The sequence below is a fragment of the Elephas maximus genome, chromosome 11 (genome assembly GCF_024166365.1).
Source record: "Elephas maximus indicus isolate mEleMax1 chromosome 11, mEleMax1 primary haplotype, whole genome shotgun sequence".
Taxonomy (NCBI): Eukaryota; Metazoa; Chordata; class Mammalia; order Proboscidea; family Elephantidae; genus Elephas; species Elephas maximus.
The window spans coordinates 36453452-36597630 of NC_064829.1; positions in this window are offsets into that span (position 1 = coordinate 36453452).

Consider the following 144179-nt stretch of genomic DNA (forward strand, 5'->3'; position numbering starts at 1 on the left):
GGAGTTCGCCTACCCTTTTAAATCTGTTTTGCCCTCCTAAGCTCCTCCCTGTCCTCTGCTCAGCATTTCCTAAAAGATTTTGAATAGCCCGAAATGTTTCATTTCAGGAAACAGTTTGAAAATAATTTATTATTAATTTTCTCTCTTTCAGTCATAAAATTTATTAGTTATTCAGTTCTGAGGAGCCCTGGTGGCTCAGTGGTTAAGAGCTTGGCAACTAACCAAAAGGTCGGCAGTTCAAATCCGCTGCCACTCCTTGGAAACCCTATGGGGCAGTTCTACTCTGTCATATAGAGTCATTGAGTCAGAATCGACTAGATGGCAACGGGGTTAGGTGTTGGTTGTATTCAGTTCTATAAAATGATACGCGATAAAGCCCTGAGGACACTCTTACGTTTCAAAACAATCTAAGTTACATAATTACAACAAAATTATGTGAATTGCTTTCCTGGTTACTTTCACTAGTAGCTAGGATAAGACTAGAGAGACTGGGGTTTTGTCATAAATGCACCTGCATGCTATAGAGGATATCAGAGTATCCAAAGGTGATGATCTCATTAAGCATGAAAGATCACATCTTAGTTCATGGAAATATTAGCTTCTCGGAAAACCTGGTGGTGTAGCAGTTAAGAGCTATGGCTGCGAACCAAAAGGTTGGCAGTTCGAATCCACCAGGAGTAGCTCAATTTGAAGGGGTCTTGAAGAAAAATGTTGCATATGATATTTAACAGAATTTTGTATACGTAATGACATGAGCAATTTCTTCTAAAAGAGACGGAATCATTGTATAAACATTTTTTTTTTTTTTACAATAAATTAACACTAACCCATGCATTAAGAAAGAATAAAAACCATTGAAACTGTGGAAGGCTGAATAGTGTCTTCCTCCCCCAGATTCATGTGATAGTTTGTGGCAGCCCTGGGACACTAGTACAAAACATCTCTCTCTCTCACACATGCACGTATATTTAGAGATGACGCAACTATGTTTGGATTAGTGCATCAGTAAGCCTATCACTGAGGGCGGTGGTGGTTCAGTAGTACAATTCTCAGCTTGTAACTTGGAAACCTGGGGTTGATTCTAGGCCAATGCACCTCAGGTGCAGCGACCACCTGTCCATCAGTGGAGATTTGTGTGTTGGTATGATGCTGTATAGGTTTCAGCAGAGCTTCCAGGCTACAATGGACTAAGAAGTAAAGCCTGGCAATCCACTTCCAAAAATCAGCTAATAAAAACCCTGTGGAACACAACCATTAGATCCTTAACTGTTCATGGAGATGGCACAGGATCCGACAGCATTTAGGTCAATTGCGCATCGGGTTCCCATGAGTCAGGGGCCAACTGGACAGCAGCTAACAACAACGGCAAGCCTATCATTACAGTGAAAGAAGATATCGTCTATATAATATCATTTATATTATGTCACTTTGATGATACTCTGATTCGTATTGTTTAGTTTATATGCAAAACATAAAAGTCCACTAAATACATTGTTTTCCTTTACTAACCATCAAGAGAAGATTATTTCCACTTGAAGTTAACCCTTCTAAATAGATGTTCCATAATCTCACCATAGTTATAACAATGTATGCTAAATAATAAGACAGTAGTAACACATATCATAAGCAGCCTTGGTGGCACAGTGGTTAAGCATGTGGCTGCAAACCGAAAGGTCGGCAGTTCGAACTCACCAGTCCCTCCAAGGGAAAAAGATGTGGCAGTCTGCTTCCATAAAGATTAAACCCTAGGAAACCCTCTAGGGCAGTTGTACTCTGTCTTATAGGGTTGCTATGAGTCAGGATTTTCTCGGTGGCAATGAGTTTTTTGTTGTTTTTGCTGTAAACACACATCATTATTTATAAAACTATATTTGGTAGAAAAAAACTACTTATGGTGTATAAGTTTTTTTTTTTTTTTCCCCAGACATTCTCTAAAGTTATTTGAGGTTAAGGATACAAAGCTGTACACCTTATGGTAAATTGTTTTATTTAGTTTTAATAAAAACTATTTCCCAAACAAATCCTTGATTTCTTACTCTGATTTGGGGTTTTCTGAGCTTTCCGCTTCCAGAACCTTCCATGTAATGATTTCCTAGTCTTATCTACTCATAAACACACCTCAAGATTATCTTTTGACTTATCTGTCCTTCTAAAAGAAGACAGTGAAGCATTAATAGTGGCTGGCTATGGGTAAAAAGAGGTCCTAAATCCTTTAAAGAAATGGTTGTAATCTCATTGTCTCATCTACTCCTTGGTGCTATAGCTTCCTGTCGTCTGAGTGCTGTTGAACTTGTAGTGTCTCAGAGTCATAGATAAGCTTTAAAGAGCAGAGATAACTTTTATTTGTTGTGGGCGATAAAACCAGAGTCTCTACTGACTGTTTGACAAAGAGGCATCTGATGATGCAGATCCAGTCAAGCAGAACCCAAATGGAAATAGTGTTTGAAGGGCAAGGCACAGGAGGCATACGCGGTATAAAACCTACCCAATAAAATTATATGGCAATGAGAGAAAATTAGAAAACAAGGAGCAAAAGCTAAAACAGACCCTGTCACTGGGAGTTGCAGTGTAAACATGAATCTTCTCATCAAGACCCTTGTATAATATCTGTTCAACCTATTTTTAATGAAAACAGAAAATGATTAATTTTATATATCCTGGACATTTTCTCTCATCTGTGTATGTCATAAGTGTACGTGTAGACACATTGAATATTTATGAACTTGACATGTCAGTAAAATGTGAACTTTCCTGCATAAAATGTTAAATCCTTCATTTTCATTTTGGAGATGCAGACATTTATGATTTTTCATTTCATGTGGTTTAGTTAATACCGAACATTTTTTCATTTACAGTTTTGATTGATGATGGGGTCCATTTCGCCTTTGTAAACATGAGAGTAGAAGGAATCTGGGGGCTCAAAACACAATTAAATCTTTCTTAAAATACTTTTACTATATAATATCCCCTGGTAAATGATTAGAGCAATAAGCAACTTTCACTATCAGGCATTTCTTCCTACATCTCCCCCACATGCTCTTAAATCAGGCCAGCGTAGCTTATAGTTGTTTAATGCCTGCCTGTGAGTTTTTCTCTAGGAGACATAACTGAAGACATGCCAAGAATTACCTATAGTTGCTCAAGAATAAAACAGTCAAGGTCATTTGTAAATATGCTAAATATAGATCATAGTTATCACCATAGAAGTTTTATTTAACAAATTTCATTCTTATTTAAGAAGAAAACATGCTTTATTTATAACAACATACTATTAATCTCTAAATCTTAATTGACTATTTCTTAAGCTTCTTCTAAAATGTTCAGTATGTTTCCACTGTACCGTTGTCTAAACAGACAAAGTAAAAGGGATCTTTGATTTTCCTCCTAACCCTTCTTCACTAAAATCCAAGGTTAGAGGAAAGACACGTTTTTGTTTGTTTTAAATTGTGCTTTAGGTGAAAGTTTACAGTGCAAGTTAATTTCTCATGTAAATATTTATACTCATATTGTTATGTGACATTATTAGTTGCAATCCCTGTAATGTGACACCACACTCTCCTTTCCACACTGGGTTTCTTGTTGCCATTCAACCAGTTCCTGTCCCTTCCTGCCTTCTCATTCTGCCTCCAGACAGGAGCCGACCATTTGGTCTCTTGTTTCTGCTTGAACTAAGAAACACAGTCTTCATGAGTGTTATTTTATATTTTATAGTCCAGTCTAATCTTTGTCTGAAGAGTGAGCTTCAGGAATGGTTTTAGTTCTGAGTTAACAGAGAGTCCAGGGGCCATGGCTTCAGGGATTCCTCCAGTCTCAGACCATTAAATCTGGTCTTTTTAGGTGAATTTGAGTTCTGCACCACATTTTTTTCTTGCTATGTCAGGGACCATCTGTTGTGTTCCCCGTTAGGGCGGTCATTGGTGGCAGCTGGGCTCCATCTAGTTCTTCTGGCCTCAGGCTGATGGAGTCTCTGGTTTATGTGGCCCTTTAGTCCCTTGGGCTAATATTTTCCTCGTGTCTTTGGTGTGCTTCATTCTTCTTTACTCCAGGTGGGCTGGGACAAATTTATGCATCTTAGATGGTCATTCACAAGCTTTTAAGACCCCAGATTGCCACTCATCACAGTGGGAGGCAGAGCATTTAACAAACTTTGTTATGTCAGGTGACCTAGATATCCCCCAAAACCAAGGTCCCAGACCCCAAACCGAGCTACTCTGTCCCTCAAAGTGTTTGGTGGTGTTCAGGAAACTTCTTTGCTTTCAGTTTAGACCGATAGTGCTGACTTCTGCTTTGTTTTATGTTGTCCTTCCTTTCACCTAAGATGATTCTTGTCTTCTCTAGTTAGTGGATTCCTCACATCTGTTGATGGCCATCTAGGTTGTTTCCATCTCTTTGCTATTGTGAATATTGCTGGAATGAACATGGGTGTGCATATATCTACTCGCATGTTGGCTCTTAGTTCTCTAGGATATGTTTCAAGGAGTGGGACTGCTGGATCGTATGGTAGTTCTATTTGTAGCTTTTTAATGAATTGCCAAATCGATTTCCAAAGTGGTTGTAATATTTCACATTCCCATCAGCAGTGCATAAGTGTTCTAGTCTCCCCACAATGTCTCCAACATTTATCATTTTGTGTTTTTTGGATTAGTGCCAGCCCTGTTGGGGTGAGATGGTATCTCATTGTAGCTTTGATTTGCATTTCTCTAATGGCTAATAATCGTGAGTATTTCTTCATGTATCTATTAGTTGCCTGAATGTCTTCTTTGGTGAGGTGTCTGTTCATATCCGTTGCCCATTTTTTAATTGGGTTATTTGTTTTTTTGTTGTTGAGCTGCTGCAGTATCTTGTAAATTTTAGAGATTACACCCTTATCTGATATGTCGTTGCCAAAAAATTTTTTCCCAGTCTGTAGCTTCTCTTTTTACTGTTTTGGTGAACTCTTTTGATGAGCATAAGTGTTTGATTTTTAGGTGCTCCCAGTTATCTAGGTTCTCTTCTGCTGTTTGTGCATTGTTATTTATGGTTTATATTCTGTTTACACCATGTATTAGTTCTCCTGGCATTGTCCCTATTTTTCTTCCATGATCTTCACCATTTTAGATTTTATGTTTAGGTCTTCGATCCATTTTGAGTTAGTTTTTCTACATGTTGTTAGGTATGGGTCTTGTTTTATTTTTTCTACAGATGGATATCCAGTTATGCCAGCACCATTTGTTAAAGAGACTGTCTTTTCCCATTTAATCAACTTTGGGCCTTTTTCAAATACCAGCTGCTCATAGGTGGATGAATTTACTTTTGGATTCTCAATTCTGTTCCATTGGTGTATGTATCTGTAGTTGTACCAGTACTACAATGGCGGTAAAATAGGTTCTAAAATCAGGTAGTGTGAGGCCTACTGCTTTGTTCTTCTTCTTCGTTAATGCTTTCCTTATCCAAGGCCTCTTCCTTTTCCATAGGAAGTTGGTGATTTGTTTCTCTCTCTCATTAAAATTTTTGTTGGAATTTGGATTGAGATTGCATTATCTCTGTAGATCACTTTGGTTACAATGAACACTTTTATAATGTTGAGTCTTCCTACTCATAAACATGGTATGTTTTTCCACTTAAGTAGGCCTCTTTTGGCTTCTTGCGGTAGTGTCTTTTAGTTTTCCTTTTATACGTTTTTTACATCTCTGCTTCGGTTTATTCCTAAGTATTTTATCTTCTTGGGGACTATTGTAAATGGTATTGCTTTGGTGATTTTCTTTTCAAAGTTTTCTTTGTTGGTGTAGAGGAATTCAACTGATTTTTGTATGTTTATCTTGTATCCTGATACTTTGCTGAAATCTTCTATTTGTTCCAGTAGTTTTCTTGTGGATTCCTTGGGGTTTTCTGTGTATAGGATAGTATCATCTGCAAATAAGGATATTTTTACTTCTTCCTTACCTATTTGGGTGCTCTTTTTTTCTTTTTCTTATCTTATTGCTCTTGCTAGGACCTCCAGCACAATAATGAGTAAGAGTGGTGATAAAGGGCATCCTTGTCTGGTTCCCATTCTCAAGGGGAATGCTTTCAGACTCTCTCCTTTTAAGATGATGTTGGCTGTTGGCTTTGTATAAATGTCCTTTATTATATCAAGAAATTGCCCATCTATTCCTGTTTTGCTGAGAGTTTTTATCATGAATGGGTGTTGGACTTTGTCAAATGCCTTTTCTGCAGTGATTGATAAGATCATGTGGATCTCATCTTTTGTTTTATTTATGTGATAGACTACATTGATTGTTTTTCTAATGTTGACCCATCCCTGCATGCCTGATATGAATCCCACTTGGTCATGATAAACTATTTTTTTGATATGTTGTTGAATTCTATTGGCTAGAATTTTGTTGAGGATTTTTACATCTATGTTCATGAAGGATATTGTCCATAATTTCCTTTTTTTCTTGATGTCTTTACGTGACTTTGGTATCAGGGTTATCCTGGATTCATAGAATGAGCTGAAGAGTATTTCATCCTTTTCTATGCTTTGAAATACCTTTAGTAGTACTGCTGTTAACTCTTTGAAAGTTTGGCACAATTCTTCAATGAAGCCATCTGTGCTAGGGCTCTTAATTGTTGTTGAAATTTTTTAATTATCTCTTCAATCCCTTCTTTTATCATAGGTGTATTTAGTTTTTCTACCTTGATTTGTGTTAGTTTAGGTAGGTACTGTGTTTCTAGAAATTTGTCCATTTCCTCCAGGTTTTCAATTTGTTGGAGTACAATTTTTCATAGTATTCTCTTATGATTCTTTTAATTTCAATTGGGTCTGATGTGATATCACTCATCTCATTTCTTATTTGCGCTATCTGTTTCATCTGTTTTTGTTCTGTTGATTTGGCCAATCAATGGTTTATTCATTTTGTTGATATTTTCAAAGAACCACCTTTTGACCACGTTGACTCCTTCAATTGTTTTTCTATTGTTTATTTCAATTATTTCTGCTCTAATTTTTATTATTTCCTTTCTTCTGGTGCCCAAGGGTTCTTTTGCTACTCTCTTTCTAATTTCTTTGAGTAATAGGTTTAATGTTTGGATTTTGGCCCTTTCTTCTTTTTGGATGGGTGCAATTATTGCTATAAATTGACCTCTGAGCACTGCTATTGCTGTGTCCCAAAGATTCTGGTAAGATGTGTTTTCATTCTCATTTGATTCTATGAATTTTTTTTTTTTTTTATTTTATTCTGCCCTTGATTTCTTCTATACTGTAGTAGTGTTTGAGCCAGGTATTGGCTGGAAATTAGCTCATGTCTGTTATTGCTTTCTTATCTATGGTTAAGCTGCTCAATATTTCAAGAGAACAAATTCTGTTCTTTTTCTTTCCTTCTCCTCATTTCCTCCTCCTCCTCCTTCTTTTTTTTTTTCTTCTCCTCCTGGTTTTAATCTGATTTTTAAAATATGCAACTTTTAATTTAATGATTTTAATTGTTAACTTTTCATTACCCCCTTATCTTCCTTGTTCAAGCTTAATCTTTCTGTAATTTCTGGATATGTCACTTTTGGTAACAAAAATTTCTAGGCCTCCTTCAAACTACCCCCTCACCAGAAAAGCAAATATTTTAATTAAAGCTGATGTTTCTGTGAAGCTTTAGTCGTTTCTTTGATGGTGCATTATCGTGGTTTTGTTCTTTATTACTTTTTCTTTCTTTTTTAAATAAAATGCTTGAATAAATAATGCAGGATTTAAATACACTGTACTCTAAAACTGAGTACCTTTAAAAAACTCATCACTTAGAGTGAGAAGGAAAAGTCAGAAGTTGTTCCAAACTGGCATATTCTACCCCTTGTATGTAATAACCTTCACCATCTGTCATGAATTGAATTATGTCCCCCGCAAAAATGCATGTATCAACTTGGTTAGGCCGTTTGCGGTTGTCCTCCATTTTGTGATTGTAATTTTATGTTGAAAGGATTAGGGTGGGATTGTAACACCACCCTTACTCAAGTCACCTCCCTGATCCAAGGTAAAGTGAGTTTCCTTGGGATGCGGCCTACACCTCCTTTTATATCTCAAGAGATCAAAGGAAAAGGAAGCAAGCAGAGAGTTGGGGACCTCATACCACCAAGAAAGTAGCACCGACAGCAGAGCGTGTCCTTTGAACTTGGGGATCCTGTGCCTGCAAACTCCTTGACCAGCAGAAGATTGAGGACAAAGACCTTCCTCCAGAGCTGACAGGGAAAGAAAGCCTTTCCCTGGAGCCAGAGCCCTGAATTTGGACTTGTAAACTACTAGACTGTGAGAAAATAAATTTCTCTTTGTTAAAGCCATCCACTTGTGGCATTTCTGTTATGGAAGCACTAGATGACTAAGATACCATCTACTAAGAATAGCATTCAGATATCCAGGAGCTTATCGAACTAGGCTTTGCAGCTTCCTGCCCACTGCATTCCCATATGCATTCAGACATATGGGACTGTTCAAACATATCATACACCATTATCTCTCCATAATTCTGTTCATGCTGTTTCTTCAGTTGGGTTTACCCTTCCCTGAATATGGAAAAGGTCTTTTAAAGCTCAACTCATAAACCACTTCTTTGGAACAAGTGAAATTATGTGTTTCCTCTTTATTGAATTCATAACAAATGGATTTGAGCTCTCATTATGTCACATATTTATTTACTCTTTCAAGTAGAGGTGGGTCTTGCCATGTGTGTCTCTACTACTATATCATAATCTCTTTAATCATCAGTGGTCTGTAGGACCTAGAATTGGGCTTTGGGGTTAGCAAATTATTGAGTTCAATTGAAGATTGGATATGGAAATAAACAGGCAAAACTGGTAGACAATATATTCCTTTCCTGTGTACAAGTTTCCTTAATATAGAATCATCATCTCATTCATTAGTAATTATTCAATTACTGCTTATTATTTTCCACTGGGTATAAGTCATTAGAAAGAAGATTAATAAGACAGTTTCTATCCTCAAGGAACTCACTGTCTAGTGAAAATAATAGAAGATAGAAACGTGTTTGTAATTCAATGTGAAAAGCATGAGAAAAGAAATAGCCATGGCTATTATAAAAACACAAAGTAGAGAAAGCTCTCCTGCCAGGATGAGTCAGGGAATGTCTCCTGGAAGATATTTGATATGAATTTAGTTCTTAATGTCGAATCGGAGTTAATGAGGTAAAGAGGAAATTAAGGGCATTCCAGGCAGGGGAGATAATCCAATCAAGAACAAAGTACTGACAATACCATGGCATATGGATGAAACAGCACATGTTTCCATCTTGCTTGAATTTGAGATTTGAAATAGTGGTTGGCAAGAGATGATATTGAAGGGATGTACAGGAATCATACGTGGCGAGCCTTGGATGTGTTCTCAAGAAACTTGGTTTGACCTCTCAGGCTGAAAATTTCAAAAATATTCTTTATAAAGCTCCATAAAATGCTGATAAACCCATTGCCATCAAGTTGATTCAAACTCATACCATCTCTATAGGACAGAGTAGAGCTGCCCCATAGGGTTTCCAAGGAATGGCTGGTGGATTTGAACTGGTGATCTTTTGGATAGCAGCCATAGTCTTAACCACTGCACCTCCAGGGCTCCAAGATGCTGATAGTAATTCACTAAAAGGGATTGTCTGTTCATAGAACTTTAGGAAATTCTCAAGATGGAGAAAATAAATTTAACCAGGTGTGCTGACTGCAGAACTTCCTAAAATTGTGATATAAATAATGTGACTATCCAAAAGGGACATCTCATATGTAGTATTTTACAAACGAGTCCCCACATAAATATTTTTTCTTTATGATCACCAATGGACAACTTCCAGAACTTTAATATCATGCAAAATAAGAGGGCACACACTAATGCAAATAATGAGAGGTCATGAGGGAGCAGATTTTAGCTGTAAACAGATCACTGTGGTGGTACTGGAGGGCGGAAATGAAGTGGAGGGCTAAAGAGGACGAGCTTACAGTTGCAGAAGACCAAAAATGTATGAGAGACTAAACTAGTGTTATAGCAGAAAGTATGGAGAGTTAAAAACATAATGGTTATATTTAAATGTGGTAAAATCAACAAAATTGTATAGTTAATTGAATCAAAGAGGAGAACAAAGTTCAAGAGTTATGCCCAGCTTTCTAACTTATTCAAGTAGCTGAATATGGGGCTTCCAATAGCTAGACTATGGAAGTCTGTATTTGTTTAGAGAAGAAAAAGGTCGATTTAGTTTTGGACATGTCAATTTTGAGCTTTTAGTGGAAATTCAGATGGATATATTCAGGTGGAAGTGAGATTTAGGACTCAGGAGTTTGACAAAGTGATCTGGGCTAGAAGCAGTGGTTATGAATCACTACCATACCTGTGGAATTAGAATCTACATGTGTAAATGAAATTGATAAAAATGATGTTTCCATTGGTTCTTGGTTTCAAAGTGCTTATTCTTTTATAATTATGACAATTATGGGCAATTAAAATTGAATTAAATAGTATTTCTCAGAGAGGGTGTTAAAAATGTTCGTTATTGGCTTCATTTTGTAGATAAGGAAAGAAGAATAGCTAATACTCTTTTTCAGTATAAACTCTATTAAAAAAGTCAAGTAATCACTAGAAATATATTAGGCATAAAAAGACTAAACCTGGATACCATAGAATATTGTGTTGTTGTTTTTCATCCTGTTTGTTTGAATAATACCATTGAGATCTGAGAGTGCTTTATTATATGTCCCTTACATAGGCAACTGAAGGTTGTGTCAATAGTAGCCAACTACAGACAAAAGTAAATGAATACAACACATGCATTTGATCATCCACGAGTCGGAGGCCAACTTGATGGCAGGTAACAATAACAAGATGTAATACTGACCGGCAAGAACAGGCAATGGCTGCAGTGGTATAGAGAGCTTTGGAGATCCCCACTCTGCTATCTAGTATTGTTTTTATTTGTCAGACAGTGAGGAGCTTCCTGGGTGACTTAGGCAGATGGGGAGCTGAAAACACTGGCTATTTATCAATTGGTGAAAGATTTTTACTAACTGGTATAATTGTATTGATGCACATCAGCTCCATATTAGCTTTACTTCTATACCACCCAGTCCTGCCCCATCCCCAACTCAGCAGAATAGTAGATCTCAACAGATTGAGGCAGCCCTAGGAAGGATTAGTGCCAGCAAAGGGGTTAGGATAGTTTTCTGTAGAGAAGCTTTGTCTTGTCAGGTGTGAGCGATGCAGGGACTGGAAAGAGCCCAGTTTGCTTCCCCAAACACTCTCAGCTCTGCAGCATTCTCTGTACCTCCCTCCCTCTTCCCTTACTCTCTAAGTTCTTTCCCTGAAGGGATGTAATTTGAGATGTAGGATTTCCATTTGTCCTTACAAGCACACTGTATCTGCCTCTGTGGCTGACAAATCTCAGAAAGAAAACAGAACGATTTGTAGAAGAAGACAACTTAGTGGACCAGACAGAACAGATATTTAAAATAAATCTTCTCAGAATTAAAAGACCATATTAGAAATATGAGGATGAAACCAGACTTACGAAAGTGTTACCTTTGATTACAGAATATACCACTATTTTGTCCATAAGAATAAGATGCTGTATATTGATCTATACCATTTATATTTTAGAGTTTTTTTTTTTATCTACTTGCTGATATATCTCTTTGAGATATGTCATGATCGTATCATGTATTTTTAGAAGCTTTAACATGGAAAGTATAGTCTCAAGGCCTATGTAATAACAAGATTTTATCAGCATTTAAAAATTTTTTATGAAGCATAATTTTTTTCATCTACTGAAATATATCACTGAAAATTACACAGCTTCTGTTCAAAGTCAGCAGGAAGTTCCTGAAAAATTGATGTTCAATACCTAGTTCTGAATCAGTCACACCAGCCTCCCCATTGCTTTGAAATTTCTTTGATCAGTTCTTAGGAATTTGACAATTTATCCTGCCTTCAGTTGCCTTACTTGGCTCATTTTCTACAAGCATTTTGTATGTATCTCAGTAAAAAAAAAAAAACTGAACATGGCTTCATCTACTGGAAGCCATCTTTCTTTCTTAGATCTTGTGTAGCACTTGACTGTTGCTTTGCAACCATGATCAAATTGTTCTCATTTGGTCAAAAACAAATATTTGATTCAATAACATTTAATTGAACCCAGTGTCACTGTTCCTACTTCTTTCTGTGTACACAGAACATTTACATTTTAAAATCAAATTATGGCATAATCTTTTTTGAATTTTACAAAAAAATTTAAACTCTAAATGTACAGTACTAATAGTGCAGAGAATTAAAAAAAACACACACACACACACACAATAAAACTAAACAGCTATGACTTTGTTCCTGCATTCATAGGCAATGACAACTACTTCACAGCTGCTACATAGGAGTTGGATATTGTGAGGTGCTATCAATTGTTAGGTGTATCTCAGTCCAATTTTAGAAAAGGGAAAGATACCTTCAGGTTGGGTTTATAATATTGTAACTGAAAATAAAGGGCTAAACTCTTCCTCCTCCTAGAATGGAACTAACAGGGTTAAACTGTTCCCCCTCCTCCCATCTCACCCAGGATCTGTGAGTCCCTGATAAAGCATTCTATACAGCAGCCCAAGGCTATCCTACTCTTCCTTTGCTCAAGTCTGCTTCACTAACCACACCCCCTCCATTTGGACAGGAGCAATATGCCACAAAGCTGTCCTTAGATAAACTTCATGTGTCATACCCCTCAAAAAACACACATTCTCTAGCCACCATATTGCACCCCCACACTACACCCCCATACATGTTAATTAGCTCCTGAAATTGCTCACCTATTCCCAGAAATCTCATGAATTATGCATAAATTCCATATCCCAAACCCTATAACTGCCTGTCTTAGTTATCTAGCGCTGCCGCAACAGAAACACCACAAGTGGACAGCATCAGTGAATTCCATTCTCTCACAGTTCAGTAGGCCAGAAGTCTGAACGCAGGGTGCAGGCTCCAGGGGAAGCCCCCCCAAACCCCGCTTTGTTGGCTCTGGAGGAAGGTCCTTATCATCAATCTTCTCTTGGTCTGGGAGCAACTCAGACCAGGAACCTCAGGTCCAAAGGGTGCACTCTGCTCCCAGAACTGTTTTCTTTGTGGTATGAGGTCGTCATGTCTCTCTGCTCGCTTCTCTCTGTTATGTCTCAAAAGAGACTGGCTTAACACACTATCTAATCTTGTAGATCTCATCAATATAACTGCCACCACTCCATCTTATTACATCATAGTGATAGGATTTACAACACATAGGGAAATCATATCATACGACAAAATGATAGACAATCATACATTACTGAGAACCATGACCTAACTAAGTTGACAGATATTTTTGGGGAACGCAATTCAACCCGTGACACTGTCCTAGCATTCCCAAACTCAGGGAGCTTGATTTAAGACTGAGTCTCCAAACTCGTTGCTTGACTGGCTTGCAGTAAAGTCTACTTTCTCTTTCTCAAAAGCCTAGTGTCTCTCAATTAACCCAAGGGGTAGCACCAGGCAGGAACCACTCTCATCAGGTTACAATATCCTACTTTAAGAGTCTTATTTAAACAAGTACACGACAGTTTTAAAGTAAAAAGTGGAAAAACTGTACCCCCAAAAAACTTTAAGTTCCAAAATAAAAATTAAAAGTGAAAACATCATAAGAGATAGAGAAGCATTATATATTGATAAAAGAAAAAAAAAAGACCATAGTCATATATAACTCTAAATATATAACTCAGAAACTGAAAAAAAGCTAAAAAAAAAAAAAAGAAACCAGAATTATGTCAAAAATTACAATGTGAGATTTTAATATACACTTTCAGACATGGAGAGGCTATGATTATTTTTAATAAGTAAAGATACAGAGGATTTGTACAAGAAATTAAGCTTGAACTAATACACACGCCATATAATGTCCGTCTGCGCAAGGTCCAACCGCATATATATCCATGGTACCGTAAGGTTATAACAGAGTTCAGAAATCCTGACTGAAGAATGGAATGTATCAGACATAGCTGAACATGGCAAATGCAACAGCTTTCTGCAAGTAACACATCTATCTCACATCTTTTGCATACAAAGTGCTTGCATTGACAGGCATATAATTGTACTGTACGTATATAAGCTATAAGACATTTGTCTCCGTAGTCATAACAAATGCCTGTTACTGGCTGATGTATAAACTGTACTGTAGTTTCTATTATTTCAATGTGAACTTTTCCTACTTACAATTAAAAATTTTACCATATAACAGTTTATGCTTCGACTCATAGGCTGCGGCATCCAATCTTGTGTATTGTCTCTTGAGTGTTGTAGCATTATCTCTCTGTTTAATTTTCTTTCAAAAGTATTACTGTGAAGTGCATCAGGGCTCCCAAAATGCAGCAAAACCAGCGCTAGTGATAGCAGCAGCAAGAGGCAAAGGAGAAGTATTGATTTGGAAGTGAAACAAAAGATATTCTTATAGTTTTACTAAGTATGTAATATGGTGTTCGTACAAGGTCCAAATCACATAATGTCCTATTTCACAGAATGTATAGTGGATGTTAAGGGATACATAACTTATATATGATAATCCACTCACATTAAGCTTAACAAAGAAAGAATAGGTATTCTTTGGCGATCACATGTAATATTTCGACATACACACACACATACACACGCACAATCGATCATGTAGTAGGCCATGCACAAAGGAAAACTAATACATTTCAAATAATATCATGCCAAGGACATTTTTATATCATAATGCAAAAAACTCCCAGCACAAGTGTCAGAGAGCAACATATATCTTGGAAAAAATCAATAGGCTATTATATAGCCGTTTTCAACAAAAACTTTACATGATATGCTAAATATTTCTCACTTCATCTTCCTCTCTCCACGCTGTCTCCTCACAACCAAGCTCTGCTCTCCTCTCTAGCCCCTTCTGTTCAAGTTCCTGCACCTTCTCAAAGCCAGTGCTCTAGGTTCTAGCTGGCATGCTCTCAGGGAAAACCGTCTCCTTGGTATTCTGGTGAATACAATTTTCATCTCATTATAGGTGGAACTGAATGCAAAGGGAAAAGGAGGGAGGGAGGGAGAGAGGGAAGACAGGAAAGGGAAAGAGATAGATCAAAAGAAAAAGATTTGTTTCCCTTGTCCCTGTCTATGTATGATGCTTACATAAATTGCCTTTAAGAAATAAAAAGAAAAGGCCTATTTTATTGATTGAGAATTCTACATCTTTTAGGAAGAAGGAGAAAGTTTTGGCACCTTGCATCTTTCCCTTTGACTTTGCATAAACTATAGAATTTGGATTGCTGTAGGCTTTTTCTGTGATAGGGTAATGGGTCTGCAGTTCAGGAAGCGTTCCCACAGAGCACCTATGAAGGACAGCAAGTTGTCTGACTGCAAATCAACTACCTGACTCCTAGAACAGTGGATAATTAGCTGGGGATTTTATCTGTTCTTGTGGCTGATGTCAATAAGCAAGTGTGTTTATTAACAATTTATTTACAGAACACTGATTGATTTCACTGGGGCTGCATGGCCAGCCTCTGCAAAGAGGAACTAAACGATTTCTCCCAGAGCTTTTAGGAATCTACCCTGTTAATGGTGTCAGTATATATTGGAAGTGAAAATTAAGGTGTAGTAGAAAAGTGGTGAGAATTAAAATAAAGGACACAAAATAAAACCTGTCTGGAAACCAAACTAGTGTAGATTTTGATTTACATATAAACAATGCAATCTGTGCCACCCTGATTAAAGGAGAGAGGACAGTTACAATAGGATTGCATATGTGTACAAAAGAAGAAGTTGGTTTCATTTTCATGAATTAGTGAGAGTAATTGTTATGTATACTTTCTATGTGCCCTTAAATTCCATCTGTTTTTTTAATGTTCTTAAAACACATATGTGTAAGTCACTATTATGTATACTTTTATAACGCTTTTTACACTGTCTTGATGTTTTTATAATGTCTTTAAACACCTATGTAGAAGTCACTTGTAATGTGAAGTTCTACGCAGAGAATATCTGAACTTAAATGTAGAAATACATATATCTTTCTATAATGCTCTTTAACCACTAACTATAAGTCATTAGAAAGTTGTTCTGGTCTTGAAAATAAGACAATAGAAGTATGTGACGTAGGTTGTAAGTAACTTTCTGAAATTGAACTGCGTACCTGCACTCTGTGATAAGGAACTGTAACATTAATCAAACCTTTATAAATTAACAAAACAATGTCACTAAATAATTCCCATAATTTTCCAATTAATTAACTTGGCCTTGAACATATAGAAAGCAAGAACATAAATATGTTATACAACATGTAAAGACAGTGTGGGGGTACTGTCTGACCTTCACCAGCCCCACTAGGGGAAGGAGAACCAAGATCAACAGTGCAAGGCTGACTCCCATGAGGCAGAGGCCAGAAAAGTCTCCTCTCTCTGCCATCTTTACTAATTCTGACATGAACCGTCCCTCACACAGCACTCTGCTTCTCTGCTGGGTTCAATAATTCATTGCAATGGCCGCACAGAGCTCACAAACAATACCATTATAGGGTTTATTAAGAAGTAATGCTTACATTTTGGGCTTAGGAACACTCAGGTAGAGTTCTTCCCTCAGGACAATTTCTTCCCAACTGTGCTTGCAGGCACACTTCTCCCTGGCCTTAACCTTCTCCCCAAAGGCACCCAACTTTCTCTCTCCATGGGCCAGGAAGCCCACCATGCTGCTTCTGCTGCCAGGTCTCTTCTACCATCACTTCTTACTGTTTTCAGGGTTACAGTTTCCTCCCTCTCCCTCTCAGTCTTCTGTTTCCGGAGCTTCTCAGCACAGGGATCATGGTCCAAAGGACATGCTCTCCACTCCTGGCTATTCTTCTTTGGTGGTGGTAGGATCCTCCTCTCTGCTCTGGAATTGGCTCTCCTTTAAGGTAAAACTGACCAATCCCTTTGGTGGGCCACAATTACCTTATCACACAGTCCCACCCAATCACCTGGGTGGGAGTTACAAGGCCATAGCTAAAAGGCCACACAAAAGTAATCCTACCACACAACAATTCCCTAATTGGCAATAAAACGTAATATAAATTAAAACATAAGTATGTCATACAATGATTCTTTAACTGGCAAGAAAACATACCAATTATGGTTGAACATGACACCCCATAGGGTGTATAAACCTATAGATTTCTACTTATTTTAAGAGAAGAAGGGAGCAGTAAAAATTCTATGACTCTGTCTGAAGACTGGGAAGACTGTTCAGATACTGCTTGCAATAATCAACCTCAGGCCCTAGCTACAGGGTAACTTCTCTGAGTTTGAGGGGTAGTCAAATCTCTTCCCTGAGACCGCTCGTTAAAGGCAAAAGTCTGAAGTCTGAAGATTTGGACCCCAATACTAAACTAAAAATTGTAGTTGTTCATTCGGATTCTGCAGTGCAAGTGAGTGTCTTAAGGTTTTACTTTCATGCCTTGCCATGATTACCTTGCAATAAGCTAAATGAGTTCATGCATAACCTGAGTACTTCTTTATTTGTCTTCAGATAAAATCCTCCAGGACAATAATATTAGTGAAAATGAAAGGGACAGATGACAAATTGGGGAGAAAATATTATTTTAATTTATAAGCTATACCATCTGAGTAAACGGGAAAACAAATGACAGGACCAAGATCCAAAAAGACAGTATTTTACTTGCCTGATTAGGCTTAACCAGATATGAACTTGAAGCTCATAGCAGGAAAATAAATCTGCATTTAAATATGTGAGTAAGTAAACTTTTTTATCTGCAACATCATACTAGTTGTGAATTGCAGTTGTGTGCTGTCAAGTTGATTCAGACTCGTGTTGTTGTTAGATGCCATAGAACCTGCTCCAACTCGTAGTGACCCTGTGCACTACAGAAGGAAACATTGTCTAGTCCTGTGCCATTCTCACAATCGGTGGGTGTTACGCTTGAGCCCATTGTTGCAGCCACCATGTCAATCCATCTCACTGAGGGTCTTTCTCTTTTCATTGACTGTCTACTTTACCAAGGATGATGTCCTTCTCCAGGAACATCCTGATAACATGCCCACCGTGTATGAAACAAAGTCTTACCATCCTTCCTTCTAAGGAGCATTCTGGCTGTATTTCTTCCAAGACAGATTTGTTAGTTCTTTTGGCAGTCGGTGGTATATTCAATATTGTTTGCCAACTTCGTAATTCAAAGGCATCAATTTTTCTTCAGTCTTCCTTACTCATTGCCCAGCTTTTGCATGACATGAGCCAATTGAAAACACCATGGCTTGGGTAAGGTGCACCTTAGTCCTCAAAGTGACATCTTTGCTTTTGAACACTTTAAAGAAGTCTTTTCCAGCAGATTTGCCCAATGCAATATGCAGTTTGATTTCTTGACTGCTGCTTCCATGGGTGTTGTTCGTGGACCCAAGTAAAATGAAGTCCTTGACAACTTCAGTATTTTCTGTTTATCATGATGTTGCTTATTGGTCCACTTGTGAGGATTTTTGTTTTCTTTATATTGAGGTGTAGCCAATATTGAAGGCTGTAGTCTTTGATCTTCATTAGTAAGTACTTCAAGTCTTCTTGACTTTCAGCAAGCAAGGTTGTGTCATCTGCATAAAGCAGGTTGCTAATGAGTCTTCCTCTAACCCTGATGCCATGTTCTTCATCATATAGTCCAGCTTCATGGATTATTTGCTCAGCGTACAGATTAAATAAGTACAGTGAAAGGGTACAACTCTGGTGCACACGTTTCCTGCTTTTAACCTTGCTGTATCTCCTTGTTCTGTTTGATTGACTGCCTCTTGATCGATGTATAGTTTACTCATGAACAAAATTAAGCATTCTAGAATTTCCATTCTTTGCAATGTTATCCATAATTTGTTATGATCCACACAGTCAAATGCATTTGCACAATCAATAAAACACAGTTAAACTTTCTAGTAGTCTTTGCTTTCAGCCAAGATCCATCTGACATCAGCAGTGAGATCCCTTGATCCACATCCTCTTCTGAATCGGCCTGAATTTTTGGCAGGTTCCTGTCGCTCTACTGCTGCAACTGCTTTTGAGTTATCTTCAGCAAAAATTTACTTTTATTAATGATATTGTTCAATAATTTCCACATTCTGTTGGATCGAGTTTCTTTGGAATAGGCATAAATATGGATCTCTTTCAGTCGATTGGCCAGGTAGCTGTCTTCCAAATTTCTTGGCATAGATGAATGAGCACTTCCAGCACTGCAACCATTTGTGGAAACATCTCAATTGAGTAGCTATAGCAAATGGAAGAAATGATGAAATAAAAGAGCTGAACAGAAGATTTCAAAAGGGTTGCTCAAGGGGTGGGGCCAAGAGTAGTTAGACTTTTCCTGTGGTCCCTCTTACAAAAAACACCCCCCCCCCAGAGAAGTGAATCAATTGTGTATGATGATCTAGGAACCCTGAATATCACAGACAAAGTTTAAGAATTGGACTGAGCATTGGGGGAGGGAGAGATTGTTCAGGAGCAGCAAAGAGTTGCCAGACCTGACCTGGCTGGTATCAGCACACTGAAAACAAGATTGGCAGGTGCAAGTGGTGAGGCATGCAGTGGTACTCTGGATTTTTTCCACATCAGGATAAACTTTGCACCAACGAGTCAGCACAAACCTCCAGAGCGAGGGAAAAACCAAGAAATGATGTTTGATAAGTAAAACGTAAGTACAAGTGTCTAATCTGCCATGCAGTTCAAATTAAAAAAAAAAAAAAAACCCTTTTGGGAAGTACCTCTCTCCCATTTACCTGCCTCCTCTCTGCTCTGCTCCAGGTCCTGGTCTGCTTCAGTGATTGTTGCACTCCCTGTGCCAGAAGCAGGACCCCTCACGCACCCTGAGACATTATTAAAAAAAAATTTTTTCTTTTTTTTTTTTTTAGAAAGGGAACAAATTAACAAACAGGAAAAATAATCCCCCACGAGGTTGTATGACACACAGTAACCATCATCAGCGACCTGCGGAACAAAATAGGGTTACAGCTGGTGCTGGGAAATGAGACTTTCTAACATTTTAAATCCATCCCACACCTGTCAGCTTGTCGTACCACAGTGCCTTAAGTGTTGTTGTGGTGCAGGAAGCTACGCCACCACTATTTCAAATACCAGCAGGGCCACCTGGGGTGGACAGGTTTCAGTGAAGCTTCCCAGGCTAAGACAGGCTGGGAAGAGAGGCCTGGCAATCTACTTCTGAAAATTAACCACTGAAAACTCTATGGATCACAACAGAATACTGTCCAATAGAATACTGAAAGATGAACCCCCTATGTTGGAAGGCACTGAATATACACAGTGGTCATTAACAATGGACTCAAACATGCCAACGATCATGAAGGTGACACAGGACTGTCACAGGTCCACTTTGTTCTGTTATACATGGGGTCACCATGAGTTGTACCTGACACAACAGTAACTACCAACAACATTTAAATACAGGCTGCCATTGACATCACTGTTAGTAATCAGCAGGAATCCTTCAGAGTAGGCTACCTGTAATGTCATGGGGAGTGCTTGGAACTGAGATGGGCTTGAGATGGTGGCAGTGGGTGGATGCCATGTCCCTGGAACTGGCAGCTCTGTGTACGTGGATGCCGTGCTTCATTTACTGGGCCAAAGTCCCCTCCCTAAGCCAGGAACTCAGGGTAGGCACAACCCCTTTGCCCAGTCATAGGCATAAGGGGTCCACGGAGATTGAATGCCTTTCACCCCTGCATAGACCTCTGTGGGCCCATTTCAACAGAGTAGGCCTTTATTAGTACTGTATGACAGGATAAATACCTGATGCCTATATTCATCTGTATCCACTATAAAGCAGAGTGGCCAATTCATGACATTTACACCACCCTGCCCATTAAGCAGGGTCCTCACCTAACTACATCAAGGGCCTGAAGACTGGTGGCTCCAAACATTTCACTGAGTCACCCACAAAAGGTGTCCAAGAATAAGTGGTGACTCCCAGTCCTTACAGCCAACAACATTGAGTGCCCATAAAAAAAAAAAAAGTGCCCATAGTCTGCTGCAAAACATACATGCTCTAGGGAACAGGGACACATTTTCCACTCAGACACTTAGGGCAGCAGTCAGACCCCTGCTTTGATCAGCACATGATCCCCTACTACAACCAGATACCTGTGCCTACTACAATCACCCCTCCCCTTCTAGGAGTGTAGGTGAGAGCCTGCACCACACACTTGATGACCAGTGACCTGGAAACCTGACCTGAATCCATACAAGAAAAGTAAAGGGACTCCTGGGCTCACATACCTAGTAATAGCTCTAGCCACTTGGAGAAAGGATGTGAGAGCTTCAAATATGCCAATAATCAAGATAACTCACAAGACCAACCTATATGTGCATATCAAACCAAAACAAAACAAGAAGCTAGGACACAGTAAGCAAACATTAAATAAATATAATAACTTATTGATGGCTTGGAGACAAAAGTCAATATCAAATCATATAAAGAGGCAGATCATGATGGCCTTGGCAAGCCACCAAAACAAAGGCTTGAGAAACCTTCTGGAGGAAAATAACTTCTTGGGATTACCAGAGGTAGAATTTGAAAAACTAATATACAGAAATCTTCAAGAGATCAGGAAGGCAATCAGGCAAAATGCAGAACAAACCAAGGAACACACAGACAAAACAACAGAGGAAATTAAGAAGGTTATACAAGAGTATAATGACAAATTTAACAGGCTACATGAATCTACAGACAGACAACAAACAGAAATTCAAGAAATTAGCAATGAAATTTCAGAATTAGACAACTCAAAAGAAAGTCACACTAGCAGAATTGAGGCAATGGAAGCCAAAATTGGTGAGATTGAAGATAAAGCACTTGACATCAACTTATTTGACGAAAAATCAGATAAAAGAATTTTAAAAAATGAAGAAACCCTAAGAATTATGTAGGAATCTATCAAGAGGAATAACCTAAGAGTGATTAGAGTACCCTAAAAGTGAGGATAATAGAGACTACAGAAAGAATTGTTGAAGATTTTTTGGCAGAAAACTTCCCTGATATCATGAAAGATGAGAAGATATCTATCCAAGAAGATCATCAAATCCCACACAAGGTAGATCTCAAAAGAAATTCACCTAGATGTATTGTCATCAAGCTTACAAACACCAAAGATAAAGAGAGAATTTTAAGAGTGGCTAGGGATAAACAAAAAGTCACCTACAAAGGAGAGTCAATAAGCTCTGACTACCCAGCAGAAACCATATAGGCAAGAAAGTAATGGTATAACATATATAAAGCCTCAAAGAAAAAAGAAAATTATCAGCCAAGAATCATATATCCAGCAAAACTGTCTGTCAAATATGACGGTGAAATTAGGACATTTCTAGAGAAAGAGAAGTTTAGGGAATTTGCAAAAACCAAACCAAAATTACAAGAAATACTAACAGGAGTCCTTCAGGTAGAGAAACAACAGTACCAAATAACAACCCAACAATAGAACACAGGTCAGAACAAACAGATTTCAACCCAGATAGGGAAGTCACAAAAATAAATAAAAGCTAGAACATTGAAAATAAGGAATCAAAGACTTCAATTTGTAAAAGATGACAATATTAAAACAAAAAAGAAGGACTAAAAAATGTAGTCATATATCTTTCATATGGAGAAGTCAAGGTGATATCAAGAAATAAAAGATTGGTTTAAAATACAAAAATAGGGGTAAATATTAAGATAACCACAAAGGAAACTAATAATCCTACGCAACAAAATAAAAAAGAAAAAAAAACGTAAAGACTCAGTAAATACAAAATCAACAATAATGAAAAAGAAGAAAACACAAAAAGAAAAATGGCACAGCACAGATAATTATGTGGAACAAAGAAACTGTCAATAACACACACACACACACAAAATACATCTAAATGACAGAACTAAACTCACAACAATCAGTAATCACACTAAATGTAAATGGACTAAATACACCAATAAAGAGACAGAGAGTGGCAGAATTGATAAAAAGAATACGATCCATCTATATGCTGCCTACAAGAGACACATCTTAGACTTAAAGACACGAACAAACTATAATTCAAAGGATGAGAAAAAAATATATCAAGCAAACAACAAAAAAGAGCAGTAGTGGCAATATTAATATCTGGCAATACAAATTTTAAAGAAAGCAAATAATAATAATTAGAGCAGAAATAAATGAAATAGAGAATAGAAAAACAAGAGTTAACAAGATCAAAATCTGGTTCTTTGAAATATCAACAAAATCAATAAACCACTGGCCAAACTGACAACAGAAAAACAGGGGAGGAAGTAAATAACCTGAATAAGAAATGAGATGGGCTATATCACAACAAACCCAACTGAAATTAAAAGAAACATAACAGAATACTATGAAAAATTGTACTCCAACAAATTTGAAAACTTGGAGGAAATGGACAAATTTCTAGAAACACTATACCTACCTAAGCTAACACAAACTGAGGTAGAAAACCTAAATAAACTATAATAAAAGAACAGATTGAAAAGGTAATTAAAAAAAAAAAAAAATCCCAACAAAAAAAGAAGCCCTGGCACTGACGGCTTCGCTGGAGTATTCTACTGAACTTTCAGAGAAGAGTTAACACCACTATTACTAAAGGTATTTCAAACAATAGAAAAGGATGAAATACTCCCAAAATCATTCTATGAAGCCTGTATGACCATGATACCAAAGCAAGGTAAAGACATCAAAAAAAAAAAAAAAGAAAGAAAATTACCGACCAATATACCTCATGAACATAGATGCAAAAATCCTCTAGCCAATAGAATTCAACAGTACGTCAAAAAAAAAAAAAAAAAATCATCATGACCAAGGGGTATTCACACCAGGTATGCAGGAGTGGTTCAACATTACAAAAATAATCAATGTAACCCATCACATAAATAATACAAAAGATAAGAGTCACATGATCTTATCAATGCAGAAAAGGCATTTGACAAAGAACACCAATTCATGATAAAAACTCTCAGCAAAATAGGAATAGAAGGGAAATTCCTCAGCATAATAAAGGGTGTTTATACAAACACAAGGGCCAATATCATCCTAAACAGAGACAGTCTGAAAGCATTCCCTTTGAGATACGGAACCAGACAAGATTGCCCTTTATCACTACTCTTATTCAATGTTGTGTTGGAGGTCCTAACCAGAGCAATAAGTCAAGAAAGAGAAATAAAGAACACCCAGATTGATGAGGCAGAAGTAAAAGTATCCCTATTTGCAGGTGATATGATCTTATACACAGAAAACCACAAAGAATCCACAAGAAAACTACTGTAAATAACAGAAGATTTCAGTAAAATATCAGGATACAAGATAAACATACAAAAATCAGTTGAATTCCTCTACACCAACAAAGAAAACAGTGAAAAGGAAATCACCAAATCAATGCCATTTACAGTAGCCCCCAAGAAGATAATATACTTAGGAATAAACCTAGCCAGAGAGGTAAAAGACCAAACAAAGAAAACTACAAGACGCTACTGCAAGAAACCAGTAGAGACCTACATAAGTGGAAAAACATACCTTCCTCATGGATAGGAAGACTCAACATTGTAAAAATGTCCATTCTAGCCAAAATGATCTACAGATATGACAAAATCCCAACAGCATTTTTTAAAATAAGATGGAGAAAATTCCAACAGCATTTTTTAATAAGATGGAGAAAAAAATCACCAACTTCATATGGAAAGGGAAGAGGCCCCTGATAAGTAAAGCATTACTGAAGAACAAAGTGGGAGGCCTCACACTACCTGATTTTAGAACCTATTATACCAGCATGCTACTCAAAACAGCCTGGTACTGGTACAACAACAGATACATAGACTGATGGAACAGAATTGAGAACCCAGATGTAAATGAACAGCTGATATTTGACAAAAGACCAAAGTCTGTTAAATGGGGAAAAGACAGTCTCTTTAACAAAAGGTGCTGGTATAACTGGATATCCACATTAAAAAAAAAAAAATGAACAAGACCCATATTGCACACCGCGCACAAAAACTAACTCAAAATGGAACAAAGGCCTAAATATAAAATCTAAAATGATGAAGATCATGGAAGAAAAAGTAGGGACAATGCTAGGAGCCCTAATACATGGCATAGACAGAATATGAAACATAGCTAACAATGCACAAACACCAGAAGAAAAACTAGATAACTGGGAGCTCCTAAAAATCAAACACTTAGGCTCATCAAAAGACTTCATCAAGAGAGTTAAAGACAACCTACAGACTGGGAAAAAATTTTTGGTTACGTCATATCCAATCAGGTTCTAATCTCTAAAATCTACAAAATAGTTCAGGACTTCAATTACAAAAAGACAAGTGACCCAATTAAAAAAAGAGCAAAGTATATGAACAGGCATTTCACCAAAGACATTCAGGCGGCTAATAGACATATGAGGAAATGCTCATGAACATTAGCCATTAGAGAAATGCAAATCAACAGTACAATGGGATACCATATCACCCCAAAAAGGCTAGCATTAATCCAAAAAACACAAAATAATAAATGTTGGAGAGGTTGTGGAGAAACTGGAACACCTATACACTGCTGGTGGGAATGTAAAATGGTACATCCACTTTGGAAATGGATTTTGGTTCTTAAAAAGCTAGAACCAGAAGTACGATATGATCCAGCAATCCCACTTCTTGGAATATATATTAGAGAAATAACAGACATCACACAATAGATATATGCACACCCATTTTCACCGCAGCACTTTTCACAATATCAAAAAGATGAAAACAACCTAGGTGCCCATCAACATAGGAATGGATAAACAAATTATGGTATATTCATACAATGGAATACTACACAAGGATAAAGAACAATGATGAATCCACAAAACATCTCATAGCACGGATGAATCTGGAAGACGTTATGTTGAGTGAAATTAGTCAGTTGCAAAATGACAAATATTGTATGAGACCACTATTGTAAGAACTCAAGAAAACGTTTAAACACAGAATGGAACATTCTTTGATGGTTACGAGGGTGGGGAGAGGGGAATTCACTAACTAGATAGTAGACAAGAATTATCTTTGGTGAAGGGAAGGATATCACACAATAAAGAGGAAGTCAGCACGAGTGTACTAAACCAAAAGATAAGAAGCTTCCTGAACACGACCAAACACTTCAAGGGACAATGTAGCAGGGCCTGGGATCTGGGGCCATAGTTTTAGGGAACATCTAGTTCAATTGGCATAACAAAGTATATTAAGAAAATGTTCTGCATTCCACTTTGGTGAGTGGCATCTGGAGTCTTAAAAGCTTGTGAGCGGTCATCTCAGATGCATCAACTGGTCCTGCCGCACCTGGAGCAAAGGAGAATGAAGAGTACCAAAGACATAAGAAAAATATTAGTCCAAGGCACAAAAGGGGCCACATAAGCCAGAGATTTCATCAGCCTGAGACCAGAAGAACTAGATGGTGCCTGGCTACCATCAATTATCACCCTGACAGGGAACACAACAGAGAGCCCCTGATGGGGCAGGAGAACAGTGGGATGCAGAACTCTAATTCTAGTAAAAAGATTAGGCTTAATCGTCTAAGACTGGAGGGACCCCAGAAGACACAACCTCTGGGCTCTCTGTTAATCCAGGACTAAAACCATTCCTGAAGCCAACTCTTCAGACAAAGAATAGACTGGAATATAAGACATAAAATAAAACTCATGAAGAATGTGTTTCTTAGTTCAAGTATATACACAAGACTAAACCATTGTGCCTCTAGGGCTCCTTGTATTACACTTAAACCCAAACCCAAGCTTTTTGCTATTGAGTACATGTGGACTCGTAGTGACCTTGCGGGACAGAATAAAACTGCCTCAAAGGGTTACCAAGACTGTAAATCTTTACGGAAGCAGACTGGCACGTCTTTCTCCCAATGGAGCGGCTGGTGAGTTCCAACTGCCAACCTTTCCATTAGGAGCTGAGCACTTAACCACTGTGTCACTAAAAAACAAACCCTTTGCCATCAAGTCAATCCTGACTAGTTCTCCTGAATTTCACTTACTAAATATAAATTATTTACCTGATTTTAGAAACAAAATAATAATAAAATCTTATTTTTTGAAGTATTCCAATGCTGGAGGGAGTAAAAAGAACAGATGCAAATAAAAAATAAATGGAAGGTGATAAAAGATGATATATAAAAAATAAGACTGTAAGTAGCTAGGCACCATTTGTCCCCCTGTAAATACATTTATACTTACCCTGCGGAATATGGAAAAGAGCAGTATCTGAAAGTATTGCTAACTTGTTTGACTTGGATTTTATTGGTAAAGTAAATTGTTGGTCTCAAAAATTTTTTTTATGGAAACCCTGGTGGTGTAGTGGTTAAGAGCTGAGGCTGCTGACCAAAAGGTGGGCAGTTCAAATCCACCAGGTGCTCCTTGGGAACCATATGGGGCAGTTCTACTCTGTCCTGTAGGGTCGCTATGAGTCAGAATTGACTTGACAGCAATGGGTTTGGTTTTGGGTTTTTTTCAATTATAAATATTTATGATTCTAGGAAATAATTATGGCATATAAGATTTTAATTATATAGGAAATTACTGGGAAAATTATGAAAGTATTATTCACTCTTGCTTCATATTTGTAAAGATTTGAGCCTTGGAAACAATACTGTGGCATTTAATGTTATTCACTAAATGGTCAAACTGTAACTATTAAATCTCTGCTCTTGACATAAAAATGTTTTAAATTCTGATCCATAGATGTTTTGATTCTGTAAGTTGGCAAAGACATTGCATCTGAAGAGCTGGTTAATTATCTCACGACTAAGTGGCTAACCAAGGGGTCGGCAGTTGGAATTCGCCAGGCGCTCCTTGGAAACTCTGTGGGGCAGTTCTACTCTGTCCTATAGGGTCGCTATGAGTCGGAATCGACTCGACGGCACTAGGTTTTGTTTAGGAAGCCAAGTTAAATGTTCTCCCCTGAAGTTTGGCAATAATCAAATAAAGGTGAAAACACTCTATGTCATGGGGATTCCACTTGCAGTTATTTATTTTAGAGATATGTGTGTGCTTGTGCATAAGGATATATGTTCATTGCAATGTTGTTTATCACAGTGAAAAATGACAAACAACTCCAACTCCTGGTGGTTATGTAAATTGTAACCTATGCTTGGATAGGGTATGATGCAATTATAATAAATGATTTGATCTATGAATTAGATCTATATATATCACCATGACTAATTCTTTTTTATTGTATTTTAGATGAAGGTTTACAGAGCAAATTGGTTTCTCATTAAACATTTAATACACATATTGTTTTGTGACATTGGTTACCAACCCCACGACATATCAACACTTGCCCATCTTGCCCTTGGTTTCCCATTACCAGCTTTCCTGTCCCCTCCTGCCTTCTTATCTTTGCCCCTGTGCTGGTGTACCCATTCAGCCTCATTTTGTTTTATGGGCCTGTCTAATCTTTGGCTGAAGGGTGAACCTCAGGAGTGCCTTCAGTGCTGAGTTAAAAGAGTGTCTGTTGGCCATACTCTCAGAGTTTCTTCAGTCGCTGTCAAACCGGTAAGTCTGGTCTTTTGTGTATGTGTGTGTTTGTGTGTGTACATGTGTATAAGTTAGAATTTTGTTCTATGTTTTTCTCCAGCTCTGTCCGGGACCTTCTATTGTGATCCCTGTCAGACCCACTGGTGGTGGTTGCTGGGCAACATTTGTGCTGGACTCAGTCTGGAAGAGGCTGTGGTACTTGTGGCCCATTAGTCATTTGGATTTATCTTTCCCTTGTGTCTTTAGTTTTCTTCATTCTCTCTTGCTCCAGATGGGGTGAGATCAGTGGGCTATCTTACAGGGCCCCTCACAAGTTTTTAAGATCCCAGGAGTCACTCACCAAAGTAGAATGTAGAACATTTTCATCATAAACTATATTATGCCAATTAAGCTAGTTGTACCCTGAGACCAATGCCCAGCCTGCAGCCTAGTAATTCGGTCCCTCAGCAGTGTGGATGTGTCTATGAAGTTTCCATGACCTTGCCTTGGTCAAGTTGTGCTGACTTTTCCCCAGTATTGTGTATTATATTACACTTCACCAAAGTTACCACTTATCTATTGTCTAGTTAGTGTCCTTCCCTCCCAACTCTCTTTTCCCTCATAACCATCAAAGATAGTTTCTTTCTGTGTGTAAGCCTTCTCGTGAGTTTTTATAATAGAGGTCTCATACAATATTTGTCCTTTTGTGATTGACTTATTTCACTCAGCGTAATGCCCTCTAGATTCATCCATGTTGTGAGATGTTTCCCAGATTCATTATTTTTCTTTATCATTGCATAGTGTGTATATACCATAGTTTATTTATCCATTCATCTGTTGACAGGCATTTAGGGTGCTTCTACCTTTTGCTATTGTGAATAATACTGCAATGAACATGGATGTGCGTATGTCTATTCATATAATGGCTCTTATTTCTCTGGGATATCTTCCTAGGAGTGGGATTACTAGATCATGTGGTAATTCTATTTCTAACTTTTTGAGGAAGCTCCATATCATTTTCCCAAATGGTTGCACCATTTTGCATTCCTCACTATGACTAATTCTTAAAAGCAACAGAGTGAACAAAATGGTTGGTAGTATGTCACTTAGGACATTTGAAAAAAGCAGCACCCTCCAAAATAATACAGTTATGGGGATACACAAGAGGCACACACACACTAGAAAAATGTTGTTGTTAATTGCCATCAAATCAGTTCCAACTCATGGCTGCCTCAGGTGTGCAGAGTAGAATTGCTCCATAGGATTTTTAGGACTGTGACCTTTCAGAAGCAGAGGGTCTGAGACACCTCTGGGTGGCTTCCAAATGCCAGCTTTTCAGCTAGTAGTCGAGTGCTTAAATGCTTTGTACCGCCCAGCTGCCTCACAGAAGCATACAGTTCAAATACGATAGTAGTTGCCTTTGAGGAGAAAACCCATACCTGTTGCCTTTGAGTTGATTCCAACTTATAGCGATCCCATAGGACAGAGTAGTACTGCCCCATAGAGTTTCCAAGGAGCACCTGGTGGATTCAGACTGCCAACATTTTGGTTAGCAGCCAAACTCTTAACCACTACGCCACCAGATTTTCTACTGCTGAGGAGGGAAGGGGCATAATAGGATGACAAGAAGAACGGCTTTATGTGTGTAATATTTGATATCTTTAATTTGAAAAAATTTGAAGAAACAATGACAAAGAATTGACAATGATCAATTATAGAGTGGTAGGAACATAAGATTTGTTGGCCTATTTTTTGAATTTTTCTGATCTATTCAAATATTTTTTTTTTTTTATAATAACTTTTATTAAGCTTCAAGTGAACGTTTACAAATCCAATCAGTCTGTCACATATAAGTTTACATACATCTCACTCCCTACTCCCACTTACTCTCCCCGTCTTGAGTCAGCCCTTTCAGTCTCTCCTTTCTTGACAATTTTGCCGGCTTCCCTCTCTCTCTATCCTCCCATCCCCCCTCCAGGCAAGAGTTGCCAACACAATCTCAAGTGTCCACCTGATATAATTAGCTCACTCTTCATCAGCATCTCTCTCCCACCCGCTGACCAGTCCCTTTCATTTCTGATGAGTTGTCTTCGGGGATGGTTCCTGTCCTGTGTCAGCTGAAGGTCTGGGGAGCATGGCCGCCGGGATTCCTCCAGTCTCAGTCAGACCATTAAGTTTGGTCTTGTTATGAGAATTTGGGGTCTGCATCCCACTGATCTCCTGCTCCCTCAGGGGTCCTCTGCTGAGCTCCCTGTCAGGGCAGTCATCGATTGTGGCCGGGCACCAACTAGTTCTTCTGGTCTCAGGATGATGTAGGTCTCTGGTTCATGTGGCCCTTTCTGTCTCTTGGGCTCTTAGTTGTCATGTGGGCTTGGTGTTCTTCATTTTCCTTTGCTCCAGGTGGGTTGAGACCAATTGCTGCATCTTAGATGGCTGCTTGTTAGCATTTAAGACCCCAGACGCCACATTTCGAAGTGGGATGCAGAATGATTTCATAATAGAATTATTTTGCCAATTGACTTAGAAGTCCCCGCAAACCATGTTCCCCAGACCCCCGCACTTGCTCCGCTGACCTTTGAAGCATTCATTTTATCCCGGAAACTTCTTTGCTTTTGGTCCAGTCCAATTGAGCTGACCTTCCATGTATTGAGTGTTGTCTTTCCCTTCACCTAAAGCAGTTCTTATCTACTGATTAATCAATAAAAAACCCTCTCCCACCCTCCCTCCCTCCCCCCCTCGTAACCACAAAAGTATGTGTTCTTCTCAGGTTTACTATTTCTCAAGATCTTATAATAGTGGTCTTATACAATATTTGTCCTTTTGCCTCTGACTAATTTCGCTCAGCATAATGCCTTCCAGGTTCCTCCATGTTATGAAATGTTTCAGAGATTCGTCACTGTTCTTTATTGATGCGTAGTATTCCATTGTGTGAATATACCACAATTTATTTACCCATTCATCCGTTGATGGACACCTTGGTTGCTTCCAACTTTTTGCTATTGTAAACAGAGCTGCAATAAACATGGGTGTGTCTATTCAAATATTTTGTAAAAATCTCTCTTAATCACTACCCACAAATGAAGGAAACTGTGTCTCTTAGTAGACATTCTGAGACCTACAAACACTGATATTACAGTGAAGATTTGTTACAGCATTATGGAATCACTAAGGCAAATACATTTATTTAAGAATGTTGTTATTATGGTTACAGTAGAAATAGCTGAAAAACAGGCTATAAATGGATAATGTAGAATTTCTGGAGTTAAATTTTAGGGAGGCGAAAGTGATGCTTAACATTTTGAAGAACTGGAAAATTAAAAGAAAAAACTGTTAGGTTAGCCAACTACCTAACATTTTTTATTATTATTTCCTAGAACTCCAGTCTTTTGTATTGCTCTACTGCATCTAGAATTGGACATTCCTGCATTGGAGAATTGAAATGAAAGCCCTCGTTAAAAAGAAAAATCATGGAGTCTTTTATTAGTTATACAAGACAAAACTGATGAATGGGTGGCAACAAGAATGATTGAGGAAGGATTTTTTCATGACTGCTGCCTACTTGTGATCCAACATTCTCCCCACTTTCATGACGCCGAGAACACTTAAGGAAAATCTATGTATCGTGCTCTATGGAGCCAACAGTATTTGTAACAAGAATGCCGTATACAAGATTCCATTATTACACACATACCCCTGGAACTCATGGGTTTTTGTTTGTTTGTTTTTTTCTTCTTCTTCTGAAATTCCATAGCAAGAATGATCCCAGTAACCCAGTGCCCTCGAGTCGATTCTGACTCATGATGATAGAAATCATTATTTTATTCCTAATTTTATTTCCTTTTTAAGGAAAAAAGAGTTAAGTGTGTGCATGTGTATGTGTTTAGGAAGGAGGTAAACAATATTATCTCAAAGAAGAAATGAAAATACTTAATAAATAGTCTATATTAGAACAAGTGGGCCAAAAACCAAAAAGCAAATCCATTGCCCTCTAGTTGATTCTGACTCATAGCAACCATATCGGACAGAGTAGAACTGCCCCATAGGGTTTCCAAGGCTGTAAATCTTTATGAAAGCAGACTGCCACATCTTTCTCTCTCAGGGTGACTGGAGGCAAGGAATCATTGACCTTGCAGTTAGCAGCTGAGTGCTTAACCACTGTACCACCAGAGCTCCTACTGAATAAGTGGGCAAACATGCTAATTATACAAAGTAGAATTCAGAGCTTTCTGGCCATAAATCTGAGATGGTAAGATAAAATTAAGCACGTATCTTAGGGTTAAAGAAAATAAACTGTTAAATCAAAATTCTGACAGGCATAGTAGTTAGAGGCACAACATGTATGTGTTTGTGTCTGTGTTTCATGGAAAATTTGTTTCTGATTCACCTGTTGCAGACATAGTGTTGCCTTGATAAATGTGGATAATGCCAATTATTTATTTTAATCTGATAGCATTAGTTTACATTTAGGGGACATGTAACTTCCAGGGATTGTTATTTCTACCTGAGACCCTATTCTTTCTTGGCACCATCTATTGTATGTAATAATTCAAACAAAATTTTCTAACGATACTAAGAGGAATAGTATACAAAAAAAAAAAAAAAAACCTAAAGGTCAAGCTAATTTCCCTTGACTAAATCCAGTATTTTCTAGAATTCAATTTTAAGATAAAATTATGATACCAAAATTGATTGTGAAAAAACTACACATAAAATATATAATTTGTCTCTCCTTTTCAATGTGCATATGACCTTTCTGAACTTTTAATAGTCACCAGAAAGCATATAAAAAACAAACCTTTAAGATTTATTATTTTTTTATTGCATTAGTACATTGAGAAAATAAAAGTTCTTTTTCTCTAAAACGTAATCTGGCAAAGTACTAAATAAGAAAGTAGAGATGTCTGGAACATATAGCTTTCTATGTTTTCCTTTCTTGTTTTTAATAATTAATTAATCTTTCTTTAATTTTTTTCAGGAATTAATAAATGATAATTTAAAAAATGTCTATTTTGCTTGATTTTTTGAGTCTTGTAATTTTTTATATATTTCTAAATCAAAATTATGTTTATTCAAGTGAGACTCAGTGTGACAAGAGGAAGGGAAGACCCAGTATGATTGTAGGGAGGAAATGTTTGCAGTTTTTATCCTATGGTTGTAGAGAAAAACTTGAAGGCTGTTTCAAGTTAATACAGAGAGGTTTATTAAGACTTTAAAACCATTAAAATTAGGGAGGTGCATAGCCCACTGAAAATGGAACCAGGTAGTCCCGGGACAGTTTCATTACACAAGTATTCTTGTAGGGTAAAAAGAGGAACCAAACCATAGGGAAGGCAATTATAGGAAAATCAACGACTATTGTAGTAATCACATTCTGATTGGTTACTGATTTTTAATAGTATAGTTAGTGATTACAGGATGCTTACTTACATCATGGTCACAAGATGTTTACAGGTAGTTTCTCTGTCAATCTTGCAAAAATATCTTGTTGGCGACAGCACCAAGACAGGACTCTTCCTGAGTATGTGTATTTTGAGGGGTGTATTTTGAGATGGTCACTTGGCCAAGACCCCTTGGGGCATGTGGTTTCACATTTGTCTTAGTCATTTAGTGCTGCCGTAACAGAAATACTATAAGTGGATGGTTTTAACAAACAGAAGTTTATTCTGTCACAGTTCAGTAGACTAGAAGCCCGAATTTAGGGCACCATCTCCAGGGGAAGGCTTTCTCTCTCTGTCAGCTCTGAAGGAAGGTCCGATCCCAGCGCTGCTTTCTTGGTGGTATGAGGTCCTATTCTCTGCTAGCTTCTCTTTCCTTTTATCTCTTGAGAGATAACAGGTGGTACAGGCCACACCTCAGGGAAACACCCTTTACATTGGATCAGGGATGTGACCTGGTAAGAGTGTTACAACCCCACCCCAATCCTCTTTGACTTAAAATTACAATCACAAAATAAAAGACAACAAAAGAATACTGGGAATCATGGCCAAACCAAGTTAACACACACATTTTTGGTGGGACATAATTCAATCCATGACAACATCCTAGTTTTGATCACAGAGGAAAAAACATGTTTTTCTCAAAAACATAGCTATTAGTCTAGAAATCTAGATTAAAATTGGATAACATTGTCAGCACATTATGCCTTTGTCTCACTGACTGCACTGAAAGTTGTCTTTTCCTGAGAAACTACTTACCGTACCTCCTCTATACTTTTATGCTTTTTTGGTATCAATTAGACTATTTGATAAGCTCATTCATTAGCTTCATCTGTAGATAATGGTATGTTAGGATGATTGGGTTTCCCTTCCACTTTTTCAGTAGACTTCTAGAGGTAACTGATGCCTACAGGGCCACTATGAGTCACAGTCTTCTAGATGGCAACTAGTTTGGATTTTTGTTTGTTTGTTTTGCTTTGCTTTTTCTAGAGGTAAAATTAAAAAAAAAAAAAAGGTGCTGTAAATTGATTCCTACTCATGGTGATTCCACGTGTGTCAGAGTAGAACTGCTCCATATAGTTTTCAGGACTGTGGAATCTTTCCAAAGAAGATCACAAGGATTGTTTTCCTAGGCAACTCTGGATGAGTTTAAACTACCAACCTTTAGGCTGGTAGTCCAGTGCTAGCCATTTGCAACACCCAGAGACTCCCGTAGAAAGAAATTAAGTAAATCATTTAGTAAATTGCATGCAGACTTTACTTCATAGATGATGATTAATCCATGTTTAAAATTTTTCATTCTTTTCTTAAGGATATGAATGAGAAGTGTTTTCAGGATTGTTAAGAAGCTGTGTCATTTAAGCCAGTATCTTGGGCCTCACTGTGAAAAGACTAGATAAGTAACACCCACTTCAAAATGGCGTACTATTATCTCTTTCTCAGTTTGAGAGAATTCAGTTTAGCTGAGCTACAGTTATCGGTTTTCTGGTAGAAATGATAAATTTCTGTCTCAGAATAAACCTCACTCTAAGTAAAAAAAGCTTTAGTAATACCACTATCTAGTCACTGAACACTAAGAACATGGCGAAGATATGTTCCACCTTTATTTTGTGTGTATGCACGTATTCTTTTTTCTTAGAACCGCTTTCTATTCTGTTGTCATATAGGCAGAAACTTGCTGTGTGCTATATTTCTACCTGGAAAGAGAAATTTTTCCTCCCTTCTCTTATTGTTAAACTGTAATAACAGTAAAAGATAATCTTGAAAACAAAAGAGAAAAAAGGTACAAAAGGATAGGGCTGCTGTTTAAATTTTTTTTTTTTAAATCATTTAAAATCTATTTGTTCTTTGTATTACTGCAGTGCATAATGACAGTACTTGGAATTAATGTACATCCACATGCATTACAATGGGTATTCACTGTATCTTAGCAACAGCTAACTGTGGCTTCTTCAGCCTGTGGATTTCCATTGCTGGACCTGGGAGGTCATAGAAAATTCAATTTGCTCTAAATTTCTTACGTTGGCAGTTAAATGTTAAGCTCCTGTTTACAGAAAGCTCCTTTGTGAATTGCCAGTTAGAATTCAGCAAGCTCTGTTCTACACTTATCAAGCAGGAGGTATTAGCCATTTTCCTTTCTGGGAGAGTAGTAGGAAAGCACTTCCTTTTATAACTCTCTTCTGTCTCCATATATTCTGCTACTTAACCGTGATGGTCCCAAAATAGTAAGAGCAGGAGAGGTATAATCAGCTCATAACACTTACAAAGGACTTTTAAAACATGGGAAATTTGTATTTCTACGTGAAACAAACACTTTTATAAATGATTTTTTGGTGTCCCAGTAAAACAGAAACTGAGTTAAACTTTTAGGTCGGCCTTAGCAAATCTTGCCCTTGAACTACTTAAAAAAAACCCAGTGCCATCTAGTCAATTCTGGCTCATAGCGACCCTATAGGACAGAGTAGAACTGGCCCTAGGGTTTCCAAGGAGCACTGGGTGGATTCAAACTGCCGACCTTTTGGTTAGCAGCCCTAGCACTTAACCACCATGCCACCAGGGTTTCTTTGGACTACTTACAGGCCTCTAATTCTAAGACAGTTTGATTTATTGGGGTGGGGCACAAAACCCTAGGGGGTCCAAAGTGAGTCCACAAAAAACAAGAAAACAAAACAAAATTAAAAAAAAAATACTTAACTCATATCAACATATCCAAAAATAAAATGTATGTTTACACACACACATATTAGGAGAAAAGGAAATTCAAGATTCAAGGTGCTTAAATTTAATATATTTAGTTTAAATATAAATTCCATACTTTGTCCTACTTCACTCTAAGAACGATTTTATTCTGTGACCCTGAATTTAAGAAGTGCTACTAGCAGATATACCTCTTCTGTTTAGTTTTATTGAGATATAATTGCATAAAATACAATTCACTGATTTTAAAGTATGTAATTCAATGATTTTTAATATATTCACATTTGTGCAATTACCCACACAATCTAATTTTAGACTTTTGTCTCCCCAAAAATAAATCTACTACCCTGTAGCAATAATTTTCCAATTCTCCTCACCTCCCACAACCTCTAGGCAACGATTAATCTAATTTCTGTCTCTACAGATTTACTTATTCTGAAAATATCCTATAAATTGAATCATTGAATATGTGATCTTTTGTTACAGGCTTCTCACTCAACATAAATTTTTCACGGGTCATCTATGTTGTCCTATATATCAGTACTTCATTTCTCTTCACTACTTAATGATATTTCATTGTATAGATATACTACATTTTGCTTGGTCCTTCACAAGTTGATGGACATTTGGATTGTTTCCATTTTTGGTAATTATTAATAATCCTGCTATGAATATACATGTACAAGTTTTTGTGTTGATGTTAGAAAGCCAACAGTGCATTTTTCTAAATATTACTTTGTATACTTTTATGTATTTTAATGAAGTTGAGAGAAGAAAGAAGATCAAATATTTAATCACAGAGTTCATTATATTAGCCTTCTTATTTACCATTTCTGGCTGTCTTTATTTTTTCATGTGAATTTATGTTACCTTCTGGTGTCAGTTCCTTACAAAATAGAGCTTTGTTCTCATTTGTCTCCTATGCACTATTATTGTCAAATAGCATACACTTCTGTATGCTATAGGTCCAAAAATTCAGTTATATACATATCATTTTATACAATTGCTTTTTAAATTAGTTCAGAAAATAAAAGAGAACAAATATGCAATTATAGTGTGTTTCTGATTACCTACATAATGACCCTTACTGGTACTTTACTGGTACTTGTATTGTCTGATGTTACTTGTTTTCAGTCCGAGACACTTCCTACTATTCCTTTTTTAGGAAGAGTGTGCTAACAACAAAGTCTCTCAAGGTCTGTTTACCTGGAATGACTTTATTTTACCTTCATTTTTGAAACATGGTTTTCTTGTTTGACAGGTTTTTATCTTAAACACTTTGAACATATTGTCCCACTGCCATCTGGCCTCCATTTTTTCTAATAAAGTCAACCATTAATCCTATTGTTGTTCCCTTGTACATGATGAGTTGTTTTCCTTATGTAACTTTCAAGATTTTTTTTTTAAGCCTTTGGTTTTCAACATGACTCTGATATGTCTGTATGTGGATATTCTTGAATTTATCTTAGTTGGAGTTTGTCAAGCTTAGTGAATGTGTAGATTTGTGTCTTTAATCAAATATAAGAAGTTTCAGTCATTTCTTCCTCAGATATTTTTTCTCTGCTCTTTTTTTTTCTCTCTTTCTCTCCTCTCTTTCTGGTACTCCCAATATGACTACTGACATACTTAACAGAATTCCTCGTTTTTCTAAGCCTGTTCACTTTTATGTTTTTCTCTCTCCACTTTTCAGATTGCATCATCTTTATCAATCTTTCTCCCAGTTTGCTGACTCTTTCTTCTGCCAGCTCAAATGTATTGTTGAACCTTTCGTGATTTTTTTTTTTTGTCTTTTTGTTTAAATTACTTTTCAACTCCAAAATTTCCATTGGCCCTTTTCAATAAATTTTGTTTACTTATTGTTATTCTCTATTTGATGTGATATTGCCATTTACTTTTCTTTAATCCCTTAAAATATAGTTACCTTTAGAGGTTTGATCATATTTATAATAGCTTTTTTAAAGTCATATCTGCTAAGTCCAACATAGGACCTCCTTAAATGTAATTTCTATTTCTTTTTTTTTTCCTTTGTATGGTCATACTTTACTTTTTCTTTCAATGATTCATAATTTTTTTTTGATAAGTAGATATTTTAGATGGTTTAGTGTAGCAACTGTGGAGACTGGTCTTCTTTCCTTCCAGGTTTGTTTTTGTTTATTTATTGTGACTGGCTGGGTTAGTTCAGTTAAGTAATTTTTCCCACCTGTGTGTAGCCACTGATGTCACTTTTCTGAGGACAAAACCATGTTCAAAAACTTTCTGACTGTCAAAGATGACTGTGGTGTTATCTTGGGTCTCTTTGTCTTTTTTTCTTATCTTTCAGTCATGATTCTGCCTAGTCTGCGTCTATTGGTGTTACACACAGCTGTTAGCGTTTGTTAATTGCTACCTGATTATTCTTTTTTTTTTTTTTTTTTTACAACACCCTGGCGCATATTGAGTCAGCTGATTTCAACACACTTGACCAAGGTGGGTATGGTCAGTTATTAAGATTGGCTCTTAACCTCCTCTGAACAAAACCTCTAACTGTGAAATAGGAGTTGTGAGATAGGATTGGTAGGAAACTTGCTCTTCACTGACGTTCCAACTGGACCCTCACTATGGAACTTAAGGTGTGTTTATACGTGTGGATGGCAGGAGTTGGTGTTGCCTTTGGCAGCAGCCACTGCCTAGTATGGGTCTTCCATAGCCTAGGAATATGTCACCTACCAATGCTCACCAACTACCAGGATAGGCCACGGTCTACCCCGCATAGATAGGCTTTCTTCCACAAAGCTGGAGGAGATGGGAATGGCCACTCAACTGCTGAGCCCGTCAGAACAATTCTTTTGCAACACAGAACTGTGCTGGAAAGAGACCTCTAGCTTCTCCAGATGTTCTTCCTGGATCATCACTAACCTGCTGCCATCAAGTCAATTTCAACTCATAGTTACCCTATATAGGACAGCATAGAACTGCCCTGTATTGTTTCCAAGGTTTCCCTGGTGGATTCAAACTGCCAACCTTTTGGTTAGCAGCTGTAGCAATTAACCACTATGCCACCAGGGGGATCCTCATTAAAAAAATTAAAAAAGTGTGAATTGCGGATAGGGGAAATGGTGCCACCTGGCTGCCATCTCCTGGTTGATATAGGCCTTCTGCAGCATAAAAAAAAAAAAAAACAATCCCACTGCCGTCGAGTAGATTCCAACCCATACACCTGTGGAAAACTAAGATTTTTAATGTTTTCCAGCAACTGAAACCATTCAGAATAGTTCTTTCATCCGAAGGAACTGGGGGAGTTGGGAACTGTCATTTGTCTGCTGAGCCCCTTGAAACAGTACTTCTGCAAGACAGGGCTGTGGAAAGGAGAGGATGTAGTCCCCAGTTTGAATCATATGGCTTCCCACTTTTCTTACTGAGATTTCATTTCTCTTGCATATATGCTTCTCAATTTATCTAAGCTCTTTTATTAATCTTCAGAGGCTTTGTATGACTATCTTTGCTAATTTTAACCAACTTATTAAACGTCTCTCTGAAGAATTTGTTTCTATAAACTCCCCACATTTTCAATATAGAAGTTCTGCTTGGTCATACCCTTTTGGAATGCCTTTGACAGATCATGTTTCTATTTGTTTTATCTTAAATTTACATTTTTTTTAATAGGGCTTAGAAAAAAATTATCCAAGAGTCCTGAAGATCCACTTCAAAGGTCTTCTAGAGCTATGTGAACATGGTTTAAGCCATTTTCTATCTTCAAAATTTTAAAATACGTCTTTGTTGATTTATTTTACACCAAATATCAAAAAAGAGGTAGAAATATATTTGACTTTATAAATTCCTTTCATCATGGTGATCCAACAGTTCAAAAGGAGCCTGGGTAATGCAATCAGTTTGCTATCAGCTGCTAACCAAAAGGTTGGTGGTTTGAACCCATCCAGAGGCTCCATGGAAGAAAAGGCCTAGCAAATGGCTTACATAAAAATTACAGCCAAGAAAACCCCATGGAACAGTTCTATTCTGCACACATGGGGTTGCTATGAGTTGGAGCCAACTCAACAGCAGATAACAACAACTAGCAGTTTGTATTAACATGCTGTTGCTACATAATGTCAACAGGTAGTTTATTGTGTTATTTTACCACTAAGTTCCTCTAAATAACAGGATGTTTGTTTTGGAGAATTAGAAAAAAAGAAATTCCTAAGAAATTTTTATGGAAATAATCCTGTGACATAGGAAAAAATATAATTAACCCCCAAAATTCATCTCTTCTAGCATTCAATGTTTTAGATTCAGATCTGTAAGTCTGAAAGCAAATAGAATGTATCATTTGATCAACGCAGTTTATTATAGGTTGCTTATATTAACTTATGGTTCACAGGAAAATGTATTTCTTTCTCCTTCTGTGCAAAGAAGAAATTAGCACAAGCAAAGGTCTCAATTCAGTCAGATTTTGCTTGTGTATATGTGTTCTGTTTTGAAATGACTATGCTGTGAAGTCTGGTATTATTCTATTTGAACATCCCCTTTACACTAACATCTCTTATTATCAAGATCTCTGCCATGTAAATTTTTAAATCTTTTTTTCTTTTCCCAAAATGCGTAAGGAATTTAGAAGAAAATTGCCCAAAAGTGCCTTCTCATAACTTCCTGAGACAAATAAATTTAATCTGATTGCTCCCCAATTTTTTCTTGAATATCTTCTTTGACTCACTTTAGAATATGACCAAGAAAGATAAGATGAAAGAGGCATAGAGAAGAGAGAAGATAAACAGGAGAGAAAATAATATGGTGAGAAATAAAGCATATTTACAGATCTTCATTCATTCATTTTGAAAACATGTATTGAGAAATGACCATTGACTTGGTGTTAGGGGATGCATTAGTAAGAGAAATCTCATTGATAGGATGTCACAAAAACTCTCAAAATGTTCTGAAAATCAGAAATCATACAGAAAATATTAATGACTGTATAATAAAATAATAATAAAAAATTAAAGGAGAAATTTACATATTTCTTTTGCTGGAACACATGAACCGGTTGACCAACCAACAAATAACAACCATAACAGAAATTAATAGGCAAGTCTTAGTTATCTACAACTGCTATAACAGAAACAAATAAATAGTTTTGGGAAACAGAAATTTATTCTCTCACAGTTCAGGGTGATAGAAGTCTGAAATCAGTGTCCCGCCTCTAGGGGAAGTCTTTCTTTCTCTGTCAGCTCTGGGGTGAGGTCTTTGTCATCAATCTTCCCCTAGTCTAGGAGCTTCTCAGTGCAGGGACCCCAGGTCCAACAGACACGTTCTGCTCCTGGCTCTTCTTGCTTGGTGATAATGAGGTCCCTCTCCTCTATGATTGATTCTTTCTTTTATATCTCAGAAGAGATTGAATCAGGATACAACCTAATCCTGTAGATGGAGTCCTGCCTCATTAATGAACTGCCTCTACTCCTGCCTCATTAACATCATAGAGGTTAGGATTTACAGCACGTGGGATAATCACATCAGATCACAAAATGGTGGACAACACAATAGTGGGAATCATGGCCTAGCCAAGTTGACACACATATTTTTTTGGGGGGGGGCAGAATTCAAGCCATAACATTTCACACTTTGGCCCCCCAAAATTCACAGCCTTGCCATATGTAAAACACATTCACCCCATCATATTATCCCAAAAGTCTTAAATCAAGTCCAAGTCTAAATTTCATCCTGGGCCAAAATCCCTCTTCATCTGTGAAATATAGAAACAAGTTTTCTGCTTCCAAAGTACAGTGGTGGAACAGGCACAGGGTAGACATTTCCATTACAAATATGAGAAATTGGAGGGAAAGATGGAATAACAGCCACAAAACAATTCAGCAGGACGCATTACATTAGTTCTCAAGACTTGAAAATAATCCTCTGTTCTCTGAGACCATTTAGGCAATGTCCTTTTTCTCCAGACTCTGAGTGTTGGCCACACACTCCAGATTCTGGGTGAAGCTTCTTGGTGCTGGGGTTCTGCTCCACCTACCAGGCCCACTGGGATGGCAACTCTGCTGCCTCAGATTTGAGCAGCCCCACTCTCATAGTCTGTCTGAGAGACAACCCTACCCCCTCAGCCCCAGCAGTTCCCATTCTTCTGCCCCTTTAGCATGGGAGCCTGCCCCTACAGCTTGGGGGAACAGATACAGTCCTATCCCCCTGGCACTTCTGAAAGGCAGGCCCACACTCTGGAACTGAGTTGGTGAAGATCTGAGTCTTTGAAACCTGGGAGTCTGTGGCCCCAACTTTTGAGACCCAGCAGGCTGTGGTTTCACTCTTGGAGACTCCAGAAGTTGTGCCCCTACACTTTGAGATGGAGGCAGTTCTGCTTCCTGTGGTCCTTGCCTTTTCAGCTTCTACTTCCTTATTCCTTGGCTTCTTGACCCCTTGAGCCCTCAGTCTCTTGGGCTTCTTGGGCTGGCCCAGTGTCTGCTCTGCTCAGGCAAGAGTTCCAAAGCTCTTTTGATCTACTGATAAGTGCCTGGAGGCACCCCACTCCACCACGAAGCCTTCTGCTCTAGGGCACTCAGCTCTCTCATTCTATGGGTTGGCTCCAACACCATCTTGGACTGACCTCCTGGTTCTGCTGCTGCTTCTTGTCATCTGCATCATCTCCATTATTACAGTTTTTCTCACTTCCTTCTGAGCCTTCACTGGAATTGTCTTTGATGTCCATGATTCCACTGACAGTCTCTTCAAGGCAATCTAGCTTTTTACTCTCAGGCACTTTGAAACTCTACCAGCCTCTACCCATTACTCAATTCCAAAACTACTTCCACATTGTAGGTATCCGTTAGAGCAGCACCGCACACCCAGTACCAAATTCTGTGTTAATTATCTATTGCTGCTATAACAGAAATACCACAAGTGGATGGTTTCAGGAAATAGAAGTTTATTCTCTCACAATTTAGCATGAGAGAAGCCTGAAATCAGTGTGCTGGCTCTAATGAAAGTCTTTCTCTCTCTGTCAGCTCTGAGGGAAGGTTTTTGTCATCAATCTTTCCCTGGTCTAAGGGCTTTTCTGCACAGGAACCCAGGTCCAAAGGACATACTCTGTTCCTGCCTCTTCTTGTTTGGTGGTAATGAGGTCCTTTTCTTCTCTGTTAGATTCTTTCTTTTATATCTCAAAAGAGATTGACTCCAGATACAACTTAATCCTGTAGATTGAGTCCTGCCTTATTAAAGTAACTGCCTCTAATCCTTCTTCATTAACTTCATAGAGGTTAGAATTTACAACACATGAGATAATCACATCAGATCACAAAATGGTGGACAACACACAATTCTGGAAATCATGGCCTAGCCAAGGTGACACACATTTTGGGGGGATATAATTTAATCTATAAAATCAAGCAAGCAAAGAAAAACAAAAACAAACAAAAAAATCAAACCAGTTACCTTGGAATTGATTCTGACTCATGGTGACTCTATGTGCTGCAGAGTAGAACTGCACTCCATAGGACTTTCAAGGCTGTGACCTTTCACAATCAGGTCACCAGGTCTTCATTCTGAAGAACTTCTGGATAGGTTCAATCTGCCAAGTGTCTGGTTAGTAACCAAATGTAAACCTTTTGCACCATCCAAGAAATCCTTCAAAATAATAAACAAAAGTACGAGAGTGGAGATTACAAATTATTTAGAAATGAAAACAATTAAAGTTCTTCAAAGAAAACCACATGGGATGTTTTCTCAGAGGAAAATTTACAATCCTAATTGGAAAATAAACATTGATAAACTAGGCATTCAAATAAAAAAAATCTAAGAAAATAACAAATAGTACAGAATAAAGCCATGGTAAGTAGAATCAATAATTAAAGTAGATATAGATGTTGAAAAGACCGATAAAATAGACTAAACTTTGAGAAATATAGTTACATTCATTTAGAAAACAAGAATTTGAGCAATCCCTATGCAACGGACACTGTCATATGAGCTAGTAGTTCAACAGTAGCAAAACAGACAAATGAGTAAAATGAATTATTGAAATAAATGTAAGACAGCGATATGTGATAAGGAGAAAAATAAAGCAAGGAGGCAACAGTTTTCATATAAGGTGGTAAAGGAAGGCCTCACTGAGAAGTAAATGTGAGTAAAGACCAAAAAATTGGGAATGTCAAATGACTAAGGTGATAAAATATGCTTTCTGTGACCATCTAAGGTAAGCGATCAAGATTTTACTATGTAACTAAACAGTAAAATTCTGCATTTTTTTCAGCCATATTCAACTTTATGGATGCCAAAACATAGAGTAAGTGAAGGGTTAGAATTAACCAAGTGTGATTTAGCAAAGTGGATAAAAGAAAGAGAGAGAGAGAAGAAAATTGAAAGAAATACTTATAATGATTGGCTATGGAATATAAATTGGAAATGGAAACAAGAAGGTGATGAGATACAATGAAAAGACAGTAGGATCAATGGATTGAAGGTCTTGCAGTATTGGATGATGGTCAGAGATACAGATACAGTAGGAAAGGAAATGGGTTGAAAAGATAAAAAAAAAATAGTAGTTGGAGGGGAGAACAGTGAAACTTAAGTAATTGAATATTACTTATTGGTAATAATAAGAAAACCATGGTGACCTAGTGGTTAATAGCTACATCTGCTAACCAAAAGTTCAGCAGTTCGAATCCACCAGGCACTCCTTGGAAACTCTATGGGGCAGTTCTATTCTGTTCTATAGGGTTACTATGAGTCAGAATCGAATTGAATAAAGAAGTTTGGTTGAATTTCTAGGAACAAACACACACACATACATATACATATTTGACTCAAGAATGTATAGAAAGCCTAAATTCTTAATTTAAATTGACTCATTATTAACAGTAACATAAAATTAATTGGCAGGATAATCAAAGATTAAAATTTTTTAAAAGATATTTTTGTTGTTGTTAGGTGCCATCAAGTCAGTTCAGACTCATAGCAACCCTATATACAACAGAATGAAACACTGCCCAGTCCCGTGCCATCCTCACAATGGTTGCTGTTAAAGCCCATTGTTGCACCTGCCATGTCAATCCATCTCGTTGAGGATCTTCCTCTTTTTTGCTGATCATCTACTTTACCAAGCGTGATGTCCTTCTCCAGAGTCTGCTCTGCTCCGATAACACATCCAAAGTGTGTGAGACAAAATCTCACCATCCTCGCTTCCAAAGAGCACTCTGGCTATACTTCTTCCAAGGCAGATTTGATCATTCTTCTGGAAGTCCATGGTATATTCTTCACCAACATCATAATTCAAAGGCATCAATTCTTCTTCAGTATTCCTTGGTTGTTGTCCAGCTTTCACGTGCACATGAGGTGATTGAAAATGTCATAGGTTGGGTCAGGCACACCTTAGTCCTCAAAGTGACATCTTTGCTTTTTAGCACTTTAAAGAGGTCTTTTGCAGCAGATTTGTCCAATACAGTGTGTTGTTTGATTTCCTGACTGCTGCTTATACGGGCGTTGATTGTGGATCCAAGTAAAATGAAATCATTGACAGTGTCAATGTTTTCTCCATTTATCATGATGTTGCTTACTAGTCCAGTTGTGAGGATTTTTGTTTCCCTATGTTGAGGTGTAATCCATACTGAAGGCTGTTGTCTTTGATCTTCATCAATAAATGCTTCAAGTCCTCTTTGATTTCAGCAGGCAAGGTTGAGTTATCTCCATATCACAGCTTGTTAATAAGTCTTTCCCAATCCTGATGTCAGTGTTCATCTTCATATAGTCCAGCTTCTCTTATTATTTGCTCAGCATATGGATTGAATATATATGGTGAAAGGATACAACCCTAATGCACACCTTTCCTCGTTTTAAATCATTCAGTATTCCCTTGTTCTGGTTGAACTACTGCCTCTTAGTCTATATACGGCTCCTCATGAGCACAATTAAGTGTTCTAGAATTCTCATTCTTTGAAATTTTATCCATAATATGTTATGATCCAGCCACACAGTCAAATGCCTTTGCATAGTCAATAAAACACAGATAAACATCTTTCTGATATTCACTGCTTTCACCAGGATCCATCTGATATCAACAGTGATATCCCTGGTTCCATGTCCTCTTCTGAATCTGGCTTGAATTTGTTGCAGTTCCCTGTCAATATACTGCTGCAGTCACTTTTGAATGATTTTCAGCAAAATTTTACTTGCTTATGATATTAATGATATTGTTCAATAATTTCCAAATTCTGTTGGATCACCTGTCTTTGGAATGGGCACAAATATAGATATCTTCCAGTCAATTGGTCAGGTAGTTGTCTTCCAAATATATTTGTACAGACAAGTGAGCACCTCCAGTGCTACAACCCTTTGTAGAAACATTAAAAAAGATATGTATGTGTCCTTGGCTGGGTTCCCTAGAGATGCAAAACCAGTAAAGCATTTAAATATATATACAGAGAGAGAGGTTTATATCAAGGCAGCAGCTCATGTGATTGTAGAGGCTGGAATGTCCCAAGTCTGTGGATCAGGATAGAGACATCTCTTGATTCATGTAGCTTCAGGAGCTGGTGAACCCAAGATTCCCAAGTAGGAGAGCAGGGCTCTTGCTCACAGGCTGTGAAGATTGAGGAATCCCAAAATCAGCAGATAAGCTGATAGCTCAAGTCCCAAGAACTGGAGGTCAGATGAACAGGAGGCAGCCACAGGATCGAGAGTGAGCAAAAAGCCAGAATATCTGCTTATAGTTGGATGCAGGCCAACCCCCACCCTAAGAAAACTCCCTTTTAAATGATTGACTGCTCAGAGATTCAGTCATGGCAGTGATCACATGTAAACACTGAGAATCATGGGCCAGCTGACTGACACAAAGTCTTAATTATAACAGCAAGGAATATTTCACAGACAGCTTTTAACTAATCTAAAAAAATTTGTTTCTTTCAATAGTGAATGGTCACATAAGTAAAATGATTAAATACATAATAGTATGTCTATATCATGAAATAATATGCAGCAATTATAAGAACGAGGTGAGTTTGTATTATCTGAAATAGTCACTAAAAAAAAATTACGTATATTTTGAGTAAAACAATACTGTCAGAATAATAGACACAGTATGCTATGATTTGTCCTTTTTCAATCTGTTTTTAAAGAATATACAAATATATGAATGACATTTATTTTTAAAGGATGTAAAAAGTGCTGAAGTTACATAATCTTGGCTGTGAATTTGGAGCTTTGTGGTGAGACAAAAACTTTTTTTTAATTCAAATACATTTAGTGATTTGAATTTTTAATTGAGTATGTACTTACATTATTTTTCATGATAGACTTGAATAAGAAAAAACACAGTCACACAAAGGGGAGTCAATAAGAATAAGCTTGGACTCCTCGGCAGAAACCATGCAAGAAGGCAATGGGATGACTTATATAAAGCATTGAAGGAAAAAAATTGCCAGCCAAGAATCATATATCCAGCAAAACTCTCTCTCAGATATGAAGATGAAACTAGGACATTTCCAGATAAACAGAAGTTTAGGGAATTTGTAAAAACCAAAACTTCAAGAAATAATAAAGGGAATTCTTTGGTTAGGAAAAAAAAAAAAAAAATTCAGGTATCAACCGAAGACTAGAACACCGGACAAAGCAATGAGATGTCAACCAAGACAGGAAAGTCACAAAAATAAATCAAGATTAAAAAAGCTCAAAACAGGAAAAGTGATATTATTATGTAAAAGAAGACAACATAAAAACAATAAAAGGAGACTAAGGAATGTAGTCATAGATCTTTCATATGGAGAGGAAGACAAGGCGATATAAAGAAATAAAAGTTAGGTTTAAACTTAGAAAAATAGGTCGTAAACATTAAGGTAACCACAAAGGAGAAAAACTATCCTACATATCAAAATAAAACATAAGAAAAAAATAGAGACTGAGCAGAAACAAAATCAACAACAACGAATAAGAGGAAAAGACAATATATAAACTACGCCACACAAAAAATTAACTGGGAAAAAGAAGCTCTCAACAACACACACAAAAAGTCATCAAAATTACAGCACTAAACTCATACCTATCTATAATTATGCTGAATGTTAATGGACTAAATGCACAATAAAGAGAGAGAGTGGCAGAATGGATAAAAAAGCACAATCCGTCTATATGCTGCCTAAAAGAGACACATCTTAGACCTAGAGACACAAAGAAACTAAAACCGAAAGGATGGAAAAAAATATATCAAGCAAACAACAATCAAAAGAGAGCAGGAGTAGCTGTATGAATTTCTAACAAAATAGACTTTAAGGTTAAATCCACTACAAAGGATAAGAAAGGACACTATATAATGATTAAAGGGACAATATACCTGCAGGATATAATCATATTAAATAATTATGCATCCAATGACAGGGCTGCAAGATACATAAAACAAACTCTAACAGCATTGAAAAGTGAGATAGACAGTGCCACAATTATAGTAGAAGACTTGAACACACCACTTTCTGTGAAGGACAGGACATCGAGAAAAAAGCTCAGTAAAGACCCAGAAGATCTAAATGCCACAATCAACCAACTTGACCTCGTAGACATATACAGAACACTCCATTCAAGAGCAGCCAAGCATACTTTCTCTTCTAGTGCACATGGAACATTCTCTAGAATAGATCACATATTAGGTCATAAAACAAGTCTTAGCAGAATCTAAAACATCAAAATATTACAAAGCATCTTCTTGATCATAAGGCCATAAAAGTGGAAATCAATAACAGAAAAAGCAGGGAAAAGAAATCAAACACTTGGAAACTGAACAATACCCTGCTCAAACGACTGGGTCATAGAAGACATTATGGATGGAATAAAGAAATTCATAGAACCCAGAGAAAATGAAAACGCTTCCTATCAGAATCTTTGGGACACAGCCAAAGCAGTGCTCAGAGGTCAATTTATATCATTGAATGACACAACCAAAAGAAGAAAGGGCCAAAATAAAAGAATTATCCCTAAAACTTGAATAGACAGAAAGACAGCAACAAAAGAAACCCTCAGGCACCAGAAGAAAACAAATAATAAAAATTAGAGCAGAACTAAATGAAATAGAAAACAGAAAAAAAATTGAAAGAGTTAACAACACCAAAAACTGGTTCTTTGAAAAAGTTAACGAAACTGATAGACCATTACCCAAATTGGAAAAAGAAAAACAGATGAGGAAACAAATAACCCTAATAAGAAATGAGATGGGTGATATTAAAACAGACCCAACTGAAATTAAAAGAATCATATGAGATTACTATGAAAAACAGTACTATAACAAATTTGAAAACCTAGAAGAAATGGATGAATTCCTAGAAGCACGCTACCCACCTAAACTAACACAAACAGAGGTTGAACAACTAAATACACTCATAACAAAAGAAGAGATTGAAAAGGTAATCAAAGAGACCCCAACAACAACAAAAAAAAAGCCCTGGCCCGGAAGGCTTCACTGCAGAGTTCTACCAAACTTTCAGAGAAGAGTTAATACCAATACTACTGAAGGTATTTCAGAGCATAGAAAAGGATGGAATACTCCCAAACTCATTCTATGAAGCCAGCATATCCCTGATACCAAAACCATGTAAAGACTCCACAAAAAAAAGAAAATTACAGACCTATTTCCTTCCTGAGCTTAGATGCAAAAATCCTCAATAAAATTCTTGCCAAAGGAATTCAACAACATATCAAAAAAATAATTCACCATGACCAGGTAGGATTCATACCAGGTATGCAGGGATGCAGGGATTTTTTTTTTTTATGCAGGGATGGATCAACATTAGAAAAACAATTAATGTAATCCTTTATATTAATAAAACAAAAGACAAGAGCCACATGATTTTATCAATTGATGCAGGAAAGGAATCTGACAAAGTTCAACAGTGATTCATGTTAAAAGCTCTCAGCAAAATAAAAGTAGAAGGGAAATTCCTTACCATAATAAAGGGCATTTATACAAAGCCAACAGCCAACATCATCCTACATGGAGACAGCCTGAAAGCATTCCCCCTGAGATCAGGAACAAGACAAGGATGCCCTTTATCACCACTCTTATTCAACACTGTGTTGGAGGTCCTAGCTGGAGCAATTAGGCTAGATAAAGAAATTAAGGGCATACAGACTGGTAAGGAAAAAGTAAAAATATCTCTATTTGCAGATGACATGAGCTTATGCACAGAAACCCTAAAGAATCCTCAAGAAAACTACTAAAACTAATAGAAGAGTTCAGCAGAGTAACAAGATACAAAATAAACATACAAAAAGCAGTTGGATTCCTCTACGCCAACAAAAAGAACATCGAGGAGGGAATCACCAAAACCATGCCATTTACAGTAGCCCTCAAGAAGACAAAATAATTAGGAATAAATCTTAGCAGAGCTGTAAAAGATCTATACAAAGAAAACTACAAGACACTACTGCAAGAAACAAAGAAGGATCTACATAAGTGGAAAAACATACCATGCTCATGGACGGGAAGACCTAACATTGTAAAAATATCTGTTTTACCAAAAGCGGTCTATAGATACAATGCAATTCCAAATCAAATTCCAGTAACATTTTTTAATGAGATGGAGAAACAAATCACCAGCTTCATATGGAAGGGGAAGAGGCCAAGGATAAGTAAAGCATTACCGAAAATGAAGAACAAAGTGGGAGGCCTCACTCTACCCTGATTTTAGAACCTATTATACCGCCACAGTAGTCAAAACAGCCTGGTACTGGTACAACAATAGATACATAGACCAATGGAACGGAATTGAGAATCCAGACATAAAGCCATCTATATATGAGCAGCTGATATTTCACGAAGGCCCAACTTCAGTTAAATGGACATAAGACAGTCTCTTTAACAAATGGTGCTGGCAAAACTGGATATCCATCTATAAACAAAAATTAAACAAAACGCATACCTCACACCATGCATAAAAATGAACTAAAAATGGATCAAAGATCTAAATATAGTATCTAAAATGATAAAGATCATGGAAGAAAAAAAAAGGGACAATTCTAGGAGCCCTAATACATGGCGTAAACAGTATGCAAAAAGTGACTAACAAGGCAGAAGAGAAACTAGATAACTGGGAACTCCTAAAAATCAAACACCTATGCTCATCCAAAGATTTCACCAAAAGAATAAAAAGAATACCTACAGACTGGGAAAAAGTTTTTAGCTGTGATATTTCCGATCAGCATCTGATCTCTAAAATCTACATGATACTGCAAAAAAACAAAACAAACCCATTGCTGTCGAGTTGATTCCGACCCACAGCGACCCTATAGGACACAGTAGAACTCCCCCATAGAGTTTCTAAGGAGCGCCTGGTGGATTCAAACTGCCGACTTTTTGGTTAGCAGCCATAGCACTTAACCACTATGCCACCAAGGTTTCCATACTGCAAAAAATCAATTACAAAAAGACAAATAATCCAATTAAAAAATGGGCAGAGGATATGAACAGGTACTTCACTAAAGAAGACATTCAGGTAGGTTGTAGATACATGACGAAATCCTCAAGATCATTAGCCATTAAGAGAAATGCAAATTAAAACTAAAATGAGATTCCATCTCATTCGGACAAGGCTGGTATTAATCCAAAAAACACAAAATAATAAATGTTGGAGAGGCTGCGGAGAGATTGGAACTTTTATACACTGCTGCTGGGAATGTAAAACAGTACAACAACTTTGGAGATTGATTTGGCGCTTCCTTAAAAAACTAGAAAAAGAATTACCATACGATCCAGCAATCCCACTCCTTAGAATATATCCTAGAGCATTAAGAGCCTTTTCACGAACAGATATATGCACACCCATGTTCATTGCAGCACTGTTTACAATAGCAAAAAGGTGGAAGCGACCAAGGTGCCCATCGACGGATGAATGTATAAATAAATTATGGTATATTTACACAATGGAATACTATGCATCAATAAAGAACAATGACGAATCTGTGAAACATTTCATAACATGGAGGAATCTGGAAGGTATTATGCTGAGTGAATTTTGTCAGCTGCAAAAAGGACAAATATTGTATAAGACCACTATTATAATAACTGGAAAAATCATTTAAACAAGGAAGGGAAGGGAAGGGAAGGGGAGGGGAGGGGAGGGGAGGAGAGGAGTTTTCACTAATTAGATAGTAATAAGAATTATTTTAGGTGAAGGGAAAGACAACACGCAATACAGGAGAGGTCAGCACAACTAAAAGCAAAACGTTTCCTGAATAAACTGAAAGCTTTGAAGGCTAGCATAAAGGGACGGGGGTTTGGGACCATGGTTTCAGGCGACATCTGAGTCAATTGGCATAATAAAATCTATTAAAAAAACATTCTGCATCCCACTTAGGAGAGTGGTGTCTAGAGTCTTAAACACTAGCAAGCAGCCATCTAAGATGCATCAATGGGTCTCAAACCACCTGGAGCAAAGGAGAATGAAGAACACCAAGGACACAAGGTGATCAAGAGCCCAAGAGACAGAAAGGGCCACATGAACCAGCGACTACATCATTCTGAGACCAGAAGAACTAGATGGAGCCTGGCTACAACCGATGACTGCCCTGACAGGGAACACAACAGAGAGCCCCTGAGGGAGCAGGAGAGCAGTGGGATGCAGACTCCAAATTCTGGTAAAAAGACCAGACTTAATGGTCTGACTGAGATTGGAAGGACCCCAGAGGTCATAGTCCCCAGACCTTCTGTTAGCCCAAGACAGGAACCATTCCCAAAGCCAACTCTTCTGACAGGGATTGGACTGGACTATGGGATAGAAAATGACACTGGTGAAGAGTGAGCTTCTTAGATCAAGTAGACACATGAGGCTATGTTGGCAGCTCCTGTCTGGAGGGGAGATGAGAGGGGTCAGAAACTGGTGGAATGGACATGAAAATAGAGAGTGGAGGGAAAGTGTGTGCTGTCTCATTAGGGGGTGAGCAATTAGGAATATAAAGTAAGGTGTACACGGTGGATATAAATTTTTGTATGAGAGACTGACTTGATTTGTAAACTTTCACTTAAAGCACAAGAAAAACTTAAAACAAAAAAACACTCTCGCTGCCCTATTCTTGGTATATACTTTCAGGTGACTCAAAATCATGAGTGAGGTAGTGATGGCATTTAACAGACGGTCATTGGGATATAACTTACAAACTTCCTTAAAATGTAGTTTTAGTTTCTTCAACAATTTGTAATACATAATTCTGTAGCAAAGATTAATCACTTCTCAATGAGTTATCTCTACAATTAATGCCACTAGAAATAAAAAAAAAAAATTCATCTATATTACTTCTGAAGTACAAACTATTTTCATATGAAAAACAAGGTGATGATAGGAACAAATTCAACAGGAGAGAGACAATTAATATAATAAAATATTAGAAATCTGGCATGTAAAATACATTTCCAGGTATATGAACAGTGCTTGGCTAGAACTTTAGGGCTTTTACATTCATTTAAAGGACTGCTGTTATCTTTGTGTCAGTTTTTATAGTTATTTAAGTTTAATTTCTTGTTACTTGACAGTTCATCAGTTTTCAGTTTTTTCTTCCCTTAAGCTATTTCTGAATATTAGCTACAAAAATTTTTGACATAAAGATAAAAACTACCATTTTGGTTATTGCTCTCATTAAGCCAGAAATTTCTCTGTGTGTGTGCTGCATTTTCTCATAGAACAACCAGCTAGAAACGATGCCTATGTGAGATATTTTTATGTATGATACGTAAAATATGTTTGCATCTTTGATGCTGTCTTTAAATTAAATTTTCACGTAGTGTGATGGTTAAAATTGTGTGTCATCTTGGCTGGGCCATGATTCTCAGTGGTATGGCAGTTACATAATGATATAGTTTTACAGTTATGCAATGTAATTTTGCAAACCCCGGAGGTGTAGTGGTTAAGAGCTATGGCTGCTAACCAAAACTTCGGCAGTTTGAATCTACCAGATGTTCCTTGGCAACTGTATGGGGCCAGTTCTACTCTGTCTTATAGGGTTGGTATGAGCTGGAATTGACTCACTGGCAACAGGTTAATGTTGTAATTTGGCAGTTATGTAATGATATAATCATAGTCTGTTTTCTGAGCTGATGTAGTCATCCCCCGTTTTGTGATCTGATGTAAGCAGCCAATCAGTTGAAAAAGGGAGTTTCCTTGGGCGTATGGCCTGTACCCAATATACACAGATGTTCTGGCAAATATCATGTACCCTGGATCTTCCATCAGATTTGTCATTTTTTGGCCTCTGGTTCTTGGGACGTGAGCCAGCAGCCTTCTGCCTGCCCTGCAGACCAGGTTCCACAACCCCATGAGCTAGCAGCCTTCAACCTGGCCTATTGATTTGGGGTTCATCCGCCCCTGCAACCATGTGAGTCAGGAGAAGCCTCCAGCCTGAGGCTGGCTCATGGATTTGGGACTCATCAACCTCCACAACTATATGAGTCTTTTCCTTCAGATAAGTCTCTCTCTTTCTGTATATATGCTTCACTGGTTTTGCTCCTCTAGAGACCCTAGCCTAAGACAGATTGCCAAAAAAAAATACTTTAAGTTTTTAAAGGATTCTTTAAATATCAAAAACGTTGTCTTTGTATGTTCCAGAAAATAAACACACACTCACACACACGAAGATCCATGATTAAATATACACTTTTTTTTTGAGAAAGTATATAGTTAATCCTGGTTTAATTATTATTTCTTACTTCTCTTTTATCATATAGTAATTTATATGGCTGATAGAGGAATTAAAGTAAAACTGGAGATACAAACTGGGAATGTTGAAGGAATGCTATAAATGTACAAGTAGGCATTTTAGAGAACTGGCCTGTTTCTTCCACTGCTGTTCACATCTGCATCACTTACCACATTTCTTCATCTTTAGAGGGTACCAAATTCCCAGTTCTTACGATACTATGCCCTGGAGGCACAGTCTTCCTTTGTACCCTACTTATCGAATCTGCTGGATGACTTACTATCTTAGGCAAAATATTTCTAATCCAGGAATCTCAAAGTAGCTTGACCTATTCAGTGATGATTCTCTCCTCTATAGCAGTCCACTCCTGTAACTGCACCCTGAATATTATTCAGAAGAAATCCATTCCTTGGCCACAGCCTGTTAATTTTCCATCTCTATCACTCATTCAATTCCCATAAATTTCTTCTGGAAAATCTCAGTTACTCCTTGACATTATTTCTTGTCTTTCTGTTCTAAAAACCATGGTGGCTCATTTCAAATAAAATATCATGGTTATCTTAATTCCTCAAACCATTTATTTTCTCCTGCACCCTGATGCTGTCATGCAATAAAATATAAAATCACCCTGGCTAGCATATTAAAATAATATGGTTTACACTTCGACTTAGGGTATTCAGTACTACTGGACAATTTTTGTACATGTCCCCAGATGGAGTTCATGCAAGGCATTTTACACTTAACATTCTCATCAAATTTCCTAGCACTATTATCTACTTTCACCTTCTAGCAAATGTTGTTACTTCCTGTTCAGAAGAAAAATAGATACTATGCTTTGAATTTATCTCTTATCTTTGATTCATTCACTCATACATTCAATACATGTATAAGGGTTTACACTGCCTTCTGCACAAAATTTCCCAATACTTCATATTCTATAAAGAAGAATAGAATGATAAATGCTAGGAGGGTATATATAGTACATAAACTGCAGGCACAGAATTGGACACATGAGGTAATTTGGCCAGGGAAGTCTACGTAAATGATTAATACATCATAGGGATGAAAAGAATATTCCATCTTGGAAATCTTGGAAAAAATATACTAAAGCAAAGGCGTCAAGCAACATGTGAAAAGTTTGCAAATGTAGGTTAGGTTCAAACAGTTAAAGGCAAGTATTTATGACTGAACCAGAGAGTAACAATTTCAACTGTGTAATTTAAAAAAGTTAACTCTAGCAACAGTATGAGCTGGCTCAGAGCATGAAAAAAGTAGAACAGGGATAACAGTTTTAGAATGCTGCAATAGTTCAAGGACTAAAGGGTGATTCTAAAATGTGACTGGATCCCTGGAAAAAGAGCAGAAATCTAATAAAAACTAAGAAACTAGAAATAAAGGAATTTGAAAACTGATTAGATACAGGAGATGAGGAAAAAATGGGTCAAAACTGTTGCTATTGAGAATGGAATATAGGAAGAAACACAGAGTTTTGAAGGAAAAAGTATTGGGCTCTATTTCATGTATATTGAATCTGAGGTATGATTTTAACCGTCAGAAGAAGACTGCTAATCCTTTGAATGTCTTATACCCCTAAGTATAACTGAAGGCTTTCTGTTTATCCTCTGTTATGGATTGAGCTATGTCCCCCCAAAATGTGCCTAACTTTTATGCCTGTGGTTATAATTCCACTTGGGAATGGGTTGTCTTTGTTATGTTAATGAGGCAGGATTAGCTCAGGGTGTGCCTTTAATTGATCTCTTTTGAGATATAAAAGAGGTTAAACAAGAAAGCAAAAGGAGAGAAGGGGGAAGAGAGTTGCCAAGCCATGTGAAGATTGTCCAGAAGTTCAGAAGAGACAAGCACTTTTCTTCAGAGCTGACCAAAAACCAAACCCAGTGCCATCGAGTTGATTCTGACTCATAGCGACCCTATAGGACAGAGTAGAACTGCACCATAGAGTTTCCAAGGAGCGCCTGGTGGATTCAAACTGCCGGCCCTTTGGTTAGTAGCCATAGCACTAACCATTATGCCACCAGGGTTTCCCCAGAGCTGACAAAGAGAGAAAACCTTCCCCTAGAGCCGGCACCCTGAAGTTGGACTTCTAGCTTCCTAAACTATGAGAAAATAAATTTCTGTTTGTTAAAGTCTCCCACCTGTAGTATTTCTGTTATAGCAGCACTAGATAACTAAGACACTCCCTTGAAAAAATCTTTATGAAAAGATCTATTTTGTATTCTAATCCTTAAGACATCTCTCCTATTATGAGGTTTTATTTTCCCAGTTACTTTATTCAGAGCATCAAAGCAATGTTGAGGGAAGAAACATTAGCCTGAAATGGCTTTAATCAATGCTAATTTGGGATACTTACAGAGGTGACCAATGGAAAAGTAAAATAAGAAACAAAGGAAATTAACACCATTATTCCTGTGAGTGTGACCTCACAGTTTTAAATGGCTAATGTCATTATAAGCAAGCTCCTTAAATGCTTTAAAAAGTGATAGAGAAAATGGTTATGTAATAGAGGTCACAGAGCAGTATAGGAAAAGAAAATGTTCTAATGTTACATAGTATACTAGTGGCTTAGATTTACATGCTTATGAAGATTATATTTTAAAGAAGTTTATGATACATAAATCCAAAAAGTCACCCTGATAAAATCAGAGTATCTAATGTTGAAAATAAAACTTTGAAATATATTTATTATTATTTTACATAATATGTGATTTTATTTAAATGTAAGTAAATAAGAGTATAACTAGATTTTGAATATTTAATCTATGCTCTGAAAGTAAAGTATGTATTTAAAGGTGTTCAAAGAACTTACTTTATAACTGTGTTTATCATACTTTTCAGTATATATTTTCACCACAATTTTAAAAAATTACAAAAAAAATTTCCAGCCGCTAATTAAATTGCATCGCATTGCACTGGGCAAATCTGCTGCAAAAAAAGACCTCTTTAAAGTGTTAAAAAGCAAAGATGCCACTTTGAGGACTAAGGCACACCTGTCTCAATCCATGGTATTTTCAGTCACCGCAGATGCATGTGAAATTTGGACAAAGAATAAAGAAGACCAAGAAGAATTGATGCCTTTGAATTATGGTGTTGGTGAAGAATACTGAGTACACCAGGAACTACCAGAAGAACAAACAAATCTGTCTTGGAAGAAGTACAATCAGGGCTCATTAGAAGTGAGGATGATGAGACTTCATCTCACATACTTTAGGACATGTTACCAGGAGAGACCAGTTCCCAAAAAAGGACGTCATGTTTGGTATAGTAGATGGTCAGTGAAAAAGAGGAAGGTCCTCAACGAGATGGGTTGACACAGTGGATGCAATAATAGACTCAATGATTATGAGGGTGGTTCATGGCTGGGCAGTGTTTCATCGTCTTGTATATAGGGTAGCTATGATTTGGGACTGATTTGATGGCACCTCACAATTGGATCTCTGCTTTAAATTAAATGCATTCCTTCTGGATCCAAAACACAATCACCTTCTGAAGGCAAATATCAATACCAGAGAGCATTGTTGCTGTACTTCATCCGCAATTTAGAATGCTTTCAGTATTATGGTAGCCATTGTAGTTGCTACAAAAATGTATGAAGCTTAAGGTGTGTGGACAGCAATCCTGGGGAGACAGGTGATGCTACAAAATGAAGAGCAGACAGACAAAAAGAAAACAAGTCTATGATGACATTTAAAGATTCTCAATCAAAACCCTGAAATCAGCTTGATTTCTTAAAAAAAAATTTTTTTTAAGTCTATAAAACTCCTTTATTATTTAAGCAATGTTGAGTTGAATTTTCTTTTATATGAAACCCAATTAAACTTTATTAGTATTTAATATTCTACATTCTTCATTGACTATAGTCATTTTCCCATTTCCATTTAAATCTTTTCTCCCTAGGCTTGGTGTTCCCACATTCAACACATCCCTGGGCTAAGATTGTATGGTGTTGTTATAACAACTCGATTCTTTTCTTTCTTAAGACCTGGTCTAAGCTTCTTGTCATGACATACAAGGATTTTATAAGCTAGTTCTATTTAAACTTCCAGTGTCATCCCAGGAACTCCCCATTAACACCACTGTCTACACTCCAAACGTGTTTCCTAAGAAATGTACATTTCTTTAACACTTTGTGGTTTACATGTGTTGTCCACTGTATCTGAAATAGCTCTCATCTATTTTTCCAACAACTAAACTTCTACTCACCTTTCAATAGTCAGTTCAATTTTTAATTCCATTAGGAACCTGATTTTTCCATGCAGAGTATATTATTACCCTCAATGTGTTTCCACTGCACTTTCAACTGTTTCACTATTTATTGATTTTTTTTCATCTGTATATAGTCTCTTTTATCTATATCTGTTCACAGGGTTATGAGATTTTTGATGGTAGAGATAGTATTTTATTAATCTCCTCGCCTCAGAACCTAGCACAATGCTTGGCAGTTATCCATGTATAGCAGATATAGAATAAATACTGTACGGAAGAAAGCAAACAAGACAAGGAGGAAGGGAAAAAAAAGAGCATAAACTAGCCTTCATGGAAGAAGGAAAAGTCTGGGCACGAGAGACAGTTTTTGCAAATGAGGAGCATAATCAGTACTAATCATAGATGACTGTTACCTAAGAGATGATTCATGAAATATGTAAATTTTCCTCCACTAGGAATCACAAGTAGAGTTTACATTTTATCTATTGCGTGGTAAGCAGCAAAATGTATCTTATTCATGTGAGGGTAATAAAAAGCAATTCTCTTTTAGTTTAAAGGCCAACTCATGAAGACAACCCAAATATATTACTTTGACAGGCAAAGTTGATCAAATGATGTCTTGTTAGCAATGCTTGTACATCTATATATAATCTCCAGTTTAAAAACCAGTCAATGACTTTACTACAAAGGTTGATTTCAAAAACCCTAAAAAAGGCGTAATGATCAGTATAAATTCCAAAATAAGTTTATTTATTTATTTTTTAAATTTTTGCCCACTACTACTGCCTTACTCTACGGGTCATCTCTAATGGTCTTCTAGATATGCAAAGGTATTGTACAATTTCATATTCTTGCACATGCGATTTCTTCGCTTTGAATGTATTTTCCCTTCATTTTTGCCTTGAAAATTCATCCTACATGACCCCTGTCAATTATAATGTTCTTTGCAAAGAGTACCCTGGGTACTTTGTTGAATTTGATTCTTTCTCCTCCCTCTGTAATATGTTCACCTCTTATTTAGCATTTTTCCCAATAATTTAATTGCTTATTTTCAAGATAGCTGAGATGCTAAACTACTCATGACTGTTTAGTGTCTGAAATAAATGAAATCATTGGTTGATTTTTTAAATTATAGAATAAATGAAAATGCAATTTTACATTTAACCAAATGACAATTGCTGTTACTCATGACTTCTAAAACATATCGATATAAAATATTCTTATTATAATACTTTATTATACAGTAATATTTTTGTAGCATTTCGTAGGATTCAGGCTAAATAAGAAAATTATACATATAGGCATACATGTTATTTAAGCATATGCATATACTCTTACATACTTTTTTTTACAGTTTTCAGTAAAAATATTTTTAGATCAAGAAAATTCAGTTGGTTTTTAAGATGGATAAAAATAACTTGGTGAAGAACTATTAAAAATCTTTCAAAAAATGACAAATATATTCTATATACCAAATGATCTATAATATCTAAAGTGAGGCTAGACACTTTAGTTGAACCTAAAGACTCCATTGTCTCTGAAAGGAGAACTGTAGCATTTAGTTGAGAAATAAGCTTAAATTTTACGTGTTTTCCATTTTTGTTTTGGTGGCCAGGGAAGTGCACAACTCATCTCTCCGTTCCAGCAAACCTGCTGCAAATAGAGTAATTGACTAACATCTCCAGCTGCCACACCTTTGGATCCACAAAGGAATTCATACCAAGGTCACTCTCTCCCCAGGTGGAAACTGGCCATTGACTGAACATGACAGAGACTAAAAAAAAAAAAAACTGCCTGCAAGCAGATTACAACACAAGTGACTCTACAGGACAGTGTAAAACTGCCCCTTAGGGTTTCCAAGGAGCCGCTGGTGGATTCAAACTGCCAACCTTTCGCTTAGCAGCCAAATGCTTAACCACTGCGCCAACAGGGCTCCTGAAAGAGAGACTAATATCCGTATACTCTGAGAGACGGTATATAGGATGTAGTTTATAAACAACTCTGTTTTTAGCCACATCCACTTCATATTCTGAGAAACATCGTGCCCCGCTTCTTGAAATTTTATGCTGTTTGTTGGTGCACATCCCCTGGCTTCTGTAGTTCTGTCGCTATTAACTTAGGCTTTGCTTCCTGTGGTCTATTCAGTTAGATTATTCCTGTCCATCTATTTTCCAGCAAGCAACAACTTGTCTGCTGTCTTTTCTTCTCTTTTCCCCTTCTTTTTTAATTCCTTTGCTGTAATTTTATGGAGCCTTCAGTTAATGACAGTGATAAATGTCACTGAACTGAAGGTTCAGTGTCTGATTTTGTTTCTTTTCAACAATATTATTATTCCTATGTAAATAAAAAAAAATTTTTTTATTATATATAAATGAGCATATAGCTAACTGAACACGTCACCCATTCTTATATTAACTCTAGATTCAATAAATATCTACTGAGTACCTACAATATGCCAGGTAATGTTTTAAGCATGTTGAATACTTCATTGAACAAAAGAAAAAAAAAATCCTCCCATAGGAAACTTTTATTTTAAAATCGTTGTCACTGTTATTAGGAGTTGTCAAGTCAATTTTGACTTATAGTGACCTCATGTAGCAGAATAGAACTGCCTCATATGGGTTTCTAAAATTAATAATAATAATAATAATAACAAACTATATAGTGTGTCATAAATTGATAAGCACAATGAAAAAATATAGAAAGCAAGGTAAGGGGAATTAATGCTGGTGGTGGGGTGGAGGGTTCAGTTCAAAGTGAATGGCTAGGATAGCCCTCACTGAGAAGGTGTTATTTGATCAAATATTTGACAGAGGCGAGGGGCTTACCCATGTTGAACCCTCAAATTACAGTGGAGTAAAGAGAAGAAAGGAAAGAGATGAGACCAGAGAAGTAATGGAGTAAGGTGGGCAGATTGAGAAAGACTTTAAAGCTGAGGACTGAAAACAGACCACTGGATTCAGTGACAGGGTAGTCATTGTAGGTATTAGTTTTTTTCTTTTTATTTCCCAGTTGGTGTCAAGTGGGTTCTGACTCATGGAGACCCCAAGTGTGTCAGAGTAGAGCTGAGCTCCACAGGATTTTCAACAGTTGATTTATTTTTTTGGAAGTAGATCCCAAGACCTTTCTTCTGAGGCATCTCTGGGTGGACTTGAACCACCAACCTTTCAGTTGATTGTGCTAACTGTTTGCACCACTAGCGACTCCCTAGTTATTAGTAACCCATTGCTGTTGAGTCGATTCCGACTCTTAGAAACCCTATAGGACACGGTAGAACTGCCCCGTAGAGTTTTCAAGGAGCAGCTGGTGGATTTGAACAGCCAACCTTTTGGTTAGCAGCCGAGTTATTAGTAGTTAATGCAAAAGAAGAGATTCCATGGAGCGATGGACCAGACATCTACCTTAAGTGGGTGTGCAGAAGAAATGGAGAAAAGTGTATCCGAAAACTGTAAATCAAATAAGAATCATAAATTTTGGAGTTAAGAAATCGCATTCCTTCTAAATCAAATATTCCCTTTGAAGAAAACAAATGAAACAGACATTTTATGTCAGAATAAAGAGGTTTTATAGACTTGTCTAACATTTTGCAACATAAATACCCTCCCTGTATAAAGATTAGTCATACATTTACTCTTACATAGAATCCATTGAATCAGTTTTCGCACAAGTTCTCATTTATTCAAGGAGTCTGAGTTGACTTCTTTTTAGTGTCTTGCTTTGAATCATAGCTTTCCTTCTTTGTGATTGAAGGTCAATATAATTATTAAGACTTGATTTTGACTTCTTATTTTACAACCAAATTATCATGTGTCCTTTCACATTTAATAAAAACTCCCCCTCCTTCTTCTTCAATTCTAGGTAATTTTTTTTTTTAATGGCCTTGAAGGTTATTTTTATCTGCAGACTGTATCAGAGTACAGGGTAGTGAACTATAATCTACTTTCACCCCGTTAGAGCTGTGTCACTCTTAGTCTTCTGTTGTGATTAGGCAATTAGATATGAATGGTTTTCTAATGGATTTACCCCAAGACATTAGTGGAGGAAAACTCCATGATCTTAACTTATTTATCTTCCCCTTGAAGTGTAAACTATTAACTGTTCTGAAAATCCATCAATTTGAACAACTTTTTTTTGAGGCGATAAGTTTCTGGCTGATGATATTGACAGATATAAGTAAATTTTGATAATGTAAAAAATAACCTGATAATTAGGGACCTTTACCTTTTTCTCAGGCAATTAATGACTACTGCCTTATTTTAAGTCTTTATCAAGCTCAAACCTGGATTAAGGTAGCACTCTTCTAATTGGTCTCTGAGGCCCTAGAGTCTCCCTTCTCTAGCACAAGGTACTTGCTACTGTGTGATTAAGGTTATTACATCACTTTCTCACAGAACCAGCCTCTTGCTTGAAAAATTGGGTTTGCTAACTAAATGTTCACTTTTTAAATAGATTAAGGACGTAAGTCTGTGCATATGTATAAAAATGAATAGCTGTGTGTCTACTGTTCAAACAGAGCACACGTTTCACATTCTTTATAGCCAATGTCCCTGAAGAATCCATTTTTTGAATACCTATTTTTATTTTGTATTCTTCCTTCCAAGTGACAAATTTCTTATTGAAATTACAAAATATTCTCCAATAGTTGAATGTTGCCTATTCACAACCTACGGAATAATCTCTGGAAAGTGCATGACTACACAATAATTTACTTCAAATAACTATTTATATATATTTATATATATGTATACCTCTTCCTATCGTGTCGATTCTGAATCATGGTGACCCCATGTAAAAGAGTAGAACTGTTTCATACCATTTTCTTACCTGAAGTTTTATGGAAGCAGATTGCCAGGCATTTCTCATGTGGCACTATAGGATGGGTTTAAATCTTGCTGCTGTTAAGTCAATCTCAACCATAATGACTGTATAGGACAGAGTAGAACTGCTCCATAGGGTTTCCAAGGAGTGCCTGGTGGATTCAAACACTGACTTTTTGGTTAGCAAACGTAGCTCTTAACCACTACACTACCAGGGTTTCCACATATATCTATATATGTATATGTTAGTTGTTCTTGTTAGGTGCCGTTGAAGAGGTTCCAACTCATAGCAACCCCATGCACAACAGAACGAAACACTGCCCGGTCCTGCACCATCCTTACAATCACTGTTATGATTGAGCTCATTGTTGTAGCCACTGTGTCAATCCACGTCGTTGAGGGGCTTCCTCTTTTCTGCTGACCCTGTACTCTACCAAGCATGATGTCCTTTTCCAAGGACTGATCCCCCTGACAACATGTCCAAAGTACGTAAGCCACAGTCTCGCCATCCTTGCTTCTAAGGAGCATTCTGGTTGTACTTCTAAGACAGATTTGTTCGTTCTTTTGGCAGTCCATGGGATATTCAATATTCTTTGCCTACACCACAACTCAAAGGTGTCAATTCTTCTTCGGTCTTCCTTATTCATTGTCCAGCTTTCACATGCATATGATACGACTGAAAGTACCATGGCTTGGGTCAGGCGCACCTTAGTCTTCAGGGTGACCTCTTTGCTCTTCTACACTTTGAAGAGGTCCTTTGCAACAGATTTACCCAATGCAATGCATCTTTTGATTTCTTGACTGCTGCTTCCATGGCTGTTGATTGTGGATCCAAGTAAAATGAAATCCTTGACAACATCAATCTATAGATATGTATATAGATATATATGCATATATATCTATATACACATCTTAGTAGTTATTTGAAGTAAATTGTTGTGTGGTCATTTATCTTCCCAAAATCACATATATATTCAGTAAAACTTTATCATGCAATTGAGCTTGTCTTTTAACAAAAAGTAGACAAGAACTACGTTCTGTCCATGAAAACGCAACTTACCCTCTCAGTGTGAACAAAGAGCAAACTGGACAAAGCACGCGTAAATGAATAAAACAACTGTTTTCAGATATTGCACATCAGGCAGAGCAAGGTCATGTTCGCTCAGTGAAGGGAAAGAAAAGAAATGATCACCACAATGGCCCGGATTTTACTCCTAATGGTAATTGGCACTTTCCAAAAAAGGGAAAGGAAATTCAAACTAAGACATTGCAGTCTTACTAAGATTAAAAAAAAAAAAAAAAGACAACAGAAATTGGATAGATGAATGCAGTTGGAACTCATGGGACAGGTACTGGAGAGAAGGGGCAACTCAGTAAAGAGCTTCAGAAATATGCATAGAACTCTTCTTAAGTTTTTAGCTGAATACTAACATGCATATGTCCAGTTTTAAAAAAAAAGAAACGTGAGCTCGAGGTAAGTGACACCTGTTGGGGACAATGAACAAACCTCAGAGCAACACAAGGCTGAGAGACATTTTAATTTCATTAGTCCAGAGCAATTTCTTTGAACATTTTAGGAAATCAGTAGAGATTCCAATAAAGGTATTGCTTTAGTAATAGTAAGACAGGGCTAGAGCCATAGAGCCATTTTTCTTAGCCTCAAAAATGCACCTCACCTAGCCCATTTCCTAGAATTCTTTCTTTTCCTCCTCAGAATCTCCTTAAAGAGAAACAGCCACCAGCTAGCTGGAATCAACTAAAACACTTCCTGTCCTCCCCTCTGGCATTCCAGAAGAACTTTAGTTCATTAACTGCATCTTGCGTGGTAAATTCTCTGCCCCTGGGTGGAGAGCTGATATGCTGATGAACAAAAATGACTAAATTCCTCCTGTGGGGGGAATCGAACCTGGGTCTTAGAAAATGCTTAGTTATTCTAAAATGCTCCCTGCCTGCGAATGCACTATTTTGTATTCCGAAACTGACCCTACCTATACAAACCAGCCTCAACTAGCTGCCTGTGAGCCAGTCCTAGATGGCACGTGGTCCTATCTGTCTCATTGCTTAGGCAACTAGTAAAGTTGCCTCTTGTTCTCCTCAACTCTCATTCTCTGTCGTTTTGGCCCTGGATGGAGTTGTGCAAAGCAGCACCCAGAGTTCCTGGCAACAATAGGCTTAAGTTTGATAAGATCTAAAAGAGTTTAAAAACCAACTTTGAAAAGATTAGTCTGCCAGTAACAATTGCCAGCCAAATAAATCCAGCACTCTCTAAAGAAAGAAAACTAAACCCAAACATTCAACAACATAACATTTAAAATATCTGACAACAAATTAAAATTTACTAATAATGTGTATCATTTTTTTTTTTAAACTGTGAGAAATTACCACGAACTTGGTGACTTGAAGCGTACAAGTTTACTATTTACAGAACTGTAGGTCAGAGTGTGGCACAGGTCTCACTGGACTTAACTTAAGGTGTTGGCAGGTAGGCATAGTGGTTAAGTGCTAAGGCTGCTAACTGAAATGTCAGCAGTTCAGACCCACCAGGCACTCCTTCAAAACTCTATAAGCCAGGTCTATTGTCCTATAGGGTCACTATGAGCTGAAATTGACTCGATGACAATGGGTTTGTTCTTTTTTGGAGGCTCAAAGGTAGAATTGAAAATCTTGGTGTTTAGTGGTTAAGTCCTACAGCTGCTAATCAAAAGGTCGGTAGTTCAAATCCAGCAGGTGCTCCTTGGAAGCTCTATGGGGCAGTTCTACTCTGTCCTATATGGTCACTATGCATTGGAATCAACTCCACGACAACAGGTAGGGTAGAATATTTTCCTGCTTATTTGGGTGGTTGGCACAATTCAGTTCCTTGTGGTTGTAGGACTGATGTTCCTGTCTTCCTGTTGGCTGTAAACTCAGGACCTCTTCCATTCTAGAAACTATCACATTCCTTGTCTTAAGGCCGTTTCTGTCTTTCTCATGCTGCAACTCTCTGACCTCAATCAGGCTAATAACTCCTATCTCAAGGTCTATAACCTTAGTTACATCTGCAAAGTTTTCTAAAGAAGACCACATTAAGATAGTATATTCACAGATTCCAGGATCAGGGCATGGGCATCTTTGGGAAAAGACATTGTTTTCCTTATCACATCATGTGAAAACTTGCAAAATGAAACTCATAACCAGAATGAAAATCAGTCAATAAAACTAGCTCCAGAAATGAAAGAGACAATTTAATCCCTTCCAAAGAGCTTGCTTTGTTGAAACAGTACTGATTTTCATTTCTCACACAGTAGCATGGCTAAGGGATTCTTGCTGGTGATTGCTAAAATTGGGTCAAGCTTTCAAATGCCTTCTGCCTAGGGCCCAATTTTATCTTATCATCTCTGTGTTGATAAAGTGTTGCTCTGTTGTGTGCGTGTGTGTGTTTTGTTATTGTCTTTCTGAGAATGATTGCTGTCTTGTTTGCTAGTGATGGCCTTACCCCTTCCCCCCCACAGAAAAAAATGCCATAGGTGGATGGACTCAAAGAAGAAGAATTTATTGTCTAAAAGTTTTGGAGGTTAGAAGTCCAAGTCAGGACATCAGCTCTATTAGAGGGTCCTTCGTTTTTTTGTTTTTTTTTTCTTGTCAGTAGCACCGAGCATAGCTTCTTATTCCTTGACTGCTTGTAGATATGTCTTCACATGGTGTCTGTCTATCCTCCCTGTGTGTGGTGTGGGTCTGTGTATGTATGTCTATTCTGTTCTTTTTAAAAGGTACTCCTCAGTCTTGATTAGGGTTAAGACTCATCTTTCTCCAGTTTTACTCTTGAAGATAACAAAAGAAAAGCTCAATTTCCAAACGAGGTCACCTCCACAGGTACAGGAGCTGAGACCTCAACATATATTTTGGGGGAACACAGTTCAACCCATAATAATTTCCTTTCATACTACCTGTAATAATTTATACAGCCATGTCCCTTCTGTAAACCTTTTATTCTTGCCAGCAAGGCAAGAGTTAGGTAATTAAATACTTGAAGATTCAGAATCAACCAACCTTTATTTCCAAAACACCAGACTTTTTGCTAGGCACTTACAGATTCATCAGAGACTTTTTTTAATGTTAAAATGTATGCATATTTACTTATTCTGCTGAACACTCAGAAATATCTATTATTATTTCATAATTGCAATGAGAAAAATGAATATACAAATTTAAATACTTTTCAAGGTCACAGAGTTGATAATTTAAAATACAGGAATGTAACCTCTGGTTTTCAAAGGTCGAGGAAACTGTTTCCTCTTGTACACCAAGCTGCCCTTGGATATTTTCACAGCATTTTACACTTATAATGGCTTAAACAGGCTTATGATGGCTACTTTTGTACCTTTAATAAGATAGACCAATATTTTTAATACTAGAATAATAGGAAAGTTGTCCCTACAAAGCCTGGGTTCAAATTCAGTGCTTTCAATCAAACTATGTAACTTTGAATATTTTGCAAATGTTCTTTCTCATCTCGGAGTGGCAGTCTGGGGGTATCCTGAAGGAAATTCCTTTTATAAAGATTTGTTTAAATCTAGTTTGCAAGTGTTCGATGCTTTCTTTTAGCCAGGCAACCTCAAGGCTGTGTGCCTAGCCCAGAGGGGAAAGGATGAAGGATTGAAATAACACCTTACCTGTTTTTCTGTTGTACATATTTAAAAACAACTGAAACCTTTCATTATCTTTGGAAAATGCAAAGTCACTTCCTATAAAATCAACTTTACTTTTAAAAGAATTTAATTTCATATAGACAGCTATAACTGTCAGAAAATATTGGAGTACGAGATGTTGCTTTAAAAAATGTTGGGGACATTGTCAGCCTATGAAAGTAATTGGACATCCTAGACGATCGCGAATACTGCTTTGTGTTTAGTGTCACATTACGAGTTACACAATCTATCATTGCTATGTGGAGCAGATTGACTAGAACAAGCTCCATTACATATTTCAGCTTTACACCATTAGTGATGGAAAATGAATTTGACAAGATGTCTTTAATACCATATTAAGTTGACCATGCATTTCAATATAACAGCGTTTATAGATGTGGATAGACTCTACCTGTTTAATAAACTTAATATATTACTATTTTGATCCAAACTTATTATGTTATTGATGAAAGACAGCATAATGTGTGTGATCTTACTGCCCAATTTTGCCATGGGTTTAAATTAAGCAACTTTAAGCCTCATTATTTTGTTCACGTTCCTTAGGATATTATTAGCTTATTACTTTGGTACAATAAATTTTACTCTGACTTGCCAGAAATTACCTCTAACTACAGGACTCGTAAACAAGGAGATTTTGGGCAGTGTGCAAATTTGGCTTTTCAATTTTAAAAATTTTCTTCGATCTGATTTAAATGAAATCAACATTATATATAATGTCCTCAGAATCAATCTTCTGCAGTGGAAAACATGCGGTACTCAGAATGTTACAGCTAATTTTGTTCATCAGTTTCTATCTGATAGTGAACATTTTAACATCGTCAGTTAATTTGTTTTATTAAGGCATAAAATTTCTATTAAAATGCAAATATAAACTCTCAAATCTTTCCTTATTTAAGTCTCAATATGTTTTTTATAAAGAATTATGTGAAACATTCTAATTAACTTCTACATTAAACAAGTTTTGTCAGGAACAATGGAGAAAAGAGTACAAAAAGAATAGGTTTATGAGAAATTGTGAAATGAAAGACTTCTGAAAGAAACTTGAGGAATATTCTGTGCATTGAAAAAGTGAGTTACTCTGAATGGTAGTAACAAATAGGATATCAGGTATTTCCCTACAGATGTTCACAATGGATTTTTATGTCTCTGTGCAAAAGCCCCATTGTTATTCTCAATATAATATTGTTTAATATTACCACCATTTCGAACTACATCGTAGGCCAAAAAATATCCCCCAATATTCACCATCCTTTCTTCTTCGCAGTAAGAGTACTTCCAAAGATTTAGCTTGCTACAATTGGGAATAGGTGTAGACTTCACTCTGAGTCGGAATTCAACTTGACAGCAATGGGTTTTTCTGGGGGGATTTCACTTCTAATTCTACAGCGTTGTTATGTGTTAGCATGTGACTAAATTCCAGTAATGTGTTGATCTTTGGGGTGATCTCCTAAATGATGCAGCATAACCTTATGTTTGTGAGATTCATCAGTATCTTTGATGTAGAGGTGGTTTATTAACTTTCATTTTTATATGATATTCCATTTATGAACAGATTATAATTCATTTATTTCCAATGTAAATTTAAAAAAAGTTGTTTCTTTTTGGAGTTTACTATGAATAAACTTTCTACAAGCTTTGTTGTACAAGTAACTGTTATACATGCATTTTCATTTATGTGAAGTTTATACATAAGAGTAAAAATGCCAGATAATATAAGATGCATGTGTTTGTCATTAATAGATTCTACTAAAATATTACAAAGTGGAAGTATACGTTTTATTCCACATCCCTGATAATCGTAAGTAAATATGAGTGTGTTTTTAAAAAAAGACTCAAATGGCACTAACTATAAATAAAAATTTAACAGCAATGAATTTAAGAATGTCTGTTATTAAAAAGACATTCTAAAGAAAGTGAAAATATAACTCTCAAACTGCAACATATCCAGTTTATATAGGATTTCTACCAGAATGTATAAATAGCTCCTTTGCTTCTGTGAGGAAAAGACAACAACCCCCTCTTATATACTCTAAAGAAGTTACTTGAAATGTACATCAGTAGATATGCACAGCAATGCTTATAGCAGCATCATAATGCTAAGACATAATAAAATAATGCAAAACAATAGAAAAAAATTAATCAATGATGGAATAGAAAAATAAATTAGATTCATACAATATAATATTACATATCAGTGAAAATAAAGAAGTGACTCTTGATGGTTAAGGTTGTCAACTTGGCTGGGCCATGATTCTTGGTGGTTTGGCAGTTATGTAATGATCTAGTCATCCCGCATGATGTGATCTGATGTGATCAGCCAATCAGTTGTTAAGGAGAGATTCCTTGGTGGTATGGCTTGCATCCAATATATACATGGACTTTCTGTCAAAGCACACTGCTTGCTCTGGATCCTGCATCTAGCTCATCATCATCTGACCTCCAGTTCTTGGAACTACAGTCAGTGGCCTGCCAATCTTGAGATTCATCTGCCTCCACAGCTTGTGTGACAACAGCCTGCTGTCTTACCTGCCAACCTTGAATTCGTCAGCCTCTGCAGCCTGTGAGCCAGGAGCCTGCTGTCTTACCAGCTGATCTTGGGTTCATCAGTCCCTGCAGCTATGTGAGTCGTGAGAAGCCCCCAGCCTGATTTCTGACCCATGGACTTGGAACTTGCCAGCCTCTACAACTGCCTGAGCCATTTCCTTGAGATAAATCTTTCTCTTTCTAATATTCACTGGTTTTGCTACTCTAGAGAACTCAGTCTAAGATATGACCTGTATATATATAAATATATATACCAGAAAACCAAACCTGTTGCCATTGAGTCAATTCCAACACACAGTGACCCTATAGGACAGCATAGAGCTGCCCTATAGGGTTTCTAAGGCTGTAAACTTTACAGAAGCAGACTGCCACATCTTTCTCCTGCAGAGCAGCTGGTGGCTTCAAATCATAGACCTTTTGTTTAGCAGTGGAGTGCTTAACCACTGTGCCCCCAGTGTTCTGACCTATACTTATTCACATATCAAAATGAGTGAAATTCATAAAACAGAATATTGAACAAAGAAAGAGTCACAAATAATACATATAATTTCCTTTAAATATATAATCTTTAAAATGTTACTACTAAAATATATATCTATAGTTATAAGTTCATGTGTGAAAACTACTTTTGAAAAGTTAAAGAATTACTAACCAAAAACATCAGGATATGTGGTTATCTCTAGTTGAAGAAGAACAATGACATTTAGTGGGGGTGCATAGAGGTCTCTGAGGTACGAAAATACTTCCTAAGCACATTGTTTCATGATGTTCATTTTATTATTTTATTAACTATTATCCATCATAAAAATGTACAATGAAAATAAAACTAATAAGATAAAAAATAGATAATCTAGGGATGTCAGAACTTATAAAAGAAAGGAGCTCATTTGTCTCAAAATGATATACTGCTTGACATTACATTTGTTTCTAAATTTTATTTAATGTTTTTTTCTTATTTATCAAATGTGGTTACATTTAACATTTTAAATTACAATAAAACCATTAGACTGGTAACTTTTTTTTTCTTTATTAACAATAGCATTTTTCAAAATGCATTTCTCCAAACAAAAATCATCTTATTGACATTTCTTAAAAGAGTGTACATGTTTTGTGTATATGTGTTGCTCAGAGACATTTCCTAAAGATGGATAAAATACTCACACACTAGGATTAGCTGACTAGTAGGGCAAAGAACATGAATGTAATAGGCATGGACAAATTATATCAGATTGTGAAATATGCCCAGTCTTTCTCATTGATTCTCTGTGTGATGGAGCTGTGGGAAATAGGTTTGTAAGCGCCGATCCTGGACCACACGCGCCCATACCACCTGGATCTTCATATCTGGGTTGAATGTTCCTCTTTCAAATTCTCAAGGTGTCCTACTATGCTTTTCCTTCATTAATGCTTTGATTAAGTATGCCATTCTGTGGCCAAATATATTCTGATTGTAAATAATTGCTCACAAATAATTATTACTCTAGTAATGAGAATAAAAGTGAGAGTGAACAAATTTGATGAATAATGGAATATGTTTTAGTTTAAATGTCATCATGTTTATTTAAATATAGCATTAATTTTAAATAATGATATTAAATACTGATTTGGTAGAAGATTGTTGTTACATCATAAGCAATAAATTTAATACTGGCTGAATCATAAGTGCATAAAATTGAATGGGTAGACAATGAACACATTCCTTGATTTATCCACCTCAGATTCCATATTTTCATTAGTAGTTCTCACGGATATTTTTAACCACAGTATGGTAAATGTTAGAGAATAAATAAGTAGTCTATTGAGAATTATTAAACTGAAATTGTCTCTATATCAGAAATTTAATTGTACAGTGACTTTAAGCATCTTTCCCCAGATATGTATCTAACATGGTTCAAAGGAAAGAATTCCAACTTTTTTTCTGGAAATATATAGATAGCAACATTAGATAGCAACATTAGAGTCCACCAAAGACTATCTTAAAAAAAAAAAAAAACCTGTATTTTGTTAAACATCAAAATATATTAAATTTATGACACAGTTTTTTGTTTTTGTTTTCTTTTTTTTTCCCCCTGCTTTTCAGGTTAACTTGGTCGCAGGCAAAAGCTGGACCATATCAGTGTTTCCCACCCTCTTCTATTCCTTCTACCCTACTTCTTTCCGTCTCTAAATTCTGTCCTACCCTGAATTTCTTTTTGTGTAGAATCTTTGATTTCTCACTTCTCTATTCCCCCTCCCTTCTATCGTGTATTATTAGCCTTTCTTGAGAAATGATTACAACAGCCAGCTCTGGAAATGCCTAGTGGCTAAAGTAGTTTTTGTGTACTAAATGGCTAAATTAGTTATTTAGTTGATGCACTTTAAATTCCATCTGCTGGTACTGAATAGATAAGAGAATTGTAATTTGTGGAGACAAGATTTTATTTCTAGCTCTCTATGTAAATTTTTAAAGAAGCAAGTCTTCAAATTTAAATATCAGTTGTTGGAGAAATTCAACAGCAAATTTCTATACTTTGAAATATATTCAAGGATGCAAATCCACAAACGACTATTTTTTATTATGATTTTTTCTTCAGTATCTGACTAGTAATTATGGGGAAAAAAAGCTACTAAAAGACAGTATGAATGGTCTCAATTGAGTTTAAAATTGAAAGTAGGAAAAATATATGTCAGTATATTTATATTACCTTCTTAGGAAACTGTGATGGCATAGTGGTTAAGAGCTATGGCTGTTAACCAAAAGATCCACAGTTTGAATCCATCAGGTGCTCCTTGGAAACTCTATGGGGCAGTTCTACTATGTCCAATAGGGTCGCTATGAGTCGGAATTAACTTAACGCAACTGCAACAGGTTAGGTTTTGGTTTTGATGAGTTTGATAATCCTGACTTTTTGTAATGCAAGTAATTTAAATTATTTAGGATTTCTGTAGTTGTGAAGCTAGAATGGTGAAACTTTATCTTACGTACTTTCTACATGGTATCATGAGGGACCAGTCCCTGGAGAAGAACATCATGCTTGATAAATTACAGGGTCAGCACAAAAAAGGAAGACCCTCAACGAGATGGATTGACACAGTGGCTGCAATAATGGGCTCAAACATAGCAATGATGGTGAGGATGACTCGGTTCTGTTGTTCTGTTGCACATAGGGTTGCTATGAGTAGGAACCAACCTGACGGCACCTAATAATAACAACAAGGTACTTGTGAAGTGGGAAAATAAAATTATATTACTGGGATTCATAAAAGCTACCTAACTTGTAAGAGTGGTCAGTAAGACCAGTGTATCATATTATGATGAAAAGTGTAAGTCTAGTTTTATTATTGTTGTTGAAACATTTTGGCCCTTTGTTACTACTATGAACTACTTGATATTCTATCATGTGGAGCTTTTCTGGCCTCAGAATTATGCCTAAACTTCATTAATTTATAGTGATAATCACCCGGTTTGATTTAACAGTTTGCTTAAAACAGACAACTAAGTAATTTATTTGCTGCATCTTAATCAAAGGATCTTACGAACTGAAAACTCATATCACCCTATATATTTATATGTTAAATGCATGTCTTCACTTTCCTAATATAAATGTATTACTACTACACAGGGATGTTAGAGAATATAATGTGGAAAAAAAAAAAAAAACCTTTCAATATGTCTGTCCCATGTTTATCTTTCAATAAGTGTTATTCAGTTTTAGACCTCAGTTTGATAAGAAAATTAATATCCTATGATATCTCCAGAAAGCCAATAGTGCTGGCAGTAGGCAGATGAACCTCCAGAATATGTAGCTAACCATTATACCTGCTATATTTTTTTATTTTAACTCCATTTTTAACAGGTAGGGTGGTCATTTATTAAAGATGATTGTAAGGGTAAATATGCAGAGTAATCCTTTTTGAAGAATGTAGACCAGCTGTACACATTCTAAGACTTTTTATACACTTTTCCTTTGTATGAGATCATTGAAAAGACCTAACTGCTGATCTTCAAAAGATTTTGCAAAATTTTTTACTTTACTCATTAGACACATCCCTAATATTTTGTCTCAACGTTAAAAGACAAAATCATTCACATAAAAACAAAGGAAGTTACATTTATATATTCAGTACTACTTAACATTTTCATTCATTTCTAGTTCATGAAATGCATATTCAACAAAAAATAAAAAGGTACAGGCTTGAAATAGGATATATTGAATTATCATAATTTGCAAATTCAAGGAAAATAAATGGAAAATCATAACTAATCAGGGAGTTTGGTAAACTGGCCAGATTTACCAATTGCCAAAAAAATGCTGCACATGGAGGATGGTTAGAAAATATCAAGAAAAGTACTAGCTTCACGATAGCAACCAAGTATATAATTTTAAAACGCCCTAGAAAGTAAAGATTTGAGATTTGTATGGAGAAACCCGGAAAACATGATAGACATTACAGAATAACTCAATGAGTAGAAATATAAGCCATCATCCCAAAAGAATATCCTAAAGATTTCAATTTTTTCCAACTTAATTCTAATAAAATCCTAGAAAGCTTTTTTTAAAAAATTTAATAAAATGATTATAGCACTTACAAAGATAAATAATTTGCTTTTGTCAAGGAATGGGTAGGTGGGATGGTAGCAATAGGAAATTGAGAACTACCTACTGGATATTTTATTATACCAAATGTCCACAAACACAAAAATAGTTTCCGAGAGTTCTGAATAATCAAGAGATAAACCAAAAAAAATCATAAGAGAAATTTCTGGGACATGAAGAGATAACTACGGCAGCTTTAACAAAATTAGCGTATAACGTTTTCACCTTGATGTGCTCGCAATAGACCTGAGGCTTCTCTGGCTTGTAGTCCCAAAGAAATGAAAAGTCAACTCGAAGAAAAAAGACACTATGAATATCTTGAGCAAACATAAACAGCAAGAGAACAAGCCAACTTTATGAAAGCTTCCTCAACAATAATCAGGCAACTGATAATAGATGGTTTTAGTTGCTGAAGAGAATTGATTATGGACTCAGAATTGGATTATACTAAGATATTATTCTTAATTTGTTATGTGTAATATTAGAATTTTTATAATGTAAGAAAATATCTAATATTTTAGCAATGCATGCAGTTATATGTAGGGTAAAATGACATGATATCTGGGATTTGTTTTGAAATATTTGTTATTGCTGTAGGTGTTGTTGAGTGGGTTCTGACTCATAGCTACCCCATGTACAACACAAAGAAACACTGCCCAGTCCTGCATCATATTCACAATCCTTGCAGTACTTCAGCCCATGGTTGCAGCCACTGTGTCAATCCATCTCACTGAGGGACTTCCTCTATTTCACAGATTCTCAACTTTACCAAGTCCGATGTCCTTCTCCATGGACTGGTTCCTCTTGATAACGTATCTAAAGTATGTGAGAGGAAGTTTTGCCATCCTTGATGCTAATGAGCATTCTGGCTGTACTTCTTCCAAGACAGATTTGTTTATTCTTCTGGCAGTCCATGATATATTCAGTATTCTTCCCCAACATCACAATTCGAAGGCATCATTTCTTCTTCTTCAGCCTTCCTTATTCATTGTCCAGCTTTCACATGCATATGAAGCTATTGAAAACATCATGGCTTGGGTCAGGGGTACCTTAGTCCTTAAAGTGATATCTTTGCATTTTAACACTTTAAAAAGGCCTTTTGCAGCAGATTTGCCTAATGCAAAGCATCGTTTGATTTCTTGACTGCTGCTTCCACGGACGTTGATTGTGAATACAAGTAAAATAAAATCCTCGACAACTTCAATCCTTTCCTTTCTCTATTTATGTTTATCATGATGTTGCTTATTGGCCCAATTGTAAGGATTTTTGTTTTCTTTATGTTGAGGTGTAATCCATACTGAAGACTGTGGTCTTTGATCTTCAATAAGTGCTTCAAGTCCTCTTCACTTTCAGCAAGCAAGGTTGTGTCATCTGTATAACGCAGGCTGTTAGTCAGTCTTCCACCAATTCTGGTGCCCTGTTCTTCTTCATATAGTCCAGATTCTCGGATTGTTTGCTCAGCATACAGATTGAATAGGTATGGTAAAACGATACAACCCTGATGCACACCTTTCCTGACTTTAAACTACACAGTATCTCCTTGCTCTGTTCAGATGACCGCCTCTTTTTCTATGTGCAAATTCCGTATGAGCACAACTAAGTGTTCTCAAATTCTCATTCTTCACGAAGTTATCCACAGTTTGTTATGGTCCACACAGTCGAATGTCTTTGTTTAGTCAATAAAACACCAGGTAAACATACTTCTGGTATTCTCTTCTTTCTGACATGATCCGTCTGACATCAGCAATGAAACCCCTCTTTCTATGTCCTCTTCTGAATCTGGCATGAATTTCTGGTAGCTCTCCGTTGATGTACTGCTGCAAATGCTTTTGAACCATCTTCAGCAAAATTTTACTTGCGTGTGATATTAACGATATTGTTCAATAATTTCTGCATTCTGTTGGATCACCTTTCTCTAGAATGGATCTCTTCCAGCTTGTTGGCCAGGTAGCTGTCTTCCAAATTTCTTGGCATAGATGAGTGAGCACTTCCAGTGTTACATCCTTTCACCGAAACATCTCAATTGGCATTCTGTCAATTTCTGGAGCTTGTTTTTCACCAATGCCTTCAGTGCAGCTTAGACCTCTTCCTTCAGTACCATTGGTTCTTGATCATATGCTACCTCCTGAAATGGTTGAATGTTGACCAATTCTTTTTGGTACTCTGTGTGACCTGTATGTTCCTTCCACCTTCTTTTGCTGCTTCCCGAGTCATTTAATATTGTCCCTCTAGAATACGTCACTATTGCAACTTAAGGCTTGAAGTTTTTCTTCAGTTCTTTCAGCTTAAGAAATGCCAAACATATTCTTCCCTTTTGGTTTTCTATCTCCAGGGCTTTACACATTTCGTTATAATACTTTACTTTGTCTTCTGGAGCTACCCTTTGAAATCTTCTGTTCCCAGACGTGAGCAAGTTTAAAGATCCATAACCCCTTGAATGAAGGTGAGGTCGGGTCCCCTTGAAGAAGGGTCTCACTACACTGTAAAAAAAATTATAGTGTTAATCCTTCCATCCTTCCCTAAAGGGATATACAGCCTTTTACAAGAGTGACTGTTCATTGGGGAGAAGGAAATAATCAGACATTTTGTGTATGTGCTTGGCTGAGGAACCAATGGGGGACCACAAACCATCAAGAAATCTGAGCTGGGAGCAGAGCATGTCCTTTGGGACCAGGGGTCTCTGCACTGAAAATCTCCTATACCAGGGGAAGAATGATGGCAAGGAACTTCCCCCACAGCAAAGAGAGAGAGAAAGCCTTCCCTTGACGCTGGCACCCTGAATTCAGACTTCTAGCTTCTTAGACTGTGAGGGAATAAATTTATCTTTGTTAAAGGCATCCACTTGTGGTATTTCTGTTATACTGGTACTAGATAACTAAGACAGAATATAGAACCAGGAGTGGCCATTTTGAGTCAGAAAATCACATGGTCTACTATGCCAGGAATGACAAATTGAAGAGAAATGGCTTCCCGTTCATTGTCAAAAAGAACATTTCAAGATGTATCCTGAAGTACAATGCTGTCAGTGATAATATACATATGCCTACAAGGGAGATCAGTTAATACAGCTATTATTCAAATTTATGCACCAACCACTAAGCCCAAAGATGAAGAAATTGAAGATTTTTTACCAACTTCTGCAGTTTGAAGTTAATTAAACACGCAATCAAGATGCATTGATAATTACAAGGATTGGCAGTCAGAAAACATAGCTTTGATGATAGAAATGATGCAAGAGATTGAATGATAGAATTTTGCAAGATCAACAACTCCTTCATTGCAAATACCTTTTTTCAGCAACATAAACAATAGCTATACACATGGATCTCACCAGATGGAATACACAGGAATCAAATTAATTACATCTGTGAAAACAGATGATGAAAAATTTGGATATCATCAGTTAGAACAAGGCCAGGGGCCAACTGTGGAGCAAATCATCAATTGCTCATATGCAAGTCGAGTTTAAGCTGAAGAAAATTAGAACAAGTCCACAAGAGCCAAAGTACGACCTTGAGTATATCTCACCTGAATTTAGAGACCATCTCAAGAATATGTTTAACACATTGAAAACTAATGACAGATGACCAGACAAGTTGTGGAAAGGATATCATAAATGAAGAACGCAAGCCATCATTAAAAAGAAAGAAAAGAACAAAAGGGATGTCAGAAGAAACACTGAAACTTGCTCTTGAGTGTAGAGTAGCTAAAGCAAAAGGAAGAAAAATAAAATATTTTAGTAAAGTGTAAAACAGAAAAAAATTTTAAACAATTTATGTAGATTTTTTATTGTTGTTGAACGTGAGAGATAGGTAAATGGATATTTCTTTTTAATTTTCTCTTTACTTTTAAACATATTTTAAATTTTTCACCAAAATTAAAAATAAATGCCAGGAGAATTTATAAAATTTTCTTGATATAAATTAAATATATCCAAATCAATTGCATTTATAAGTACAAGCATCAAACAGCTATAAAGATTTTTAATACCATTTTTAAAACAATAAAATATTAAGTATGTGAAAGTTAAAATTATAAAAACATATACATGACCCTCAGACAAAATAAAACAAAAAATGAGCATTTATAAAGAAGACTAATTTCAGCAAGTTGTATATCATATTCATGAACTGAAACACCCAAAATTTTAGATATTTAAGTTGTTCCAAATCAAACAGAATAAACCGATGGCCTTGCAGCTACGAGAAAATTATAAACTCCTGAAGTGCAAACATTCAATACTGGGGTCCAAAGGGGAGGAAACCAGGCAGAAGCACATATGTGTTTTTATTGTAAGAAGCCAGGACATTTTAAATGACAGCGTGCTAAATTAAAGAATAAATTTGGCACACTGCCTCCCATTTCATGTCCACTAGAATCAGAATAAAGGGTCTCTAGGGATAAAATTGGAATTTTTTCCAGTAGTGGCTTTAGATGTTCAGGGAGAAACTACTGTCCAAGTAAATGGGGAAAATCATACATTTTTAATTAACACAGGAGTCTCATTGTCAGCTTTGAATGCCACACATTTAAAAAGCTCCTACCTCTTAGTAACAAAACTTCTAAAATTGTGAGAGTTACAAATCAGAAGCAACTTTTAACTCATTCTCAACCCTTTAGTGTTCCTTTAAAAAAAAAAAAAAACTAGTGCCATCGAGTCGTTTTTTAGTGTTCCTTTAGGTCCTATAAAAGACATGTACCCCATTTTACTAAGTCCTACTACACCTGCAAATTTAATAGGGCAAGATCTGTTGTCCAAATGGCAATGTAGTTTACAATTTACTAAAAACGGTGAAGTTTTGTTAAAATTTTCCATCTTTTCGTAATCAAAGCCATAATAGTAGTGAGGAGAGTTTGTGCTTTACTCAAGTCCTTACCTTACCTGAAACTTTTTCTCTGATAACCTTGGCAGTTATTCCCAATTACTACCTTCAGTCCGTTCCTGGCCCTTTATGGGCCTTTTTCTTTAGTGATGTTGAATGGGTAAAATTGGCTGGACCCATTAAAATTCAAATAGATCACTCTACACCTTTGCTTTGAGTTTCACAATACCCTATTAAAAAGAAGGCTTGGAAAGGATTAGCCCCAATAATACAAGATTTCTTAGGAAAAGCTCTTATATACCTTGTACTAGTCCGTGAAATACCCGTTTTCCCCAGGCAGAAACCTGGGACTGAAGATGCTGTTTTGTACAGGATTTGCATGCTATCAACCACATTGTGTTTTCCCATGGTGCCTAACCCCCATTTACTTTTACCCGCTGTTCCTCCCAAAAATACTCATTTTAATGTAGTAGATCTATTTAGTATATTTTTTGGCATACTAGTGTATTCAGAGGGCCAATACCTAGTGGCTTTCATATGGAACGATCAACAATTTACCTAGACAGTTTTACTTCAGGGGTACTTTTCACATGTTTCCCATACTAATTTACAGTCTTTTCAATTTGCCCACCATTCCACCCTGCTCCAGTACATTAATGACCTGTTTACAAAACAGTGTGTTGCTGTTACAGCATTTTGCTGATAATGGGCACAAAGTGTTCAAGGAAAAGTTGCAAGGGGTTTACCATCAGTAAAATACTTAGGGTATGTTATTTCAACAGGAAGAATTTCCATAAATTCAAAAAGAAAGCAATTTTAGCTTTCCTATTCCTACCACTTAGAAACAATTAAAAGATTTCCTGGGGCTTCATGGCTACTGTTGTACCTAAATCCCTAATTTCTTCCTGATAGCCTAATCATTATATCAGCTTTTAAAGGGGTAGCCCTAGTGGTGCGGTAATTAAGAGCTCGGCTGCTAACCAAAATGTTGGCAGTTTGGCAGTTCGAATCTACCAGTCTCTCCTTGGAAACACTATGGGGTAGTTCTACTCTGTCCTATAGGGTCACTATGAGTTGGAATTGACTCAATGGCAATGAGTTTAGTTTTTGAGTTTTGGGACCTAACCCAATTGTCTAAGGAGGGCAACCACTGAATCTAATAAGTCTCTTCTTACTACTCCAGCCTTAGTATTTCCCAATTATAAATTGGATTTTTCTTTGTATGGCCTTAAAACAGTTGGAAATGCCTTTGGGGGGGTTGAACTACCAACCTTTCAGTTAACAGCCAAACTCTTAACCACTGCACCACCAGGGCTTCCAGCACTAGAGTTTGAAAATTGGCCTCTGGTCAGTCAGTAACCATTTATAAAGATTCCAGGTATATACTTGGAGTGGTTCATAATTTTGGAGTGCTTTGGAAACAGATGGGGTTTCTAACACCCACTAGAACTCAAATTAAAAACGGTACCTTGGTAGCTGAACTTTTGGGGGTCCTCTTGCTTCCTTCTAAGACTGTGGTAGTTAAAATTCAGGTCCATCAACCTGAAAACACTTCTCCAAGAGAGGAAATCAGGGGAAATGCTTTGGCTAACATGGCTGCTGAGTAGGCTGCATGCCAGCCCACTCGTAACAGCCCCTGCAGTGGCTGAAATAAAAAGGAAAGAACAAAAAAATTATGCCCTTTAAAAGAGGCCAAACTCTGACATTTTAAAAACATTAGACCGTATTAAGTTGGGCATGACTAAATCAAGACCATGTCTCTTTAATTTTTCTCCATTTACTGAACTTTTTTAAAACTCTTGGCAAATATCAGCGAGTAGCCTCTGAGGAAAAAGCTAAGGACTGGGCATACACTGAATGTTATCAGAACCCCGCTACACATTTGTAAATAGAGCCTGGCAATAGTCCTGTTTTGCCTGCCTCTTTGCACATTCCCATGCTTTGGGTTTGTTTAACCAAAATAAAGGGCTCAATAGGTAATAATGTGATTGGCTTTTTGGAGAAACACTTTTGGGGAAATTTTCTGGCTGCTACCAATCACATATATTCTTTTAATCATGCGTTCCCTAAATGTAGGACCTGTATAAGGCTAAGTGCTTCTGGCACAAACGTTTAAAGCCCTTCTTGTAGGCATTGCCCCAACGAACTCACTATTCATGGTAATGTCACCTTTACCATTACCAAATCCTTCTAGCAAAACCAAAGGGTTGGTGATTAAAAACCCCAGGCAACCCCTTCCCCCCCACCCCACCATGTCATATGATTTGGTTTACCACCAAAAAAAAAAAATGCTCCTGAATCTGAGGTGGAACAATGGAAATGTTGTAAATTCAACCAGGACTCCTCCATATGGGAGGGGCCCAATGCCAAACCAGTTGTTTCCAAAGATTTGCATATTCCTTTAGAAGTGACTTGCCATATAAAATAACATTTGAATAAACCAAAAAATCCGTTGCCATTGAGTTGATTCTGACTCATAGTGACCCTACATTTGGGTAGGGACAAAAAAATCTATATCCTACAAAAATATTTTTGGAGAATTTAATCCAGGTAAGCCTCATCAGCCTTACCTGGAAAGTATTCTTTGCAAACCAGGACCGTACTCCAGTGGCAGATAGACTTTATCCAGTTAACACCTTCCAATGGTTGTAAATCTGTTTTAGTTATGATTTGCAAATACTTTGGGTCGAGGCCTTTCCCTGCTACAAGGCAATGGCTGCTTTTGTAGCTAAAAAGCTATTAGCTAATATCATTCCCACTTAGGGAGCACCAGCCATCCTGTGCAGTGACAGAGGAGCTCACTTTACAGTATAAACAATTACTGCTATTTGTAGCATCTTTACCATTTTTCAGAGCTCTATTCTCCTTATCATCCCCAGTCTTCTGGGCAAGTAGGAAGGACTAATGGGTCATAAAGATTCAGTCAGCAAAGCTGGCATCATCCATGAGATTGACTTGGTTGCAGGCCCTCCCATTAGTGTTAATAGACTTAAGAGCTACTCCTTTTGTCCCTCATAAGTTAACTCCCTATAAAATTGTTATGGGTTGACATATGAATTTGCCATATTCATCAGTCATTGCTGATTCACATTTATTTTAAGCCAATTTACTAATGTATTGCCAATATTTGATTCATTATGCTAAAGAGCACACTACCTTCATTAAAGAGACTTTTGACGTTAAAAATATCTAAAAGCCTGCACTTTCTCCTCTTTTACCTAGAGACTATATCTATTGGAAAAGGCATTAGTTAAAACACTGCTTTGGACCTTGATGGAAGAGATCTTATTTAGCTTTACCTAAAAATCCTTTTGCTGTGAAATTGCCGGGAGTCAAGGCTTGGATTTATTTATCCCAACTGAAGAAAGCTCTGACTCCTGAATGGATGGTTGAACCTCATGAAGGACTGAAATTACAATTTAAACATTACCAGAAAAAGAAGCAGATAACAGCTGAGTAGACTGGATTCTGGACCAAGTCCATATTGTCATCTTATGTAGACCATTGAAATTTTGGAATGTGGTCTGATTTACATTGTTATTTTTTCTTCTTCCACTTATATACAAACTTTGGGATTGGTAACTCTTTGCCTAGTTCTCATTGCTTTTGAAATAGCTTTTGTTTTATAAACTTAAACTTTTAGAATTATAATGAATTTAGCTGTAGAGGTACCTGGAATCTGTTCTCAGATTATTCTGACCCTTTTCTTTATTATCACTGGACTCTAGCTGTGGGGTATTATTTCTTGTTTTGACCTATTGCTCTTCCCCTGTGAGTCCAGACCTCTTTTTATAAATACAACTTATATGGAGTAATTATATTCCTTATCTTATGTCTTGTCTGGAATTAAAATCTCCGTTAGCTCTTTTTGTTTTAAGTTTTCTTATTATTGAATCCTTTGAAATTGTTTTCCACATTTTATATTCTATCAACCCTATAATAGTAACAAAAGGAGTGTTTTTCATACTAGCTTCCATTTGTTGCTTGGCCACCTTAGTGTACTATTTCTGGGTAATATTTCTTTACTATAAGGCTTATTTTAGGTATTGTGCTGTTGCACCTCACTCTTACCCTGAATGCATGGCATACAAATGCGTTTGTTAGATTGGCCCAGGCAGTTGCATGATCCATAAATCTTACTTAGTGCTGGATCTGTTATCTTTTACCCCAAACTATACATGCTTATTCCAATCCATTAAAATCACCTGTCTTTAATTACAGATTTGTGCCCAATGCTACAATTAACCTCAATATCACCTTCAAGCAGGCCATATGGGTGGACTATGGCACTCTCCAGAACTATCAACACCCCGTGAGTACCCTGTTTCAATTTAACCCAACAACTCAGAACTAATGACACATAATGGGATTTGCACAATTTTACTGGTAACAAAGGACCAAGGATATACTATCTTTGCTCAGATTGGCTACTCCTGTGCCCAGGGCTCCCATGATTCTTCGGGGCTTATGAAAAAGGGTTACAGTGCTTGCAAGATGCATCCATATCTTTGTAGCAAGGGTTACTCCCTTATCAGTGGGGAATTACTCTCTTTTTTGCAATAATTCTCTAATTGGCTAATACAAGCCAATCAAACTATCTCAGCCATCACCCCACTGACAAAAGATAATAGAAACAGTTTGTGCCCCTCATGGATAATATTCTTATGTGGGGGTTCAGACTACTTCATCAAAAAGGAACCAAATCCCAATAATGGGCTCTATGCTTGGGCATTACCTTGCCTTGATGGCTTAGGTGTGACTGGTTAATGTACTCTAAGCCATATGGAAGCCCCTTTAGACATCTATTCTTATAAGAGCTTCCATTGTATTAATCCTCTAAATTTGTTAAAAAAGAGTTAAAAGGGACATAGGCCATGGATAGAACCCAGTTACAGACAACGAGGGTGCAGGTTTTTCATTTGGAGTTTCATTTGTGCCATGCTGAGGAGTTGCAGATTTGGAACTTGCTATTTGAAAACATCTGATACTATGGAATAGATGGTTGCTGATGTGGCAAATTCTATGACTACTCAAGGAAAATCATTAAGTGCACTGGCTAAGATGGTGCTGTAGTGGTTAAGAGTTTGGCTTCAACCAAAAAGTCAGAGATTCGAATCCACCAGCCACTCCTTGGAAACCCTAAGGGGCAGTTCTACTGTGTCCTACAGGGTCACTATGAGTCAGAATTGACTTGATTACAATGGGTTAAGGTGGTTTTGGATAAGAGAAGTACCCTAGGTTTCTTGCTTGCTCAGCAAGGATGACTCTGCACTATAGCCAATACTTCCTGCTGCACTTGGATTAATACTTCAGGAGAAGTAGAACAGGACATTGCAAAAATACACCAAAAAGCCACATTGCTACACATACCAGAACAAAGAAATTTTGGTGTTTTCTGATATTTTTGGTTGGCAAAGTAGTGGGTGCCAGGATTAAGTCAATTCTTTTCTCTGGTATTATAGTTTTAATGTTGACAGTCACTGCAGTTGACACTGTTAAATGTTGTATGAAAGTTACTATTAATGTCTAGACCCAGAGAAGCAAGCTAATGCCCATGCATAGAATAATGTATAAAAAAGCTATTAGCACTCCCCATATTGGAAGAAACTTGGGTTTAGTTCAGTCATTTAACATCACTAGGCTCTCTAAACTACTAGTATACTCCTAATAACCTCAATAACTGTACTATAGATGATAAAGAAACCCAGAGCTGCCTGGCAACTAAGGTATTGGTGGTGCACAGCTATCAAAACTGATAAGTTTCTGGAGTCTTAAGTTTTTGCTGGTTCAATCAGTCACTAGGGAGCAGCATAACCAATGGTGATTTGAAGCAAAGTCCATGCAAAAGAAACTAATTCTTGAGTTGATCAAAGGATGCTCAAAAAAATCCTTGATCAAGAGGAGGGAATTGTAAAGGAATAATTCATGAAGCCCTCTTGACCAAAGTAAAACAAATGTACTAACTCAGACTCCTGGTACATTCAGCAAAATTAGATTGGACCTTTCAAAATGTCTGGACTTTGGGCTCTTTATCTAGCCAACAACCATGGGCAGCTAAGAAATTATTTTCCCTGAGGTCAAGCCAGGATGTGGAAGGAACGCACCCCAAAAGGATGTCTTGACACAAATACATTTATGTAAGAGGGCTTCAAGAAGAATTCCCTCCATGATAAGGCTATAGAAACAAAGTCACAGGAAAAATACTTCTGGGTCAACCTACTATCTGAATCTCCCAGGCAACTAGAAAGATTTTGTTTTTTCTAAGGAAGTGGTCTTGATGCCGATGTTTATCACAAGCACCAGTAGCAATCATCCTGGAGAAATGTTTTACAAGTAAGATGTTTTTACAATTTATTCTGGAAAATATGTATTGTAAGTCTCTTGTGAATATGATTGTAATATCTGTGCCTTCATGAACTTCTGCAATTAACCCTTGTAGCCAATTATTGCAGCACGTATACACATATATTCAATACAAGCCTCTTCCCCATTGTTTAAATCTCCCTTCTATGATCTCAATTGAAGACTAACCAATCAACAGTTTCTGTGGTAATTTTCTGCTTTAGCCCTATATCTGTCCTTACCCTAGACCCTTAATAGCTGGAACTTAATAGCTTCCATGTGTGAAAGCAAGTGATTCCCCCATTTCAATGGATTTTTAACACTAAATAAATCCTCTGAATTTTTTTTTTTAGTAATTTTTATTGAGCTTTAAGTGAACGTTTACAAATCAAGTCAGTCTGTCACGTATAAGCTTATATACACCTTACTCCAAACTCCCAATTACTCTCCCCCTAATTTTTTTTGAGTCAGCCCTTCCAGTCTCTCCTTTTGTGACAATTTTGCCAGTTTCTAACCCTCTCTACCCTCCTATCTCCCCTCCAGCAGGAGATGCCAACACAGTCTCAAGTGTCCACCTGATACAAATAGCTCACTCTTCATCAGTATCTCTCTCCTACCCATTGTCCAGTCCCTTCCATGTCTGATGAGTTGTCTTCAGGAATGGTTCATGTCCTGTGCCAACAGAAGGTTTGGGGACCATGACCACCAGGGTTCCTCTAGTCTCAGTCAGACCATTCAGTCTGATCTTTTTATGAGAATTTGGGGTCTGCATCCCACTGATCTCCTGCTCCCTCAGGGGTTCTCTGTTGTGCTCCCTGTCAGGGCAGTCATCGGTTGTGGCCGGGCACCATCTAGTTCTTCTGGTCTCAGGAGGGTGTAAGTCTCTGGTTCATGTGGCCCTTTCTATCTCTTGGGCTCATAGTTATCGTGTGACCTCGGTGTTCTTCATTCTCCTTTGCTCCAGGTGGGTTGAGACCAATTGGTGCATCTTAGATGGCCGCTTGTTAACATTTAACCTCTGAATTTTTGATCCAAGGTCTGAGTGGTTTATTACAACAACAGCTGTAATTTCTACAAAAGCAGACTGTCACATCTTTCTCCCACAGAGTGGCTGGTAGATTTTGGGTAGAAGCCAAGTGCTTAACCACTGCACCACTAGGACTTCCTAGTATTGGTACAGAGATAGAAAAACACACAAAAGGAACAGAATTGAGACCCTAGAAAATATATCACACATATGTACCAAATGTAAGACAGAAGTTATATCAAAACTCAGAAAAGATAGTCTATGTTTCTGTGATAATTAGGTAATGCTTTGGAAAAAAAAAAAGATTCAATGGTTTTTCTTTTCTTTTTTTTAATAAATGCACTCTGATGAAATATATTTAACAAAGATTTGTCATTCTAACCATTTTTAAATGTACAATTCAGTGACATTAATTATATTTATCATGTTGTGTAACCATCACTAGTATTTCCAAAAGTTTTTAGCATCCTAAAGAGAAATTCAGTACCTCTTAAGCAATAACTCCATAACTCCCCATTTCACCTCCCCCAAGCCCTTGGTAATCACCAATAAACTTTTGTCTGTATGCAGGTACCTATCCTAGATATTTCATGTAAGCGGGATCATGCAATATTTATTTTTTGTGTCTCACTTATTTCATTTAACATGATATTTTCAAGGTTTATCCATGTTGTAGTATGTATCAGAACTTCATTTTTCTTATCGTCTCAGTAATAGTCTGTTGTAGCATTTGGGGTCTAAAATGCTGGCAAGTGGCTATCTAAGATACATCAGTTGGTCTCAATCCACATGGAGCAAAGAATAATGAAGAACACCAAAGACACAAGGTAAATATGAGCCCAAGAGTAAGAATGGACCAAGTAAATCAGAGACTACATTAGCCTGAGACCAGAAGAACTAGATGGTGCCCAGCAACAACTGATGACTGCCATGGCAAGGAACACAAAAGAGAATCCCTGAAGGAGCAGGAGAGCAGTGGGATGCAAACCTCAAATTCTCGTAAAAAGACCAGACTTAATGGTCTGAATGAGACTAAAAGGACCCCAGGGATCATGGTCCCCAGACCTTCTGTTAGCCCAAGACAGGAACCATTCCGAAAGCCAACTCTTCAGACAGGGATTGGACTGGACTATAAGACAGAAAATGATACTGGTGAGGAGTGAGCATCTTGGATCAAGTAGACACATGAGGCTATGCGTGCCGCTATTGTCTAGAGGGGAGATGTGAATGCCAAGGGGGACAGAAGGTCACTGAATGGACATGGAAATACAGGGTGGAGAGAAGGAGTGTGCTGTCTCATTAAGGGGAAAGCAACTAGGAGTATATAGCAAGGTATATATAAATTTTTGTATGAGAGACTGACTTAATTTGTAAACTTTTGCTTAAAGCACAATAAAAATTAAAAAAAAAATTCTAGATGGTTCAAAAGACAATTTGAAAAGTGAATTTAAATTATTTAAAACTCATTGAAGCCTTCCTTTTTTATTGTACTTAAGATGAAGGTTCACAGAACAAACTAGTTTCTCATCAAACAGTTAGTACACACATTGCAGTGTGACATTGGTGAACAACCCCATGACATGTCAACAGTGTCCCTTCTCAAGAAACTCTGGGTTCCCTATTTACAGCTTTCTTGTTCTCTCATGCCCTCCTGTCCCTGCCCCAGGGCTGATGCGCCCCTTTAGTCTTGTTTTGTTCCACAGGCCTGTTCAATCTTTGGCTGAGGTGTGAACCTCAGGAGTGACTTCATTACTGAGCTGAAAGAGTGTTTGGGGGCTGTACTCTCAAGGTTTCTCCAGCCTCTGTCAAGCCAGCAAGTCTGGCTTTTCATTTTGAGTTAGAATTTTGTTTTACATTTTTTCTCCAGCTCTGTCGGGGGCCCTCCATTGTGATCTCTGTCAGAGCACTCAGTGGTGGTAGCCGGACACCACTTAGTTTCACTGGATTCAACCTGGTGGAGCCTGTGGTAAAAGTGACCCATTAGGAAGACATTCTTCTTGATTCCAGAGAAGCAAATATTTTTGTAACAAAAAGTGTCAATGCAGTAATCAAAAGAAAAATATTGCTAATTTTGAGTAGGTTAAAATGAAGAAATTTTATTCCTCAAGCTCTCCATAAGGAGACATAAAGATAAACCGTACCACTTCAGGTTTCATCTCTGATCTATAAAGGGTTTGGAAATCATTATTTCCATCTCTAAAACAAGAAAACCTATTCAAATAGGAAATCAGTGACATTTCTTGGACCCATCAAAGAAGTGAGTTCACAAGAGAAGCCAGAATCCAAAGTCTGGAGAGCTGGGGACATCCTGAGAGTTGTTTACTTCTAGCTGAAACTACATGACAGTAGAAGTTCAAAAGCATACAAAGCCAGGCCATGTTGGTTATGGATATACATATATGTATTCATTGTATACAAATGGGAGTGATCATAAAAGGAACTGGTTTGTCCAGGCAAGACTAGAGAGAAATTTGATTTTTAAGGGTCAGAGAGGGATCTTAAACAGTATGGAAAAAAAAATTTTTTTTTTTATTTTTTATGGGAAGTGCTCTTTTAATTTGCTTGATGGTTTAATGGGTGTTTGCTTTAGTATACTTATATTTAACAATTAAAAAAATGAAAATAATCTTACACTAAACTGAATGGAAGAACATTGTAGAAACTGTGAGCTGATACAAAGGAATGGTGCATTTATATTTATCAGAACTCATTAGAATTTGTTGGTTTGTATCAGAGGCTTCTATTTTTCTACTTTTCATAGTCTGATTACTGTTAGATTTGCAAGGGCTTTCAATATTTCTTTTCTCTTATTAAAACTTTATTGTTAAAACTTTGTTGTTAAAATCTATAATGTTAAGTAGAATTCTTCAGAAAAAAAGTAGAGATGGCAATGATAAGCCCACAAAGGAGGAGACGTTGAAAACAATGAAAGAAGTTACAACAGAGAAATCTCAAAGATTTGACATTAAAAACTTTGAGTTTTTTTCATATCACAATGTTACCTTACATAAAATGTAAAAGCAAATTACAAACTGGCAGAAATATATGCAAGAAATGCCATGTAACATCTAAAAATTTTAAAATGGTTAAAATAATAAATGAATAGGTGAATAAACAAGAAAGCCAATAAAAAAAAATAACAATGCAAGATATTGGTGAGGATGAGGATCAACTGAAACTCTGATATATTAGTGGTGCAAATGCAAAATGCTATAGTGACTTTGGAAATCAGTTTGGTATGCTGTTATAAAGTTAGACATGCGCCTGCTGAATGACCCAGTTTTTCCACTCCTCAGCTTATACTCTAAAGTAATAAGAACTTATGCTAATGTGAATACTTGAAAATATATATAATGGAGCGTCTTATATTCAAAACAGAAAATATCATCCCTCTCATAGATAAGTAGACACCATAAACAGATAATTTTTAAACAGGTGCTCTCACACACTGGCTAGTGGAAAAATAAGTTGATACAAATTGACTGAAGTGCAATTCAGCCATTGGTATCAATATCCTCAAAAACATTAACACTACACCTAAAACACAATCCAAGCAAATTTTCAGATATCATGTATATGCAATTTACATTCATTAGAGATTTTTCTGACTTTATTTTTCAAAATTTCAAAAATTAAAATATATCTAAATGTTAATAATAGAATGAACATATAAACTATTTTACTCTGATAAATTGTATTACTTTATACTCGTTAAACCTGCGGTTTTAAATATTTGAGAACTTGATAAAATTTTCTTCTAGAAAGGTTAAGTAAAAAATTCAGAAAACTTAATGTTATATAGTTAGACCTTTCTTATATATGTACTTTTATACATTTTAGATGTTTCCAGATACGTATATGTGTGTGTATATGTATATATATACATACACAAATATATACACATATACATAGCATATAAATGTACAAAACATTTATTGTAGAAAGAAAAGTAATAGAATATTTTTTCTTTCAAACCGAGTATTAAATGATTAGCAATATCTTACTCTATATATTGTACCACTCATTCTACGTGTAATCACTGTCTTAATAAAACCAGATATGTGAATATCTAGTATTTAGAAAACTACAAAACATACTAATTATTTCAAACGAGGCTTTCTTTCCCAACTCAACTGGTAGTATCTGTTCATTTTTAAACTAATAAGTGCAGACAGAGAAAAGTTAGGGAGCATTGGAGCAACTTAGGTGCTATTTTTATTGGAAATGAATCAAATATCAATACAGTCATCAATAAAATTAAATTCTATAGTTGATTTGAAAAAACATGTTATTTATAAAACAAATGGTAATTTTTCTTAAAGATTCAACAAAAAATCTGGAAGAGGATATAACAATATATAATATTATACAATATATAATCAATATACAGTGTATACAATAGTGACTTCATTCTAGTCTCACCATCCTTCAAATTAAAATTATCTGACATTTTGTGCTTGAAAATTCAGTTACGCCACTTCAGTACAATCTGTGAGAAGAACCAAGGGTTAATGAAGGAACTGATCAACATTTGCTAGTTAATCCATAGAGCACGAGGAAGTAGCTATTAGAGAAACCGTGGAAAGAACAGCTGGTCTGCTCATTGGAATGAGTTCTCATTTGCTGGGTTCATTCCAGAGATGCTAACCGCATACTCCCCAGGTGCACTGGTGGTGGTCCTTTTCTTTGCAAGCATTCTGTACTGTAGTTTTAATGGAATCATATGGGCAATATTTACTGCCCAATTTGGACAGTACTCCCTATAAACTAATTACGTTTAGCACAAATGAAAATCTTCACGTATTGTTCAGTCAAGGGCATCCTGATTACTGAGCAGCTGCAGTGACTGTTATCACTTTTCATATATTGTATTCTTTTATTCTTCTTTAAAACAAAATGACTCTTCCTAATATAATATAAATAAACACTAGAAATGTTGCTATGATATCAAAATACAGAGATTGTTGCTTTTGGTAGAGCTATCATTTAATATACCACTCAGTGATAGATACAGTAATCATTTTAATATTTTTTGTCTTATTTATTTTTCTCACTCATTCTCAAAAATCAAATTTAAATATAAAAAAACATATCGATGAGTTTCACATGATAGCATTTCAATAGATTTAAATGAAATTATTCTTTTCTTCTGATTTTATAGATTACCCTCATGAAAGTTTTTGTTCTTACAAATGAAATGACAGAACTAACAAGAAGTCTCTCAATCCAATAAAAGAAAACGTCAATTCTGTTGTTAATTTAAGTCTCTGCGTCATTAATCAGTTACTACCAAGTAAACGGAATCTTTTGTGCTTATGTACATATGAAATATGCATTGTGCTCCTTAGGGGCAACTGGACACAGGAGTTTTCAAGAATGATCTCTCTTCTTACGTAAAATACATAAAAGGACCATCTTGCCTGGATTGTACAGTAATTTAAGACAATTTATTATAGTCAAATCTATACTATACTCAAAGAGATTTCATATAAAATATAGGCCATTATGAAAAAGAGATCTGGACACAGACATTAAATAATTTCTGAATGTTGTTGAGGTTGAAGTTTCTAGAGATAACAAATGGCTTTGCTTAGTGATCTTTCTAAATGGGATCTCTGACTGAAAAGGTAACAAACTCTTTGTGTGTGTGTGCGTGTGTGTGTGTGTGCATTGCCTGCTAAAAAAGATCCTCCAAGAAGTGGACCATATCCAATGACCAGTGTCAAGTAATATGATTAATGCTACTTTTTTTTAGCTCTACACAGTCTTCGAATCATGGCCATATTTATTATATACAGGGCTGCCTATTTTGCAATGCTTTCTACATCTCAATGGAGACATTCTTCATCTTAAGTGTTTATGCTAATAAACTCATAATGTACAATCATTCTAGACTTGCAATTATCAAACTACAAAATGCTGCTTTACAGCAAACCTTACACTGATAATGTAGCAGCGATTAATCTCTCTAGTATTGTTCATTTGTTGCTATGGAAATGCTACTTCTCTACAGAGCTATTAGTAAACATTACATTAAGGTTGTTGCCAATGACAGTCAACTTTGGCAAACTGCAACAAATGGAAAGAAGTATTATTGCAGACATGCTCTGCCATGCATGCTTACAGGAGACTGCGTGTGTGTGTGTGAGTGTGTGTGTGTGTGTTTTAATATTAGAATTTTATTCCAGGAGAAAATGAAATAAAATTTATTTCTATTACAAAACACATAAAACTGACTAGACATTGGCATTGGGAATGCACACAATTAAGAAGTATAAATAATTTTACAATTCAAATAGTTTTTATTTTCTTATTATAGAGTGAATTTTGTCATATGCATATTCTTATCGGATTTGATGATTTCTTAGTCTACAATGAGCTCTTGTCATATTTCTTACTTTTCAGACTTAAAATTAAAATATATCTCTCTCTTCTTTCTAGAGACATCATGATGAGATTAAAATAATATTAAATTTTGAGTTAAAATTAATGTAACCACAGAATTTATTAGCCTGGAAGAAAGGGCAAAATCCTGTGTGATCATGTGTAACGTATTTGGTCACTTTTGACTAAAATGATACATGGACTGAAACAGTTTATCCATTTCTATTAGGGCTCATAACAATATATTTCTGTAAATACATCCTATTTACAGCACAAAGTGAAGAAAATGATTTTCAATTATATGAAGTTTGCCTATTTGGATACCTATTTGTTAGCACAGCTAGCCTTAATAAAATGTGTCTCTAAACCAGTACAGGTGAAACCTATATCATTCAAGCAAAAAGTTTAGCATATCTTTGTATTTGTTACTGGGGTATCACTGTTATAATGCCCTCTTTAAAAGATATTTTTGAGTATGAGATGGTTTGAAATAATTTTAAATTACTGAAATGTATGGACAGAGAATTCACTAGGTATTTAGTTCCTTGGTGGTTTTAACAATGACAAGATACAGATGTAACATTTTGTAAATTGTGTTGAAATTTAAACTGTCTGAACTAATTAGATGTATAGTGTGGCACTTTAGTCTTGTGTCATTTATTTATACACTGACTTATTCAATCATTTATCATTAAATAAGCATTTGCCTCTTTAGCTTACTTTTTAAGAATAAAAAATGAATTAAATTCACTGCCTTTAAAGAACTTAGGATCTAATGAAGGGATAGAGACAGAAAAGTTAGATAATTACAGTGAACTAAAATGTTTTGGTGATTGAAAAGACCATGGCTTGGGTCAGGAGCACTTTAGTCATCACAGTGACATCTTTGCTTTTTAATACTTTAAAGAGGTCTTTGGGAGCACTTAATCTGATTTCTTGACTGCGGCTTCCATGGGTGCTGATTGTTGATTCAAGTAAAATAAAATCCTTGACAACTTCAATCTTTTTTCTGATTCTCAGGTTGTTGCTTATTGGCTGTGTTGCGAGGATTTTTGTTTTCTTTATGTTTGGTGTAATACATACTGAAGTCTGTGGTCTTTGATCTTCATCAGTAAGTGATTTAAGTTGTCTTCACTGTTGGCAAGTAAGGTTGTGTCATCTGCATATCGCAGGTTGTTTATGAGTCTTCTTCCAGTCCTGATACTGCATTCTTCTTCCTGTAGTCCAGCATACATTTGCTCAGCATACAGGTTGAGTAAATATGGTAAAAAGATACAACCCTGGCACACGCCTTTTCTGATTTTAAAACAAGCAGTAGCCCCTTGTTCTGTTCCAAGACTGCCTTTTGGTCTATGTACAGGAAAATGAATAAGGAAGACCAAAGAAGAATTCACACATTTGAATGAGAGTGTTGGTGAAGAACATTGAATATATGATGAATTGCCAGAAGAACAAACTTTTCTGCTTTGGAAAAGTACAGCAAGAATGCCTCACAGAAGTGAGGTTGGTGAGACTTTTCTAGCCTACTTTGGGCATGTTATTGGCAGAACCAGTAACTGCAGAAGGACATCATGCTTGGTAAAGTACAGGGTCTGCAAAAAAGAGGAAGGCCCTTAGTGAGATTGATTGACACGATGGTTGCAACGATGGGCTCAAACATACCTAATATTGTGAGTATGTCACAAGACTGAGCAGGATTCAATTCTGTTTTATATATGGTCGCTATGAGTCAGAATCATGAAGTATTTTAAGGGAGGTTTGCAATGGTCATTTTTCACTTAACCCAGACCCACCAGACAGTCCAAATGAACAACACAGTAGTAAATTCAGATTATCTGCAACACAACTGACCACCCTAACAGTTGATCAGAAATCTTTTAAAAAGTCATTGTTTTGAAGTTACTATAGTGGTACTGACTTGAAAATCTCAGAATAAATTGATTTAGCATTCTAGATTAGTAAAAACAAGGTAATTGTTCTCATGATTTAACATACATTTTACTCAACAGGCTAACGTTTCTACTTATCTATACAATAACACTTCTAATAGTTACATAATTATTTTTGCTCATTTTTTAATTATCAAAAGCCAGTTTTATATTTGACAGAGGTTAAAATAATTTTTGCCACAACGACCAAAAGGAGTTTCAAAAAAATCGCTTAAAGTTCTACATCATAATTTTAAGTGCTTCACTTTATTACAATTAATGAAGGATGGTGGATCCGGAAATGATTTCACGCTGGATGCTGTCATGGTCATTTGTTATGTCCACTAAATCATTATGTTATCACACTTGTATGAATCTTTCAATTTTGGCATATTGATTCAAAATCAATTAAGAATTCACCACTAATGACGTACTAAGTGGAAAAACTATGCTTCAAATATTATATATGTATATATGTATATATTTTTTTCCTGATTATCAAATCGTATTATTTTTAAAATCGTGGGCAGTATGCATTAGAGAATTTTGCTCATCTAGTCTCTGTTAGAGTGATATTTACATTTCAATCAATTGTAGTTAATTGATAAAATATAACAATCGGATTAACGTTGGATAAATACTATTAAAGTCAGCTAATATTTGGTGGCAATCAGCCTGTAAGTGAAGAGTAATAGCTTTCAAGATCTAATTTGGACTGTGAAAACTCATTTTCCTCTAATAAGCATTAATGCGTGACAAAGTTACTAGATTCCCAAAGGCATCCTGGAACACATTTCATCTGGGTACATCATTATGAAAATTTTGACCTTTGTCTCTTAATTAGGCATTCAAATTTACCTGTTGGAATCCATGATTTTGGCTAGATACCACTCAAATGAGTGTTTTGTATAAAATAGTTTTGTGTGTGAAGTTTTAACATATTAAAACTAAATGGGGGAAACTGAATTTTGTTACATGCTAAAGATAAGTTGGTGTTTATCTTGAATATTTACAAGTAGGAAAAATCTTTCTTGGAAGTGAAGAGATGAAAGATGTGGGCAGTGGTAGCTGCTTCCACATTGCTCAGTGGAATGAACATTTCTAAAACTGAGGACAATGGCAAATGGTTTAAAATCCCAAACCCTGAGAAATCTTTGTTCAGAGTTGATGTAATGAATAGGATATGAATGCAAAAATAAATTTAAGGGCCAAGATGGTACACTGTTCAAATCTTGGACAGGACAAATGGTCCTATTCTATTAATAACAGTAAATATCTGAAAACCTCAGAGTCATTAAGGAAAAAAAAATGTAGAAAAATCAAGTTGGTTTTAATCACATAAAAATAGTTAATACGCTCATTTTCTGGATCTTATCTGAGTGACAGTAATTATAAAATTTTATCATATAAAAAGAGATGAGAAAATACTTAAAACCTTATTTTTGCTCTTCCTCTATGAAAAATGGTTCTAGATTTTTTGTAAGGAAGTATAAAATATTACAAAGCATTATAACTAGACCAAAAGAAAGAAAAAAGACTCTTCTTTTGAGCTTTACATCACCACACAGATCAACCCACGTATTTTTGGATGTTCCCTTTTACATCTTTCCAACATTCATCTATCACAATGGTTCTTAGCTAATTAAATATTAGAATAATTTGACCAGCAACACACAGCAAAAATCAGAATCTATGCATCAACGGTTCAAGGATTGATATTTTTAAAGCCACTCCTTCACCCCATCCCAGGTGATATCCATTATATATCCAGAGTTGGGAATCATTCTTATTTACTATTTTTTTCCTTGTTTCCTCCTTCCCTTCCTCCTCTCCTTTCTTTTCTTTCTTTAGCTATCTATTTATGAGATGGTTTTATTAAAATATACAAGTTTTCTTCTCTCTGGAGTACCTAGGAGTGAAATTGCTGGATCTTGTAGTAATTCTATTTAGATTTTTAAGAAACTGTCAAACAGTTTTCCGCATTGTTGTTGTTAGGTGCCATTGAGTCAGTTCTGACTCATAGTGACATCCTCACCAGCAATTTAAGAGAGTTTCAATTTCTCCACATTATTTTATGTTCTTCGTTTTGTTCAATTTGCTTTGTTTTTAATTATAGTCATTGCAGTGGGTGTGAGGTGGTATTTTCCTTGTTTTTAATGTACATTTCCCTAATGACTACGATGCTGAGCGTCTTTTCATGTGCTTACTGGCCAAAAAAAAAATTTTTTTTTTTTGGAAAAATGTCTATTTAATTATTTTTGTCATTTTTTTAACTGAGATTTTAGTCTTTTTATTGTTAAGTTGAAAACATATATTTTAGAGACTGTTGTTATGTGCCGTCAAGTCAGTTCCGATTCATAGCAAACCTTTTTACAACAGAATACAATACTGCCCAGTCCTGGGCTGTCCTCACAATCCTTGTTATGCTTGAGCCCATTGTTCCAGCCACTGTGGCAGTTCATTTCGTTGAGGGTCTTCCTCTTTCTCACTGATCCTCTACCAAGCATGATTTCCTTCTCCAAGGACTGATTCTTCGTGATAACATGTCCAAAGTATTTTGGAGACTAGGCCCCTACGTATTCCAAATAGTAGACCTTTATCAGGTATATGATCTACAAATGTTTTCTCCTGTTCTGAGAGTTATCTCTTCAGTTTCTTGATAGTTTCCTTTTATGCACAAATTTTTTATTTTAGATAAAGTCCAATTTATCTAGTTTTTATTTTTCTCTCTATTGAGAGACCAAAACAAAATAAAACAAAAAACATTGCCTAACATAAGTCACAAAGATTTACTCTTATATTCCTCTTAGGATTTTGAAGTTTTAGTTGTTAGATTTTGGTGTATGATCTATCTTGAGGCAATTTTTGTGTACGGTGTGAAGCATGGACTAACATCCATCTTTGGCTTGTAGATATTCCATTGCCTCAGCACTGCTTGTTGAAAACAGTATTCTTTCTCCATTGAATTGTTTTGGAAACATTGTGAAAAATCAATTGACCACAAGTGTAAGGAGTTATTTCTGCACACTTATTTCTAGATGTCTGTTCTTGTGCTAGTGCCACATTGTTCTGATTATTGAAGCTTTGTTGGACGTCTTGAAATCAGGAAGTGTGAGTCCTATAAGTCTGTTTTATTTTTCAATATATGTTTTGACTATCCTGATTCCCTTGCATTTCCATATGAATTCTAGGGTTAGATTGTTAACTTCTGGAAAAAAAGAAAAAAAAAAAAGGCAGCTGAGATTTTGATAGGAATTGCATTGATTCTGTAGGTCAATTTGGATAGTATTGCTTTCTTAACAATATTAGGTCTTCTGATTAATCAACATGGGACATATTCCATTTATTTAGACCTTGTTTAGTTTCTTTCAACAATGTTTATAATTTTCAGTGTACAAGTCTTATACTTCTTTTGTTAAATTTATTTTTATATATTTTATCCTTTTTGGTGCTATTGAAAATGGAATTATTACTTTAATTTCAGTTTCTGATTGCTTACTGCTAGTACATAGAAATGAAATTTATGGTTTTATGTGTAATGTATGAATAATATTCAATTACATAGCTAAACCAACCTTGCATTCTTATAATAAATCCTCCTTCATCATGGTGTATAATTCTTTCAAAACATAGCTGATTGCTAGTATTTTGTGGAGGGGCTTTGTGTCTACATGCACAGGAAATATTAGTCTATATTTTATTTTCTTTTTACTCCTTTCTCTTATTTTGGCATCAGAGTAATACTGGCCTCATAGGATGAGTTAGTTTGAATTTTCTCCTCTTCTATTTTCTGGAAGAATTTGGGAAGGATTGTTTTAAATTTTTCCTTTAATATTTAGTAGAATTTACCACTGAAGCTGTTCTAAGTCTGGAATTTTCTCTATAGGAATTTTGAAAATTTATGAGTTCAACCTATACACTTGTTACAGGTCTATTCAGATTTTCTATTTAAAAAAAAAAAATTTTTTTTTTTCTTGCGTGAGTTTCAGTAGTTGGTGTCTTTATAAGTATTTGTCTATTACATATAGATTATCTAGTTTGTTGGTATACCAATTTTAATAGCATTCCCTTCTAGTATGTTAATTTCTGGAAGTCTGTAGTGATTTTTTTTCTTATTCAGTCTAGCTAAAAGTTTGTCAATTTTATTGATCTTTTCAAAGAACAAATATTTTTATTGATTTTTAAGCTATTGATTTTTTCTCTATTTTATTTATTTCTACTCCTGACATTGTTATGTCTATCATTCTGCTTTTTTTTTTTTTTGAAGGGGGTTTGCTTGCTCTTTTTTACCTAGTTTCTTAAAGTGGACTGCTAGATTATTGATTGAAAATATTTTATTAATACAAGCATTTGCAGTTTATACATTTTGTTCTAAACACTGCTAGTACAGTGAAATATGTACCTGTATTTTGCAGCCTCTGGTGTTCTTGCTCAGAATTTTTTTTCCCCTTATTTTTATCTTTTATCTAGTAGTCACCCCCGGATAAGCATAAGCCACTTTATTGGTCAGAGGTTGTGCTTAAGCTCCCTTAGTCAGTTAGGTACTTACCGTTTACTGTTGGATGTGTGTGTAGCTTAGAGGTTGCTATCTCAGTTCAGTGAGTTAATGTTTTATTTGCCCTCCACTCAACCAGGGACTAGTAGCTTGCAAGTTCCCTCTCTTATCACACCTGAGAGAGCACTGCCTTGAAATGTACACAATCTCTCAGACTGCCAGGGATGATTATGATAATATTTTTAAGCCTGCCTTCCTAGGAGTTACTCCTGGAACAGAGTAGATTATTGTTCAGTCAGTGTTTGTTCAGAAGTTAAGTTTAAATACTTTGTGCCAGTGAGGTTTCTGCCCTTGTTCATAGGTTTGCATGAAGCTTGGGAATGCTTTCAATTCCACCCCACATGCCACTCTGATTGCTCCTTTGCAGGTGCCACCTAGCACACAAGTACAACATTCTTATCCCCCAAAGTTGACTGTGTTCCAGGGAGGGTTCACTTTGGCTGTGTCTTTCCCTGGTTCTCTCTAATTAAACTTATGGCTGCTCTGCCATTTTGCTGTATTATGGGAACTAGAAAAAAAAAAAAAAGCCTCCTTAATTGTTATCCACCAAGATATCCATTGTTTTTGACAATGACTTTAGAGGCTCTTCATTCTATGTTGTAAATTAAGTGAGTACTCTCAGGCAGAATTACGGGGGTTCTTTGCAGTTATGACCTGCCTTTCTCCTTGGGCAGAAAGCATGCAGCAATTTATTGGAGCTGGGGGCTGGGGCCTTTTTTTCCTGAACTCACACTCTTCCTCTGTGAATGGGCACTGGGGAGGGTGTGGAAGCCTCTGCTCCTCTCTGATTGCACCACCCTGTGTGGAAACTGTATCCTATGAGGGAGTTGCAGTGAGAGGGATCTAGATTCCAACTATTCTTGGATTGCCATGCCCAGAATAGAGGTTCTCTCCTACAAGGGGGAATAGTTTGGAAAAAAAAGAGACTCAGTTCTCTCAGCTATTTCTGTCTGGAATAGAGCTTCTGCAACAAGGCACTAGGTGAGATGAAAAAAGCCAGCAGCTTACCATTCTCAGGATGAAAATTTAGTCTCAGTCTGGAAATTGTGGAGAGAGGGAGCCCTGTCTTTTTGGCTGCGCGTTCCTGGAGTAGAACTTCCAATAAGCACGGCTGGGGGGGTGAAGTGAACTGTAGCTCAAATGTCAAAACTGTAACTATTCTTATTGAGACTTAGTAGATTTTCTTGAATGAATGTTTCTCCATTTGCTGTAGACTCTTAGGACAATTTCTAGGGACTTTTTAAAAAATTTTTATAATTTAAATTGTTATTTTGGTGGAGACAGTATCCATTGAGTTCCTTACTCCATCATTCCAGAATTCCTTAAAATTTACTCTTAATTTGTGTTTTTAAACCTTACACATTAATCGACTGGGGAATTTTAAAAATACTGACTCCTGTGTTTCACTCTCTAATACTCTGATTTAATTCACCTGGGTTGTTCCCTAGGCGACAAGATTTATAAAATCTCTGTAGATTTCTCTAAATTGTAACAGAATGGAGATACATAGGCCTCAATCTAATCTAATGGATGCATATTCTTCAGCCACTTTTGAGTGTCAAATACTTGATCTTTAAGGCATCCTCTGGAAAAATAATTAGTTGGGACTTGGCTCTTATCAGAGCCAAGGTACAGCACAGCAGAATAGCTTCTGCCAGGCACCTTATTCTAATAGCACTAACCTGTCTCCCCGATGTCCTAAGGAAAATGTGTTCTAGCCCAGGTTGTATAAACCTCATGTATTATCTTCAAGCGGTAGCATGATCTTCAGTTAATAATGTTTTCTATGGTGCTAGCAATCAGTCATGAACATGTCTAGCTTATGCTACACTTCCGTTATCAATTGTTGGGAACGGTGGTTAATAGTCTCTTGGCTATCATCTGAAGATACTCTTTTTACATTTTCAATTCAGTGGGGATTTTGTGTGAGAAGGGTGGCAAGGGAGTGATCACTGAGAAGGTTTGTAGACTGTTGTTTGTCTTAGAGTTATCATACATGCTAATATGGAGGTCCCAGGCTGCAGAAAATTCCACTACAGCTTGCTTGGCTGACCTCGCCATCTCCAGTTCCATTGCTTGGCCAGCCTCACAATCTGCATCAGAACTCCATTTCCTTTGCTCAGCAAGCCTTGCCATTTCCAGTCCCATTGCCTGTCTAGCCTCAAATCTGCATCAAAATTGCAGTTCCGTTGCTTGGCCTGCCCCACTAAAATCCTGATACCTGCATGGTATGATTAAGAATGTTGCTGATGTAACTTGTATCAACTCCCTACTTGTAAACCCCTTAAAAATAAGTTTTTTTCAGCTAGAAATGTAACTGCCATATGATCCAGCAATCCCACTCCTTGGAATATATCCTAGAGAAATAAGAGCAGATATATGCATACTCACGTTCATTGCAGCACCGTTTACAACAGCAAAAAGATGGAAGCAACCAAGGTGTCCATCAACAGATGAATAGATAAATTATGGTCTATTCACACAATGGAATACTACACATCACTAAAGAACAATGTTGAATCCGTGAAACATTTCATAACATGGAGGAACCTGGAAGGCATTGAGTCAGTTGCAAAACGATGAATATTGTATGAGACCACTCTTACAAGAACTCAAGAAATAGTTTAAACGGAGAAGAAAAGATTCTTTGATGGTTACAAGAGTGGGGAGGGAGGAAGTGAGGGAGGGAGGGAGGGAGGGAGGGAGGGAGAGGGGTTTTCACTAATTAGATAGTAGATAAGAACTATTTCAGGTGAAGGGAAAGACAACACTCAATACACGAAAGGTCAGTACAACTGGACTAAACCAAAAGCGGTTTCCTGAATAAAATGAACTCTTTGAAGGCCAACGTCGCAGGGGCGGGGGTTTGGAAATCGTGGTTTCAGGGGACATCTAGGTCAATTGGCATAATAAAATCTATTACGAAAACATTCTGCATCCCACTTTGGAGAGTGCCATCTGGGGTCTTAAACGCTAGCAAGCAGCCATCTAAGATGCATCAATTGGTCTCAACCCACCTGGAACAAAGAAGAATGAAGAACACCAAAGGCACAAGGTAATTATGAGTCCAAGGGACAGAAAGGGCCACATAAACCAGAGACTATAACAGCCTGGGACCAGAAGACCTAGATAGTACCCAGCTACAACCAATGACTGCCCTGACAAGGAACATAAGAGAGAACCCCTGAGGGAGCAGGACAGCAGTGTGATACAGACCTCAAATTCTTGTAAAAAGTCCAGACTTAATGGTCTGACTGAGACTAGAAGAACCCCAGGGATCACAGTCCCCAGACCTTCTGTTGTAACAAGACAGGAACCATTCCCAAAGCCAACTCTTCGGACAGGGATTGGACTGGACTATAGGATAGAAAATGACACTGGTAAGGAGTGAGTTTCTTGGATCAAGTAGACACATGAGACTATGTGGGCAGCTCCTGTCTGAAGGGGAGGTGCAAAGGCAGAGGGAGACAGAAGCTGGCTGAATGGCCATGAAATAGAAGGTGGAGAGAAGGATCATGCTGTCTCATTAGGGGGAGAAGAGCTAGGAGTATACAGCAAGGTGTATATAAATTTTTGTATGAGAGACTAACTTGATTTGTAAATTTTCACTTAAAGCAAAATTAAACAAAAAACCTTTTTGCTTGCCCTCTCAAAGCAGCCTTGGCAGCAACAACTCTGATTGCTTCCTTCCTTGTGCAATGAAATAAAGGCAACTTTACACTGTCCCACCTTGATCTCTCATTTAGTGGCCAGTATAAGGTGCACTGAGCAAAACCTGGGGTTTCCACCCAGTAATAATGCCACCCTCTTTACTACTTATAAGCCGGAGTTCAGTTTGCCAGGGAGAGATGCTAAGGAGAGTGTCAGTGGGGATAATGTAAAACACCCTGGACTTCATTTTAGGAAATCTCAATACTATTCCTAAGTCACTAAATATTTCCTGAGTTTGAGTAAATCATCTTGGGGCCATAGTGGCCTATAAAGAAATGCAATAATTACTTGATTATTTTTAACCAAATAAATTGAGGAATAAATTAATTTAATTAAATAATCTTACTATCTTTTTCAGTACCATAATTCTTTAATCCCTGTTTTCTAATATCTCTCATTATAGAAAGTATTAGGGCTTATAATATAATGGCGAAAGTTACTCAAAGGCACAGTAATCAAAATCAATGTAGTTGCCAAAGCCTAAGGTCTTTCAACTACCCACTGTGATATTCTGCTTCAACTCTTCAGCCAGTATCATTTGCCCTCTCTGTCTTTCTCACAGGACACTTGGGAGCAAAATGGAGAGGAAAAAAATAAAGCTGAGATAAGATTGAAATTTTGGGGGAGACCAGAACATGTTCATTATTGTTTTATTGTGTCATAGCATTGAACAAAACTTACACTCTGTTAAAAGTGAAAATAAAGAGATTTACTTGGGGAATAGAAACAGCCAGACTGGGGAAAAACAATGTAATGTGGGATTGCAAAGTGTTCCAGCATTCTGAGGGAGAGATGAGCTTTTCATACAAAAAAATGGGGAGGAAAGTACATGACTACAGTCATGGGGCTTGGGATGATATAGAGCTACTAGACAAAAACAAATTCAATTTTTGTAAGGTTAAATAACACAGACTTTCTGTAGCCAAACTAGTAAGTGATTTTCTAAAATATACATTCTTCTGCAAAAATTTTATTGAGTGCATCTGGATAAACATTTCTTGACAAACATTTCTTCATAAAGCTTACTATGCCCCTTCCATTGCTTGCTGAGGGCAGTTTAAAGTTTTACAAGAAGTTACATGTCATCCGGCCCTAAATCAGAGGTTCTATTCTTAGAAAGGTAGAAAGGTTAAAGTTTAATTCAAGAAAATGGAGCATTGATTCAGGCTTGGGTCAGTCATTTTCAATCATGCCAAGCACCTCAGTTTTAGGATGCCCACACACATCCCCTCCTCTTGATCATGAATCTCTGTAGAGGTTCCTATAAAAATCACCACTATAAAAGTGCTTTCTTCTGCATAGACTTCTAGTTGCATCTTTATATGGTTACTTATCATGCTTTTAAGACCCCAGAAACTACCTATTATTCCATCCTACTTAGAGGAATGGTTAATAGTAGCAGCCAAGCACCATGCAAGTTAAATAAATTCTTCTCTATATCATAGTTTAAAACTCTGCTTCTGTGATCTTTTAGTTGGGGTATGTGTGGAGTGAGGCTGCATCAGGAGTGACAACTTTCAAAATGACTAATGCAAGGTGTGAAATCAGATTTCTCTAAAAGGCATAGTTTCTGAAAAGTACATAACTCTTTGCATAGTAAAGGATTTAGTAGTTTGTTTACAGGTATTAGACAAACATGGCATAATACATTTTATTAGTTCTAAAAGAATTATTAAAATAATCAAGATAATTAAACCTTTTTTGCAATATAGAGCCTAACGAAGAACCAACACTATTAGGCAACCGACTGAATATGCCAAAAAGGAAGGGACAGTCATGGGAGGAATGGTATGTAACCAAGTGGCTTTATGACAGATTTCAGTGATGTCCTATTATACTGCTCCAGAAGTATCAATCCAAGAGCAACATGAAATATTAACTATAGCACAAACTCCTCCTTGTTGCGCTAATAAAAAAAATCTAATGATATTCCATTGTCTAGGACAACCCTTACCAATGATTCTAAGGAATTCTGTTGGATAGTCATTTCATCAGTGACATGATCAGCAATCTGAGGTAGGTGTGTCTCTATTCCTAAAGCACTTTGGTGAGTGGGCTCTGCAGCTGTACCATAGGCACCCAATTCATGTAGCTCTACAGACTGGTAGATGTCACTATCTTCAGACCCCTATGGCAGGAGGTTCAGTGGTTTGGGTGGAGCTTCCACCCTCTGTTCCCCGTTGTAGGTCAGTAAGGGCTCTGTTTAACAGTTAGAGATATCAGTCCTTGGAAACTTGTCTTTCCAGTAATCCGCTAAAACAATTACAGTCAGATCACTATCAGAATTGCCTTTGCGTTATAATAGCCACCTTGTTCCCTGTAGGGAGGAAAGCCCAAGACTGTGGATCTCATATGCTTGGCTGGAGCTGGTTCTGTATTTTTAGTCCAATTTTGGGAAGTCAGGGAAGGATTCTTGGTCCCTGGGTTTTTTGTAGCTGCTTCTCTCAGGTCAGGAGAATGGGTTAGGAAAAGACAAAACAAACAAACAAAGAAACAAACAAAAAAACCACAGAGCATTTCACTCTCTGGCCCAGGAAATTCCAATGGTAATGAAGCCACCTGGGAAGGGGAGGGGAGGGATCAGACAGATAGAAGAGAGTAGCACACAGGAATATAGATAAAGTTACTTATCTTGCTTGGTGAGGACTGTTTTATCTGAGATTCCTGAGGGGCGGGCAGCCTGTGTACGTTGGCTGGGTCGAGATTGCCCTCGGGGGGTCAGGCCCGCATCCTGTGCTTGTGCTGTCTCAGAAGCCGTGGTTTGTTCCTCCGCTCCTCGTCCAAAGCCCAGCGCCACATTTCCCCGGCTGGGATGCTGCACTCCTGGCTCCAAAACCAGTTGCTGCCTCCTGGTGACTTCTCCTCCTGTTAGCCGCATCACTGCGCTGCCTACGTGCACTGGCTGGGCTTCTCTCGAGGTCACTTCAGGGGGCTAGGGCTGCGTCCCATGTTTGTTCTGTCTCGGGATGCCGTGCTCAGCTCCCCTGTGCCCAGCCCAAAACCCAGGGACAAGGTTTTCTGACTGGGACGCTGGCTCCAGGGTCCAAAAACAGTCACTGCTTCCCCATGGTTTCTTGTTCCTTCTCTCGTGAGCCCCATTAGTGTGCAGCCTGCTTGCGCTGGCTGAGTCTCTACCGAGGTTACCCCAGGGGGCTAGGGATTAGGGCTGTGTTCCGTGCCTGCCCCGCCTCAGCAAGCCGCTATCAGCCCCTCGGCTCGGCACCAGGGAACCGTGAGGGCTCAAGGCTGTGGAGTGGGTTGCAGGTTCCAGAAGCAGTCGCTGGTTCATGGCACAGCTTTTTGCTCACCTTCACTCAGGTCAACTCTTTAGATCTGTGTTTGATGGTCAGGGTTCATAGATTGTCAAGTATGTGATCGATTTACTTGTTTTTCCAAGTCTTTGTTGCAAGAGGGATCCAAGGTAGCGTCCACCTAGTCAGCCATCTTGGCTCCGCCTCTAGTAGTGTGACTTTGAGCCAGGGCCTCTACTTCTTTGATTCGCCATTTCTTCAGTAAAGTGGCCTCTCCAGTCCTCTGTGGACACCCTGAGGAGTCTTCTCTTTTCTTTCCTGCCAGTCAAACAAAGATTTGTCTTTCTATTCCACACAGGCCCAGAATAAACTGCCAGAGCAACGGCACTTGCACAGCAGCCCATCGGGGTTTGGCTTTAGCGCCGTGCTTTGGGTTTTGCTTGTTGCAAAAGTGGGATCCTCGTTTCCGGAGGGTGGGGGGTACAACGGGAGAAAAAAAAGGGTGCTCCTAAAGCTTGCTGGGGTCCTGCGAATTATTGTGAAGGCAAAGTACCTGCACTCTGCCGGCTGAGGCTGCTGTCAGCACATCACGCAGGGAGGTGGAGGCCTGCAATTTTTAGTAAATTGGAAAAACTCAGCACAGTTCTTGAACAATCTGATCAGTAAAATGAGTTTCTTGGTCACTACAAAGAATTTTTGATGCTCCTCATGTGGGTATAATATTTTTATGGAGCTTCTTCGCTACACGGGTTGCAGGAGCACAGCAGCAGGGAAAAACCTCTACCTAAATTTTTTTTTTTTTAAGTGAAAATCTACAAATTATTACTAATACACATTTATAACCATTGCTGTTGTTGTCATCAGGTGTCATCAGGTTAGTTCTGACTCATCGTGACCCTATAGAATGGGGTAGAACCACCCCTTCGGGTTTCCAAGGAATGGCTAGTGGATTTGAACTGCCATCATTTTGGTAAGCAGCCAAATGTCTAACCACTCTCCAACCAGGGCTCCTTATAATAATTAGAGTGTGGCAACTGAATAAAATCTACTTGTCATTTAAGAATAGTTCTGAAAGGTAGAAGGTATTGTGCAGGCAAAACCTTGACAAGTTTAATCATGGCAAGCACTTCAGTTTTAGAGTGCTCACATAATTGTTAAAATCATTGTTTAGTAAGGAATTGAGAAAATTTATTATCTTTGTTGTAGTTACCAAAACAAGCAAACAAAAACAAAAAAACCAAACCTATTGCTATCAAATCAATTCCCGCTCATAGTGGCCCTATAGGACAGTGTAGCTCTGCCACATAGGATTTCGAAGGGTGCAGTCTTTATGAAAACAGACTGCTACATCCTTCTCTTGTGGAGTGGCTGGTGGTTTTGAACCACTGACTTTTTGGTTAGCAACTGAGCACTTTACCACTGTGCCACCAGGATTCCTCTTAGTTATCTAGTGGTATCTTTAACAAACAAATTTATTTTCTCACAGCTTCAGAGACTGCAAGTCCAAATTCGGGGTCCCAGCTCTAAGGGAAGGCTTTCTCTCACTGTCCGCTCTGGGGGTAGGTCATTGTCTCTTTTCAGCTTTTGTTTCCCCGTTCCTTGAAGATCTTATATAGCATGGCATCTGTCTGCCCCCATCTCTGCTTGCTTGCTTTGTAGCTTGCTCAATCTGCTCTTTTTATATTTCGTAAGAGATTGACTTAAGACATATCCGACATTAATACTTCCTCATTAACATAACAAAGAAATCCTAAATGGGATTATAACCACAGATACAGGGGTTAAGATTTACAGTACATATTTTTGAGCACACAATTCAATCAATAATAATGTTCACCTTTTTTTTTTTTTTTTTTTTTAGGTTGGAACGAATATGCTGTGAGTTCTTCAACACTACTACAGTACATCTACTATTAGGCAATGTGATTCATATGTGTGTGTAAATATATACAATTTTATCTTTTAGAACACAACTAGAAGAAGCATACATTTGTTCACACTGAATTGAAACAAAAATGTAGCAAGTGTCTTCTTAAATTGAACACCAGACTTATAAATATTTTAGTCCGTTTTCATTAAAGACCAAGAAGTCTAACACATACATGCTATTTCTCTTTTGTATGCGACAAAAATACATTTTCTTGGCAGCTTTCTGACTCACAGACTTGAACTTCTGTCAGCTTTTCCACTAATTTTACCACTTCTTTGTCACATTTTATCACAACTAATGATGTAAAATAAGAGTTACTATAGTAAAACCACCCTGGAAGCCAAAATAGTCTAGCAGATTCCATGCTTAGCCCAGCTAATAAGTTCTTTCCTTCCCTCTCCCTCTGCCTCTGTCTCTCCCTTTGTCTCTGTTTCTTTCTCTCAGTAAGAAACATATTCATTTTCTCTGAATGGCTGGACTTGAGATAAAGAATACAATAAATTCTACTAAACTGAATAGTACAGTCATTATTTATAAGTAATTCTCTTTTAAGCAGAGAAGTATCCCATTATATAGATACAGATACATAGATAGCTATACATATTATTGTTATTGTTAGGTTCCCTCAAGTTGATTTTGACTCATAGCAACCCCATGTGACAGAGCCCCATAGGGCTTTATAGGCTATAATCTTTACAGGAGTAGATTGTCAGGTCTTTTATAGTGATCATATGTACAACGGAACACATCCCGGTCTTGGACCATCCTCACAATCATTGTTTTGCTTGAGCCCATTGTAACACCCATTGTGTCAGTCCATCTTGTTGAGAGTCTTCCTCTCTTTTGCTGACTCTCTGCCACGTATGATGTCCCTTTTCCAGATAACATGTCCAAACTATGTAAGACGAAGTCTCTCCAACCTCACTTCTAAGGTGCCTTCTTCCAAGACATATTTATTCATTCTTCTGGCAGTCCATATTCAATATTCTTCACCAACACCATAATTCAATGGCATCAGTTCTTCCTTGGTCTTCCTTATTCATTGTCCAGCTTCACATGCATATGAGTCAATTGAAAATGCCATGGCTTGAGTCAGGCGCATTTTAGCCCTCAAAGTGACCGCTTTGTTTTTCAACACTTTAAAGAGGTCTTTTGCAGCAAATGGTCAGGTTTTAAGAAGGAGCCTAGTGGATCTCCTTAAATTATATGACACAGAGAGCCACATACTCCTTATAGAAATATTTAATATTTTATACCATTTAGGCCTATGAATGTGCTGCAAAACTAGGTCTCTCTAGGTAAACTCTCAGCTCAGATCTTACCCCATTCACCTTTTTTTTAAGATTTGAGCATGGCAGCCCAGAGGGAAGCAGCCAGGATTTGGTATGCTTCTTAAGAGCTGTCAGCTTTGTTCAGTGTACATTTCTGGAGTCTGAAAGTCTGGCTGCCTGACAGAGTGTTTCATCCTACCACCCTGTCATACCAGCAATCACTCTCTTCATAATACCACCAGGGCTGCCACATCTCTTCAGTAACGAGGAATAAGTGTTAAAGTCACTCTTGGTTTTATAAGAATCACTTTCCTGATAGCTCAGGAGCCTCCGTGATCATGGTTGACACATGTTCTTCTTTGGCAAGACTGGACCTCATTTCACAGAGGAATGGGAAAAAGTTGGACATATGTTTGAAAACTAAAATTCTTAACCTTATATGAGTCAAGTATAACCTTTCAAAAGATGCAAATCTTGCAAGGGGATACAAATAACAACAACAGTTTTCTATTGTATAAATCTATTTATCACTATGAAGGTAATATTCTGATGTCTACATTAGCAATGTGCTGTCCTTCGTTTCTTAAAACAATATTTAAGCCATTAAAATACACAGTAACTTTTCTTTTTTTTTACTCCAGCTTTACATCTCTGGCCAGCGTTGCGCACACTGAGACTTCCCAGGATTCTTTTCGTCTTTTCTTTTCATTATGTAGCAGGTAGGGAAAAAAAAAATTAAGAAGATCCTCTTAGCCCACATTCACATTAACTCCAATTAATTTAAATAAAACACCCTATGAGTAATTTGTGTAAACTAATGCCCTTTAGAAGAATTTATAGTAGGTCCCTGGGGAAGTTTGTCACTTTTATTTGATGTTATAAGAATTTATATCCTGACAAGTACACTATCAGGGTGTCACTAGTAGTATCAATTTAATTAAGGTACTGTCAGCTTTTCTCTAGTTTGCGCAGTTTAATGTCTCAGTCTTTTATAATCAAATGGGCCAGAAAATTGGTGTTCAATTTACTAGCCTTGGCCTGTTTTCTTTTCCAAAAGTGTGACTTGAATCCTTAAAACCATCCTTTAGTCAAATGGTGTTAAGATGGATAGAATTCAGTTTTATTTTTTGTTTGGTATATTTAAATAATTTAACTTCAGGTGGTCTTCTAATCCTCATTTATATATCTCTTCGGAAACATTTAAACATAATACCGGTTGATCTTTTGTAATTGAATTGACTGATTTATTAAATAAAACATATCAAACTATTGGGCTACATTAAGATCTTGCAGAAGCCTTCTGTTTCATTTACAAAATAAAAGGCATTTAATTTCTACTACACGTAATCTACTAGTGTGTTTAAGATGAAAATTGTTCTGTCTAGCATATAACTGTATTAATTTTACTAATCCGTAATCAGGTAAAGTTAGCATTTCATATATGTATGCTGTAACTCATTACAGGCAGCAGAAATTATAGAAAGACTACAGAAAAGAAAGGCTGCTTAATTTTGAAGTCAAAATTTTAGTTTGGCAAGGATTCAGCTCTGTAACTAATTACTCATGTCACAAACACAAAAACACACACACACACACACACAATTCAAGCTAGAAAAGAGCCTCAACTGTCCTTTCTACAAAACTTCAAAGTGTACATGAATTATACATAGATGATATAAGAGTCCCTGGGTAGCGCAAATGGTTAACTGCTTGAATAATGGCCAAAAGATTGGCAGTTTGAACCCATCCAAAGGTGCCTTGGAAGAAATAGCTGGTGATCTGTGCTTCCAAAAGATCACAGCATTGAAAACTCTATGAAGCAGTTTTACTCAGCACACATGGGGTCGTCAAGAGTCAGAGTTGACTAGGTGGTGACTAACAATAACAACGACAATAGTTATATAGCAGAGAGATAACTCATTCAGCTCCAAGTAACACAGAAAGCTGGTGAGCAGAGACAGAAATAGTAACTATTTCTAGCCTAAATTCTTTATTGTGTTAATCTGAATGAAGAATTTTCATTTGTTTTGTGATTCATAAAATGTGAATGTCATTTAAGGTTCCTATCAGTTTTAAAACATTATGAATCTAAATTCTAAGAATCCAGTTTCTGAACTGATGTACATTCACATATATTTATATTATATAAATTAATACATATATAATAACATATATGGATATGTTGTATTCATGTAATCAGCAATAGCATGTTGATTAATAAGTAACCAAGATGATTAAGATAAAGACTAATAGAAGATTAGCGCTAGAAGAATATTTTTGAATCATCAAGTTTAGCATTTTTCAGTTGTGGTTGTCTGTAGAAGCCATTTCATATAAATCTCTAATAAAGACCCCTAGACATTTTAAATGCATTTTCATCAATTTGTATGACATGAGGAAGTTACTGTTATTAAAATATTTGATTGATGTATTACTTCAGATTGTATTAAAACATTTATTTTATAATAATTGAGACTGACAGTAAGCCGGCCACAATGAATAAACAAAGGGCTGTACCAAGGGGCCGAGCCTGCCATCTTCAGGAACCTAGAGAGTTAACTCCCAGCATGTAAGCTATCCCCTTATTAGGCAAAAAAGGAACTAACCTCTGCTTTTAGAGTATCTCCTTATTTTGGTATACTTCTGGTTCTGAATCAGTGAAAGAAAACAAGAGACTGGGCAGCTAAAACTGGTCTTGGACCAGCTCAGGCCCACCTAAACTTAGCAGTACTGATGACCTTGCCCCTCAGACCTCTTACTGACATCAGAGACTGAAAAACATACCCCTGCCTATGCCCCGGATATGGGCAAAACACCAGCTTTGTGGCCCCCGTTTCAGACTGAACACCTTCTTGGATCAAACCAATCAGCAGGCTGGCCCCACCCTGGGGTGTTCTTGGTGACCCCAGACATGATTTACTTTACCCATGTAAACCCCTTGGGCTGTTGTTCTGGAAGACACCTTGGCGGCGTGTGTCCTGATGTGCTCCTTTACTTGGCCAACTACATAAAGCTTCTTCTTTCACTTTCATCCACTCTGTGTCTTCCTAGCATTGTTGAGCAGACCTGGAAGTGTCAGGTTACAATAATCATTAATATTCATTATATAAAGATAAATGTCAACTTTTTCTAATGTAATAATCAATGGACTTACCTAAGGTCTTTTGATTATATTAGAAACTTGTATATAATTAAAGATAAATTATTAATAGTGAAATAAATCTGTATCACTATACACATATGATTTATCATTAAAGACTGAGGAAAAAATGAGTTTTATAACCTGATATATAAAGGTACTATATATACTAGTAATTTGCTTTCTTTCCAGTACTTTTGTTCTGTTTTTAAATGACAGCCAGAAGTAATTTGCTTAGCTATCCTATTCCACAAATAGTATATTCTATTTTTCAAATACTAAACAGGAATAATCAGGTATAATCATCATTATATCATTCCCTTAGAAAGTTAAGTTTTAAAATAACAAAGATATCTAGATGGGCTTTGTGAAGTTTTTGTTAGTTGGACAGGGAGGATTATTTGACAAGAGTTTGAGACATATGATAAGTTTTAGTTACTACTAACATCTTATATTTTATTATTGATTAACTTAGAATTTCCTGACTTCACCAGTGGTTATTGTGTGTATGTATTCTACAATATCTGGGCACCAATTAAACTAATTGCTACTGAATAATGGTCAAATTCTTCCTTTGATAAACGTGTTAAGCTAAATCATAAATGCAGGCATCACGAGCCTACTTACCTAACCTCTCCCAGCTACCTCCAGCATGTCCATTTCCTGTGCACATTAACAATTTCAAAACTTTTCATTTGATTGGGTAAAAATTTAAATAAGTACTACATTTAGTGACTAAACATTACAGTTGAAACACGCTTCTAATGACAAAGAACCCTTAGAATACCCTTGTAAACTGCTACTAGAAATTCTGATCGAAAAAAATCTTTTTCTATTTAAGGAACCTGAAACATGGTCAGTGTAAGAGTGGTGATAGAATTAGAACTAGAACTCATTTCTGTTAACACACAGGCCAGCATTATTTTTCTATAGTTGTGTTTTCTATAATGCAATCACTTTAATTCCATTAGGCTAAATATGTGAGTTCTGAGCATTAATTATATATAAAACATATTTTGATTATTTTCATTTAAGAATAAAAATACGGAAAAAAAGGAATATGCAAACACATTGGTAACTATATGTTCGATCAGTCAATATATACATTTCTTTAAAAATTAAGCACTGAGCTACTATGTGGACTTAGACATTTGAACAAAACTTAATTCCTGATGTCAAAAATAAGTGTTTTCCAGTTGGATATGGCAAAAAAAAAAGGGCATTCCCTTTAGACAGAGCCAAAGTCACATGAACAAAGACAATTTAATTTGAACATAAACAGTAAGGAGACTCAAGCAAAATATACTTTCTTCTATTTAATAAACATTTTTTTGTGTGTAATTTACTATGTGTGACATTAGTCTATGCACTAAGTATGAAGTGACAAATTAAATAACTGTGATCCCAGCTCTCATGAAGCCTATGCTTAGATGTAAGACCAGTAAGTTAAGTGGAGGACTGATTATGCTAAGAAGTTTTCATTTCATTCTATATGCAATGGGGTGTTTCTGAAGTGTCTTAAGGTGGGGAGAAAAAATAATCAGATTTGTGACTTAAAAAGATCAACCCGGAAGCTTTGAAGAAGATAGATTGCCAGCTCTGACATTAAGATCAGTGAGATGATTATTGCAAGGAGTGGCAGCTGGAATGAGAGAAGAAAACGAATATTAGAGTTGATAAGAAAGCACAATAAACAGGATGCAGTCAAAGGCTAAATTTAATGAATGATTAAAATATTAGACTCAAACGTGATTTCCAGATTTCTGACATTGGTGACTGGTGGATGAAAAAATCAATTGTAAAGACAGGAAATCTAGGAGGAAGAGTATATATGGGAAACACGCTGAATCTAATTAAGGGCATGGTCAGATTCAATGTCCATAGGCATCCGAACGGAAATCATTAATAAAAAATCGCATAGGGTTCACCTTTATTTAATCACATGCATTATAGGAAGTCAGCAGTGTATGAATCAGGATTCCTTTTTGATTATTGGGTAAAAAAATCTCCTTATTTTATTTACAATAGAAGTAACCTTTGGCTTGATGCCTTTGCACTGTAACAATAAGGGTCAGAGATCTAAATTTTCTTCTGCATTTATAGATAATAAAGGGAACTTAAGAGGCTCATTGTGTACTAAAACTATTATTTTTTTTTAGCAGCACCAAATTATTACTAAATGAATGCAAAAATATTACTAGACAAGGTAATTATTTTTTATGCTTATATTTAGTTGTGACTATTACAGTTCCTTTTTCTGCTGAAATTAGAGATTAAATTATTATAGCCAACATGTCAATCAGTTGGCTGAGGCTGTTCATGACAAGGGATATCCAGGGGCTCTCATTTCAAACAGACTTGAAAATAAATCTTTTATACACAAGAAAAGATTTCGCTAACTGAATCTATGCGTTTTACAAAAAGCAAGGCCTAAAAAGCAACGATCAGATCCATAGTTCTTTCCCATCCTCTCTCTTGCACCCAGAAGACAGATAAAGAGAAATAACACTTTGTAACTGCCGTGTGTTGTTTCAGGTTTTTAGTTCAGTGGTCTTCAGTGACTGGGCACTAAGTCACACATGCTAGTGTGAAAATTCTTTTGGTGTAAATGAATCTGCACCGAATATTCTTCAAAACATTGGCATTATGCAACTTGCAGTGCTTATCACTTCATCCTTACCTTTTGTGTAGTATGTTTAAAACTCTTTTATGCTTGCTGTATAAATTCTATAAACATGTTTTTAATTCATACATATTAATAAAAGCAAACTTATCGCCTTCATTATAACTGCATCTTTATTCAGTTATGCTGTGTGTATCAGGAGCGTTTTTGGTATGTGGTTTTGGCTTACATATGGAGTGTGTTGAATAAGCGTGGAAGGAGTAACAGTCTGTGTTTATTGAAAATGACACACACGATAAGCAGAACATCAAAATAGTGATAAAACTTCAGTCCCAGTGTTCACAGGTCACTTGGCACAAGCTACAATGTCCTGGCTCTTTTAGGCAAAAATAAATAAATAAAAGCAGCCTGAAGCACAGTCATGTTTTCAGATGTTTCTACAATAGCCATTCCTTTGGGCCACAGAATTTCTGTGGCTGTCCAAAACATAGCAATTTGTCGACAATTTGAAAACAGGTTTGTGACATGATGTATTTATTTGACAATATAATGCAATAATAGACATACAGTAGGATGATGGTGATAAAGAAAATTACCATTGGTGAGTGCCTTCCCCGTAAATAATTTTAAATATCTATGGGTAAAATTCTGATTGACAAAATGATTATGGGAGGGTGGATAGACAAAAATACATGTTACTGCCATGTCACATATCTTCTTTGTACATTTACAGATAAAAATTAAATGATGCCTATAAAATAGTTGTGTGTCAGTCACTTCCCTTTCAATGAGAAATGCAAGTAAAATGTAAATTCCTTAATATTTTAATAAGATGTACTGTTGAATTGAAACAGACTGCAGATTTGGAAGTGCCTGAAGTCAACAAGGGAAGCATTAGTGGCACAGCATTAAGTGCTAGGCTGCTAACCGAAAAGGTGGATGGTTCAAACTCACCAGCTGTTCTGTGGGAAAAAGATGTGGCTGTCTGCTTCTGTAAAAATTACAGACTTCAAAACCTATGGAGTAGTTCTGCTGTGTCTTAGAAGGTCACTATGAGTTAGAATCAACTTCATTACAATGGGTTTGAAGCCAACGAAGTAAAAGAATTTCCTACCCCTAGAGAAGAAATTTTTACCACTCCTTAATTTTATATCGCTGAAAATCACCATATTATGAAGACTCACATATGGAAATATATGTTTGTGATAGAACATTAAACTGGCCAATATGATTAAAACAAAATTTCTGTGTATAACTGTACTTAATAATTAAATAAACATTTATTAAATGTCTTCAATATATGAGGCATTATTCTTGGCACTGGGATTTAATAGTCAAAAAAGATAGACATGGTCCTTGCTCTCAGTGAATTTTATTCTACAGGGAATTAGACAGATACCAAACAGATAAACTAATAAACTGATTTTGAATTTTTTAAGTATTTTGAAGAAATAATAAAATAATAATAATACTTAAATATTGGAATTGAAACTGAGTGACTAATGGGAGATATTTCAGTTTGGGTGATCTTGGAAGGGTTCTCCAAGGAGGGGATGTTTAATCAGACTGGAATGATAACAAGGAGCCATTCATACAAATAGCTGAGGGAATAGCTTTCCAGGCAGAGGGAACAGCAAGTGAAAAGATTCTGAGGCAGACATAGTTTAATATAGTCAAGGAAAGAAAGATTCACTGTGTGATTGTAAAATCATGAGTAAGAGAAAGGTAGTAAGTGAATATCAGAAAACTTGAGAGGAGATGACTCATACAGGAACTCATAGGACATGGTAAGAAGTTCAAATTTTTTTCTACTCGAATTATACACACACACAAAAAAAACCCAAAACCCATTGCCATTGAGTTGATTCCAACTTATGGAGACCCTATAGGACAGAGTAGAACTGCCCCATAGGGTTTCCAAGGAGCACCTGGTGTATTCCAACTGCCGACCTTTTGGTTACCAGCCATAGCACTTAACCACTACACTACCAGAGTTTCCTGAATTATTCATGGAAAAGTGATATTCTAAAGAGTTCACTATTATTATTTTGATAAGAAGTAAAAATAGGCAAATAAGAGTGGAAGCAGGGAAGCTATAACAAACAACTCTAAATCTTCCTGGCACAAGAAAAGATTATATCTTACTACTCATCCAAAGTCCAGTGCAAATGTTCCTGCTTGTGAAGTTCTTCTGGGAGGATGTCTGTAAGTGATGACTCAGGGATTTAGGTTCATTCTATCATGTGGTTTCATTATCTTCTCGAGCCTTAGAGTTGCTTTCATTTAACCACACGGAGAGGAATTGGCAGAAGTTGGACATTAAATATTCTTCAGGAGTTTTATGGTCAGTTCTGGAAGAGGTGCACATCACTTCTGCCATCTGTCCCATTTGAATGCAAAAAGATCCAGGTAATGTAGTTTAGATTTTTGCCCAGAAATGAGAGGAGGTCTGGATATGATGATCACTATAGTCATGAAAGGGCTTTGGTGGCACAATGGTTAAGAGCTACAGCTGTGGAATCAACTCCATGGCAACAGGTTTGTTTTTGTTTTCTATAGTCATTCAGGAGCCCTGATGGTACAGTGGAAACTTAGTGGTGCAGTGGGTTAAGAACTTAGCTGCTAACCTAAATGCCTGTGGCTCAAACCCACCTGCAGCTCTGCAGGAGAAGGATGTGGTAGTTGGCTTCCTTGAAGATTTACAGCCTTGGAAACCCTATAGGGGAGTCCTACACTGTCCTGTTATTATTAGTGAACTGAAACAGACTGGTAATGGTCATTTTGAATGGGACAATTATATGATCTACTATGCTGGCATAACAACTTCAAGTGGAATGGCATTACCTTTATCATCAAAAAGAACATTTCAAGATTTGTCCTGAAGTACAATGCTGTCCAAACCAAAAACCAAACCTACTGCCATAGAGTTGATTCTGACTCATAGTAATCCTGTAGGATAGGGTAGAACTACCCCATAGGATTTCCAAGGATCATCTGGTGTATTCAAACTGCTGACCTTTTGGTTAGCAGCTGAACTCTTAACCACTATGACAACTCTGTCAGTAACAGGTTAATATCCATACACCTACAAGGAAGACCAGCTAATATGACAATTATTCAAAATTACACTCCAATCGCTAAAGCCAAAGATGAAGAAATTAAAGATCTTTACCAACTTCTGTGGTCTGAAATTGATTGACCGTGCAATCAGGATGCACTGATAGTTACTGGTGATTGAAACGCCAAAGTTGGAAACAAAGAAGAATCATTAGTTGGAAAATGCGGCCTTGGTGTTAAGAATACGCCAGAGATTGCATGACTGAATTTTGCAAGACTGACAACTTCTTCATTGCAAATACCTTTTTTTCACCAACATAAATGGTGACTATACACACGGACCTCACCAGATGGAATACACAGGAATCAAACCAACTACGTCTGTGGAAAGCAACGATGGAAAAGCTCGATATCACCAGTCAGAGCAAGGCCAGGGGCCGACTGCAGGTCAGACCATCAGTTACTTGAAACTGAAGAAAATCTGAACAAGTCCACGAGAGAAAAAGTACCACCTTAAGTATATCCCACCTGAATTTAGAGACCATCTCAAGAATAGATTTGATGCGTTGACCATTAATGACCAAAGACTGACTAGTTGTGGAATGCCATCAAGGACATCATACATGAGGAAAGCAAGAGGTCATTAAAAAGACAAGAAAGAAAAAAAAAAGACCAAAACGGATGTCAGCAGAGACTCTGTAACTTGCTCTTGAACATCCAGTAGCTGAAGCAAAAGGAAAAAATGATGAAGTAAAAGAGCTGAACAGAAGATTTCAAAAGGTGGCTCAAGAAGAAAAGGTAGAGTATTATAATGAAATGTGCAAAGACCTGGGGATAGAAAACCAAAAGGAAAGAACATGCTTAGCATTTCTAAAGCTGAAAGAATTGAAGAAAAAATCAAGACTTGAGTCACTACACTGAAATATTGCACAGGGAAAATACTAAACGATGCAAGAAGCATCAAAAAAAGATGGAAGGAATACATAGAGTCACTATACCAAAAAGAACTGGTTGATGCTCAGCCATCTCAGGAGGTACTATACAATCAGGAGCAGATGGTACTGAAGGAAAAAATCCAAGCTGCACTGAAGTCATTGGCAAAAAAACAAAGGTCCAGGAATTGACGGAATACCAATTGAGATGTTTTAACAAATGGATGCAGCTCTGGAAGTGCTCACTCGTCTGTGCCAAGAAACTTGGAAGACAGCTATCTGGCCAATGGACAGGAAGAGATCTACATTTATGCCTATTTCCAAGAAAGGTGATCCAACCTAATGCAGAATTATCTAACAATATCATTAATACCACATGCAAGCAAAATTTTGCTGAAGATCATTCAAAAATGGCTGCAGCAGTGTATAGACAGGGAGCTACCAGAAATTCAAGTTGGATTTAGAAAAGAATGTGGAGCCAGGGATATCACTGCTGATATCAGACGGATCCTGGCTGAAAGCAGAGAATACCAGAAAGATATTTATCTGTGTTTTATTGACTATGCTAAAGCATTCATCTGTGTGGATCATAACAAATTATAGACAGGGAGCTACTAGAAATTCAAGTTGGATTTAGAAAAGAATGTGGAGCCAGGGATATCATTGCTGATATCAGATGGATCCTGGCTGAAAGCAGAGAATACCAGAAAGATATTTATCTGTGTTTTATTAAATATGCTAAAGTATTCATCTGTGTGGATCATAACAAATTATGGATAACATTATGGAGAAGAGGAATTCTGGAACACGTAATTGTGCTCATGAGGAATCTGTACATGGATCAGGAGGCAGTAATTCAAACAGAACAAGGGAATACTGCATGGTTTAAAGTCAGGAAAGGTGTGTGTCAGGGTTTTATCTTTCCACCATACCTATTCAATCTGCATGCTAAGCAAATAATCCTAGAAGCTGCACTATATGAAGAAGAAATGTGCATCAGGATAGGAGGAAGACTAACAACCTGCCATAGACAGATGGCACGACCTTGCTTGCTGAAAGTGAAGAGGACTTGGAGGATTTACTGATGAAGATCAAAAACCACAGCTGTTACTAAGGATTACACCTCAACATAGAGAAATTAAAAATCCTCACAACTGGACAAATAAGCAATATCATGATAAATGGGGAAAAGATTGAGGTTGTCAAGGATTTCATTTTACTTCGATCCACAATCAATACCCATGGAAACAGCAGTCAAGAAATCAAAAAATACATTGTATTGGGAAAATTGGCTGCAAGAGATCTTTTTAAAGTATTAAAAAGTAAAGATGCCACCTTGAGGACTAAGTTGCGCCTGACCCGAGCCATGGTGTTTTCAATTGCCTCATATACATGTGAAAGCTGGACTATGAATGAAGAAGACAAAAGAAGGATTGACACCTGCGAATTGTGCTGTTGGTGCAGAATATTGAATATACCATGGACTGCCAAAAGAACCAACAAATCTGCATTGGAAGGAGTACAACCAGAATGCTCCTTGGAAGCAAGGACGGTGAGACTATGTCTCACATACTTGGGCATGTTATCAGGAGGGATCAGCCCCTGGAGAAGGGCATCGTGCTTGGTAAAGCAGAGGGCCAGCGAAAAAGAGGAAGACCCTCAACGAGATGGATTGACAAAGTGGCTGCAACAATGGGCTCAAGCATAGCCACAATTGTGAGGATGGCACCAGACCAGGCACTGTTTCGTTCTGTTGTGCATGGGGTAGCTATGAGTCAGAACCAGCTTGAGGGCACCTGACAACAAAAACAACCCTGTCCTATAGGGTCTCTATGAGTCAGAATCGACTTGTCAGCTATGAATTTATAGACATTATTACAGACTTTATGAGAAACTTCTACTGAGGCAGAAGCAGCTACAGTCCCAAGAGTAAAGCATACTTTCTTCCATTAACATCACTTTGTAACAACATGGGAAAATCTGCTGGAGTCATACAAAGGTGGGAAAGGTTATATCATCTCCTTATAATTACTTAAATGAAAACATATAATCCATTGGCATTATATCAAAGCAAAGCAAATTATAGAACTAAGTATCTGAATTTCTCTGTGTAATAAACACTAGCTATATGTGTTCTTTTTTTTTTTTTTTTTTTTTTTATGTGTTAACCTGTATTGGATGTTGTTCTGACTTGGGAAAATAGATGTGAAACTCCTTTGCTTCTTTGTGATGACAAGGTAACCTTGTCTTATTCATGCTTTGTTTAACTGGAATTTTTATTGATATAATTATAGATTCACATGCAATTGTAAAAATATACAGAGATGCCATGTATAATTTACCCAATTTCCTTCAATGGTAGCATCTGGCAAAACAATAGTACAATGTCACAAGCAGAATATTGACACTGATACATATCGAACAATGTCAATTGATCAATTGATACTCATACCTTATTTACAGTTCCCCACCTTCACTTTTACCTTTTACTTATTTGTGTGTGTTTTATACAGTTTTAGTCCTATACAATTTTATGACCAGTCACAAAGAACCACATATTGTATGAGCCTATTTATGTAAAATATTCAGAATTGACAAATTTAGAGACAGAAAGATCAGTGGTTGCCTAGGGATGAGGGTTGCTATGAGTTGGAATCCACTGGACAGCAACGATTGGTTTGGTTTGGTGGGTTGAGGGGGATGGGTTGGAGGGTGATGGGTAAGGAGTGTCAGAATTCTTTTTGGGGTGACAAAAAATTCTAAAATCGATTATGCACGACTCTGTGAATATACTAAAAGCCATTAAATTTTATGCTTTAAATCGATGAACTGTATGATATGCAAATTATATCACAATACATGAGTTTGAATTGACATATAGATTTGTAAAGTTCACTGTATTAATGAGAATATGCTAGGTTAGTCGGAATTGACTCGAAGGCACTGGGTTATGGTAAAAGGGAAGACTAATGACAAGGACTTTCCTACAGAGTCGGCAGAGAGAGCTTTTCCCTGGAGTCGGTGCCCTGAGTTTGGACTTCTAGTCTACTGGACTGCGAGAGAATAAATTTATCTTTGGTACAGACCTCCACTTATGGCATTTCTGTTATAGCAGCACTAGATGCCTAAGACAGTCTCTTTAACAAATGGTGCTGGAATAACTGGATGTCTATCTGCAAAAAAAAAAAGAAAAAAATGAAACAAGACCTATACCTCACACCATGTTAAAAAAAAAAAAAACTAACAAAATGGATCAAAGATCTAAATATAAAATCTAAAATGATAAAGATTATGGAAGAAAAATAGAGACAATGTTAGGAGCCCTAATATAGGACATAAACAGAATATAAAACATAACTAATAATGCACAAACTCCAGAAGAGAAACTAGATAACTGGTAGCTCCTAAAAATCAAACACGCTCATCGAAATACTTCACCAAAAGACTAAAAAGAGAACCTAAAAACCAGCAACACTTCTGGTACAGTTGCCATCGAGTTGATCCCGATTCGTGGTGACCCCAAGTGTGTCAGAGCAGAACTGTGCTCCACAGGATTTCAAGGTTGATGTTTCGGAAGCAGATTGCCAGGCCTTTTTTCCAGACACCTCTGAGTAGACTTGAACCTCCAACCTTTCAATAACAATATCTCAATAAAAATAATATGCATGAAGCATATGTTAACAACAGCTTAACCACCCAGTAAGTGTTATCTTTATCTTTTTTGTTACTTCAGAAATGATTAGAACCTGAAATCCCACACGTATTATATAGTACAGTCTACTGTGGAATATGCAAAATATATTTCAATATATTGAGCATACACCTTTGAATATAGAAACCACGTTCTGTAATTTTATGTCCCCAAAAGTACTGTGATAATTTCACAGTAACTTTTACAATCTAAAGTGCGCATATTGGATAATTTAAGAAATACATTTTTCAGTATCTTTCCTATAAAAGATACAAAGTAATGTATATATTGAAACATAAGGTAATCAAGACAAATTGCAGAACCATGCATATGTTATCAATCATGAACAAAGATATTTCATATCGTTCTATCTATATGTTTGCAAATGTATAGAAAATATTCCAGGAAGGTGAATACCAGATATGTTACAGTAGTTACTGCTGAGTATGGGGCTGATTTTGTTCAATATGAATTTTGGGTTATTTTCAGCATATATTTTTTATTGCAACAATAATTTACTCATATAGGTTTGTAAAGTTCACTGTATTAATGAGAATATGCTAGGTTAGTCGGAATTGACTCTAGGGCACTGGGTTATGGTAAAAAATAGACATGAACTTATAATGGCTCAACATGTTAGAAGTTCAATTCTTGTAACCGTTCTAGGTGGGTATTCAGGACAGTGGAAATACTATTTCTTCACATAGCCTCTCATGCTGATGGAGGTTCTGCCTTCTTAAACACCAGACTTCCCAAGATTGCTGTGGTCACATTCTTTTCAATAAAAATAAAATGGAAATGAATATGGAGGAATCTGAAGGCAGTTTCACTTAGGCTAAACCTGGTGGTCCTATAAATTCTGCTCACATTTCACTGTCTAAAATGTATTCAATGGTTGTGCTTAAACGCCAAGGAGGTTGAAATATGTGGTATTTCACTGTGCCCAGGAAACAGAGGAACTGGATTTTGATAAACAGTCTCTGCCATGCTAATTAAAATTAAATAAATAAAATATATAATACATGCATACATTGCATGCATATGTACATATATAATACAACTGAGGGAAAAATAAAATATTTCAATTCAGGCAACAATTATCTACCAAAGTTTATGCAATAAAGTGTTATCACAGGAGAGATCAACAAGGAGGAAATGTCAAGTCTACTGAGGGTCAGTTTTATGAAAGGTAGGAATACTTCAGACAGTAATTTATGTTCTTAGAATTTTTAAAGAAATTTCTTGGAGCAATAGGTCAGAGAAGGAGATTCCAGGGAGAAGCAATGCTGAATAAATACAGAGAGGCACGGGAAAGAATGGAAATGCAATAGTTTGTTATAACTACAGCAAAGGGACAAGAGAAGGGAAGTGAGAGCTAATGTCACAAAGACAACAGTATCAGATAATGGAATGGAGGGTTTCACGTGGGATGCTAACATTTGAACCAGATCCTCTTGATAGTAGGCAGCAATGGAAAGAGTTAATCAAGAATGTTACAGGAAAAAAATACATACAAATGGCAGCAATTTGGAGATGAGAATGAGGATTGGCATAAAGTATAGCTTTTTTTAATGACTGGATTTGTGTCTTCATTACCCCATGGTTTGTTTTAGTTAATATGATTGGTTAATACTCATCTGGTTTGAACATTCAACCCTAGTTTCTCTACACCATACCTAATTTACCTTGAACAAGTTACTTAATGTTTATGAAGCTTATTTAATCTATAAATGAAAATTTGAACAAATTCAAATGAAATAATGCATAGCCCTGGATTATCAATAAAATGTGTTATTTTCCCCTTCATAAATTCAGTTTTTATATCAGACAATATCTAATATGTTAACCTTATTTTTATGTTAAATTTTTATACAATAATAATGTTATTTTAAAAGATCGGTGAACAGAACAGTTTACGTTGTTCCATTAACACAGGAAAAGTACATATATACCAAACTAAAATGTTATATGGGGGAATAGATAAGAATTCAGAATTACAGAATCAGTTCTTAAGTGTAAAAAATCATTCTTTATGTATCTGATTGATAATGCTAAATTTGGACTCAATATTTTAAAACAATTAGAGATTAGACATCTGGAACTAATGGACGCAATTTTACCAGATTTGCTCTTGACTCTACCCAACTATCTACAATCATTTGGCTCCAATAGCAAACAACTTTGAGGAAATATCTCCAGAAAAAAAAGAAAAACCAAAGGGGGAGGGAGGAAGGGAGGCAAAAATGTGTATGTTTGAACATGTCTTCAAATATATCTACAGATAACACTTATCTGTCAAATTCTATGACTCAAAATACAAAATTAATAGATCCATCCAACAAACACCCTTAAGCTGGCATCTATTCTTAAACCTCTGAATGTTTAAGCTTAATTATGTCTCCTATTAAAATGACTTCATTCTAAATGAGAAAAATCAAACTCTCTAAATACGTGTACAATTTGCAATTCAATTCTGAAAAAGTTCTTCACTAAAAATAATTATGTGGAAGATTACTTCCCAAGTGGAAAGCCTAAGTTAGTACCTTGTACAAGCTTTTGCTATGATCCTTTTGCTTCTCTCCCCTCAGCGAACAGATCACGTATCAGTCTCATAATGGATGAAAATAAGCAGAAAATGAATGACTGAAATTACTTGAGAGATTCTGAAATCAAGGAAAGGCAAATAAAACAATTCAGCTTTGTTTCTCGTTTTCTGAAACTACGCTATTGTGCACAACAAGAGTGCCAACTATTTCCTTTTTACCACGTATGTAAATACCCCCTGTTGTAGTGTTCAGCAAGTCGATTCTGCCTCAGAGGGACTCTATATGACAGAGTAGAAATATCCCGTAGGGTTTCCTAGACTGCAGTCTTTATAGGAGCAGGTCACCAGGTCTTTCTTCCCATAGGGTCGCAGGAGGGTTTGAATGCCGACGTTTCTGTTAGCAGCCAAGCGCTTACCCATTGGATCACCAAACAAAAAAAAAAAAAAAGAAAAGCTGCCACGGAGTCCATTCCAACTCTTAACAACCCTTTCCCATAGAGTTTCTTACGTTGTAATCTTTACAGAAACATACTGCCACATCTTTCTCCTGCAGGACAGTTGTTGGATTCAATACCACTGACCTTTGGGTAAGCAGCTGAGTGCTTAACCACTGGGCTACCAGGGATTACCAAAAAAAAAAAAAAAGAAACCTTTGCCATGGAGTCAATTCCGACTTATAGGAACCGCCACGGCTCCTTAAATAACTTCTATAAAACAAAACAAAAAAACCGTTGCCATGGAGTCCATTGGGACCCATAAAAACTACAGGACAGAATAGAACTGCCCCCATAGGGTTTCTAAGGAGCGGCTGACGGATTTGATTAGCAGTGGCATCACTTAACCGCTGAGGCCACCAGGAGACGCAAATTCTTCAGGTATTAATATATCTGCTTTTATGCAACTATATCGAGCCTATATTACAGTACGTTTTTCTTTTCTTTCCTTTTTTTTTTTTGCTTCTCCAGTCTTTTTTAGATTATCTCTTCCTATTCACTGTACGTATTAAAAGAATAAACCAAAAAAACAAAATCCGTTGCCATAACTCGTAGCGACCCTATAGAATAAAAAAATAGGATAAATGAAAGTGTGAGCGGCTCCCAGACCTTTGACATACTCAAGAAAGTTTCCTGCCCTCTACTGGCCTCTTGACCTCTTTCCAGGCTCTTTCCAATTTTAAAAGGCTATTAATATATTTGGTTGATTTAGAAGACATCATTAAGGTAGTTATTTGTGAGAAGTATAGGGTCACTATGGGTCAGAATCGAGAATCAGCTGGACGGCAGTGTTTTTTTTTTTTTTTTTTAACCCTACGTGATAAAAATTTTCTCTCATCTTTGGCTTTCTCCATTCATGTTCATAGAACAAGAATTTCTGGCATTTTTGATAAAGTGAATCGTTTTCTTACTTCCTGCCTTTAGTCTTTTCTCATGCAGGGCTTCTAGATCTCAATATAGACAGCCGGGATCACTTCAGTGCTATATATTGTTTTTTTATTGTTGTCTGTTCTCCTCTTTTACTCTGACATAAGTAGGCTTGATTTCCTGGGAGAAGATCCGGATTTTTCTATCGTTAATATTAAAGAAATAGAGGCTCTGGAGGTAGTCCTTGAGCTTAAGACAAGTGTTTTTTCTTAGACATTAAGAACTCTGCCTTTGGTGTGGAAAGAATTTGGCAGTCAAACTAGTAACAAAAAAGCACATTGTTTTCCACATCCATGATTTCTCTCTCTCTCGGGCACATAATATAGAAAAAAAGCTTAATAATTCCAAAAAATTAAAATCTCATCCACGTTCCCAGAAATGATTCACAATATATCTCTATTGTCTTTAAACTGATATCCTGCTAATTATGTGTCATTTCAACACCACAATCAGCAAAGCAATACTAGAATTGTTTGATTCATCAATTCCAAGAATATGGAGTTGACTTGTTTAAAGAGAAATGATTGCGGTGGAATTTGAAATCAATGTGTATGTTTAATGTTGTGAAAACTTGTAAATATGGGATTGTTCTTGGATCAATCAATAATTAACTTAGCAGTGTATTTTTTTCATGTTTGTCTGGTTTACTATTATTCAATTTTGTTATGCTCTAGGTGAAAGTTTACAGCACAAAGTCATTTCCCATTCAAAAATTTATACAAAATTGTTTCATGACATTGGTTGCAATCCTCCGATGTGTCAGCACTCTTCCCCCTTTCTCTTTATACCCTGGATTCCCACGTCCATTGTCCAGGTTTCCTGTTCCTTCCTGCCTTCATGTCTTTGCTTTTGAGCAGTCATCTTTGGCTTTCTCCATTCACATTCATAGAATAAGACTTTCTGGCATTTTCGATAAAATGAATCATTTTCTTATTTCCTGACTTTACTCTTTTCTCATGCAAGGCATCTAAATCTCGATATAGACAGCCTGGATCACTTCAGTGCTATATATTGTTTTTTTATTGTTGTCTGTTCTCTTAGTTCAATCATATACTTGATTGAGCTAAGAAGCACCTTGCTCACATGTGTTGTTTGTTTTATAGCTCTGTCTAATCTTTGGCTGAAAGGTAGAGTTCAGAAATAGCTTTAGTTCTGAGTTGGCAGGGTGTCTGGGGCCATAGTTTTGGGGGTTCTTCCAGTCTCTGTCAGACCAGTAAGTCTTGTCTTTTTTTTTTTTTTTTTGAATTTGAATTTTTTTCTACATTTTTCCCCCAACCTGTGTGAGACCCTCCATTGTGATTCCTGTCAGAGCTGTTGGTGGTGGTAACCAGGAACCTTCTGGCTCTTCTTGGCTCACGCTGGTGCAGGCTGTGGTTCATGTGGTCCGTTAGTTCTTTGGACTAATATTTTCCTGTATCTTTGGCCTTCTTCATTCTCCTTTGCTCCAAATGGGATGGGACCAGTAAGTATATCTTAGATGGCCACTCACAAGCTAGTAAGACCCCAGATGCTACTCACTAAAGTAGGATGTAGGACATTTTCTTTATGAACTATATTATGTCAATTCACTTATATGTCACCCAGGACCATGGTTCCCAGCCCTCAGCCCCCGTAACTTGGTCCCTCAAGAAGTTTGAATGTGTCTAGGAAGCATCTAGGAAGGATCTAGTCAAGTTGTGCTGACTTTCCCTATATTTTGTGTTCTCTTCCCCTTCACCAGCAATACTTATATTTGAACCAGCATGTATTATTTTGTATTAACCATTTGATTTATCAGTATGCCATATATTATGTAATTAATAAGGAGAACACTGGAGTAGATATTTTCATCTTGTCCAAAACATGTTCAGGAAGTGGGCTTCCCTTGGTATCAGATAATGGCATAAAAGAAAAAATATTAATAATAATGACTTGAACAAGGTATCAGTTTACTTCACTCTCACTCAAAGTATTCACCAACTTGTACAAAGAATTATGAGTCCTAAAAATTATCTAGAGATAGGCAGTGACAACTGGAGTAGGCATTTTTATCACTCCTTAGAGACTCAGGCCTTATCTTAAATTTAGCATCTCTGGGGTCTAGTTAGAGTCCTCAATGTGCCATATGATTTCAGCCATCACATTCATATACCAAGTAGACGAATTGATAAAAAGAGGAAGAAAAGAAGGTCACCTCCCTTTTAATAAGGCTTCCCGAAAGACTCACAATACTCTTGCACTTACGACTCAATGACCAGAAATTAGTCACATGGCCATCTGTAGCAGAAAAAGAAGTTTGGAAATACAGTTGTTTAACTGGGCATAAATGGGCTAAGGAAACACTGGTGGTGTAGTGGTTAAGTGCTACGGCTGCTAACCAAAGGGTCTGCAGTTCAAATGCACCAGGCGCTCCTTGGAAACTCTATGGGGCAGTTCTACTCTGTCCTATAGGGTCGCTGAGTTGGAATAGACTCCATGGCACTGGGTTTTTTTTTTTTTTTTTAAATGGGCTCAGTTACTAAAGAGAAAGTGGGGGATGGACTTTGGAAAGTAATGTTCAATCTCTGCCACATTGTCTGTGAAATTAATCTAAAAAAGATCTCATAAAATATTGTGAGGTGTGTATTTAAAAACAGTGATAAGAAGCAGGTCACCCTCTATAAGTAAATGTAATATTTTGACAATTGACCACGATTTGTACTTCTCAAGAAATGATCCTGTTGCATATTGACTATGTAGAACAAGAGCCTCAGAATCATTTAAATGAAGTTTTATTGTTTCTTTATTTTGTTCAATTTAAAGAGGAGGAAATGTAATTGCCCATCTTACATGGCCCTTTTTAATCTACTAAATTTAAGTAGGAAATTTCCAGGTAATGGTGGGAGGAGAGAAAGGCAGAAGAGTGTGCTGGTGGTAAGAGTAAGGAAGGGAATCCAAGTTTACCAGTCACAATGAAAATAAATTAATTAATAAATTAATGTTTATACAGTAAATTGGAAAAGTCCTTTAATCTATTCTGTATGTAGTAAAGCAATCTCTATTCCTTGACTAGGCTCCAACCATACAGTTCAAGTCTACTTGATAGACCATGCTAGGACATCTTTAATAACACTGCTGTTAGTAAACTTACTCTTCAGAAATTGTTCTGTTTCTTCATAAATAAATTTAGAATCAGCTATAATATTTGCATATGCCAAAAGGCAGCAACTGGCTAGTTGTTTCCAAGTTGTAGATTTTTAGAAATATTGCTAATGCTATACAATGTCATTATTTATGGGTCTATAAATGTTTGACATTACCCTTTACTAAAATAACCATGTATTATCCACAAATATGTGATTAGTATGCATAAGAAAGAGCTGTATCATGTGCAAAAAAATTGAAATATACCAAAATCTCAGTACAAATTAGTTATCATACTATTTAAGCTCAGATACAGCAAATACCATATTACATAACACTAGTTTTATTTTCAAGGTAGTTATTTTAGCTTCTGATATGAAAGTTCTGTTGTATTTAAAATCCCTAAAAAGTTCTTTCAATTGCTCCATGACCCTTCAAAAACCTCTGGCAGATAAGGTCACCAGAGGTTACTCAGAAAAGTATCACTCTACACCAGGGGCATAAAGAGAATAATGAATACCCAGGGCAGGGGCAATCTCTAAATTGCACCAAGCCCAATTTCAAGATGAATAGACATTGTTAATGGCAGAAACGCCTTCCCCCTTCTTGTTCGGCTGCCTCGGTCAGGCACCTTTCATATTTGTAGTGCCTCAGAATGTCATTCCATTCCTCATCTGGCACCCCCTCGGACGTGCACCTGGGAGCAATTGCTCCCTTCTGCTCCCACCCACTTCGCTACACCTCCATGTCTACCATGCTTGAGGAAGGACATTGGACTGTACGTGGTTAATAGAAACTGCTCAGTGACACTGCTCCTCCCCCTTTCAAGTGGTGTCCAGGGCATGTGCCATACCTGCCATAACTTGGACACATCTCTGCTCTAAACCTTGTTGTTGTTAGGTGTGGCTGAGTCGAATACACAACAGAACGAAACACTGCCCGGTCCTGCGCCATCCCTACAATCGTTGTTATGCTTGAGCTCATTGCTGCAGCCACTGTGTCAATCCACCTCGTTGAGGGGCTTCCTCTTTTCTGCTGACCCTGTACTCTGCCAAGCATGATGCCCTTCTTCAGGGACTGATCCCTCCTGACAACATGTCCAAAGTATGTAAGATGCAGTCTTGCCATCCTTGCTTCTAAGGAGCATTCTGGTTGTGCTTCTTCTAAGACAGATTTGTTCGTTCTTTTGGCAGTCCATGGTATATCCAATATTCTTCACCAACACCACAAGTCAAAGGTGTCAATTCTTCTTCGGTCTTTCTTATTCATTGTCCAGCTTTCACATACATATGACGCGATTGAAAATACTATGGCTTGGGTCAGGCACACCTTAGTCTTCAGGGTGACATCTTTGCTCTGCAACACTTTGAAGAGGACTTTTGCAGCAGATTTGCCCAATGCAATGCGTCTTTTGATTTCTTGACTGCTGCTTCCATGGCTGTTGATTGTGGATCCAAGTAAAATGAAATCCTTGACAACTTCAATTGTTCCTCCATTTGTCATGATGTTGCTCATTGGTCCAGTTGTGAGGATTTTTGTTTTCTTTATGTTGAGGTGTAATCCATACTGAAGGCTGTGGTCTTTGATCTTCATTAGTAAGTGCTTCAAGTCCTCTTCAATTTCAGCAAGCAAGGTTGTGTCATCTGCATAACACACGTTGTTAATGAGTCTTCCTCCAATCTTGATGCCCCATTCTTCTTCATATAGTCCAGCTTCTCGGATTATTTGTTCAGCATACAGATTAAACAGGTATGGTGAAAGAATACAACACTGACACACACCTTTCCTGACTTTAAACCAATCAGTATCCCCTTGTTCTGTCCGAACAACTGCCTCTTGATCTATGTAAAGGTTCCTCATGAGCACAATTAAGTGTTCTGGAATTCCCGTTCTTCGTAGTGTTATCTATAGTTTGTTATGATCCACACAGTCGAATGCCTTTGCATAGTCAAAAAAACACAGGTAACCATCCTTCTGGTATTCTCTGCTTTCAGCCAGGATCCACCTGACATCAGCAATGATATCCCTGGTTTCACGTCCTCTTCTGAAACCGGCCTGAATTTCTGGCAGTTCCCTGTCAATATACTGCTGCGGCCGTTTTTGAATGATATTCAGCAGAATTTTGCTTGTGTGTGATATTAATGATATTGTTCTATAATTTCCACATTCAGTTGGATCACCTTTCTTGGGAATAGGCATAAATATGGATCTTTTCCAATTAGTTGGCCAGGAAGCTGTCTTCCATATTTCTTGGCACAGATGAGTGAGCACCTCCAGCACTGCGTCTTTTTGTTGAAACACCTCAATTGATATTCCATCAATTCCTGTTTTCGCCAATGCCTTCAGAGTACCTTGTACTTCTTCCCTCAGCACCATCGGTTCCTGATCATATGCCACCTCTTGAAATGGTTGAACATCAGCTAATTCTTTTTGGTATAATGACTCTGTATTCCTTCCATCGTCTTTTGATGCTCCCTGTGTCGTTTAATATTTACCCCATAGAAACCCTCACTATTGCAACTTGAGGCTTGAATTTTTTCTTCAGTTCTTTCAGTTTGAGAAACGCCAAGTGTTTTGTTCCCTTTTGGTTTTCCATCTCCAGCTCTTTGCACATGTCATTATAGTACTTTATTTTGTCTTCTCAAGAGGCCCTTTGAAATCTTCTGTTCAGTTCCTTTACTTCATCAATTCTTCCTTTTGCTTTAGCTGCTTGTCACTCAAGAGCAAGTTTGAGTCTCCTCTGACATCCACCTTGGTCTTTTCTTTCTTTCCTGTCTTTTCAGTGACCTCTTGCTTTCTTCATGGATGATGTCCTTGATGTCATTCCACAACTCATCTGGTCTTTGGTCACTAGTGTTCAATGCATCAAATCTTTTCTTGAGATGGTCTCTAAATTCGGGCGGGGTATACTCAAGGTCATATTTGGGCTCTCGTGGACTTGCTCTGATTTTCTTCAGTTTCAGCTTGAACTTGCATATGAGCAATTGATGGTCTGTTCCACAGTCGGCCCCTGGCCTTGTTCTGACTGATGATATTGAGCTTTTCCATCATCTCTTTCCACAGATGTAGTCAATTTGATTTCTGTGTGTTCCATCTGGTAAGGTCCATGTGTATAGTCGCCATTTATGCTGCTGAAAGAAGGTATTTGCAGTGAAGAAGTCGTTGGTCTTGCAAAATTCTATCATTCGATCTCTGGCATTGTTTCTATCACCAAGGCCATATTTTCCAACTACTGATCCTTCTTCTTTGTTTCCAACTTTTGCATTCCAATTGCCAGTAATTATCAATGCATCTTGATTGCATGTTTGATCAATTTCAGACTGTAGCAGCTGGTAAAAGTCTTCTATTTCTTCATCTTTGGCCCTAGTGGTTGGTGTGGAACTTTGAGTAATAGTCGTATTAACTGGTTTTCCTTGTAGGTGTATGGATATTATCCTATCACTGACAGTGTTGTACTTCAGGATAGATATTGAAATGTTCTTTTTGACAATGAATGCAACACCATTCCTCTTTGAGTTGTCATTTCCAACATAGTAGACCATATGACTGTCCAATTCCAAATGGACAATACCAGTCCATTTCAGCTCACTAATGCCTAGGATATTGACGTTTATGCGTTCCATTTCATTTTTGACAATTTCCAATTTTCCTAGATTCATACATCATACATTCCAGGTTCTGATTATTAATGGATGTTTGCAGCTGTTTCTTCTCATTTTGAGTGGTGCCACATCAGCAAATGAAGGTCCCGAAAGCTTTACTCCATCCACGTCATTAAGGTTGGCTCTACTTTGAGGAGGCAGCTCTTCCCCAGTCATCTTTTGAGTGCCTTCCAACCTGGGGGGCTCATCTTCCAGCACTATATCAGACAATGTTCTGCTGTTAGGCATAAGGTTTTCACTGGCTAATGCTTTTCAGAAGTAGACTGCCGGGTCCTTCTTCCTCGTCTGTCTTAGTCTGGAAGCTCAGCTGAAACCTGTCCTCCATGGGTGACTCTGCTGGTATCTGAATACCGGTGGCATAGCTTCCAGCATCACAGCAACACACAAGCCCCCACAGTACGAGAAACTGACAGACACGTGGGGGCTCTAAACCTACACCAGAGAATATTGTGACTGCCCTGACAGGGAACACAATAGAGGATCCCTGATGGAGCAGAACAGTGGAGTGCACCTTCAAATTCTTGTAAAAAGACCAGGCTTAATGGTCTGACTGAGACTGAAGAGACCCCAAAGGTCACAGAGACTGGACTGCACTATAAGACAAAAAATGATACTGGTGAGGAGTGAGCTTCTTGGCTCAAGTAGACACATGAGACTATGTGGGCAGCTCCTGCCTGGAGGTGAGATGAGAAGGCAGAGGGGGACAGGAGCTGGTTGAATGAACCTGAGGAATACAGGGTGGAGAGGAGGTATGTGCTCTCTCATTAGGGGGAGAGCAACTAGGATTACATAGCAAGGTTTTTGTACGAGAGGCTGACTTGAATTGTAAACTTTCACTTAAAACACAATAAATAAATGAAAAAAAATACTCATAGGCACATAGGACATACATTGTAAAATACTCTTCCATAATTGTTATGTTCAATTACTAAATTTATAAACACTACTTATGAGTCAATATGAATAAGAAAAAATTATTAGAAAAGCAACAAATAGCACCAGTAACCAAGAAATGAAAATAAAAATTAGTTGTATATTCTTTGCCTATTTATTTACCAAAGGTTAAAAGAAAAGAAAAGTCAACCAATGTTGAAGTTGAGGAGAAACTAATACTCTCATACAGAATTTGTGGAAGAGAGTCATTGTACAGTAATTCTTGAATGCAAACATCCAAAGCCTTAAACCTTTGTATACATTTTGCATATCCTTTAGCTGAACTTTTTAGTATTTTTATCTTCAAGAATTATTTACATATGGATGAAAAAATAGCTATAGGGAAACAGTATCAGTTGGTTTATGACAGAGATAATTGGAAACAACATAAATGATCAACAATAGGAATTGGTAAAATACCATTTATTTATAATGTTATTTAGTCACTAACAATGATATAGTGGGAAAATATGTAGTAACCTGGAAAGACATTACTGAAAGACCTGTCTTTATGAAATGTGTGTTTTGTGTTTGAATAGAGAAAAATCTTGGAATGTTGTATATCAGAATGTTAACAATAGTTATTTTATGATGCTCAGACTGTAGGTCCTTACACTCTTATTTGTGTGCAGCTGTATTTCCTAAAAAAAAAAAAAAATTAACAAACCATCATTACTCTTGCAATAAGTTGAATGAAATATAAACTAAACCAGCATAGTGTTTGAAAAGGTACAGTAGAGTGGAAACATTACAGGAAAGAGAAATATATTCTGCATGCTTCCTTTAGAAATTTTAGCCTTTATTCTTTTTTCTTAATATACAAATTAAGCATCTTAGATTATGAAATCATGTCCAGTATCCTTATGAACAGTAAATTGTTATGAACAGAGAATTTTTTCAAGAAAATGTATAATACTAGTTATTACTATTAAAATAATAAATCATTAATTTTTTTAATTCTGGAAGATTTGTTTCCTATTTTCATACAGTAACAAAACAAACATATTTTGTTCTTCATTTCATTAGTAAATTACAAATTACTTAGCATTAGAAAATTTCTGGCTCCAGAAGCCCCAGGTTCAGCATGAAGTGTAGATCTTATCTACTTAATTAAATAAAACCCAAGCCCAGTGCCTCGAGTCGATTCCGACTCAGCGACCCTATAGGACAGAGTAGAAATGCCTCATAGAGTTTCCAAGGAGGGCCTGGCAGATAAGGGAAATAGTAATTTAACAATGACTAAGTTAACCAAAAGGGGTAAAAGAGGCTTAAAAATACATTAAAGAGTTTTGGGGAGCATCATATATCATGGAAAAAGTTCCAAGTTTTTAGCAAGGCTTTCAATCATATTCTTTCTCCATAGTGGTCACTCTATAGTAATACTCCCCCATGTGTCTGTCAGTTTGTCCTACCATGGGGGCTTGTGTTGTTGTGATGCTGGAAGCTATGCCACCGGTATTCAGGTACAAGCAGGTCACCCATGGCGGACGGGTTTCAGCTGAGCTTCCAGACTAACACAGACTAGGAAGCAGGACCCAGCAGTCTACTTCTGAAAAGAATTAGCCAGTGAAAACCTTATGGACAACAGTGGACCACCGATATAGCGCCAGAAGATGAGCTTCCCAGTTTGGAAGGCACTTAAAAGACCACTGCCTCCTCAAAGTAGAGTCGATGTTAATGATGTGGAGGGAGTCAAGCATTGTGGGCATGGTGCAGGACCAGGCAGTGTTTCTTTCTGTTGTACATAGGGTCGCTGTGGGTCGGAACTGACTCCCCTCACCTACCACCACCACCACAACAGAGCAATATTAGCTCCAGGAACCAAAAAAACCCATTGTCCTGAGTCAATTCTGACTCATAGTGACCCTATAGGACAGAGTAGAACTGCCCCATAGGGTTTCCAAGGAGAGACTGGTGGATGGCTTTAACCAATACTGAACATATTTTTAATGTGTTACAAGTAATGGAAGTAAAAGCAAAATATTGCATAATTAATTATCCATTATATAAAATATTCATAAGTCTACATGTATAAATAAGAGAGTACCTACCTATCCAAACCAGATTTTGTGGTTCAAAATCTATCTGAAGTAAAATGTATTAGATCTATCTGTCTATATGTAGAGGAGTTAGTTTCACCGTGAAGATTAGATTTTTATTAAAACGGTGCTGGCGTATATGAAACTGTGCATATCCAGAGATTATTGCTTATGATATTTTGCTACCTCAGAACTCAAAGTGTTGACTTTTTACTTTGTAGCTTATTCTCTATAATCTAACCTATCCCTCTTTTTGTGTTATACTTTATTAGTAATTTTACAGCTGTGTATCCTATAAACTAGAAAGTTGGTTTTAATTTCTCTTTCACAATAATAGAATTATCATTTATACTTTCAAATCTCTTTAAAATAATTTATTATATAACTAATAAATTATTATAAAGAGGTTTGAAATAATAAAACTATCTTAAGTGGGTTCTCAAGAGGTATGATATTAAAATTTCCTTTACTGGACATCAATGTAAGGAAAAGAAAAAGATTTCAAGTCTCAAAATTTAGCATCTAAGGATTTTCTATCTGATTAACAAAACCATTGCTATCAGCTTTGTATGAGAATTAATACAACATGGAAGTACAAAATAAGTAACATATTGGGCATTATAATAGTTGCTTCAGTGTTTTCACATTTTAAAATTCTTTACTGATTTTTATTTCCTTGCTACTAACTTTACTCTTTAATCTAACTTTATTATCTTATTATCTAGGGCTTCCCATTTTCCCCAGTTCTCCTAAGATCATACCAACTCATCCTTGAGAAAATCATGTCCCTGGTCATTTCCCTTACTTTCCCAACACATTCTTTGTGTCAACTCTCAATCTTCAAATATTCCCATTCCACATTCTCTGTATCTCAGCAGCAATGTAAAGTTAATAGTAATACGTTAACCCAGTGGCCTAGTTGTTAAAAGCGATGGCTGCTAACTGAAAGGTCAGCAGTTCAAATCCACCAGGTGCTCCTTGCAAACCCTGTGGAACATTTCTACTCTGTCCCATAGGGTCTCTGAGTCGGAATTGACTCGATGGCAATGGGATGGACCCAGTCAGTGATAAGGCAAGCTTTTGGTGCACTTAAAATGTTGAATAAATGGTTTTGTGAAACTTTCTAAGTTCACATATACCTGGGGAGAATCCAGTCCTCTTTGGTTAAAATATAATGTAAATGTAGTCTAAATAAAGTCCTTTAATACTCATTAATAGTATTTTTCTCACACACCTGAGAATTTTCTCTGTAGACATTAATTTTTTTTATCATGGGTTTTCATCTCGATATGTTATTCAGCAAGTGGGAGCATTCTTCAGGGTTCAAAGCCAGAGTTATGAAGTGAGCATCTTGCTGTTAAGGTATGCAGTGTTACACAATAGGTCGTGATTCAATCAACTGTAAAAAAGCAAATAAACTATATGAACATATTTTGCAAAGTACTGAATTTAAATAGATAGATTTTACGGATGGCTGGCCTTCAACCTCATTTAACACCTAAGAGTGGCTGGTATGCTCATAAAATTAAAAATAAAAAAAACATCCACGGGAGCTGATCTTTGTACACAAGATGGTGGACAGGTCCTCAGAAGCAAATGTCATCAGATCTTGGTATCATTGTAAATATTTGCACTATTCTTATTTTTATTTACAGATACTGGAGGAAAGTAGTGGAGAAAAGGAATGATAAATTCCTTAGTGACTCAACTGGAAACACAGTAAAGCCCTATTCGAAGCACCTAAACTTAACCATGGTTCTTTGTAGTGAGAAGTGAAAGATTCCTGCATAAGGAAAGAAGTCATGAAATGCAGGTGAAGAACTGAGCAGCAAAGGAAGTATCTTTTAGCTCAGTTCTGATTATAAATCATCCCTACTGTTACTTATATCTAAGTGGATAAAAATATCTTCAATTGAATACCAGCTACTGTAAAGTAATGTTTGGTAATAAAACAAATCCACCTTACATGCTGCAGGAGCGAAACCAGACATAGGAAGTAAAAACTATCTTATTTCAAAGCCTCACAGCATCAACCTGTGCCAAAGATCTAGTGGAACAATAAGCTTAGTAAATAAGAACTCATATTATTTAATTTCACATGTGTTAACTTGGTTATTCTCCAACACTCAGGTTCTCCACACAGTTTTATTGATTTATTTTATTACAATCATAATGCTATTAAAGGCTGGTACAGCGAGAATTGTGGAAATGATTGGTAAGGATGTCATTAAGCTAGAATCCCCATGAAGGACTTGTACCCAGAATGAGACTATCCTGCAAAATAACAATTTACTCTTTAAATTAGGTGACTGTGCAATTTGCGTCTTTTGTCTGTTCTCAAGAGTGTGAAATCATCATAATTGAGTTCCTGCCATGCTCTCTGGAGTGCAAAATCTAAAACAAGTATACACTACCTTCTGTTATCCCTTCGTGTTAAACTATGTGGCTAAAAAGCAAATCACTTTGGAATGGGAGATTGTTCATACACATCTAAATAAAAGTAATTTTATCTCTTTGTACCACAATTTATAGATTTTCCTAATAATGAGATAAGATATACGTGAGACAAAGTAACACTTGAAATAAAGTATCTACTACATGAGCTATGAGGAGAACGTACAGTATTTTCTAAGAAGGAACCATTAATGAAACTGATAATTTATATTAGAACAATATATTAAGTTCTGTCCATTTATTATATACAGTGCCAATATTTTTTTCTGCTTCATTATCAATTTCATTTCCTGTGGAACTTCTAAGATATTTTTAAACAGCTGATATTTCCTCCCTAGTATTACAAATTACAAATTAAGGAACCATTCTTTGGAAAAACTGTTCACAGGGGCTTTGAAAACGGAACATACACATTCAGATGTTTCAGTTGATCTGATAGTTGCTCAAGACTAAAAAAATAACCATTCATGAACATGCTAATGCTTGCTTATCTTTAGTAGGTCAGTCAATTATTATAGAAGCTTAATCTCTAAGAAAAGGTGATGTTTCCACTGTTGTTGTTGTTAGGTGCCATTGAGTCGGTTCTGACTCATAGCAACCCTATGCACGACAGAACAAAACACTGCCCGGTCCTGAGTCATTCTTACAATCATTGCTATGCTTTAGCTCATTGTTACAGCCACTGTGTCAATCCACTCATTGAGGGTCTTCCTCTTTTCTGCTGACCCTGTACTCTGCCAAGCATGATGTTCTTCTCCAGGGACTGATCCCTCCTGACAACATGTCCAAAGTATGTAAGACACAGTCTCGCCATCCTTGCTTCTAAGGAGCATTCTGGCTGTACTTCTAAGACTGATTTGTTCATTCTTTTGGCAGTCCATGGTATATTCAAGATTCTTCACCAACATCACAATTCAAAGGCGTCAACTCTTCTTCTGTCTTCCTTATTCATTGTCCAGCTTTCACATGCACATGATGTAATTGAAAATACCATGGCTTGGGTCAGGCGCACCTTAGTCTTCAAGGTGACATCTTCGCTCTTCAGCACCTTGAAGAGGTCCTTTGCAGCAGATTTGCCCAATGCAATGTGTCTTTTGATTTCTTGACTGATGCTTCCATGGCTGTTGATTGTGGATCCAAGTAAAATGAAATCCTTGACAACTTCAATCTTTTCTCCATTTATCATGATGTTACTCACTGGTCCAGTTGTGAAGATTTTTGTTTTCTTTATGTTGAGGTGTAATCCATACTGAAGGCTGTGGTCTTTGGTCTTCATTTGTAAGTGCTGCAAGTCCTCTTCACTTTCAGCAAGTAAGGTTGTGTCATCTGCATAACACAAGTTGTTAGTGAGTCTTCCTCCAATCCTGATGCCCCATTCTTCTTCATATAGTCCAGCTTCTCAGAGTATTTGCTCAACATACGGATTGAGTAAGTATGGTGACAGCATATGGCCCTGGCATAAAGCTTTCTTGGTTTTAAATCATGCAATGTCCCCTCGTTCTGTTCAATCAACTGCCTCTTGGCTTATGTACAGACTTCACATGAGCACAATTTAGTCTAAGACCAAATCTTAGGGGAAAAAAGTGTGTACAGATGATATAAACAGCTTAATAAGTATGGTAGATCTCATGCACCTATCAACTCGTCCCCTAATATATAGAATATATCATTTTTCCAGCTGACACATATCATTCAAAAATGTTTATCATTCAGTATGTTACACAAAATTCAATAAATAAACTAAAACAATACAAACACTATTATTTTATATAGTAAAATAACAAAATTTAACAAAACTTATCTTCCTCCAGGATATTGAAAATCATACCACTAAGCAATTTCATATTCAATGTGAAAATTGAAATAAAACAAAATTAAAGAATTTGTAAAATAATGAAAACATAAATCTCACACATCACACTCTATGACACGTAATTAAATAAATAATCAGAAGAAACTTCAGATTTAAATTCTTCTAGTAATGAAAATTAAAAAAACTAAAAATAAATAATTATTCAATTCTCAAAGAAAATATTAACAAAATCAAGTATAAAATATTAAAAATAAAACAATAAAGATCAAATAATGAAGCAAAAATTAAAGGGTTAAAGCAAAACAAAACTCTACAACTAATATATATATTCACATGCTAGGTCTTTAAAAAAACTCAAATAAGCAAATCTGGAAACACAAATAAAAAAAAAATATTTGTTTTGTTTTTAACAAGGTATAAATAAGTTGCGCTAGAAAAACACTTCCCCCCTCAAAAAAAATAAGACACTGGTTTGCATGTCTTTATGAATATTTTATTGAAAGTTCAGATAAAACAGATTTTTTTAAGGAAAATATTATTTCCCAATATTGAACACAGAAGGGATGGGAATTTAAACAGACCAATTTCTATAGAAAATAAAAACTATTAAAATGTTATACCACATAAAGCACCTTATCCAGGTAGCTTCACAAAGAAATTCTACTACACCTTTTCTTTACCGTCATGGATTGAACTGTGTCCCCCATAAATACGTGTCAACTTGCTTAGTCCATTGTTCTGAGCATTGTGTGGTTGTCCTCCATTTTGTGATTGATGTAGTTTTCCTATGTGTTGTAAATCCTAACCTCTGCCTGTGGTTAATGAGGCAAAATTAAATTATGTTAAAGAAGATTAGGGTGGGATATAACCCTCTTGCTCAGGTCACATCCCTGATGCAATGTAAAGGGAGTTTCCCTGGGGTGTGGCCTGCATTACCTTTTACCTTAAAAGAAATAAAAGGAACAGGAAGTGAGCAGAGAGTTGAGGACCTCATCCTGCCAAGAAAGCAGCACCAGGAGTAGGGTATGTCCTTTGGGCTCGGGGTCCCTGCACCAGAGAAACTCCTCATCCAGGGGAAGATTGATGACAAGGACCTTCCTCCAGAGCCGACAGGAAGAGAAAGCCTTCCCCTAGAGCTGACTCCCTGAATTGGACTTACAGCCTAGTAGACTGTGAGAGAATAAATTTTTCTTTGTTAAAGACATCCGCTGGTGGTATTTCTGTTATAGCAGCCTTAGATGACCAAGACACTTAGCATAGTAAAAGAAGGAATATTTCCAAATTCCTTTCTGAAAGTAAGTTTAATACTAACACCGAAACCCAATAAATACTGTACCAAAAAAAAAAAAAGCCAATCTCACTTGAGTATAAATGTGATTTATAATTAAAATATTAGTGATCCAAATCCAATAACATATTAAAAA